The sequence below is a fragment of the Salvelinus namaycush genome, chromosome 41 (assembly GCF_016432855.1).
Source record: "Salvelinus namaycush isolate Seneca chromosome 41, SaNama_1.0, whole genome shotgun sequence".
In the NCBI taxonomy this organism is placed as follows: domain Eukaryota; kingdom Metazoa; phylum Chordata; class Actinopteri; order Salmoniformes; family Salmonidae; genus Salvelinus; species Salvelinus namaycush.
The window spans coordinates 6,732,173-6,868,340 of NC_052347.1; the positions used below are offsets into that span (position 1 = coordinate 6,732,173).

Here is a 136,168-nt window from a genome sequence, read left to right on the forward strand (position 1 = left end):
CTGCCTGTCAGTTTGGAAAGGAGGAAAAAGAAAAAAGAAAGAAGGGGAGAAAAACGTCAGGAGACGGCAAACGAGGCTCATTTCAATAAGGAGATCGATGGGGATGCAGGAAAAGGTGCTGTGTGTGTCGATGATAAGCGTTCATGGGAAAGGATAGGGAGGGGTGCATGGGGAGGTGGGGAGGAGGTGGGCGCAGGCTGCAGAGAAACGGATGAGGAACAATTTAGGGAGGATAGAGAGAGAGAAGGATGATGGAGGTCACATTGCCCTAACTATTTAACAAAATACTAGTAGTTGGTTTGACTGGCCACTGGGTAAAGACATTTCTTTGATAAGAACACTATGTCCATGGTGATTGTTTTGATCTCTAGAGCATTTGAGACAATTGAATGAAGTAAAGGTGAAGGAGTTGTAACAAGCACAACTCTTAGGTGACAAATAAAACCATTGGGACTAGATCGCAAACATTACAATACTGGTCAAGGTATTCACTCCTGTTTATAGGATGTCTGATATTGGACAGGCCATTTTGTTACCGCGTTTCACAGATTCAAACCTTGTTTCGACAGCTATTAATAGCCAGTATATAGTTGGACTCATCTATGCAGGCTGTGGTCAGTATTTTTAGGCTGTTGGCCTTTCTGGCAGTCGCTTCCCTCTCCCCAGCCACATATGGGTGATGTGATAGTTGGGGACGGGCTTTCAGCAATGGTCCATGTCATGGGGGCTTATGGTGGATGCACTCTGGACCGCATCATTCATTTTAACAGACTATCTACATTTCTAATGCTGGTTTCCTGTTCTTCTTTGTTGAACTTGATCACAATGCTTGGCTTAAGATACTATTCCTAGCACCCTACGTAGTTTTCAGTTCTCTTTCATTTCCCTAAATTTTGTTCCAGTGTTGGTGAACAAGGAATGGCACTCTTCTGATGAAAGACAGCCATTGTTCCCTGCAGACGTTTCTGTATCGCCCATCCCATTCCTCTGTCTCCTCTCCAAAGTTTTTGTATAATTTCAGCCAGTAGTTTTGAATGCAGTGCTCACGAGACAAAATGGGTCCCCGGAAGTTGTGAACAATTGTATACTATGTCATCCATTTCTCATGATATGTTATGTGCTGCAAAAAATAAACATATTTATATATATATATAGTTGCAATTCATATGATATGTTACAAATTCCAATTCGTCCAATATGTTAAGAATTTGTAAGTGCTTAAGATCCCGGACTGCATCTTTAAAGTAACTATAGTCCAACGGTCTTGTTAGAGGTCAGGGGTCATCACCTGCCATTGACGTCCCAGTGACCTGGCGTTATGGATGGGATATTGATAACTCTTCAATCCCTGTCGTGCTGGTATTAGCCACAATAGCCTTTGATGCTGGGCAGATCTGGTCCTGGCTTACTGTAGACAACACTGAAATGCCAAGGGGGTTAAGACCAAAAGATTCCTGTCACCTGTTTCAACACGCGTTTCGTATGGTGTTATGGGGATTTGAGGAAGCTGAGACAACGTGGTGCAAGAGGAATAGTAAGGACTTTTTCCTCGCTCCCTGTTAGAAAATCCACAAACAGAAAAAAACAACAGACAGGCTATCTCTTGATAGCTGTCACTGCGTATTTCTCAGCGGCTCGCTGCCTGACATGCTAACACTGACAATAAGACAGATTAGTCGCCATAAAGGCGTTTTTTTGGGACCGACGGTGGCAGCAGGGGGAGATTTGTTCAATGTTGCTCGCTGCTCGCTGGTGTGCGTAAAAGATAGGCCCCCGCAAAGGCTGACAGAGCTATCATGGCATGTCATCTATGGTATCAGCTCTCAGCTGAAAAAACAACTGGACACCTGTCCATCGTCCTCCTCCCTCTGTAAAGAACAGATTGTGTTTTTATCATCATTCCTCATTATTGTCCCCCCGTCTCTCCCGCTTCTCTTTCTCATCATGTTAAGAAAGCTGTCTTTTGAGGGATGTTGAAGACAAGTGTGGTTTAACAAGAGTATACGGTGTGTAAGGTGATGTTATTTTGTCCTTGTTACCCCCGCAGTCACTCTGGTCGTGACGTATAAGGGTGTGTGTATACCCGTCTCATATTCTGTCTCACTCTCCTGTAGGCCATTTGGGTGGACAGTGACCGCTACCTCTGGGGGGATTCCAGGTTGGAGAAAAATAGGATAAGGAAAAATGTATGATCAGTGGCCCATCATGTCCATGTGATGTCTGTCAAGGAACTGCAGGTCGACTACACACACAGTGTTTCTTGGAAGTCGCAAACAAATCTACTTTGAAACAAATGCAGACACCTCACACACTTGGTTAGGGGCTTAAAAAAAAGAAGACACCTGTACCATGTCAGATATAGAGTTGAAATGTATTCCGTTTTGAGTTTGCATCTCAATACTACACTTTATATGCATCACAGAAGACTGAAATAATACAAAACCATTTGACATAAGACCACTGGCTGTCCTGGGTTTACATTTTTTTAAATTTATGTTTGTTAATTGCGAAATTATTAAAAAGATGAATAACATTCCACCCATGAGGCCACTTGGTCATTTGACTGCAGGAAAGGGCTACAGAGAGAGTTATGTCCTTGGGTCTGTTTGGTGTGGGCCAGTTTGCTGGAGTTAAAACATGCATTGTATGTTTGTTGACAGTGCATACATACTGTAGAAATGACAACATTTGTTTTGACTTGGGGTTTGAGTGATTTGAGACCCTTGGGGGTGGCAGGGGTTATATAGTACCTGCCACACCCCACACCCCTCTGCCTCCCCCTCCCTTCTCCCTCCTCCTCCCAGGGTGCACTTGAGCAGGTCGTACAGGCACATCCATCTTCTTTTAATCCCCAATTACTCTGTCTCTCTGTTTCTGGCTCTCTGTATAAATGGATGGGGTGAGAGAGGGAGGGGGGAGGGAGGGAGGGAGGAAGGAAGAGGAGGAGGTTTTGGCTGATGGATCTTATTAGAGGTGTTGCATTGATAATCGGTAGACAGAGGAAGAGAGGCATGTGGCGAGAGAGGGTGAGTGAGAGAGATGTCTCTATTCACCCACAAGGTGCCCTTGAGAGAAAATAGAAAGAGAGAGAGGGAGGGAGCAAGCAAGAGAGAGACACACAGAGAGAGCAGAAGCTAGTCAGAGAGGAAGAATGTTGAGCCTTCACAAATGCAGCAGTGATGTCACTTTGGTTTATCTCCCCTGGTGCTTCTGACTGACCAGAGAGTTCCGTCCCTCCTTCCATCTGGGAGAAGAGTGATTCTCCATGTTTACCAAGGATAAATGATTTCTCTTCTCCTGCTCCCTCCAACCCCTCGCTGTAGGAGGAGAACTCTGTTCATAATTCATACCTCATACCCTTATCTTCCACTTGGCCTATTTGGTTACAATGACCGCACAAGGCATTTGTATTCTCCAATACTTTCTACAGCATCAGCTTTTCACTAATGCCTCTACAGAGGGGGAAGTAAGAGGGACTGTGTCTGCTGTGCTGACTGCTGTATATTAAAAAGAAAGATGTATACTGTATCGTGTTTGTTTGTGTGTACACTACATCATAGACAATGACACCACACAAAGTAATTCAACATATACTGAACAAAAATTTTAACACATCATGCAACATTTTTGATTTTACTAAGTTACAGTTCATATAAGGAAATCAGTCAATTTAAATATATTCATTAGACCCAAATGTAACGTCTGGAGAGTGATGGGTGTGGAGTCAGACGCAGAGAGCAGAAGGTTGACGGGAAAAACGCTTTAATGTCCTTTCGTAAAGTAACCAGTTACAAACATGGGTGAAGCACAAAACACAGGTGCAACAAACCCAAAACCATAGTTACTAAAAAACCCGGACAGCGAAAACCCAACAGAACACAAACACCACATACGTAAAAATAACAACAAGCCCGCACAAACACCGGCGGGCTAAACGAACTTAAATAACACCCATCCCAAAACCCCAACAAGGAACAGGTGAAAACAATGAGACAAAAACAAACGAAAAGGAAAAAGGGATCGGTGGCAGCTAGTAGACCGGTGACGACGACCGCCGAGCGCCACCCGAACAGGAAGGGGAGCCACCTTCGGTGGTATTCGTGACACCAAATCTATGAATTTCACATGACTGGGCAGGGACAGCCAATCAGAATGAGTTTTCCCCCACAAAAGGGCTTTGTTAAAGACAGAAATACTCCTCAGTTTCATAAGCTGTCCGGGTGGCTGGTCTCAGACGATCCTAGAGGTGAAGAAGTTGAATGTGGAAGTCCTGGGCTGGCGTGATTACACGTGGTCTGCGGTTGTGAGGCCGGTATGACGCACTGACAAATTCTCTAAAACAACTTTTTGAGGCGGCCTATGGTAGAGAAATGAACATTCAAAATTCAAAAGGCACTCACACATCTGAGCTATCTTTTTTGCAGCTGCATGGTAACAGTTGAATAAAATGAGAAAAAAATAGGAAACCCGCACACTGCTCTTTAATAAGTTTTACGTATCGGCCACATGGCCTTCGTCAAAGCTTATTAAAGAACAGTGATACTATCGAGCGGTGTGTGGGTTTCTTCTTTTTTCTCAGCGAAATTAACATTCAATTCTCTGGCAACAGCTCTGGTGGACATTTCTGCAGTCAGCTCCCTCAAAATTTGAGACATCTGTGGCATTGTGTTGTGTGACAAACTGCACATTTGAGAGTGGCCTTTTATTGTCCCCAGCACAAGGTGCACCTGTGTAATGATCATGCTGTTTAATCAGCTTCTTGATATGCCACACCTGTCAGGTGGATGAATTATATTGGCAAAGGAGAAATATCCACTAACAGGGATGTAAACACATCTGTGCACAAAATATGAAAGACATAAGCTTTTTGTGCAAATGGAGAAAAAATAATGATATTTTATTTCAGCTCATGAAACATGGGACCACTTTAAATGTTGCGTTCATATTTTTTTGTTATCCCAGTCTCTGTGTGTTCTGTGAGCTCACACAGTGAAGATTACCCTCCAAAGCATTTCCCTCCCCACCATCAGTACAGAGCCTCTTTATGTCCTGGGTACCTCTGCAAACCCTGCCACCCCTCTGCCACCCCTCTGTCACCCGGGCCTAATCAGAGGTATGGAGCTGGAGACTGGTGGTGGGCCCGCTGATCCACCCTGTATGGAGCTGTCACTGCACAGGGTTATGGCTCATTAGGTGCAATGAGCAGAGGGCCACATTGACAGGGCACTGGCTGAATATAGTCTGCAGGGAGAGGAGAGGGGAGAGGTTGTCTCTCTGTGGGCCACCTTAATTGGATCATCTATGCATCCCTGGACCTGTGGAGGGGTTAGGGGTGGGGTGAGGTGAGTGTTTGTGTTTGTGGGTGAGTGGGTGGGTTATATTAAAGGAATCTGCCTGTGGAGGTGGTGGGATATATAGAACAGATGCTCAACCCGTGTGGAAGGCAGCCAGCCAGGTGTTTGTGGGTGAGGGTCAGGTGGTGGGCTGCTGAGGTGTCAGTGAATGAGACTGTGACTTCCTCCTAAGAACAAAGGCATTATGGGATAGCCTGTGATAGAGTGAGAGGGTGCATGGTTATCGGTTTAGGTGCCACTTGAACTCCCTGCCTCCTCTTTGTGTGTGTGTGTGTGTGTGTGTGTGTGTGTGTGTGTGTGTGTGTGTGTGTGTGTGTGTGTGTGTGTGTGTGTGTGTGTGTGTGTGTGTGTGTGTGTGTGTGTGTGTGTGTGTGTGTGTGTGTGTGTGCGCGCGTGTCTGTGTGTGCGTGCGTGTGCGTGTGCATGTGGGTGTGTGCGTGCGCGCGCGTGCTCACGAGTGTAAGCGTACCATCCCTGTCAAGGCTAACTACAGTTTGCAGGGAAGTTGAGCTGGGGTGATACAGGATTAAGGGAATCTGAGTGGTGTGTGGGGGTGGGGGGGGGCAGTCATGCTTGTACAGGAGGTATTATGTACAGCCTGGTGCACGACATGGCACGGCAGAGGAGACATTCACATGGATGCTATGAGATGAGCTGGGCTTTATTGGATCAGGGCAGCCGTACCGTGGAAGAACAGGCATCGAGGAATGCTAGCTGCAGAACAGCTTGTGCTTTACCCGCAATCAGCTGGCATGCATATCGGACGCAATCACTGAGAAACACATGAAAAGAGCCAGGGAAAATCTATGTGTTTAGGCCATCAGTATGTGTTTGTGTTATTGGTGTGTTTGTGTGTCTGCTACCCCTATTCATGTTTGTATTTAATTTAATTCAAGGCAAAAATTATATTTTTTATTTATTTATTCTATTTCACCTTTATTTAACCAGGTAGGCCAGTTGAGAACAAGTTCTCATTAACAACTACGACCTGGCCAAGATAATGCAAAGCAGTGTGACAAAAACAACAACACAGTTACACACAAACAAACGTACAGTCAATAACACAATAGAATAAAATCTATGTACAGTGTGTGCAAATGTAGAAGATTAGGGAGGTAAGGCAATAAATAGGCCATAGAGGCAAAATAATTACAATTTAGCATTAACACTGGAGAGATAGATGTGCAGATGATGATGTGCATGTAGAGATACTGGGGTGCAAAGGAGCAAGAAGATGAATAACAATATGGGGATGAGGTAGTTGGGTGTGCTATTTACAGACTGGCACAATCATAATGCAAAGTAAACAGAAAGTAAGCCATCCATATATTTCTGGTTGAAGCAATAGAAAGCAGCTTGGGAGGGTGTGTTGACTTTAACACGGTTGACACCTCTGATAGAGAGCAGCTTGGGAGGTGTGTTGCTTTAACACAGTTGACACCTCTGATAGAGAGCAGCTTGGGAGGTGTGTAGCTTTAACACGGTTGACACCTCTGATAGAGAGCAGCTTGGGAGAGGTGTTGCTTTAACACGGTTGACACATCTGCTGGAGAGCAGCTTGGGAGGTGTGTTGCTTTAACACGGTTGACACCTCTGATAGAGAGCAGCTTGGGAGGTGTGTTGGTTTTAACACGGCTGACATCTCTGATAGAGAGCAGCTTGGGAGGTGTGTTGGCTTTAACACGGTTGACACCTCTGATAGAGAGCAGCTTGGGAGGTGTGTTGCTTTAACACAGTTGACACCTCTGATAGAGAGCAGCTTGGGAGGTGTGTTGCTTTAACACGGTTGACACCTCTGATAGAGAGCAGCTTGGGAGGTGTGTTGGTTTTAACACGGCTGACATCTCTGATAGAGAGCAGCTTGGGAGGTGTGTTGGCTTTAACACGGTTGACACCTCTGATAGAGAGCAGCTTGGGAGGTGTGTTGCTTTAACACAGTTGACACCTCTGATAGAGAGCAGCTTGGGAGGTGTGTAGCTTTAACACGGTTGACACCTCTGATAGAGAGCAGCTTGGGAGAGGTGTTGCTTTAACACGGTTGACACATCTGCTGGAGAGCAGCTTGGGAGGTGTGTTGCTTTAACACGGTTGACACCTCTGATAGAGAGCAGCTTGGGAGGTGTGTTGGTTTTAACACGGCTGACATCTCTGATAGAGAGCAGCTTGGGAGGTGTGTTGGCTTTAACACGGTTGACACCTCTGATAGAGAGCAGCTTGGGAGGTGTGCTGGCTTTAACACGGTTGACACCTCTGATAGAGAGCAGCTTGGGAGGTGTGCTGGCTTTATCACGGCTGACACCTCTGATAGAGAGCAGCTTGGGAGGTGTGTTGCTTTAACACGGTTGACACCTCTGATAAAGAGCAGCTTGGGAGGTGTGTTGCTTTAACACGGTTGACATCTCTGATAGAGAGCAGCTTGGGAGTGGTGTTGCTTTAACACGGTTGACACCTCTGATAGAGAGCAGCTTGGGAGGTGTGTTGCTTTAACACGGTTGACACCTCTGATAGAGAGCAGCTTGGGAGATGTGTTGCTTTAACACGGTTGACACCTCTGATAGAGAGCAGCTTGGGAGGTGTGTTGCTTTAACACGGTTGACACCTCTGATAGAGAGCAGCTTGGGAGGTGTGTTGGCTTTAACACGGTTGACACCTCTGATAGAGAGCAGCTTGGGAGGTGTGTTGCTTTAACTCGGTTGACACCTCTGATAGAGAGCAGCTTGGGAGGTGTGTTGGCTTTAACACGGTTGACACCTCTGATAGAGAGCAGCTTGGGAGGTGTGTTGCTTTAACCAGGTTGACACCTCTGATAGAGAGCAGCTTGGGAGGTGTGTTGCTTTAACACGGTTGACACCTCTGATAGATAGCAACTTGGGAGGTGTGTTGGCTTTAACATGGCTGAATAGCAGCTATTTTTTATTCAACTCTAGTCAGAACCATACAAATCTGCCATTGCATTTTAATCCAATGAATTGTCTGAATACTCATTAAAAAATGTATCATACTTGATTGAATGTGTTTGAATGAAAAATTAAAAATGATTTTATTTTAAAGATAATTTGAACAAAAGCTGTGGATGTAAATATGGCTCTGCTTTGACCAATTGAGGACACCTTAGACACCTTAACAACCTTGTAAAGCCAGCTAATAAGGGATATTTACATTGTCCTTGACTTACACAATTTGCTATAAAACAGAAAGCGAAAAGCAACCATCAAAACAAGATAACCTTACCGTTAAGATGCCAAATTAGTGTTATTTAGTCTCAAGGTCAAAATCCCTGAAAACTTTCTTCCATGTACCTTATTGAAATTAAACTCCCCTAAAGGGAAACCATTAAGTGAGTGTATGGTACGTGCACACAGGTCAACCCAGGAGAGTATTTAATCCACCCCTACTTTCACAGCACTTAGAATTTGCACTCTCTGTAGCCAGTCAGCCAGTTAGCTTTGCTTTCTCTCTCTACAACCATGCAAGACCATGGCCTACATGCAGGTTCCTGGTTACAATCCAAAACTGTTTAACTCATTTAACTGTATAACAACTGTATTACAATAGTAGCAATATAACAACTCAAAATAATGTACTTCATTCTTGGCTGAAAATTTTCCACACCTGTTGTTCTGATCCTGTGAAGTGCCAGCTTTAGTTAAGTTGCTGCTGTTGTTTAAAGTGGTTTTGTGACGACTGACAGAGTGAACGTTTCCCAACGGTGTTGTCTTCCCCCTCGTCAGATATCAAAGCTTTAGGGCCATCTCCCTAAATACTGCATGATTCCATGACGGGAGCAGATCCATTCGATTAGAGTAACTAGAACACAAAGAGCTGCCATTAGGCAAATTCTTTTTCTACCCTCCTCCCTGAGAGTCTCCGGTCTTTGATACAATGCTTCTAATTAGCGGAATGATAAAGCAACAAAGCCACAGACACTTTAATATCTATTTAAGTCAATTAACGGGGCTTGTGACATTTGTGTGAAGTTGATAGGTGCTCAGGGGTGGATTCAAATGCCGGCAGATGGAAATAAAAAAAATCCCCGCGATTGATCCTGCTCATCGATTACGATCTGGCTCTTTTGATGCCTAGTTGCAAGTCACCCATTAATTGAAGCGTGTGAGTGTGTGAGTCAGTGAGTGCGCCTGCCTCTAGCGAGGCTGGGAGTGTGTGTGTGGGGGGGGGTTGGTTTTAAGGGGAGAAAGGCGCCTCCTGATCCAGCAGAGCGTGATCCGTCTAGAAGGCTGTGAGCCGTGCGCGTCTCTACACTGACACAAACGCTGCAACACCCTGCTCTGCAAATGTCACTCCCATCCAATTATATGGTGGGTTGATGACGTTGCCCACAAGGTGATACCGCTAATAAAGCTATCTGCCTGTGTTTATTGGGGTTGTTTTCATTTTCCGTTATCGTTTCACGAGAGGGTTCTTCTCAGTCAAGAGAGAGCTACATCACAAAACAAACAGTGACAGATGGAACCTGCTGCGAGCTATTGCCATATTTCAGGGTGCTTCTTTACCAGCTAGCTTCATGCTGTTTGTCTGCGTCGTCGAGGTCATATCTGTGTTTCATTTTCAAGCAGTCTTGACCACCTACACATGCTATATATACACAGCATTGTCAGTCTGCTGTCAGCACTGTTTATTTCACTGTGATTACGTGTTGCTCCTGGGATGTGTCACGGCTCAAACTACAGGAATTATATTGTCAAACATCTGCTCGATTTAATTTGCCTCTGTAATGTAATCTAACTCTGTAACTGAAAACTAACCTGATAGGAATTTGTGTTCATAGCACCTGCAATTTAGTATGCACAACCAGCCAACGCAATTCCTTCATTGGCTCTATTGTATTAAGGCATGGGTTGTAAACATTATGCACATTTTATATCAAATGCCATTTCTCTGGCACTCGGGGTAGATTTGCTTGTCTCTGCTGTAAGAAGTCATTTTGTTGCCTTGGAGATTGAGCTCTAGAATAACTTGAATATAGCACAGCAGTAACTCAACAACTCCTGCTGTATAGCTCCATTTGACTGAGGCATTGATACAGGGAAAACATTGCTCATAATATGGACACATGCCATTACTATCATATGATCCCCATCTTATCCAGTTTGACTTTTCTATTCCCGTTTCCCTTTTTGAATGCCAGCCACTCCACACACTTTAAAGGATGACGTACAGTAGTCTACTGCGTATACCATTCTGTTTATTTGACCAGACACTTGCTAGCCACCACTAACCTCCTCCAGCTTTTCTCTTCCCTTTCCTGTCATACCCTTGCCTGTTTTTCTATTGGCTCGGGCTCGCTGTCAAACAAAGAGGGGGTTTGGAAGAGGAAGAGCGGGTGCCACTGAAATCTCCGCCCCAAAAGTTCTTGGCATTAATCAAGCCAACTCACTAAAGCTGTTGCTGGAGTTGACAGCGTCGATCTGTGCAACAGAAAAAGGGGAAGCCATATGAGAGCTTTGATTCGACAGGAATTGACAGGATTTGTTTCTTAATTGGTGATCTTATAAATGATTATTGAGGTGTTGCTCACAACACGAGGCAGATCCTACACCCTGCTCCCTCTTTTAGTAGTTTCATATTCTCATACCCCGGCTTTTCAGACAGGGAGAATAGGAATGATAGACATGTCGCCAACTCCCTAAGAAGCTGTTGAGCAAAAGCATCACACATTGTGTGAATAATATTTTCTGTTCACTCTCCAATATGTCAGTCCAGAGACAAATATGGTCTCAAAATCCTCCTTTGTAAATCATTAGTCAGCCATACTTAGTCTTTTAACCTTCCCAAAACTGCAATTTGAGGATGCCACTAAAGCATCACAGGAGTAGTGTGGGACCAATGTTTGTGTGCTTTAAAAGGGATTTCTTGTTCATGTGGATAGCTCTGTGTTCCCAACTTTCCTCCAAAAACAGTCCCCCTGCGAAGGACACTGACCATTACATTACTGGAGGCATGTTCTGAGAGGTGGACCTCTCTCTGGGTCACTGCCTGAAGGCAGCAAAACATGGACACTTCAACATTTATTCATGGTACACTACAAACACAAGAAACACACAGAAATCCTTAGAAGTCCTTCCTGAATTAGTATACTCCATTGCAATGCAGGTATACTCAGGTATAGCTGTGTTAAATGTCCTGCCTGCACAACCTAGCAACATGGCACTAGTTTTATTTGATTGCCCAGATGCAGTCTCATGAGATGTTCATAAATAGATAGTTCCAACGGGCATGTGGTTCCTGTGCTGTTCTGGTGCTAGGCAATGGAGCTCAAACACCCCAAGACAACGTTAGCTGGCTTCCCCATCTGCTCTCTGCTTATTTCAGTCTTAAGCACATCGTGACATTCTACACTCCAGTTCTGTTACCCAGCCTTGTGAAAAGTGAAGATTGCTGACATTTGGGTGGTAGACAGCTACCTCAGACAACAACCCTTATGCTCCTCATCTCACCTTGACAAACCAAACAATTGTAACTGTATAATTCGAATGAGAGAATATGAGAAGAAATTAAAGTCTATTGCAGGCTAACATGGTGTGTAGTTAAAGTCATCAAAAATCTATCCCACATTGTAGCCTAATTAAAGAGCTCCCAATGCTCTCCATATCTGAAATAGTAAATTCTCCTCATCCATGAGTGTTCCAGCGCTCCTAACAGAACCTGATGAAGGCTTATGTTGTCATTGTGCAGCTTTATCCTGACTGAGGGCTAGTGGAGACAGGGACTGATGGGAGTTGTGATTGGATAGCGGACAACACAAATGAGCCGCAGGCTGCTGTGGAAACGTTCAATGTGTTTGTTTGTTGTCGTCGGAGTTTGGTAGGAATAGATTAAAGCGTGTGAGAGTGGAAATCATAATGAGCGCCGCTGCATTTTTCTGTTTCAACGATAATTGGTTTAGATAAAAAAAGAAAATCCTTGACAAACTGAGGTAATTATGAGGAACAAAAAGTTATTTACGTTTCAAACCCTTAATTGCTGTGACCTTTTTATCCAAAGCTATTATCCCCAATCTTGCTGTTATTTGGGTATTACGTTGACTCGTTTTGTTGAGTTCATCTGAGTGTATACTGATCCCTAGGAAGTTGGGGCGGCAGGTAGCCTGTGGTTAGAGCGTTGGACTAGTAATGAAAAGGTTGCAAGATCGAATCCCTGAGCTGACAAGGTAAAAATCGGTCGTTCTGCCCCTGAACGAGGCAGTTAACCCACTGTTCCTAGGCCGTCACTGTAAATAAGAATATGTTCTTAACTGACTTGCCTGGTTAAATAAAGGTTTTTAAATAAGTTAGAGGGAAGTTTCATAAGAGAGTATTAATGAGATGTGGCATTATTTCTGACAGTCTTGGATGGAGATCCTGCAGGCTGATCTAGGCGTAGAGCACAAATAAATCAAATAATCTGGGTTTATAGCATAAAATGCATCTCTGCGATGTTCATGATCTCAGAGAATGGAAGCACAGTTTTGGGTGGGTGGGTGGGTGGGTGGGTGGGGGGAGTTATGGTTTGGGTAATGTGAGCAGACTGTCAGCCATAATGGAACTCTCACATTCACTATTCCCATCAGGAGGACAAGCTCCCTTTACATGTCTTTAGCACGCGACCATCCTCACTACTCAGGGAGGAGTAGTGAGGATGGGGGAGGAATAAAGTGAAAGTTGGTAGAAATGGATGGAAATAGAGACGGAGGGATAGAGAGAGGAGCCTTGGGTAATGTGAGCCTTCAAGTGAGACAGTAATCTGGTTAATCTGTCAGGCTGCTCTCTGATGGGGAGGGGGGGGGGGGTCTCCACACTATCTTTCCCAATTAAACACTGAGGGAAAAGATACATCCAACGGCTAATTGTTTAAATGTAGCTGAACGGCTGTAGAGGAGCGAGCTGAACACAGATTGCATTGTGGGGAGACTGACATGGAGGTCCCCCAGGAGACCCCCAGGAGACGGGCTCTCCATCTCACACTCCCTCAGATACTGTTTCCCCTCACACGGATGCAAAGAAAGGCATTAAAGAGACCAATGAGGCCAATGAGGACGTAGTAGTTTTATGGTGTCAAGTTTGTCATAGTTTTGACTGAAAATGACGCATGCAGGCAGAAAAAGAGTATTGGAAAGCGGAGGAAAAAGGTCCATTATGAATCTTTTCCTTTCAGTGTAATGAAATACAACTCTCTCTCTGTCTTTCTTCTGTCATGTTGGCAGGTGCCTTCATATGTCAACCCCTCTCTCTTAGGCTGTATAAGAGTCCCCTGGACAGGGACAAGCTGATGGAGCCTACCTACCCTTGCACTGTGACAGGCTCCTATACCCAATCAGGCATCACTAAGGCCAATTAACTTCAGATTGGCTGTAATTTCTTTCCCTTATGGGCTCTTTTACTTCTTATTTTCACCCCTTCTCCTATCATCCCCCTATCTCTCCATCCCAGCCAGAGCCAAGAGTGTCCATTTGGTTGTGTTTGCAGATGGCTCATGGCCGGTTGAACCAACAGGCAGCTTGATTAAAATGAAAGACCACGCTCTGTCCTGGCCCCCTCCCACCGTGTCTGTTCGCTCTCTCCTTGGCTGAGGAGGCAGGGTGATACATGTCTACTCTGAGGAAGAGGGGTGATAAGAAGTTCACCAACACATCAGGTTTTCTTGTATTAATTGGCAATTTTAAAGAAAAAAAAGTTACACAATTTGTTGTTGACCCCTGATAGACAGACAAACAGACAAAATAGCTAATTACGTTATGTTATGTGAAATAATTTATGAGGTGTAAATGAGTGTTCTCTCTCATGTTAAAACACCCTCCTGGGACACTAGGCTCCGCTGGGCCTGAAAACCCACTGTTCACTGTGAACCCAGTGAGACAATGGCACTGCATGGCACCCTGTGTGACATCCTAATCAGCACCTTTTCTATGGGGCAATTTAGGTGAACCGGCAGATGACAAGTCCCCCGCTGACACAATGTGTTGTCATCAGGCATGGACCAAGTGAGACGAGAGAGAAATGTAATATTATGAGGGTTGAGTGATACAAACTGATAGAGGTGATATTGAGGGAGAGAGCGAGGGAGGAAAAGAGGATGACGTGTTGAGGTTGTAGTCTGATAGAGGTGATATTGAGGGAGAGAGCGAGGGAGGAGAAGAGGATGACGTGTTGAGGTTGTAGGCTGATAGAGGTGATATTGAGGGAGAGAGCGAGGGAGGAAAAGAGGATGACGTGTTGAGGTTGTAGTCTGATGGAGGTGATATTGAGGGAGAGAGCGAGGGAGGAGAAGAGGATGACGTGTTGAGGTTGTAGTCTGATGGAGGTGATATTGAGGGAGAGAGCGAGGGAGGAAAAGAGGATGACGTGTTGAGGTTGTAGTCTGATAGAGGTGATATTGAGGGAGAGAGCGAGGGAGGAAAAGAGGATGACGTGTTGAGGTTGTAGTCTGATGGAGGTGATATTGAGGGAGAGAGCGAGGGAGGAAAAGAGGATGACGTGTTGAGGTTGTAGTCTGATGGAGGTGATATTGAGGGAGAGAGCGAGGGAGGAAAAGAGGATGACGTGTTGAGGTTGTAGTCTGATAGAGGTGATATTGAGGGAGAGAGCGAGGGAGGAAAAGAGGATGACGTGTTGAGGTTGTAGGCTGATAGAGGTGATATTGAGGGAGAGAGCGAGGGAGGAAAAGAGGATGACGTGTTGAGGTTGTAGTCTGATGGAGGTGATATTGAGGGAGAGAGCGAGGGAGGAAAAGAGGATGACGTGTTGAGGTTGTAGTCTGATGGAGGTGATATTGAGGGAGAGAGCGAGGGAGGAAAAGAGGATGACGTGTTGAGGTTGTAGTCTGATGGAGGTGATATTGAGGAAGAGAGCGAGGGAGGAGAAGAGGATGACGTGTTGAGGTTGTAGTCTGATGGAGGTGATATTGAGGGAGAGAGCGAGGGAGGAAAAGAGGATGACGTGTTGAGGTTGTAGTCTGATGGAGGTGATATTGAGGGAGAGAGCGAGGGAGGAAAAGAGGATGACATGTTGAGGTTGTAGTCTGATAGAGGAAAGGAGGATGACATGTTGAGGTTGTAGTCTGTAAACAGTTAATGATGAAGACAGAGTCATTACCTGCTCATGTGTGTGTGGAATTGTGACTGTTTCCGGTTGGCAAGCTGTTACAACACCTGCCACTTTGACTGTGTGTGAGGGAGCACATATGCATGCATGGCAGTATTTTAAGGTGTTTAAGGATTCCTTGTTTGCACCTGTTCAAGAGCTGTGTTGCTTACTTTTTCTTTTTTTAACCTTTATTTATAGAGGCAAGTCAGTTAAGAACAAATTCTTATTTTCAATGACAGCCTAGGAACAGTGGGTTAACTGCCTTTTTCAGGAGGAGAACGACATATTTTTATCTTGTCAGCTCAGGGATTCAATCCACCAACCTTTCAGTTACTGGCCCAGCGCTCTAACCACTAGGCTACCTGCCACCCCAATCTTAGCCAAACCTGAGTCATTGTCACCTTCACCTAAGTGACATTTCCTTATATGGAGGTGAATTGTCCAAATATGATAGTCCCAAAAATTATGAAAGAGCTACATGTATTGTCTACTTTTTTTTTTTTTTTTTTTTTTACATTCTTCTAATTTTGTTTACTAAAATGAATTGAAGTGTTTGTGTAGTTTGCCATTTTTCATTGGCCTTTTATGCTTGTGCACTTTGTATATGAATTGTATTTTAAATAGGCAGGTTTTCAATTAAATCCTCCATTATCATTGTGCTTTCCTAGGCGTTGTCAAATGCAGATGGACTCCCTCCTTTCTATGCATTTTTTAATCAAAGACAGCCTTTAGGAAAACAATGCCTCCCTCGTTCAACAAGGTGACGTTTCATCTATTTGTCAGCTCCACTCAAATCCCTCCCACTCACAGCATCGCTGCAAGGTCCATTTACCATTTAAAAATACTTTCTGCTTTCCTTCTCGGTTGGGTCCATCCCTTGGTCTGACTGAGGAGTGGCATGGCTTTGTTGCTGAAACTCAGTGTGACCGATCAAAACACATACACACGCAGTGTCCTTGTTCCCCTTAGAAGAAGAGATTGAGTGAAAAGGAAACCTTACAAATATTTTTGACATTAGCAGTAAATAGAAGTTTTAAACTTGGTGAGAAGGTATTTTGTATAAATCTAAAAGATTCCTGGACTCATTTCGTTTGTAAAACTCAGTGGTGGAAAAAGTGCCCAATTGTCATACTTTAGTAAAAGTAAAGATACCTTAATAGAAAATGACTCAAGTAAAAGTGAAAGTCACCCAGTAAAATACTACTTGTGTAAAAGTCAAAAAGTATTTGGTTTTAAACATACATATCAAAGGTAAATGTAATTGCTAAAATATGCTTATTGTAAGTATCAAAAGTTAAAGTTAAAATTCCTTATGTTAAGCAAACCAGACGGCACCATTTTCTTGTTTTTTAAATTTACGGATAGCCAGGGGCACACTCAGACATATTTACAAAAGAAGCATTTGTGTTTAGCAAGTCCACCAGATCAGATAAGGTAGGGGATGACCAGGGATGTTCTCTTGATAAGTATGTGAACTAGACCATTTTCCTGTCCTGCTAAACATTCAAAATCTAATGAGTACTTTTGGGTGTCAGGGAAAATGTATGGAGTAAAACATACATTATTTTCTTTAGGAATGTAGTGAAGTAAAAATAAAAGTAGTCAAAAATATCAATAGTAAATTAAAGTACAGATACCCCCCAGTACTTAAGTAGTACTTTAAAGTATTTTTACTCAAGTACTTTACACCACTGGTAAAACTCATCTACACTGAGTATACAAAACATTAAGAACTCTTTCCATGACAGACTGACCAGGTGAATCCAGGTGAAAGCTATGATCCCTTATTGATGTCACCTGTTAAATCCACTTCAATCAGTGTAGATCAAGGGGAGGAGACAGGTTAATTAAAGAAGGATTTTAAAACCTTGAGAAAATTGAGACATGGATTGTGTATGTATGTCATTCAGAGGGTGAAGGGACATCCAGCCAACTTGACACAACTGTGGAGACAGCATGGGCCAGCATCCCTGCAGAATGCGTCCGACACCTTGTAGACAATGCCCCGACGAACTCAGGCTGTTCTGAGGGCAAAAGGGGGTGCAACTCAATATTAGGAAGGTGTTCCTAATGTTTTGCACACTCCGTGTATATTTGAAAGGTTTGAATAGATAAACAGGCATCACTAGATTTAGAGAAGAAGATTTGCCCCAGATGCTATGGCTTCCTGAAAACTACAAAACCCACCGTTTAACAGTCTGTATGTGGAACTACAGCATCATTCCTTTACTTATTAATTTGCCCTCATTCCCTCATTTCTTATCTCCAGTAAGCAGGAAGTAGTAGGCTAAACTGTGTTGTATTGCCTCTCACTAACTCAAACTACTTCCCTCAACATGCTCTCTCTTCTAACTTTTGTCTCTGTCTCTGTCTGTGTGTCATGTGTACGTGTTGAACTGAGAGTAAAGCCTTCACGGAGCGGATGGGAACAGGCCCCGGTATTGTGGCGTCGGGCTGTGTGAGGAGGACTGAGGAACAGGCAGACCCAAACTGTTCTCATGGGACTTGTAGTGTTGTTCAGAAAATGGCCTTCAACTGCCAACGTTAGTTTGAATGTTGATTATTCAGCGTCTGCCTTTGGACAAGGTGAATGGTGAATACTACAGCTGTCAGTGTTTTCTATGCACTTGTTTAGTACTGTAACAAAATCAACCCTCACTTTGGATGTAGCTGCCGTGTCACACACTTAGTCAAAGAGAGATAAGGATGATCTGTTTTTTATTTGCTCTCATTCATTTGTAATGCGCTAGTGATTTAATATCTTGCCTGGAGGAGTGCCTCAGTGGGGCACACCGCGTATTGTCTTAGAGTCGACTAGTATGCCCAGACCTTATGGAAGTTTAATACGTTCAGATGGTCCTTGTGTAGACAGTGTTCGTAGGTAGGCTGGAGGGCTGGACTGTGTTTTTGTGCGATGCTTCAAGCCTATAGGGAATATCCCATATGCTCCTCTTCTGTCATGCCCTTCTTTGTAGTCTAAGCTCTTATTATACATAACTCATATTTACTTCTCTTGTAAAACATTCACAACAATGCAAAATGGCATGGCCCTCTTTCGTCAGAACAATTGGTGTAGTCCTCTCTATTTTACTGTCGGAGTGAATTAGTCAGACTCCCCCAATGGTACCATTGTAAAACGAACAGCTATGTGGGGAAAACCAACTGACAAAGAAGCCGTGGGAAACCAAGTGACAAGGCGGTGGGGGTATAACCAGAAAACAACATTGATGAGCTGCCAGTGGTCAGCTGATGACTAATGTAGTGATTGGTCCATAGATTACTGCTTATCAAACCCTTTAATGGCCTGTACATCATTGTGAACTGAAGCTGTTTTTGAGTCTGTGAGCTGTTTTTGAGTCTGTGATTGGTGTGGTGTTGTGTGGGGAAAAGAGGCAGTGTCACCTTGTCAGTCTTGGGCATGCTGCCAAGCAGAATGCAGGGGGCTGGGGGGGAGGCGAGGGGGCCAGTAATTATCCACCCGCAAATGCTGGGACATCTGCAGCAACACTAGACAAACAATCATCAGTGTGTGTGTGTGTGTGTGTGTGTGTGTGTGTGTGTGTGTGTGTGTGTGTGTGTGTGTGTGTGTGTGTGTGTGTGTGTGTGTGTGTGTGTGTGTGTGTGTGTGTGTGTGTGTGTGTGTGTGTGTGTGTTTGGTTAAGCACATGGTGACTCACTGGTCATGTAGAGGAGAAGAGAGCATTCTCACAATGGTCTACAAAATCAAATCAGATTTGTGAATCACTACTGACCAGCACATCTTTTATTTTTCTGTATGTTTTCTATGAGTTAGTTGTATACAGCTGTGCGTCATGGTCTTGGGCCAGACTAGTAGGATGATGGCCATAGGGTTTTATTTAGCCTGCCCCCTGCCTGTCATAGAAAGGCCATGATGTCCTTGATGGATCATCGTTGTTCACACAAAGTGCATGGAGAGTTTGGTGTTTTACAACAATAGCTCATGCAATCCCCTCCCACCCTCCCCTCAATATCATTCCCTGAACTCTTCTTGACCCACTGCATTCCCCTCAGAACGGGGCTTTACCCCTCCCCAACCCCAGTCGACTGTTATCCCAGACCCCAGAGCACGGGCCGGGGTTTAATGTTGTTCTGTGATGGCACATCTGATCAGGGACTTGAGGAAGAACATGAAAGTCATTGAGAATCAAGGTCTGTGCTCATGAACATATCCACATACCTTTTATGGCTGAGAGGAGGTGGATGTGTTGGTGGATGTGCATGTGTTTGTGTGGGGTGGGGTGGTTGGAAGCACCCTCATGCCGTTTGGTGTTAAGAACACACATGTACACTGTCATGTGAATCTCTCATGGTTGTGATGGTTGATGGTTGACACTGCTGTAGGCTACAGTCAAACTGAATTCAAACTGGACTGGTTTGCAGATGGAGTGTACTGGTTTAGCAGAGCACTATATATACAGCAGTTATTTATGAACACTACTAATTATGATACATGTAACTGAATACATATCTAAAATTACATAGTCCTATAACTGTATGTGCAGTACTTTGTCTTGGGTCTTGAGCAGTCTTTCTGATTCTGAAAGTTCCACTCTGCAGTATAGCTGCCCATAGAATGCAGCATGTGGACTGTTGCTTGAGGGGAAACCAGGATAGAGTGAGGAGAAGGATGGAGTGAGAGAAGGGCCTCTCTCCTCTGTCAGGGTCACTGAACTCTAGTACTAATGAGGACCTGGAGGTGCCTGGCTCTTCTCCGGAGAGGCAGAGGGAAGCTTCCCAGAAACACACTCAGGAACTAGGGACTCTGTGCCTCCCTGTCTCCTCCCTGGTCCAGCCCTCCAGAGGACAGTCAATAGTGGAGATGCCAGGGCCTGTGAAATCTGCCCTGGTCCAGTTATGCAGCTATCCAGGCCGCAAAGCTTTTTCACCCCTTCTCACTGGATTCCCCTCAGATTCCCCTCCAAATTAGATTATTACAAACCAGCAGACATCTAGTTTGAAGATGAATTAGGTCATTCGGAAAGAGGGAGTGGGTGGGCTGGGGAGCACTAAATGGTTTCATCATGTGGGATTTTTTAATATGTAGAAGATTGAGTCTTCGCTCTTTGCTCTGCACGGCTGGCTGTAGGGCTGGGCGGTATGGCAAATAAATTATCACGATATCTATATATTTTTTCATTCAATAACGATAATTATCACGATATTAATCAAATAATGTTTAAAAGGTGCGTATCTGCTTCAGAGTCAAGAATGCCTAATACCTGAACAAACCCCTAGGCAGGTAGCCTAGTGGTTAGAGTGTTGGGCCACTAACCGAAAGGTTGCTTGATCAAATCCCTCAGCTGACAAGGTAAAAATCTGTCATTCTGCCCCTGTCACGTCCTAGCCATAGAGAGGCTTTTATTCTCTATTTTGGTTAGGCCAGGGTGTGACCAGGGTGGGCATTCTAGTTTCTTTATTTCTATGTTTTCTGTTTCTATGTTTTGGCCGGGTATGGTTCTCAATCAGGGACAGCTGTCTATCGTTGTCTCTGATTGGGAATCATACTTAGGCAGCCTGTTTTTGCTTTGGTGTTTGTGGGTAGTTGTCTTTGTTAGTGGCCTGTATAGCCCTAGTAAGCTTCACGTTTATTTTCGGTGTTTCTTGTTTTGTTGGCGACATTTAAAATAAAGAGAAATGTACGCTCATCACGCTGCACCTTAGTCCGGTCATTTCCACCCTGACGACGATCGTGACAGAACTACCCATCAAAAACGGACCAAGCAGCGTGGTAAGGAGGACTGGACATGGGAGGACATCCTGAATGGGAAAGGATCCTGGACGTGGGAGGAGATCCTGGCGGGAAAGGATCGCCTGCCGTGGGAGCAGGTGGAAGCAGCGAGGAAGGCGGAGGCAGCGAGTAAAAGGGCCCAGGATTACACAGGGTCAAGGCTGGCGCGAAAGACCGGGAGGCCACTCCCAATTTTTGGGGGGAGGGGGCACACGAGGAGATTGGCTGAGTCAGGTTGGAGACCTGAGCCAACTCCTCGTGCTTACCGTAGGGAGCGTGGTACTGGTCAGGCACCTTGTTATGCGGAGGAGAGCACGGTGTCTCCAGTGCGCTTTCACAGCCCGGTGCGCTACATTCCAGCTCCCCGCATCGTCCGGGCTAGAGTGGGCATCCAGCCAGGACGGATGGTGCCGGCTCAGCGCATCTGGCCGCCAGTGCGTCTCTACGGCCCAGGATATCCTGCGCCGGCTCTGCGCACTGTGTCTCCGGTGCGTCTGCACAGCCCAGTGCGTCCTGTGCCAGCGCCCCGCCTTTGCCGGGCGAAGGTAACCATCCAGCCAGGACGGGTTGTGCTACGCTCGAGACCTCCAGTGCGCCTCCACGGCCCAGTGTATCCTGTGCCTGCTCCAAGAACCAGGCCTCCAGTATGTCTCCCCAGCCTGGTGAGTCCTGTGCCTGCTCCCAGAACCAGGCCTCCTGTATGTCTCCCCAGCCTGGTAAGCCCTGTGTTAGCTCCACACACCAGGCTGTCCATACGTCTTCTCACTCCAGTGATGATCCATGGCACGAAGCCTCCAGTGATGATCCATGGCACGAAGCCTCCAGTGATGATCCATGGCACGAAGCCTCCAGTGATGATCCATGACACGAAGCCTCCAGTGATGATCCATGGCACGAAGCCTCCAGTGATGATCCATGGCAAGAAGCCTCCAGTGATTATCCATGGCACGAAGCCTCCAGGGGTGATCCATGGCACGGAGCCTCCAGTGGTGATCCATGGCACGAAGCCTCCAGTGATGATCCATGGCACGAAGCCTCCAGTGATGATACATGGCACGAAGCCTCCAGTGGTGATTCATGGCACGAAGCCTCCAGTGATGATCCATGGCACGAAGCCTCCAGTGATGATCCATGGCACGAAGCCTCCAGTGGTGATCCATGGCACGAAGCCTCCAGTGATGATCCATGGCACGAAGCCTCCAGGGTTGATCCATGGCACGAAGCCTCCAGTGATGATCCATGGTACGAAGCCTCCAGTGATGATTCATGGCACGAAGCCTCCAGTGATGATTCATGGCACGAAGCCTCCAGTGATGATTCATGGCACGAAGCCTCCAGTGATGGTCCATGGCCCGGAGCCTGCAATGAGGATTCATGGCACGAAGCCTCCAGTATTGATCCGCGGTCTGGAGCCTCCAGCGACGGCCTCCAGTCCGGAGCCTCCAGCGACGGTCCCCAGTCCGGGGCCTGCAACGAGGGCCCCAGTCCGGGGCCTGCAGCGAGGGTACCCAGTCCGGGGCCTGCAGCGAGGGTCCCCAGTCCGGGGCCTGCAGCGAGGGTCCCCAGTCCGGGGCTTGCAGCGAGTGTCCCCAGTCCGGGGCCTGCAGCGAGGGTCCCCAGTCCGGGGGCTGCAGCGAGGGTCCCCAGTCCAGAGGCGCCACCAAAGTGGGGGGAGCCAGAAGTGGAGCGGGATCTGCGTCCCGCACCGGAGCCGCCACCGAAGTAGATCCCCACCCGAACCCTCCCCTATAGAGTCAGGTTTTGCGGCCGGAGTCCGCACCTTTGGGGTGGGGGGTACTGTCACGCCCTGGCCATAGAGAGACTTTTATTCTCTATTTTGGTTAGGCCAGGGTGTGACTAGGGTGGGCATTCTAGTTTCTTTATTTCTATGTTTTCTGTTTCTATGTTTTGGCCGGGTATGGTTCTCAATCAGGGACAGCTGTCTATCGTTGTCTCTGATTGGGAATCATACTTAGGCAGCCTGTTTTTCCACCTTAGTTGTGGGTAGTTGTCTGTGTTAGTGGCCTGTATAGCCCTATTCAGCTTCGCGTTCGTTTTTGTTGTTTCTTGTTTTTGTTGGCGACATTTAAAATAAAGAGAAATGTACGCTTACCACGCTGCACCTTGGTCCGGTCATTTCCACGAAGACAGCGATCGTGACAGCCACTGAACAAGGCAGTTAACCCACTGTTCACCAATAGGCCATCATTGTAAATAAGAAGTTGTTCTTAACTGACTTGCCTAGTTAAATAAAGGTTACATTAATATAATACAATGATGTGAGCTACCTATAAAATTATACTATAAGGAAAATTGTTCCATGTTTGCGGCCAGGGAACACGTACCTGAAGCCTCTTGAAACCTTCCTTTTCGACTGTGCTAATTGGTAGCATGTCCTTAGCAATGCAATGCATAATATAATTTGTGATGTCTTTGTCTTTTCGATGTTTGCTTGTAGGGCATAAACGCTGTCAGTGTTGACTGCTTCGGGCAAACATCCCTAGATTGGCTGGTGCTTGAGGGGCGTTTATCATTACCGTGGCGCAAACTCAAACTTCCTGCATGTTCCAAAGAGTTGGAAGCTGCTCATTCTCCATGGTTATCACTGCCACTGTTTTTGCCTACATCACTCATTTTTCGTGGTTAATAGTGGCTACTCCATCACTCGAGGTGCTAAGTGGTTTTTAGTGGGCGTCTACCTCTCCACGTGCATATTGTCACTTCGCCTCACGTTCCTGCTGCGTCACAGAGGTGAAATGGACTGCTGTACCTAATTATTTTATATCGACATTATCGAAAATGAATCTAAACGTTTTTATATCGTTATTGAGGGAAGTAATTACCTCGATAATTATTGATATTGATTTATCGCCCAGCCCTGGCTGGATGACTGTGGTCATATCTCAACCACTCCATTGCTCCTCTCTCATTGATCCCCTCATATGACAACAGTAATGATATCTGGAGCACCATGCATGCCCAGTCTGTTGGCTTTTCGAAAGAATAGGCATGTTCTGTGTACTGAGGTACGGTGGGATTCCTCTGGGATGGAGGGAGGGTGAAAGAGGGAGGGAGAAACTCATGCACACGCACAGAGACATGAAGGGATGACAAGGTTAAGAGAAGGTGATAAATAGGAAGGGGCTGTAGTGTGATGGCTGATTTGAATTTGCACCGAGGAAATGTGACCCCCAGCTAATGTTCTGGGAGTTAATTGAGCAGTAGAGAGAAAGGGGGGGGGGGGTTATGGTGAGGCAGATTTAAGAAATGCTTGATGTTGTACTGTACTCTATGTCAGAGTCAAGCACACAGCTTGATGCTCGACTACATGTCATCTTCAGAACGACATGGGGAGCTTGACACCTGTGTCATTCTCTGGAGCTGGAGAAGACGAGGAAACAAGACATGCCTGTGGAGGAGAGGAAAGAGCAATAGAGATATGGAGAGAGAGCTTGGTAATGGAATGAATTCAATGAGATTACCTTTATGTTCTCGAACCACAGTGGTCCAGAGTCCTTCACATGATAGCATGACACTTGGTGTATACTACTTTAGACTTTATACTTTGTGTATACTACTTTAGACTACTTTATACTACTTGAGTGAGGTACACTGAGATACACAAAGAAAAGATAGAAGGATTAGTTTCAGTTCAGCAGTGGGGAGAAGAGAGAGAGAGAGAGAGAGAGAGAGAGAGGGGGGGGGCAGGACTCCTCCACCACTGCTATCCATTCATGTCACCCCTGGAGAGAGATGTGGAGAGAGACTCATAACGTCACTTCATATCTTCCTCCGTTAAATCATCAGTCTCTTTGACCCTCATAATTAGCACACAAAGCAAAAGCAGGGGAAAGGCTCATTTCAATTGGTCCCTGTGAGCTTTTGGTTTCAGCCGGTAATAAGATAGTGCCTCATAGACAGTATTTTTCCTGTAACTGAAGAATAGCTTTGTCTAGCGTCAGGTAAAACAATCCATATGACCAAAAGTATGTGGACACCTGCTCGTCGAACATCTCATTCCAAAATCATAAATATGGAGTTGGTCCCCCTTTGCTTCTATAACAGCCTCCACTCCTCTGGGAAAGCTTTCCACGAGATGTTGGGACATTGCTGCGGGGACTTGCTTCCATTCAGCCACAAAAGCATTAGTGAGGTCGGGCACTGATTTTGGGCGATTAGGCCAAATTCCAATTCATCCCAAAGGTGTTCGATGGGGTTGAGGTCAGGGCTCTGTACAGGCCAGTCAAGTTCTTCCACACCTATCTCGACAAACCATTACTATATGGACCTCTACATGGACCGCACAGAGGAATTGTCATGCTGAAACAGGAAAGGGCCTTCCCCAAACTGTTGCCACAAAGTTGGAATCACCGAATCATCTAGAATGTCATTGTATGTGTACTGTAGCGTTGAGATTTCCCTTCACTGGAAAAACAGCTCCAGACTATTATTCTTCCTCCAACAAACTTTACAGTTGGCACTATGCATTGGGGCAGGTAGCATTCTCCTGGCATCCGCTAAAGCCAGATTTGTCCGTCGGATTGCCAGATGGTGAAGTGTGATTCATCACTCCAGAGAACGCGTTTCCACTGCTCCAGAGTCCAATTGGCATTGCGCATGGTGATCTTAGGCTTGTGTGCTCGGCCATGGAAACCCATTTCACGAAGCTCCCGACAAACAGTTCTTGACGTTGCTTCCAGAGGCAGTTTGGAACTCGGTAGTGAGTGTTGCAACCGAGGACAGACAATTTTTACACGCTTTGCACTTCAGCGGTCCCGTTCTGTGAGCTTGTGTGTCCTACCACTTCGTGGCTAAGCCGTTGTTGCTCCTAGGTGTTTCCACTTCACAAATAACATCACTTACAGTTGATTGGGGCAGCTCTAGTATGGCAGAAATTTGATGAACTGACTTGTAGGAAAGGTGGCATCTTATGACAGTACCAGGTTGAAAGTCACTTAGCCCTTCAGTGAGGCCATTCTACTGCCAATGTTTGTCTATGGAGATTGTGCTCGATTTTATACACCTGTCAGCAATAGCTGAATCCATTAATTTGAAGGGATGTCCATATACTTTTGTATATATAGTGTATATCTAATTGAGGCTACACATGGGGCACAGACATATGTTAGGATTAGGGGAACTAAAAGTTGTTTAGAGAGCACAGGTCACGAGGGAGTTCTACTGCGTATCATTTTCTACATGTGGAAATAGACACTGTCAAAGCACACACACACACACACACACACACACACACACACACACACACACACACACACACACACACACACACACACACACACACACACACACACACACACACACACACACACACACACACACACACACACACACACACACACATCGACAGTAAAACAGGAAACAATGCTGGGGGAGAAACAAAACAGGTTGGCAGGCAATTAAAGCAAATTATATGGCAATCAGTTCTTGTTTTTCTAATGGGCTAAATCTGTCCTGATTCTGGGCTACTACAGTGGAAATGAGCCTTGTGCTTTAGTGAGACCTCCCCGTCCACAACCCCTCTCCTCCTCCTCCACTCTCCCCTCTCCTCCTCCTCCGTTCCATCCATTCTCCCCCTTCACTCTCCCCTCTCATCCCCCCTCTCCACTCCTCCCTCTCTACTCCCCCCTTGCCTACCCCTCTCCTCCCCCTCTCCTCCTCCACTCCCCCCTCTCCTCCTCCTCCATTCCCCCATCTCCTCCCTCTTCACTCCCCCCCCTCTCCTCCCTCTCTACTTCCCCTTCTGCTTCCCCTCCACTCCCCATCTCTGATTCAGAGGGGATGGATTAAATACAGAAGACACATTTCAGTTGAATACATTCAGTTGTTCAACTGACTAGGTATCCCCTTTCCCTTCATTTTCTTTCCCTTTCTCTTACTCCCCCTCCACTCCCTCCTCTCCCCCATTGGGACCTCAGCTATAACAGAACATTTTAGCTCAGCCTCCCTTTCATCCCCCACCAGCAAAACTCAGGACCTTGTCCAGCCTTGTATAATAATTGAATAACTAGCAGCAAATCATCACTTGGCTGAGTCAAGCTCATTGGATGAACAGGGATGCTGGGATGATGCTGTGCTGTGCTGGGATGAAGGGCAATGGGGAAGACACAGGGAGAGGATGGACTGGCTCACTGTGCGTGAAAGCGTAATATGGAATTGGCATTAAAGTCTATTCACAGCAACATGTGAGAGATTATTTTCAACTGGTGAGTTGTGAATCAGAAGTACAGCCTTGACCAAGTGACATTGAAAAATAGGAAGACATATATTAACTGATTTCTTTGAGTTCAGTGAATGAGAGGACATAGTATAGGTTGAGTGTCTGATATGACTACTTCATATTACTACTCTGCATGACTCCTGTCTGTGGTCCGGTGATAGAACAGGAAGTCTACCACAGTTAGGGAGAAAGCTTGTTTACTTATTCATCAACATTTTCATTCTAGTGCCTGCAGGAATTTTACGGTAATGACAGATGGCCCAGGCGAGAGGAAAAATACAACAACCTGACAAACAAAGGAAACCGCCATCAGGCTTTGTATGTCTTTGTCTCAACCAAAGTGAAGCCACAGGTGTGTAACAAGAACAGATGCATTCTGGACACTTCCTGACTCCCACGGCCAAGCAACACTGTAAAGACAGATAGACCTGCTTAAGTGAGCCCTTATCTTTATGTCTTGTGAAGGCGAGTCGCGTGCCGGGTGGTGAACTAAGAGCATTTGGGAAAGGAAGGATAGAAAATAGAATAAATAAATATATAAATGGAGGAGAGGAGAGGACCTCAAAGAGGAAATGTAACTCTAATGCAGCAATAGTAGGAGAGGGAGGAGAAGATGGAAAAGCCATTAAGTCTTTCTGAGGGCCTGGGGTCCACTCAAGTTTTACACACCTACCAGCGGCTGCTGCACAGTCACCTCCCTCCCTCCACGGAGCGTGTTCCCTGTCCGTTCCATCTGAGCTCCCCTCCCTGCACAGTGCTGAGCAGACTTAAGGAAACCGGTAATTTAAATGTGCATAATTTGGAGGCCCACTCTCAGTCTCACAGTTCCCCTGTGGCGCATGAGAGAAATAGCCGGCAGAGAGAGAGACAGAGATAGACTGGACTGCCACACAGTGTGGTAAAAAGGCAGACAGAAAGCAGAGATTGATTCAGACTAGACTGGACATGAGAACAAGACACCAACAGCCATCCCACTGGTCACACCACACACCATCATATCAATGTGGAAATTTGAGTAATATTTGGTAGAGACGTTGATCAATGAGATTTCAACCTTTACTCACCTACTCAATAAGACAGCCAGAAGTGTGTTGAATTCCCAATGTGTTATCATTATGCTTTCAACCGTCTAAAAGCACAACCAAATCACGATGGAAAAACAATATCAGACGTTGGGTTTAGTTGTCATCGAAATGTGTTATCACCGCACTTTCAACCATTTAAAAACGCAACCAAGTTCATATGTGAATACAATGTCACATATTTTGCATTTATACAACATCTTCATGTGTTATCACTGTGCTTCATCTAATAGCACAACCAAATGACCTGGATCGTAGTTGAGATAACGGTAATAGTACATGGTGCCAGTGATCAATGCTGTTCCAGATTCTGCTCAGATTATTATAGCAATTGTTAAGATCTCCACAGAACTTCAACCTCTGCATGTTTTTCTTTGAACATGCACGCTTTCTGTGATTACATAAGAAGTCATTTATACACTGAACAAAAATAAAATATAAACGCAATATGTAAAATGTTGGTTCCATGTTTCATTAGCTGAAATAACAGATCCCAGAAATGTTCCATACGCGCAAAAGCGTATTTCTCTCAAATTTCGTGCACAAATGTGTTTACATCCTGTTAGTGAGCATTTCTCCTTTGCCAAGATAATCCATCCATTTGACAGGTGTGGCATATCAAGAAGCTGATTAGCAGCATGATCATTACACAGGTACATCTTCGGGACAATGAAAGGCCGCTCTAAAATGTGCATTTAGTTTTGTCACACAACACAATGCCACAGATGTCTCAAGTTTTGAGGGAGCATGCAATTGGCATGCTGACTGCAGCAATGTCCACCAAAGCTTTGCTAGAGAATTTAATGTTCATTTCTCTACCATTAGCCACCTCCAACTTCGTTTTAGAGAATTTGGCAGTACATTCAACCAGTCTCACAGCCGCAGACCATGTGTAACCACGCCAGCCCAGGACCTCCACATCTGGCTTCTTCACCTGCGTCTGAGACCAGCCAACCGGACAACTGATGAAACTGTGGATTTGCACAACCGAAGAATTTCTGCACAAACTGTCAGAAACCGTCTCAGGGAAGCTCCTCTGCATGCTTGTCGTCTTCACCAGGGTCTTGACCTGACACGCACGCACGCACGCACGCACGCACGCACGCACGCACGCACATAATGATCCCTATTACAGACAGAAGTGTCAGCACATAGAAAGGACCCTTCTGCAACTTTCAGCGAAAAACACTGCAAACAAGTACCCATAATTGCTTGTATTTGGGCTTTGTCTATCAACTGATAGGCAAACAGCAGAGAGCTTTTAGCTTTGTACTCGGCTGCCTGAGATGCACTGTAGACAGAGCAGGAAGTCAACAGAGAACATTCCCAAGATCCAAATGAAGCTTTCATGACTCATCCATTTCATTCAAGTAATCAAACAATCAACAAAATTGTTCTAGTCAGATTCACCTCACTTGCGTCAATAGGTCCAGGAAACATTCCTTTTACAATCAGTAAACAACCTGACCATGACGTCATGAGAGACGTCAGCCTGGCGTCGCTGCGACCACTTTTGCCCGCTGGGTTGGGCTGTCCTTGCAGTATGTGTCTGACTCATGGCAGGCAGACAGGGACAGCAGTAGTGTTTTGGGTCAGTTGCTGCAGCACAATGATTAGGGTAAGGGACCCAGGGTAGGTAGTGCACAATAGATAGCTGTGAGAACTGAGGCATGGCTGCCCATTGTGTGGAATTAGGATTCATTACCTTAGTGTGATCCCAGCCCTGTAGAGTGGCCCCCGTCCTGCCCTCAGGCCTGAGAAAGAAACATGGCCGCTCACTCACTCTGTAATGATGATCGATACTCTGTGGATGATCTCAGAGCACTGTGTGGAGGATCTTGCCCAGCAGCCTAGGGCCACCGTTCACCTCTCTCTCTCTCTCCTTCCATATACAGAATATCTCTCTTCTCTCTCTCTCTCTCTCTCTCTCTCTCTCTCTCTCTCTCTCTCTCTCTCTCTCTCTCTCTCTCTCTCTCTCTCTCCCTCTGTATGTTCTTTCTCTCTCTCTCACTGTCTCTTCCTACCTGCCAGGTAGCCTGACGCATTGAGCCAGTAACCGAAAGGTTTGCCTGATCGAATCCCCGAGCTGACAAGGTAAAAATCTGCCGTTCTGTCCCTGAGCAAGGCAGTTAACCCACTGTTCCCAGGGTGCCGATGTCGATTAAGACAGCCCCGCGCACCTCTCTGATTCAGAGGGGTTGGGTTAAATGCGGAAGACACATTTCAGTTGAATGCATTCAGTTGTACAACTGACTAGGTTTCCTTCTTTCCCTTCTCTCTTCCTGTTCCCTGTCTCTTCAGCAGTGCCACGTGGTTCCCAAATAAATACAACCGTGTTTGAGATGACCTATCCCTCGAGTAGCCCAGGGCCAGCCTTTTTCTCTTGGGTCATAAAAATGTACAGTACCAGTCAAAAGTTTAGACACACCTACTCATTCCAGGGTTTTTCTTTATTTGTACTATTTTCTACATAGTAGAATAATAGTGAAGACATCAAAGTAATAACACATATGGCTTGATTTACTCAGTATCCTCTGAACAGTTGATGTTGAGATGTGTCTGTTACTTGAACTCTGTGACGCATTTATTTGGGCTGCAATTTCTGAGGCTGGTAACTCAAATGAACTTATCCTCTGCAGCAGAGGTAACTCTGGGTCTTCCTTTCCGTGGCGGTCCTCATGAGAGCAAATTTCATCATAGCGCTTGATGGTTTTTGCGACTGCACTGTTCTTGAAATTTGACTGACCTTCATGTCTTAAAGTAATGATGGACTGTTGTTTCTCTTTGCTTATTTGAGCTTTTCTTGCCATATGGACTTGGTCTTTTACTAATAGGGCTGTCTTCTCTATACCACCCCTACCTTGTCACAACACAACTGATTGGCTCAAACACATTAAGAAGGAAATAAATTCCACAACTTAACTTTTAACAAGGCACACCTGTTAATTGAAATGCATTCCAGGTGACTACCTCATGAGGCTGGTTGAGAGAATGCAAAGCTGTCATCAAAGCAAAGGGTGGCTACTTAGAAGAATCTCAAATACAACATATGTTTTGATTTGTTTAAAACTTTTTTGGTTACTGCATTATTCCGTATGTCTTATTTCATAGTTTTGATGTCTTCACTGTTATTCTACAATGTAGAAAATATAAAAAATAAGAAAATCCCTTGAATTAGTAGGTGTGTCCAAACTTTTGACTGCAACTGTATGTGTGTGCGTACATGGGTGTGTGCGTGGGTGTGTCACATTTTGCTGTGTCACTAATGTGCGGGTTGTGCAGCCGGTGTACAGTATTACACAGTATTTACAACAGTGGGAGTGTTTCACTTGCATATTGAGAACTTTGAAAAACTGCCAAAGATCAGGATGGTTAATAATGAACTTATAACCAAATATGTCGGCAGTTGATTTGTTCATCCTTAATAGTTAGTTAGAGGAAGTCCATTTTTAACATAGCCCCATGCTAACACACAAACTACAGTCTTAATTAGCCACAGCAGATCATCTGGCCTTTAACAGTGGCACTGAGACTCTGCCAAACTTTGCCGACTGTCATGGCAACCGGTGACACTGACATTTTCAGGTGGCTGCGTCCATCCCCCCACACCCTCCCTGTCCCCTCCATCTCCCCACACCCTCCCTGTTCCCTCACGCTTGTGCATGTGTGTCTGTTTGCACACTCCACTGAGCACAGTTTTCTCACCTGAGTTGCTGATTGTTTTCATGCTGTCTTTACGAGCAAATGAGCGTGATCCAAATAATGGGTGTTATGATATAATGTACCTATAACATCCTCAGAGTTCACACTCATGCATGCATGTGTTGTGCATGTACAGTGAACGTATTCATTTGTCTGTGTAAGTGTTGATCCGAGTGTCTGAGTGCTAGTGAGTTTATGTGCTTCGCCCTTTAATCGAAAATTAAATAGAACGGCAAAAGTGTGGCCATGCAGCCTAATTTGGCAGATGGCTTCGGTATCCTCAGCAGAACCATTCCTTAAGTGTTGGCGTGGGTGTGTATCCCACTTTGGAGACAAAGACTCCTTAAGCGTCCTCTCAATGAATCCAGCTTAGGCTGTGAACGCTGCAGAGGGAGAGAGGGGATGGAGGGATGTGAGAGCAGAGCTAGAGCCAGACAGGGGGGGCTCCCTAATCACCCATTTCTCAAGGCTCCTCTCCTCTCCTCACCTCTCCTCTCCTCTATTCTTATCCCCTCCTTCACCTTGTACGGGCTCATTGCCTTCTCTGCTTAGGGGAGCTCCTTCTCAGCCCCACTGAATCACTACAGTAACGAGTTGAGCCTCTGAGATGTGAAGGTGTCAGCTGATTATTTGTTGTTCATTCTACCACACGTCTTTTGTGTGTCAGTGAATAGGCCGTACTACACACCGACGACGGGGGCATTCATTTGATTGTTTAGTTATCATTGACAGCTAAGTGCAATTTTTATTCATACTGACAAAGAAAACAGCAACATGTTTCCACATCATGGAATTGATAAGTTACTTTAAATAAAAGAGGCAAAAATTGGCCTAGAGCTGTGCGTGCTATACAGTAGTGAGGATAGATCCCAGTTTAGCCTTTACCACTCCAGAAGGTTCCTGAGTGTGTTTACAGAGCTCTGTGCTCTGAACGTATGGCAGAGACTAGCTCTGATGCCAGGCCCACAAACCCTCTCTGTGTTGGTGTGTGCCCGTGTGTGTGTGTGTGTGCGTGTGTGTGTGTGTGTGTGTGTGTGTGTGTGTGTGTGTGTGTGTGTGTGTGTGTGTGTGTGTGTGTGTGTGTGTGTGTGTGTGTGTGTGTGTGTGTGTGTGTGTGTGTAGGCCTCCTGGGGGTCCTCTCTCTCCTCGTCCTCCATGCTCCTGAAAAACATGCCTCATAATTCATACTGTATCATCCACGGGCCCTGGGCAATTGTTACCTGGAGCTTAGGGACGACGTGTGAAAACTATGCAGAGAGGTACAGGTTGGAGTAGTGTGTGTGTGTGTGTGTGTGTGTGAGAGAGGGGGGGGGGGGGGGTGCTTCCGCTTCCCATGGAAAATTACAATTCAGACAATGTGCTTCCCAGGATGCAATGGCATCTAACTAATTACAAGGGCTGATGAACTTCAAGTGACCTAAAATGGGATTCAAATGTCTGCCCATAGAGTAGAATTTGTAGCATTTTAATTGAACAGTATAATGAGTGTGTTAAAATATTTGAAGTGAAAACATAAATACAATCTGTGTTTGTAGATTTTTTATTTGTACCTGCAGACAATTGTTACAGAAACGACTTCATTGGATGCCATACAGCCAACAATCAAGTTAACATTTTATGTAAACAATTAGCAACTAAACTTCCATATATGCTTTCATATAGGAATGTCGGCTCTGTGGGGCGGCAGGTAGCCTAGCGGTTAGAGCGTTGGACTAGTAACTGAAAGTTTGCAAGATCGAATCCCTGAGCTGACAAGGTAAAAATCTGTCGTTCTGCCCCTGAACAAGGCAGTTTACCCACTGTTCCTAGGCTGTCATTGAAAATAAGAATTTGTTTCTTAACTGATTTACCTAATAAAATAAAATGAATAAAAATGTAACTATTTAATGTCAATCGTAAAGGGGCATACCTCCCCACACCAATTAGCAAAACCATATAATGGCTGAAACTAATTGTTTACATCAGATTTTAATGTTGGCTATATGACATACAGTACAAGTCAAAAGTTTGGACACACCTACTCATTCAAGGGTTTTTCTTTATTTTGACTATTTTCTACATTGTAGAATAATAGTGAATACATAAAAACTATGAAATAACACACCATGGAATCATGTACTAACCAAAAAAGTGTAAAACAAATCAAAAAATATTTTATATTTGAGATTCTTCTAATTAGCCACCCTTTGCCTTGATGACAACTTTGCACTCTCTTGGCATCCTCTCAACCAGTTTCACCTGGAATGCTTTTCCAACAGTCTTAAGGTCCATCAATATGGAACTTTTCAGGAACATTGAAAGTTTCTTCAAGTGCAGTTGCAAAAACCATAAAGCGCTATGATGAAACTTGCTCTCATGAGGACAGCCACAGGAAACGAAGACCCAGAGTTGCTGCAGAGGATAAGTTCTTTAGAATAACTGCAGCTCAAATTGCAGCGCAAATAAATGCTTCACAGAGTTCAAGTAACAGACACATCTCAACATCAACTGTTCAGAGGAGACTGTGTGAATCAGGCCTTCATGGTCGAATTGCTGCAAAAGAAACACTACTAATCGACACCAATAAGAAGAAGAGACTTGCTTGGGCCAAGAAACACGAACAATGGACATTAGACCAGTGGAAATCTGTCCTTTGGTCTGATGAGTCCAAATTTTAGGTTTTTGGTTCCAACCACTATGTCTTTGTGAGACGCAGAGTAGGTCAATGGATGATCTCCACGTGTGTGGTTCCCATCGTGAAGCATGGAGGATCAGGTGTGATGGTGTGGGGGTGCTTTGCTGGTGACACTGTCTGTGATTTATTTCGAATTCAAGGCACACTTAACCAGCATGGCTACCACAGCATTCTGCAGCGATATGCCATCCCATCTGGTTTGCACTTAGGGGGACTATCATTTGTTTTCACCAGGACAATGACCCAACACACGTCCAGGCTGTGTAAGGGCTATTTGACCAAGAAGGAGAGTGCTGCATCAGATGACCTGGCCTCAATCACCCGACCTCAACCCAATTGAGATGGTTTGGGATGAGTTGGACCGCAGAGTGAAGGAAAAGCAGCCAACAAGTGCTCAGCATATGTGAGAACTCCTCTTGAAGCTAGGGGGCAGAATTTTTATGTTTGGAAAAATAACGTTCCCAATGTAAGCTGCCTATTTCTCAGGTCCAGATGCTAGAATATGCATATAATTGAGAGAGTAGGATAGAAAACACTCTAAAGTTTCCAAACCTGTCAAAATATTGTCTGTGAGTATAACAGAACTGATTTTGCAGGCGAAAACCTGAGGAAATCCAACCCGGAAGTGCCTCTTATTTTGAAAAATCCCTGTTCTATTGCCTGCCTTTCGTCCATTTAAAGGGATATCAACCAGATTCATTTTCCTATGGCTTCCTCAGGGTGTGAACAGTCTTTAGACATAGTTTCAAGCTTTTATTCTGAAAAATGAGCAAGATTTATCAAATTGCGTCAGTGGATAGACGGATGTCCTTCCATTAGTTCATGCGTGCGACACTGGTAGCTAGACATTTTCTTTCTCTCTTGTATTGAATAGTTTACAGTCCGGTTGAAATTTTAGCGATTATTTATGTTAAAAACAACCTGAGGATTGATTATAAAAAACGTTTGACGTGTTTCTACGAACTTTACGGATACTATTTGGAATTTTCGTCAACCCTTGATGACCTGCCTAAGGCTGTGGAATACTGAACATAACGCGCCAAACAAATGGAGGTTTTTTGATATAAAAATAATCTTTATCGAACAAAAGGAACATTTATTGTGTAACTGGGAGTCTCGTGAGTGCAAACATCCGAAGATCATCAAAGGTAAGCGATTCATTTTATTGCTTTTCTGTCTAGGTGTTTGTAATGTTTTGTCTAGTGATCGATAAACTCACACAAACGCTTGGATTGCTTTCGCTGTAAACGCATATTTTCAAAATCTGACAGACAGGTGGATTAACAACAAACTAAGCTGTGTTTTGCTATATTGCACTTGTGATTTCATGAATATAAATATTTTTAGCATTTAACAATTTGTTTGGCGCTCTGCAATTCAGCGGTTGTTGATGAAAATGATCCCGCTAAAGGGATCTGTGCGCCAAGAGGTTATTAATGTCTTAAAGTAATGATGGACTGTTGTTTCTCTTTGCTTATTTGAGCTGTTCTTGCCATAATATGTGACCCGATTCAGGAAACTAGGTGAAGGATGCATGTCGCGACTTCACAGGAGAGCCGTTTGAACGTAAAAAATATGTTTTTTATCTAAATGTGTTTTTTTGGCAGAAATTCCTTCTCAAACATGTGAACTTGTTGGTCTTGTTGGTTAAACCACAGAAAAAAATAGCAACCTTCTCACTAGCCATGATTGGCTGAGATAAGGAGTGGGCTGGACATGCCGAGAGAGGAGTTTGGATTGGTCTGCCAAATTGAAGGCTTCTGTTTATTTGAGCTCGTCAGTCTGTGTTGGTAATCCTATTGAACATGGCTTTTTTTTCAAATGTATTGTGTAGTGGAGCTGCATAAGTGTTGCTCTCCACTTTCTGGAGGATCAAGTTTTGAAATGAGTGGAATTAGAGTATGAAAGCTAAAGAGATGGAGAAAACACCTGTCTCCGGATTACATCTTCAAACTAAGGGCAACTATGGTATGGCATCCTGACAGGGAGATGCGTTCATCATGCAGGATTATGTATACAGGTAAGATAGTCTAGCGTTAGCTAGCTACATTTTCAGATAATACACGTTTCTAATTTTGACAGAAAGTGGTTTCATTTGAAGCTAAAGTGTACGGTTAGCTAGCTATTTGTTTCCCAGAGCCGTTTGCTTTTCTAGATAGAGCCTAATGTTAGCTAGGTAGCTTATTAGTTTCCCAGAGCTGTTTGCTTTTCTAGTTAGAGTCTAATGTTAGGCATTGTTGGCACTTTGTTCATTGTTGTTTAACTTGCTAACGTTAGCTGGCTGGCTCGTTAGATAACGTTACGTGACGTGTGTACAACACCCGATGAATATGGTCAGTGTCAGTAAACGTCTGCAAAAAAGCGTAATGAAATTGTTGCCAGCAGAGCTGGTTAGGCTGTTTTCTTGTTATCCAGAGGTAAACAAATCATCAGCCAGAGCGTCAAGTGTACACTCCGAGAGCGAAACGAGATGGATGGGGCTAAACGCTTAAGAGGGTGTGAACGATGCTGAATGAGTGCAGACAAAGAACAGCTCTTCGCAAGATACCAAAACATTCAAAGGTCGATTTTCTCAAAAGTGAGTTTACAGGTTGATCAACTTTCAAATCAGAATTACTTTCCCGTTGTTCCTCAAATGCAGTGTATGATATAGCATTTTGTAGCTCTGAGTTCTACTTTTATCCAATGAAAAAAACACAATTTCAAATTTTGCTACATAAGACTGAATGCAGGTGGTGAGTCACATATGGACTTGGTCTTTTACCAAATAGAGCTATCTTCTTTATACCACCCCTACCATGTCACAACACAACTGATTGGCTCAAATGCATTAACTTCTTGAGGCTAGGGGGCAGTATTCGGAGGTTCGGATGACTGACGTGCCCAAAGTTAACTGCCTGTTACTCAGGCCCAGAAGCTAGGATATGCATATAATTGGGTAGAAAACACTCTGAAGTTTCTAAAACTGTTAACTTTTACCGCCTCAGAAACCCGGATCCGGGAGCACCCCCCACCCCCCCCCCCCCCACTGACTATCATAGCTAGCATAGCGTCACAAGTAAATTGTAGCTTCTAAATATCATTAAATCACAAGTCCAAGACACCAGATGAAAGATACACTTCTTGTGAATCTAGCCACCATTTCTGATTTTTAAAATGTTTTACAGGGAAGACACAATATGTAAATCTATTAGCTAACCACGTTAGCAAAAGACACCATTTTTTTTACTCCACTATTTTTCCACTCCATCACCAGCTATCACCAATTCGACCAAATAAAGAAATAAATAGCCACTAACCAAGAAAAAACCTCATCAGATGACAGTCTGATAACATATTTATTGTATAGCATAGGTTTTGTTAGAAAAATGTGCATATTTCAGGTATAAATCATAGTTTGCAATTGCAGCCACCATCACAAATCTCCCCAAAGCGACTAGAATTACTACAGAGAGCAACGTGTATTACCAATTTACTCATCATAAAACATTTCTTAAAAATACACAGCTCACAGCAATGGAAAGACACAGATCTTGTGAATTCAGACAATATTTCAGATTTTCAAAGTGTCTTACAGCGAAAACACAATAAATCGTTATATTAGCATACCACATTTGCAAACGTTACCCGAGCATTGATTCAAGGCAAAATGAGCTATAGCGTTATCATCACCAAAATACATTAATTTTTTCACTAACCTTCTCAGAATTCTTCCGATGACACTCCTGTAACATCATATTACACAATCCATATAGAGTTTGATCGAAAATGTGCATATTTAGCGGCACAAATCGTGCTTACACAATGGAAATAGTGTCCAACTACTCAAGCAATCTGCCCGGCGCCATCTTGAAAATACAACTATTTTTATCGAAAACTATTCATAAACTTGACTAAAAAAATACAGGTTGGACATGAAATGAAAGATGCATTAGTTATTAATGCAACCGCTGAGTTAGATTTTTAAAATTAACGTTACTAGACATACAGTGTGCGTTACAGCCAGACTAGTGCCGCAATAATGGCGTCACTAGTCGCCATTATTGAGTTTACATTTTTCCACATAAAAACGGAATAACATCATAAATAGCTCTTACTTTTCGACGAGCTTCCATCAGAATCTTGGCCAAGTGGTCCTTTGTCCAAAAGAATCGTTGCTTGGTTGTAAAATGTTGCATTCAACTTCTGATATAGCAGCTAACAATAGCTAACAATAGCTATTTTGCCCCAACGTGTCCAAATCCTCAAGACGCAATACTGAGGAAATTCCGAAAAATAGCAATATACTCGCATAATCTGATATAACTCGGTTTAAAATAGCTTCGTTATGATGTTTCTAACACCTATATTGAATTAAATTACAGACGGATACATCTAAGGTTGATAACTGAGCGTTTGAAAATGGCATCCTGAGGTCCTTCTCTGCGTAATGGTCAGCGTCGAAAAGAAGGCGCACCTCACTCCTTGGCCTTTTATAAACTCTGAGAGCTACGTAGAAAGCCCATTCCACTTCTCATTGGTTACTGACATCCAGGGGAAGGCGGGTGCAGTTCATGTCGTTCCATAGGATACACACAGACCTTTAAAACTGATCTGAGACCAGAGCTTCGCTCTCAGACCTTCGCAGTACCTGTCATGGATTTCGCTGTAGAAAGAGTTCTGGGTCACCCACAGACATAATTCCAACGGTTTATGAAACTAGAGAGTGTTTTCTATCCAATAGAATTAATAATATGCATATTGTACGAGCAAGAATTGAGTACGAGGCAGTTTAATTTGGCAACACCCAGAAGAAAAAAAATGCTAACTGCTCCCCCTATTGACAAAAGGTTAAATAATGTCTGTGAGTATAACAGAACTGATATGACAGGCGAAAACCCGAGGAGAATCCATCCGGAATTTTTTTGTTGTAGAGGTCACCACCCTTTGAAAATGCTTGTCTATGGGACATTCAAAGGAAATCCTCCCAGATTGCAGTTCCTATGGCTTCCACTAGATGTCAACAGTCTTTAGAAATTATTTAGGCTTGTTTTTTGTAAAATTTGCTTGAATTTGTAGTTTTTCAAGGTGGCTCTCATTTGGACTATAGTCTTGTGGCGCGCGTGGATGAGGGCGCACACTTCGTTATTTATCTCCGTTATTGAACATACTATTCTCCGTCTGAAATGTTATCGTTTCTTTACATATTAGGGTACCTGAGGTTTGATTAGAAACATTGTTTGACTTTTTTGGATGAAGTTTATTGGTAACTTAGGGATTGCTTTGTCTGCATGTTGAACGACTGGAATGGGTGGATTACTGAATCAAACGCGCCAACTAAACTGACTTTTCTGGGATATAGAGAAGGACTTTTTCGAACAAAACAACCATTTGTTCTGTAGCTGGGACCCTTGGGATTGCAAACAGAGGAAGATCTTCAAAGGTAAGTGATTATTTTATCTCTATTTCTGACTTTTGTGACGCCTCTGCTGGTTTGGAAAATGTTTTTAATGATTTTGTATGCGGGGCGCTGTCCTCAGATAATCGCATGGTATCCTTTCGCCGTAAAGCCTTTTTGAAATCTGACAAAGCGGCTGGATTAACAAGAAGTTAAGTTTTTAAATGGTGTATGACACTTGTATTTACATGAATGTTTAATATTACGATTTTTGTATTTTGAATTTCTCGCTCTGCAATTTCACCGGATGTTGTTGAGATGGGGTGCTAGCCTCCCACCTAGCCTTAATTAAGAAGGAATTAACTTTTAACAAGGCACACCTGTTAACTGAAATGCATTTCAGGTGACTACCTCATGAAGCTGGTTGAGAGAATGCCAAGAGTGTGCAAAGCTGTCATCAAGGCAAAGGTTGGAACTTCCGGGTTGGAGCGAGTGGTCGCATTTTGCATTGCTCCACAGGTAGTATTACATTTAATTTCATTTCATTACAGTACAACGGTTTGATTTGTTTGATCTTAGCACTTTTTTCTTAGCTAGCTACATAGCCGTCTTTGTATAAAAGATAATTGTGTAGTTTAGATTATTATCGAATTATCGAATCTTCTAACGTTGTCAACACTGCTAGCTAGCCAGCTAGCCAACTTCTACCGAATCATTACAACGGAACGATTTGATTAGTGTAGTGTTAGCTAGCTACATAGTTGTCTTTGCATCTAAGATAATTGTGTAGTTTAGAGTAATCATCTAGCCAGTTATCGAGGTTACCTAGCCAGTTCCACTTTCAAACAAAGTCAGCTAGCCAGCTATTTTCGCCGTCAACACTGCTAGCTAGCCAGCTAGCCAACTTCTACCGAAACAGTACAACGGAACGATTTGATTAGTGTAGTGTTAGCTAGCTACATAGTTGTCTTCGCTGTCTTTGTATCTAAGATAATTGTGTAGTTTAGAGTAATTATCTAGCCAGTTATCGAGGTTACCTAGCCAGCTCAACTTTCAAAGTCAGCTAGCCAGCTATTTTCGCCGTCCTAACGTTGTCAACACTGCTAGCTAGCCAGCTAGCCAACTTCTACCGAAACAGTACAACGGAACGATTTGATTAGTGTAGTGTTAGCTAGCTACATAGTTGTCTTTGCTGTCCTTGTATCTAAGATAATTGTGTAGTTTAGAGTAATTATCTAGCCAGTTATCGAGGTTACCTAGCCAGTTATCGAGGCTACCTAGCCAGCAACACTTTCAAACATAGTCAACAACGCAGCCACTGCTAGCTAGCCTACTTCACCAGTCAGCAGTACTGCATCATTTTAATCATTTTAGTCAATAAGATTTTTGCTACGTAAGCTTAACTTTCTGAACATTCGAGACGTGTAGTCCACTTGTCATTCCAATCTCCTTTGCATTAGCGTAGCCTCTTCTGTAGCCTGTCAACTATGTGTCTGTCTATCCCTGTTCTCTCCTCTCTGCACAGACCATACAAACGCTTCACACCGCGTGGCCGCTGCCACCCTAACCTGGTGGTCCCAGCGCGCACGACCCACGTGGAGTTCCAGGTCTCCGGCAGCCTCTGGAACTGCCGATCTGCGGCCAACAAGGCAGAGTTCATCTCAGCCTATGCTTCCCTCCAGTCCCTCGACTTCTTGGCACTGACGGAAACATGGATTACCACAGATAACACTGCTACTCCTACTGCTCTCTCCTCGTCTGCCCACGTGTTCTCGCACACCCCGAGAGCTTCTGGTCAGCGGGGTGGTGGCACTGGGATCCTCATCTCTCCCAAGTGGACATTCTCTCTTTCTCCCCTGACCCATCTGTCTATCGCCTCCTTTGAATTCCATGCTGTCACAGTTACCAGCCCTTTCAAGCTTAACATCCTTATCATTTATCGCCCTCCAGGTTCCCTTGGAGAGTTCATCAATGAGCTTGACGCCTTGATAAGTTCCTTCCCTGAGGATGGCTCACCTCTCACAGTTCTGGGTGACTTTAACCTCCCCACGTCTACCTTTGACTCATTCCTCTCTGCCTCCCTCTTTCCACTCCTCTCCTCTTTTGACCTCACCCTCTCACCTTCCCCCCCTACTCACAAGGCAGGCAATACGCTTGACCTCATCTTTACTAGATGCTGTTCTTCCACTAATCTCATTGCAACTCCCCTCCAAGTCTCCGACCACTACCTTGTATCCTTTTCCCTCTCGCTCTCATCCAACACTTCCCACTCTGCCCCTACTCGGATGGTATCGCGCCGTCCAAACCTTCGCTCTCTCTCCCCCGCTACTCTCTCCTCTTCCATCCTATCATCTCTTCCCTCTGCTCAAACCTTCTCCAACCTATCTCCTGATTCTGCCTCCTCAACCCTCCTCTCCTCCCTTTCTGCATCCTTTGACTCTCTATGTTCCCTATCCTCCAGGCCGGCTCGGTCCTCCCCTCCTGCCCCGTGGCTCGACGACTCATTGCGAGCTCACAGAACAGGGCTCCGGGCAGCCGAGTGGAAATGGAGGAGAACTCGCCTCCCTGCGGACCTGGCATCCTTTCACTCCCTCCTCTCTACATTTTCCTCTTCTGTCTCTGCTGCTAAAGCCACTTTCTACCACTCTAAATTCCAAGCATCTGCCTCTAACCCTAGGAAGCTCTTTGCCACCTTCTCCTCCCTCCTGAATCCTCCTCCCCCTCCCCCCCCTCCTCCCTCTCTGCGGATGACTTCGTCAACCATTTTGAAAAGAAGGTCGACGACATCCGATCCTCGTTTGCTAAGTCAAACGACACCGCTGGTTCTGCTCACACTGCCCTACCCTGTGCTTTGACCTCTTTCTCCCCTCTCTCCCCAGATGAAATCTCGCTTCTTGTGACGGCCGGCCGCCCAACAACCTGCCCGCTTGACCCTATCCCCTCCTCTCTTCTCCAGACCATTTCCGGAGACCTTCTCCCTTACCTCACCTCGCTTATCAACTCATCCTTGACCACTGGCTACGTCCCTTCCGTCTTCAAGAGAGCGAGAGTTGCACCCCTTCTGAAAAAACCTACACTCGATCCCTCCGATGTCAACAACTACAGACCAGTATCCCTTCTTTCTTTTCTCTCCAAAACTCTTGAACGTGCCGTCCTTGGCCAGCTCTCCTGCTATCTCTCTCAGAATGACCTTCTTGATCCAAATCAGTCAGGTTTCAAGACTAGTCATTCAACTGAGACTGCTCTTCTCTGTGTCACGGAGGCGCTCCGCACTGCTAAAGCTAACTCTCTCTCCTCTGCTCTCATCCTTCTAGACCTATCGGCTGCCTTTGATACTGTGAACCATCAGATCCTCCTCTCCACCCTCTCCGAGTTGGGCATCTCCGGCGCGGCCCACGCTTGGATTGCGTCCTACCTGACAGGTCGCTCCTACCAGGTGGCGTGGCGAGAATCTGTCTCCTCACCACGTGCTCTCACCACTGGTGTCCCCCAGGGCTCTGTTCTAGGCCCTCTCCTATTCTCGCTATACACCAAGTCACTTGGCTCTGTCATAACCTCACATGGTCTCTCCTATCATTGCTATGCAGACGACACACAATTAATCTTCTCCTTTCCCCCTTCTGATAACCAGGTGGCGAATCGCATCTCTGCATGTCTGGCAGACATATCAGTGTGGATGACGGATCACCACCTCAAGCTGAACCTCGGCAAGACGGAGCTGCTCTTCCTCCCGGGGAAGGACTGCCCGTTCCATGATCTCGCCATCACGGTTGACAACTCCATTGTGTCCTCCTCCCAGAGCGCTAAGAACCTTGGCGTGATCCTGGACAACACCCTGTCGTTCTCAACTAACATCAAGGCGGTGGCCCGTTCCTGTAGGTTCATGCTCTACAACATCTGCAGAGTACGACCCTGCCTCACACAGGAAGCGGCGCAGGTCCTAATCCAGGCACTTGTCATCTTCCGTCTGGATTACTGCAACTCGCTGTTGGCTGGGCTCCCTGCCTGTGCCATTAAACCCCTACAACTCATCCAGAACGCCGCAGCCTGTCTGGTGTTCAACCTTCCCAAGTTCTCTCACGTCACCCCGCTCCTCCGCTCTCTCCACTGGCTTCCAGTTGAAGCTCGCATCCGCTACAAGACCATGGTGCTTGCTTACGGAGCTGTGAGGGGAACGGCACCTCCGTACCTTCAGGCTCTGATCAGGCCCTACACCCAAACAAGGGCACTGCGTCCATCCACCTCTGGCCTGCTCGCCCCCCTACCTCTGAGGAAGTACAGTTCCCGCTCAGCCCAGTCAAAACTGTTCGCTGCTCTGGCACCCCAATGGTGGAACAAACTCCCTCACGACGCCAGGACAGCGGAGTCAATCACCACCTTCCGGAGACACCTGAAACCCCACCTCTTTAAGGAATACCTAGGATAGGATAAAGTAATCCTTCTAACCCCCCCCCCCCCCCCTAAAAGATTTAGATGCACTATTGTAAAGTGGCTGTTCCACTGGATATCATGAGGTGAATGCACCAATTTGTAAGTCGCTCTGGATAAGAGCGTCTGCTAAATGACTTAAATGTAAATGTAAATGTTGGCTACTTTGAAGAATCTCAAATATAAAATATACTGTATTTTGATTCGTTTAACACTTTTTTGGTTACTACATGATTCCATATGTGTTATTTCATAGTTTTGATGTCTTCACTATTATTCTACAATGTAGAAAATAGTACAATAAAGAAAATCCCTTGAATTAGTAGGTGTGATCAAACCTTTGACTGGTACTGTACATATAAATCAATGTCTTATGTCATCAAACTACAACAAATCCTCAGTATCAGGCAAACATTCTATGTTTTTGCTAAAGGATCTGGGGAGGTACGATCCTTTGTGATTCATAATATAACTTTATACAGATGACATTCATATTCTGTATATACGTTTTTATTATAGCTAACAATTCAGTTATTAAGGATTGGCCAGTATTACATTATGTTTGAATGAGAAAACACTTAATTAAGGCCTAACATATGGCTAATAAGACATAATAATTTTGAGGCTAATATGTGTACCTTAAAATAAAGTGTTATCCTTCATAAACAGTATTTTTTGTTCAAACGCCTCTAGCCAAGTGTGATTTTGTGTGAATGTGTCTGTGTTCTATGAATAGTGTGTTCAACAGTGACATGTCTGTATGTATTCATCACAGATGTCTTTTCCTCCCCCGGTCCACCCTGGTCTGTTCATGACCACTCATGGCTCCATCCCTGCCTGTCCGCCTCTCAGCGCAGGTGGGCATGACTACTACTCACCACACACCCTACCATCAGATCAGGCAGGAGGTAAAAAATAGGTATGTTTGAGGTAGTTATTTAAATTGTTTATTATTTTGCTACTCAGTCATATTAGGTAAACTATCTGTTTGCGTTTGTCAAAAGGTAGGTGAACTCCATGCCTACATGTATGAGTGTACTGTATGTCTTCATGTGTATACAGTATATTGAGTATATTGTGAGTGTAGGAGGTGTGGGGAGCATGTCTCCTGTGGCTTCTTCCCCCCTGGCTCTGCTCATCTTTCTCTGTCGGATCCATTTCACTTGCACTCTAACTAACACAAATTCACGCGTTGCAATTAAGTGCATGTGCTGCCACCCACCCACGTCTGTGCTCAATCATGTCGTGTTCAGAGGAAAACGAGAGATCATCATGGGAGTTAAGGGACACTGGCCCTCAATGTTCCACTGTTTGAAATGGACTCTTCACAAATACCAATTTGTAATGTTGTGACAGACGCTACACCATTTTCAGGAAGTATTCACACCCTGTGACTTTTTCCACATTTTGTTGTGTTACAAAGATTAAAATTGATTTAATTGTCATTTTTTGTCAACGATCTACACAAAATACTCTATGTCAAAGTGGACATTTTTTTTGAACATTTGTGATCAAATGTATGAAAAAAACCCAACTAATATCTTGATTAGATAAGTATTCAACCCCCTGAGTCAATACATGTTAGAGACACCTTTGGCAGTTATTACAGAAGTTAGTCTTTCTGGGTAAGTTTCTAAGAGCTTTCCACACCTGGATTGTGCAGCACTTGCCTATTATTATTTTCAAAATTCTTTAAGCTCTGTCAAATTCATTGTTGACCATTGCTTGACAACCATTTTCAGGTTTTGCCAAAGATTTTTAAGTAGATTTAAGTCAAAACTGTAAATCACCACTCAAACATTCACTGTCTTGGTAAGCAACTCCAGTGTAGATTTGGCATTATGTTTTAGGTTATTGTCCTGCTGAAAGGTTAATTAATTTCCCTATGTTGGTGGAAAGCAGACTAAACCAGGATTTCCTCTAGGATTTTCCCTGTGCTTAACTCTATTCCGTTTATTTTTTATCCTGAAAAACTCTCCAGTCCATAACGATTACAAGCATACCCATAACACGATGCAGCCACCACTATGATTAAACATAAAAGTATTCAGGACAATAAGTTAAATTCTTTGCCACATTTTTTGCAGTATTACTTTTGTGCATTGTGTGGTAGATTAATTTCTGTATTACCAAAGAGAGAAAGAGAGAAAAACTTCACACACCAGTCAGAGTTATACTTAAACTACACCTTTAATAATAATTAAGCTTTGCAATAGCATTTGACTTTCAACAATTCACTATCTCTAATGAATTGTTGAGAGTGTCAACTTAATGGCAACTGAGATCTTTTATAGCAAAGATCCACCCCCTAGTCGACATGACAAACCACAGATAATAGGAACTGTTCACAAAGAAAGACTTTTACTTGAGAGAGGAGTATCCCATAGCCAGATAGCATTTGCTATAAATTATCGTTCGGTTTGGTCTCCTGGTACTTCAAGGTACAAAAACACCAACTCATCCAATGGCATATATCAATTGTCAACTCTAGATACTCCCATCCCAAATAAATCCCACTCCTGGACAAGCTCACTGAGGGGAGTGAGCCTCTAGGTCATACTATCTCAAGATAAGTGCAACATCAGAGGGGACATACAATGGTTCCAGACACTGCCATACACCTCCCCCCAATGGGAAAGGGAGGGAGTGACTGGCGTACAGACATTGTGGAGACAAGTAATTGGTTCCCCATTAATCACGCCATCCCTTCACATGGTTTAAGAATAGGTAAAGACATTCACATATGAAGACAATGTTCCATTCTGTCCTCTTCCCTTTCTGATATTCTGCATAGCACCAGGGACATGTGAAAGACAAGCCTGACCTCTCCCCTCTCTGGGCCCCAAGTGACTGAGCCCTAGCTGAGAAGGGAAAAAGTGCAACTGCCAACACTATAGTCCAAAGGGATACATTCTAATGACAAGTATCTCACATAAGCATATTACGTGATTAAAACATCTTATCTATGTTACCCAACTAATTCTAATTCATCCGCCACAATTGTTGCAAACAGGATGCATGTTTTGCAGTGGCAACCAGTCATCAAGGGCAGGTGAGGCAGGGCCCCACATTAAAAAAAGGTATATACAGTGGGGAGAACAAGTATTTGATACACTGCCGATTTTGCAGGTTTTCCTACTTACAAAGCATGAAGAGGTCTGTAATTTTTATCATAGGTACACTTCAACTGTGAGAGACGGAATCTAAAACAAAAATCCAGAAAATCACATTGTATGATTTTTAAGTCATTAATTTGCATTTTATTGCATGACATAAGTATTTTTTTTATGGAATATCTACATGGGTGTACAGAGGTCCATTATCAGCAGCCATCACTCCTGTGTTCCAATGGCACGTTGTGTTAGCTAATCCAAGTTGATCATTTTAAAAGACTAATTGATCATTAGAAAACCCAGCAATTATGTTAGCACAGCTGAAAACTGTTGTTCTGATTAAATAAGCAATAGAACTGGCGTTCTTTAGACTAGTTGAGTCTCTGGAGCATCAGCATTTGTGGGTTCGATTACAGGCTCAAAATGGCTAGAAACAAATAATTTTCTTCTTGAACTCATCAGTCTATTCTTGTTCTGAGAAATGAAGGCTATTCCATGCTTAAGATCTTAAGATCACGTACAATGCTGTGTACTACTCCCTTCACAGAACAGCGCAAACTGGTTTTAACCAGAATAGAAAGAGTAGTGGGAGGCCCCGGTGCACAACTGAGCAAGAGGACAAGTACATTAGAGTGTCTATTTCGAGAAACAGACGTCTCACAAGTCCTCAACTGGCAGCTTCATTAAATAGTACCTGCAAAACACCAGTCTCAACGTCAACAGTGAAGAGGCGACTCCTGGATGCTGCCCACAAGCATTGCAACTGGGAAGTCAGCCTGGGGAAATACGTTTTCAACTTGGAATTGTAAAACCTTTTCTTTGATGACAAAATTTGCCAACCAAGGACCGCCGCGCACAACAAGGTGAGTCCAAAAATGCTGCTTCATAAATGATATAATATGCCAGGGAGATATGGTCAGCCTTATCAACTATGTTTTTTAAAAAGGCAGTAAACAACGCTGAATGAATTGTTTCACTGCCAGAGAAGGCTCCGCTGAAATCCAGGTGTAGCGGTGGTAAGGATTCACTCCAATTTGCTGGAAAGAAAGCTCTGCTGTTGGGACAGCTTTATGTAGGCCCTAACAGTTTGTGAGCACCGCTTGTTGCCGTTATAGTGCAATTAACTATTGTACTGTTTAGTCTTGTGTTGTGTATTGGCTTTCCTGGCATGCATCTAAAACACAATTGGGGGGGAGTTTGCCCCACCAAGATTTGCATGCTAAAATCGCCACTGATGTTTTGTTATATTTGTATTCTCTAAAGGCTTCCTTCTTTTCACTCTGTCGATTAGATTAGTATTGTAGATCAACTACAATTTTATTTTATTCTTATTTTACCTTTATTTAACTAGGCAATTCAGTTATGAACAAAATCTTATTTTCAATGACGACCTAGAAACAGTGGGTTAACTACCTTGTTCGGGGGCAGAACGACATATTTTACCTTGTCAGCTCAGCTCAATGTTACTGATCCATCCTTCATTTTCTCCTATCACAGCCATTAAACTCTGTAACTGTTTTAAAGTCACCTTTGGCCTCATTGTGAAATCCCTGAGTGGTTTCCTTCCTCTCCGGCAACTGAGTTAGGAAGGACGCCTGAGTTAAGAAGGACGCCTGTATTTTACTAGTGACTGGGTGTATTGATACACAATCCAAAGTGTAATTAACAACTTTACCATGCTCAAAGGGATATACAATGTCAGCTTTTTAAAATATTTACCCATCTACTAATAGGTGCCCTTCTTTGCGAGGCATTGGAAAACCTCTCTGGTCTTTGTGGTTCAGTCTGTGTTTGAATATCACTGCTCGACTAATTTTAATCCTGAATTTATTTCAGGTTGCCATAACAAAGGGGTTGAATTCTTATTGACTCAAGACATTTCAGCTTTTCATTTTTTATTAATTTGTAAAAGTTTCGAAAAACATTATGGGGTAATGTGTGTAGGCCAGTGAACAAGTCAAGGGGTGTGAATACTTTCTGAAGGCACTGTACCAAAGTCTATTCTATTATTTTCAGCTTCAAAGCTAAACAGATCTGAGAGAATGCTCTGTGCGCGTTGACATGTCTACCCAAACATTAGAGTAATCACGATATTAGGACAGATAGCTTGATCTCTGTTTAAAGTGTGTCCTCGTTTTTCTGATGGGCTTGTGCATAACACTAGGGGAAACTAAGCTTTGAAAGGTCACAGACACATTCCGCTTTGCTGAAAGGGACAAAAAGGCATGTCGGATGTTTGTTTGTGTCTTTTTATGTCGGTTCTCAGTAAGTTCTCTGGAGACATGGTGGTAGCTACATCATGTGAGAATACTGTAGTTTGTTCAGTCAGAGGGAGAGAACAACTCTGCGATGCTGTACACCATGACCTTCTGTGATCTGCACTGCGTATCTCAGGCTGCAGCCATAAAGGAGCATTATGAAATGTGACAATGCATTTACCAAGAGGAAGGTGTCTGTAGGAAAAGAAAGGGATAGTTAGTGAAGAATAGGTCTGCAATATGAAGGTTAGAGTGGTATGGAGTTTGTTCAAGTAAAGTTGTGAAGTGATCGTGAATATGGTTCTGAGATTTTAAACAAGCTGAGACGGAGGCATGGAACAACAAGGCAGGGTGGAAACCGTGACCCTGGAGTCCGCAACCTTCTAGCGCTCCGTTCTCTCTCTCTCTCTCTCTCTCTCTCTCTCTCTCTCTCTCTCTCTCTCTCTCTCTCTCTCTCTCTCTCTCTCTCTCTCTCACTCTTTCTCACTCTTGTGTATTCTCTCTTTCTCTCTCTCCTACTCTCTCTCTCTCTCTCTCTCTCTCTCTCTCTCTCTCTCTCTCTCTCTCTCTCTCCTACTCTCCTACTCTCTCTCTCTCTCTCACGTGTAAAGGGGACTGACTGGATAGTACACCTGTGTTGGCGGCCTCAGCCCATCCAGGGAAAACTGGAAAAGGCTTCTTCCTCGGCTGTGCCCTAAAGTGACAAAGGGAATCATGTACAGAGGCAGGAGCAGACAGAGTCAGGGTGACTAGGCGGCTGGGGACGGGGGGAGTCTGAAGGAGGGGCTGTGGGAGACAGAGCCGTGCTGTAGGTTGGGGGACTTTGGCTGTAGGTTGGGGGACTTTGGGAGTCTGGAGGGTGGGTTGGGGGCTTGTGGGTGCTTCCCATAACAGCTGGGTGTTTCTCTGACCCTTGTGTTTGTCAGAACAAATGAAAGACTGGTACAGCTGAGAAAAAGGGAGAGAAGAGAAAAAAGAGCCATGTAAGCAGGTTATATACAGAGAGGGAGCTGCAGATTAGAATAGGATTTTGATAGGAATTTCTGTTGACTTTTCTCCCATAGCTGTGGTTATGTTTTAGCACCACTGTTATTCTTAATTAGAAGCATGTATTGTAGAGGCGGTAATGGCCTTCCCAAGAACCAGAGCAGACCAACATTTCTGTCTGCCAGTGTCATATCCCATTCCTTCCTGGTCTAAGGATGGTCCACCCCTCCCACCTAAAAGCAATCCACTTCCCTCTCTCTGTTCACCCAATCTATATTAGTCCCCCCCATCCCTATCCTTCTGTCTAGTCCTCTCTTTATCTCTCTCCCTCCCATTCTCTCCCCCCTTTTCATGTCTTCCTCATCCCCCTCTGCCTTTCCTCTCCGTCATTCATTCTTCCTCTCTCCTCTACATTTGTCTCTGTCACAGCACCTTCTGCTCCTATTCCATCTCCCTCTCAGTCAATTCAATTCAATTCAAGGGGCTTTATTGGCATGGGAAACATATGTTAACATTGCCAAAGCAGGTGAGGTAGATAATATACAAAAGTTAAATAAACAATAAAAATGAACAGTAAACATTTAACATACAGAAGTTTCGAAAGAATAAAGACATTACAAATGTCATATTATGTATATATACAGTGTTGTAACGATGTACAAATGGTTAATGTACAAAGGGGAACATAAATAGGCATAAATATGGGTTGTATTTACAATGGTGTTTGTTCTTCACTGGTTGACCTTTTCTTGTGGCAACAGGTCACACATCTTGCTGCGGTGATGGCATATTGTGGTATTTCACCCAGTAGATAAGGGAGTTTATCAAAATCGGGTTTGTTTTCGAATTCTTTGTGGATCTGTGTAATCTGAGGGAAATATGTGTCTCTAATATGGTCATACATTGGGCAGGAGGTTAGGAAGTGCAGCTCAGTTTCCACCTCATTTTGTGGGCAGTGTGCACATAGCCTGTCTTCTCTTGAGATCCATGTCTGCCTACGGCGGCCTTTCTCGATAGCAAGGCTATGCTCACTGAGGCTGTACATAGTCAAAGTTTTCCTTAAGTTTGGGTCAGTCACAGTGGTCAGGTATTCTGCCACTGTGTACTCTCTGTTTAGGGCCAAATAGCATTCTAGTTTGCTCTCTTTTTTTGTTAATTCTTTCCAATGTGTCAAGTAATTATCTTTTTGTTTTCTCATGATTTGGTTGGGTCTAATTGTGTTGCTGTCCTGGGGCTCTGTGGGGTGTGTTTGTGTTTGTGAACAGAGCCCCAGGACCAGCTTGCTTTTAAGGGACTCTTCTCCAGGTTCATCTCTCTGTAGGTGATGGCTTTGTTATGGAAGGTTTGGGAATCGCTTCCTTTTAGGTGGTTGTATAATTTAACGGCTCTTTTCTGGATTTTGATAATTAGCGGGTATCGGCCTAATTCTGCTCTGCATGCATTATTTGGTGTTCTACTTTGTACGCGGAGGATATTTTTGCAGAATTCTGCACGCAGAATCTCAATTTGGTGTTTGTCTCATTTTGTGAATTCTTGGTTGGTGAGCGGACCCCAGACCTCACAACCATAAAGGGCAATGTGTTCTATAACTGATTCAAGTATTTTTAGCCAGATCCTAATTGGTATGTTGAATTTGATGTTCCTTTTGATGGCGTGGAATGCCCTTCTTGCCTTGTCTCTCAGATCATTCACAGCTTTCTCTCCATCCTCTTCTCCCCCCCCCCTCTCTCTCTCTCTCTCTCTCTCTCTCTCTCTCTCTGTCTCTCTCTCTCTCTCTCTCTCTCTCTCTCTCTCCCCCCCTCTAGCCTTCTTCGGTGGATAAATAGTTCCGCTGTTGATGAGTATCTGTGAGCATAGGCTGAGATCTCAGACTGTGGTGTTCCTTCAGGAGTCATTCACTTTTTAAATGAGCATTATATTTAGTAGATTTATTCCACTGCTGCGCTGGCGGACTTTGCTGGAGTCAGATGGACTTTATCTTGCAGCCCACCTTTTCAGATCCATAGCTTCTCCACAGGAGAGGAGAGGAGTGGAGGATATTGGGAGGGGTGCACCCTTCCTACCCTCCTCCTTGCCTCCCTGATACCTATCATCCCAAATCATCTCTGGTTAGACTGATATGAAGGAGATAGAGAGGAGAAGGCATTTATAACAGGATCTGTTTCATGTTTGCTTAAACAGACAATTGGTTCTCTGGTGCTCGGTTGGTAGAGCATGGCGCTTGCAATGCCAAGATTGTGGGTTCGATTCCCAGGGGCCACCTATATGAAAAATGTATGCATGGATTATTATATACATTTTTGTAAAAGTTTAAACGATACTGAACAAAAATATGAACGCAACATGTAAAGTGTTGGTCCCATGTTTCATGAGCTGAAATAAAATATCCCAGAAATTCACACAAAAAGCTTATTTCTCTCAAATGTTGTGCACAAATTTGTTTACATCCCTGTTAGTGAGCATTTCTCCTTTGCCAAGATAATCCATCCATCTGACACGTGTGGCATATCAAGAAGCTGATTAAACAGCATTATCATTACACAGGTGCACCTTGTGCAGGTGACAATAAAACTCTAAAATGTGCAGTTTTGTCATAGAACACAATGCACAATGTCTCAAGTTTTGAGGGAGTGTGCAAATGGAATGCTGACTGCAGAAATGTCCACCAGAGCTGTTGCCAGATAATTTAATGTTCATTTCTCTACCATAAGCCGCCTCCACCGTTGTTTTAGAGAATTTGGCAGTACATCCAACTGGCCTCACAACCATGCTGTCTGCACTCTAAATAGTTCAACACAATAAGAGTATTTGGGGTAAAATAATTATCTTGAGACAAGTGACTCTGAAAATCCCATTTATTATTTAAATGTATTCAACAATTCAAAAAGATAAAATTAGATAGACAAACATAGCATAGATTTCATTTACAAGCTGTTTGTTCTTCTCATCATCTCTACAGAGGCTCCCCTCCCTACGTAATGCAATCTCATTGTCTGCTGAGTAAAATATCTGTCATTGGCTGTAGCACAGAATAACAGAAAAACAACAATGTAGCAATGGCACGGCGCATGCTCTGATGCAAACACTCAAATACACCAACACACACATTCAGGCACATACACACACACGCACGCACGCACGCACACACTCACACACAAACACACACACACACACACACACAATGCTAAGAAGCCAAGTCACTCACTCACCCAATCAATTTCATTCTAAAGCAAGCTGTCAGTCCGCCATGTTGAGTAAATATTACCATAATGCTTGAATGTATCAGTGAATATGCAGCTAATGACATCCAGTGAAGCCTCAGACACTGAAACAGAAAATCTGCCTCGCCATAAAAACTTCCCACCACCCCTCTCTCTCTCCATCTCTCTCTCTCCATCTCTCTCTCTCCATCTCTCTTTCTCCATCTCTCTCTCTCCATCTCTCTCTCTCCATCTCTCTTTCTCTACCTCCTTGCTCTGCTTGATATGTTTTACTTCACCACAGCAGAGTGCTCGAGGACGAAGCTGAAGTAATGGACACTGTTGTTTTATAAAATAAGTTACCTCAGAATCTGAATATGTGGCTTCATTGAACGACTCTGGTGGTGAAGGATATATACATAACTAGAACATCTAATAGTCATTTGAGTCTATTTTCAACCCACTTTGGCCCTGTATAGACAAATAGGATAGGGGTATAGAGACGGGACAAGGGGCAAGGATAGAGACTCTAGATAAGTTGGATGGGACGACGGAAAATGTAATGTTGTATCTGTATAACATGCCTTGCATGAATAACATTCAGCCACAAACCAGGTCTGTGTTCCCACAGCTGACATCACACATAAACAAACACCATGTGATAGCCAGGTGTCAAATGCAAGAAATCATTATTAGAATCATCTTTAGAAACCATAATGACACCTTTTCATTACCGTTTCTCAACTAAAGGCTTCGGAATCACAATCAACATCTCACAAAACCGTTCTCTCAAAATCAAGGTTTTTTTTTCACACAAGGGACAAACATATTTTTTATATCCTCTTTTGTGTAAATATACGATGCAGTAGTATCTTTTACAAAAGTAAAATACTGATATTCTAAGGAAAAGCACACAACGACAAGATAGGACAATTTCAGTCAACAGAGTCCATACTGTTATGGAGAGAAGATGAGGCCGGATCCACTTGGTGTTAGTTGGTTTATTTTCCAGTTTGAGGAGGAGAAATATTCAGAAAGCGAGGAGCAACTGACAGGTTAGAATTCTGATGAGGAGGGCACCTCTCTCTACCAAGCTTCACCCCCCACTACTCCCTCCCCTATCATCGTGTTCTTCTTCCCTCCCTCCCTCACAGCACGGCAGACAGGCAGGCAGGCCGAGCTGAGCTGGAGAACCTTGATTTGGGGCTGATGTGTTTTATATGCAGAGGTTGGTGTGACGATGGAGAGAACCAGGAAACTAGAAAGCATTCTGGCTTTTAACCCCTTCCTTCCCTCATTAGAACTCTTTCTCTCAATCTCTTACTTTCTTGTCTTTCTCTCTCTGGACGTGCCACCTGCGTGGGTTCAGTCGGCGTAGAGGATGAACCCAGAGAAGGTGCTGTATTTGTTGTTGTTGCCGCCGTGAGCCTTGCCGCCGTCCAGCTTGATATAGACCTCGTCGCCTGCGTCTAGGTGGAGGATGACGCTATTGGAGGCGTAGTCATAGTTCTGGTCAGCGTCCTGGGCAATGGCACTGGCTCGCACCTGGAACAGAGAGGAGAGGAAAGAGAGGATGTATGGGTTAGAGAAACGTACTGCACTCATTTGATCATCTGAAATGGAAGTCATTTCTGTTGTCATGCTTTGATTTTGCCTTGTTCCCAAAAAGAACAAGCGACGGGTCAGTAGCCTTCTGGCGCATCGTAACCACAACATGATTTTAATTAGGCTGTCATTGGTTCGTCATTGAACGTTCCGCCATGAATTGATGGCGGTGGGCTGGGGTGTTGGGTCAGGTGGTTGTTGTCTCTGCTCAAAGGGCTGCTCAGTGTTCTCCACCTGAGTAGACATTCTAAGAAACCCAACAACGGGTCTCACTCTCCTGGTGACCTGGCTCCATTATACACAAAAATAAGTACCATCTGGAACCTTAAAAGCTTTTACTGCAGTGGGCGAAATCAGGGTCACAAGGAGTGTTTCCTGGTAGTCTTAAACAATTCTACTTTGAAACAAAAGTACCCACCTCACACACATGGTTAGGGGCTTTAAAAAAAGAAGACACCTGTACCATGTCAGATATAGAGTTGAAATGTATTACATTTTAAGTTTGTATCCCAATATTACACATTATATACGTCACAGAAGACTGAAATATAACAAAACCTTTTGATATAGAAATAACGGATTTTCTGCAGTTTTTTTTCTATGCAATGTTTATTAATTATGAAAAATAGTAATAACATTCTACCCATGAGGCCACTAGGTAATTTGACTGCAGGAAAGGACTACAGAATAATTCGGCTGTCCCCATAGGAGAACCCTTTGTTGGTTCCAGGTAGAACCCATTTGGTTCCCCCTTTTTTTACCTCAAGCCAAAAAGGCTTACCCTTTTTTCTAAGTGTGTAGATGGAACTACTGAGGAGTTACAGTGAAATACATCAAGGACACCCACCTCACATCAACTTATAAAAAGTGAAAAATAAATCCCTATTCTTTAGTGAATGAGAAAATACTGTGAAAGTAAGATATGTTGTAAGTGTGATTGAATTAATAAATGACTGTAAAACTACCACAGCAATTGCATTTATGTTGGCCGTAGCCTATGTGGTGAGTATGGTATTGCCAGACTGCTTGGCAGTCTGAGCGTTTGGAGCTGGATCTCCCTGACCTCTGGTCCTGGCTAATTAAGCTCCATCTGAAACGTTATCCTCTTTCCTGGGAGAACAGCGTGGGCTGTAGTGAGAAACGGGTGCCCTGACAGTAATAACTGTGTGTGTGTGTGTGTGTGTGTGTGTGTCTGTGTCTGTGTCTGTGTCTGTGTGTGCATGAGACATAAATAAATACATTTAAAAGCTAACCATTGACCATTCATGTAGAGTTTTACAAAAAGAAACTGTAGTGCAGCAGTATTGTACTGCACTGAGACATCACCAGTACACAAGCACACAAAGATAAGGGCCTAAATAAATAGCATCAGCACCATACATTTTGGAAGACCAAAGCATCTGAGATATACATTTAGTTGCCCTAAACCCTGATATTGTCTGTAGCTAAGAATCTTTTCAATGAAGAACACAGCTGTCATAAACTCAATCAAACTACTCTTTTCCCATGCATTTCTTCTCTAAAAAGCTGGATCTGAATCTAAAGTATGGGCAGGGTCCCAGATCTGGTGTGCCGCCCGGCAGCCTGGCTGAGCAGGTGGCAGAGATAAGATGGGACAATTAATTGGCCCGTTTAACCAGGGGCCACACACAATGGATTTATTGACATATCTGAGGGCCAAGGGGCTGGCACAGACATCCTGCAACAACACACGGATGGGGTTTAAACTTGTAGACCTGTCAGTGATTGTCTGTGTGCCAGGGTTAGGGGAGAGCGGGAGATCAGAGGGATGGGTGGAGGAGTAGAGAGAGACAGGGAGGGAGACTTGCTGTCTAATGAATCTATGTATTTCACTTCCCTCCCTCTACTACTGCTGTAATTATGAGGGTCCCGTGTGGCTCAGTTGGTAGAGCATGGTGCTTCCAACACCAGGGTTGTGGGTTTGAATCCCACGGGGACCAGTACGGGGAAAAAGTATAAACATGTATCTACTGAATGTTGTTCTGGATAAGAGTGTCAGACAAAGTGGCTTTGTTTGTTTTATCTTTTCCAAGTCGTGAGAGCAGATAGTTATCCATGTGCATTATGTCCTGTAATGCCGAATAGCTGTGATGGGTTGTGAGTGACTCCAAGCAACAGGCAGGGACATTGAAGCCGTCTATTCAATGAAATCAAATAACAGATTTTGAGTCCGTCCCTAGTCAGTGCTGAACAAAGGGTTTTGAGAGATACATGTATTGATTTGACACACTGTGTTTAAAAACCTGTCTAAGCTAAGCTATGATGTGAGTGACAATGCATGATCAATAAATCACCAAATTTACTGGAAACGTCCCATCATCGCGGGCATAACGACATCTGTCAGAGAAAGTATAATGAGTCCTCTAAAGGCTTTAAGAAATCAACCAATATGAAAAAACATGGTCATATTTTTTTCTCCTTTAAAGCTGGGAAAACTTTTGCCCAGTCTTCCAAAGGAGGTCTATGAAAGTCTTTTGAAACGATGAACGACTAGAACTGAGTGAGAGAGAAGCGGAAAGCTTCTCAAATGGCATGTGAAGAAGAGTGAGAATACCTCAACTACCTCAATTACATCAACTACCTCGTTACCATGTCCATTGACTCGGTACTGGTACTCCTTGTATATAGCCTCGTTATTGTTACTTTATTGTGTTACTATTTCCTTTTTAACTCTACATAACTGTGAATGGGCTTGTAAGTAAGCATTTCACGGTAAAGTCTACAACTGTTATATTTGGCGCATGTGACCAATAAAATGTGATTGGATTTTTAGAAGAATACCAACTGCAAGATCATGTTCAACATTGATAGGGCACACATCCACTGCTAACACCTCATGTGCCTGTCATCCCTTCTCTGTCTTGTGACAGACGGAAAAGCTTAACTTCTTCACCATGGAGACAATACGATAATACAATATTTCACATGGAGCAGCATTTTATCTACTGACATCAGTGCCTCATCGCTTTCATCACATTCAGGCATCTTGGAAGCCTTGCCAGTCCTTTGGAATACTTCTTTGACAGCTGGGTATGAAGCACCCTGCTGACCCTCAGATAGTCACGATAATGAGAATCGGATAAATCTCAGTGATTTTCATGAAGCCTTCTCCTTCGTTTATCTCCCTCTTGTCTGTTCCACTCCTCTCACAACAGAGGAAGAAAGTCATTGTGGCTGTTGAGACACATCATGCCAGACGCCTTAGAATATTCTCAGCCAGAATAAGAGGAACGTTCAGTAACAGTTGTCTGTGGCTTAGACATTCCAGCTTGCATGGAGATCTTTGCCATATCGGAGAGTACTTTCAAGGTGAAGTACTCTGGGTAATGCTATGAAGGACTATGCCAAACAGTTATGCTGAAGCCAGCCTTAAAGGTGCAGGTTTATTTATGGCACATTGTACTATATGCATCTTTGAGTCTTTTTTTCATTGTTTACCTTCCTGATTAAATCTCGCAAGGCTCATATCGATGTGCAAACAAAGCTCTCTCTCCTGATCCGTAGCAGCAGTCGTCCAGTGCATATTAATATGAGATGATTCGCCCTGAGCACACAAAGTCAACACGCTCTTATTAGAAGGTTGCTGCTTGGTGCCGGATGGGGGCGGCGGATAGGGACTTGGCTGGATCTGTCTATGGGGATTTTGATGAAACTTCTTCAAATATTTCTCTTATTGCATTCAGATTGAACTCTGGGACCTCTGATGTCAGAGGTGTGTGATATGACTCGCTTCAACTCCTTGTGTTAGGAAGTCAACTTGCCAAGGACTATCCTTACGCTATTAGAAATCCGATGTGTTTGTTCTCAGCAACCATTGATCACAAAGAATCTGACCACGCCTGTAGTCATATTAAATTATTGAGATTGAAGCTGTCATTCATTGCTCAATTCATTGTTGATTCTCTATTTCTTTCACTCGGTCGCTCTTGTACACAATGACAGAGAAGCCACATAATCTACCCTCACACTGTACTCAGAACAACTCACAAGCTGGAAGCGCGAGCCATAGGTTAGACTTTGGAATGCGAGAGAGAAAGCGAGAGAAAGAGGGAGTGAGCAAAATAAGCAGCGAGATGGAAAGGGAAAACAAAACGGCAACTGGCAGAGCATGGCCTCAAAATAGAATACGACGTGGAACTTTTGACACAACAAATCAAAGCATAAGCGCCCAGGCCAGCCTAGCCTACTGCAGCGAATGCAAATGGCTCCAGAGTCGTCTGACGTTGTCTCGTCTCCCCCTGCCGTAGCTGCTGAAGCATGTTAGCATCCGTCACATTGTCGCTGTGATGTCTCTGATTGAATAATGCTCTGCGTGGTACTGGAACACTAGAGAGTTGGGAGCTGAGGGCTGAGGCTGGGCTGCTTCAGCTTAATAGATAATGCCCCCCCCCCCCCAAGACTCCACAGTGAATACCACTCCACTTGGCTCCGCTCGCATTCTGAAAACATTTGAATATGAATGTGGAGTTTATCAATAATGACAGCACTCGTACCTATAATAGGCCTCTGAGATGAAGGGACGACAGCTTTTTGCATATTCACTGTCCTCTGCTAAACCTGATTAGTCCTACGGAGTTGGGAATCATGTTGAGTTGCGATGGCATTTTGCATTATCCTATAGCTAACAGCTGAAATGCCTGGTGTTGTGTTGTTGTCTTGATTGCCAATACAAAAGATTCAAACAACCCATTGAAATGTTGTACTGGAATAGGACCTTGTTGGCCTAGCTGTTTGCTGGTGTCAGTAACAGTCCCTTTCTTGGACACTCTTGGACACTGATCTGTTCTCTCCAGTTGGAGTGGCAAGGACATGTCTGGATGGAGGACAGCTTCTGACGTTTCTCTGGCAGGGACTTGTTGACTCAGCGTTAAGCTTCCATTCTTTAAACTTCGCTCGCCTCTTTCTAAATCCAAGTGTACCGCCACCTAATTGGGTTTGAACACCCAACCGTGAGCCGCATGCCTGATGGCAGCTTAGCCACCTTGTCACAACCCTGTCACATCTCCTAACCCACACCACCAACGCACACTCACGCACACACAGATACACATGCGCGCTCGCGCAAACACACACACACACACATTTGCACGCGCTCAAAGACACACACACACATACACACATCTCCCTAGTCAAAAGACCGTTGCCCAACAGATTTTTGGTGTCAGGTGTTGTTCTGAGCAAGGTTGTCATGGTGTCAAAAACGTCCATTCCTCTTTTGTGTTATTGGTGTATTTGTGGTAGAAACCTGATTAAATACATGATAAGTTGTTGAGAGAAGGAAATGGTACGGGAGAGCCACCATCTGTCGAGGAGAAGGAAAGAAAGGCTTTGTGCATTAATCACTGCATCTGTTCTGTTTGTACCTTCAGGGCCTTTTCTCCTTGTAACGTGAATTCCTTTCGTCGCATGCACCTCTCCACAGCTTATACAATTGTTTATATAATGCCAAGTGTCCCTCCCACTGGGTGTCAAGTCAAATCAAAGCCTGTCATCACGGAAATGCATTATGTATTATAGTTCTGTGTCCTATCGGTTAGAAACAACGACCACTCGGGAGGATAATGACACGAGAAAACGCAGAGGCGATGGATGGGGCAACAGTGATAACGACGGGGCTGTGAAATCCTCTGGCTTGTTGTGATGCCGATGTATTGGCACAGACGTATCACTGGGAAAGGGGAGGAGGAGGAGAGGAGAAACAGAGAGAGGTAGAGGGGGAAGCGTCAACTCTGACCTATGTGTGTCCTAGCCACTCTTGTCTGTTGGTGACTCACTCTTGTCAGTCAGATGCTGTGAGAAATGCTCACCTTTCAGCACTGCTCGGTCTCAATCCCCACTCACTCCCTGCATCTTGGTAACACAGTGTTTTTAGGGTAGAAGCTGGTGACACGTTGAACCCTTGCACAACATAAGGCACGTTTATTTTAGTCGCTATGAATTTTTTAAAAACAGTTATTGTTTGAAATGCACCACAAAGTATTGTGGGATATTGAGAGGATGGTTTTGCAGCGTGAGAAACCTCCCTAACGAGGCAAAGCTTAGGCAGAAAGTGTTAATAGTCTTGAAGGAGAGGCAGGTTCAGACGTTTTGCTGCCGCATGCATTTTTCATGAAGTGCCCTATTCATCATTTCTGTCTGGATGGATTGTTGATATCTCACTGTTGATATCTCCCATATTCATGTTCAGAGGGGAGAGACACCTTGTTAAGCACATACAGTAACTTAGCCATCTGAGTGCGAGTCACTTCGGAGCCATTGACATGAGGGTTCCCTGTGCTGTGAGAGAGGGGGTTGGGGGTTATCAGAATGGATTGAATTGGGTGATGGCGAGATGTCAGGGCTTTACAGAGAAAATATTTACATAAGGACAGGCCCATGGGCGCTTTCCCGTCCCCCGTATGTGCTCTCATTATAATGAAGGAGCCGTGTGAGTCAACACCAAATGTCATGCAGGAGTCAGTCATCTCCAGATGAAAACCCAGAGGCTATTTTAGACCATACGCTCCTGTGTTTCAATGTATGGGGATGTTACAGCACTTATTCATAAACTATTCAATCGGAGATGACAGTGGAGATGAAGTCCTAGCGAGGTCTGGCTGCTGCTCTGCTATTTAGAGGGACACGGCCGCAGAGAGGCTGAAGACGAGATGGCGTTGGAGAGAAGTAGTAGTATGGGGATTGTGTTTGCTTTCCGTTGGGAAACTTTAACGATAAGTGATAGATTTTCTTCCGTTGGTTGGCGATGACAGCGGGGTGTCATCTTGACATTTCCAATGTGTGTGGTATTTCTTAACAACATGGGCAAATCTTCATTTAATAGTCCTACCGCACCTAATTAGACTGCTTCTAATGTTCCACTCGGCAGAATGTCAAATCCGATGTCCAATTACACAGCAAATCAAGGCCAGAGGGCCGCCTCTGCTACCCCTCCAGCTGATTATAGAGTGGGGGTCATAGACTACATCCCGGGTCTGTCAGAGTGGGAATGGGTTACACACACGCAGGCACATGCATGAATGCACGCACACAGACAGAGACACACGCACGCACATGGTGGGATCGATACCAAGGGCCTAGGGCAGCTCGCCTTTCCCTACCCCAGACACCTCCGTCTACTCTAGACAGAGGCTCTCTGATCCTGAAGACATACAGAGACAAACAGCAGCCCCTCAGTCTCAGTGCTAAAAAACCTAAACCTAGCCCAAAGATATTCTCTGGCTTTATTTTAGCGCCAGAGTGTTAAGATGACTGTTTAGCTGATGAGACAGATATACCGATATGGTAACACTTTATTTTAAGGTAGACATATTAGCAACTCATTTAGTTTATAAGTGTGTATATAAGTAACTTATAAGGCCTTAATTAGGTCTTATTAGCCATTTATTAGGCCTTATTTAAGTATTTTCTTATTCAAACATTATAAGTCATGTATTACTGGACAATCCTTAATAACATCCTTATTAGCAATAATAATGGAATATTAACATTTAATAAAGAGCAAGTAACGCAGACTGTTAATGAGCTGTCTTAATGTTGAACTGATAAGGGGATTGTACCTCAATATGTGTTCCCTATTTTAACTATCCATAAATGACCTCATTGGACAGAAAGGGGCACAACTCTGTTCATATATGCCATACATCCAACATTCTAGTCAAAATTCTTATGTAAACAACTACATTTCTATACAGTATTTCCATATATACATGAATTTTGGCTGGATAAGGATGTATTATGAATTACAAAGGGTCACACCTCCCCACACCTTTGAGCAAAATCATATAATGTTTGCCTGAAACTGAGGAGTTGTGTAGTTTGATGGCATAATACATTGATTGATATATGTCAAATAACCAACATTCAAGTCTGATTTTAGCAATTGATGTAAACAATTAGTTTCAGGGAAACATTATTATGGTGTTGCTCATGGGTGTGGGGGGGTACGCCCCCTTTTGCGATCCACATTATATCATGCCATACAGTCAACATCCATATATGGAAGTATATATTGAAGTTTAGTTGCTCATTTGTTATTTATTTTTCATCAAATGACTTAAAAGTTGGCTGTATGGCATATATGAGGGGAGGTGTGCCCCTTTCTGTCCAATGAGGTCACACTTATAATAGGGAACACATATTGAGGTACAATCCCCTTACCTGTCCCACATTGAGACAGCTTATTAAGAGTCTGTTTCTTGTGTAACTTGTTCTTTATTAAATATGAATATGCCTTTATTATTGCTAATGATGATGTTATTAAGGATTGGCCAGTAATACATGCCTTTGAATAATAAGTGGCTAATATGACATAATAAAGGCCATATAAGATCATTATATACATACTTATAAACTACAAATAAGTGGCTAATATGTGTACCTTAAAATAAAGTGTTACCACAGATATATATTGATTCAATGTCTAGACTATTCTGAAATAATAGATGCTACAAAGTAAATGAATGCAATGCATATATGTGTATTTTAACACCCAACATAGCCTGAACTTTCTTTCAGTCCCCTTCTTTTTTTGTGAATTGAATTATATGATAATTACGGGAAAAAGCACTTTTTTTCACACCAAATTTTCAAACAGGTTTCATTAATCAAGACAGACACTAATATAACATGCCAGATTCGGATCCAGATGGTTCATGTTTGTTCAATTTGCTGTGTATAGATTGCCATGCTAAACACACTGCATGGGTCACACCTGGATACACAGCAATAGGCTAAACAGTCTTGTGTTGATGTGCACCAGAGCATAAGAAACCCCCAGAGACATGAAGAAGGAACCACTGAGATGCATGTTGATAGGTTGGGAAATGACACGCAGATAACAGCTTCCTTCACGCAGTATTGTATTTCCAACAGCCCTCTAGGGGGAAATACAAAGACATTTTCTAAATGTTGCTTTGGATAATACTTTACACACATAATAGTGTTGGATCTGTGACATCCACTTGTATTGATTATATCTTCACTAATGCTGCAGAGCTTTGATGCAACGCTGTATCAGTTCCCATTGGCTACAGTGACCATAACATTGTGACAATAACAAAGCCAAAGTGCCCAAGGTTGGGCCTAAAGTAATTTAGACATTACATTTTTTATAATACATTTTTGTTCATTTTATTTAGTATTTTTCACACCAAATACAAACATACAAATACGAACAACAACTTACAGACGCACACAAAAAACGACTACATCTCATCTGCCCAGACCCACACGCTCACACCCCCTTCCCTAGTGCCTGAATGAATGTTTGCCTTAAATTGTACCAATTTGTTCTCCTCGCCCATTCTATTTCAATATTTCAATAATAAATCATTTGATTTTTCCATCATGTTAATTGACGGATTGATTTCCATGTTTTTTGTATCCGTTTTTTCAAGATGAGTGATGAGAAGAGAATCGTCCAGCCCATTTGGGTGTCTCAATACTTATGACAGACAACTTTTTAACTCGCTCATAACTTTTGGACTTTATAGCATTCCCAGAGAGCATGGATTATTGAGTCATTGTTGTCACGTTCCTGACCGGTTTTCTGTTATTTTGTATGTGTTTGACGGTCAGGGCGTGAGTTTGGGTGGGTAGTCTATGTTGTGTGTTTCTATGTTTGTTAAGGGTGACCTGATATGGCTCTCAATTAGAGGCAGGTGGTTTTCATTTTCCTCTGATTGAGAGCCATATTAAGGTAGGTGTTTTCACACTGTTTGTTTGTGGGTGGTTGTCTCCTGTGTCTGTGTCTATGTAAGTTGCGCCACACACGGGACTGTTTTCGGTTTGTTTGTTCGTTTGTTCGGTTTATGTAGTCTGTTCCTGTTTCATGCGTTCTTCGTGTCATGTAAGTTCTTATGTTCAGGTGCGTCTACGTCGTTTGTTGTTTTGTAGTTTGTTAAAGTGTTTTCGTGTTTTTTTGTCTTGAATTTAATAAATCATGTCATCTCAAGAAGCTGCATTTTGGTTCAATCCTTGCTCCTCCTCTTCGGATGAAGAGGAGGAGGAAAGCCGTTACAATTGTTAGTGTTACACTTAAGACATGACTCTGCCGTTGTGCTGTAAAAAAATAAGTATCTTCCATAATACATTCTATACGTTTGTTTATATTGGATTAAACATTTAATTTCCGTTAACTGTAATTTAGTTAGTTATGCTCCAACATTCCCTCCATCTTGAGCCAAATTCAGTTCATTTTAAGTCTTGGTTCCAATAGTTTATATTTTCTTCTAAGAGATTGTCAGCTGGATAGGCTCTCTGCAATGTTTTGTATATCTTACCTATCATATGAACATCCTTTTATGACTCTAATAAGATTCCCTCAAGGTTGCTCTGATGTCCGAAAGGTTTCATTTGAAAATCTACATTGTTCAGTCCAATATTGCTTTTTAATTCTATCATGGAAATACATGTATTTCCTGTTACCAAGTAATTTACGGTATCGATGCCTTTAGTTTTTAATGTGGAAGAATTTATCTGTGAATTCTGAAAAGCTATCCAAGGATTGTTCAATAGGGTTGTGTTTTTAGGGAGTGATATTGGTTCATTTCCTTCCATATTGTTATAGTGTTCTTAACTATGAAGTTATTCATGTTTTTAGCTTTAACCTTTGAAAACAGACACATGAAATATCCTGGGGATGAGCATGCGTATCTTCAATATGCACCCATTGTTCCTCTTTAGTCCATTTAACTGTACTGTATGTCGCAAGTAAAAGCCTTGGGTAGCGAGTTAATACAATTCCCTGTCTGGAAGGTTAAACCCCTCAGACTAAGATGTAAAACTTTCCTTTTTATTCCATGATTTTTTTTTCTCCCATATAAAGTCTATAATGACTATGTATACTTTTTAAAAGAATGTCTTCAGTGGGGTAATTGGTATTACCGAAAATAAATACAAGAACTTTGGAATCCATGTAATTTATAAGAGATCATATCAAATGTTTTCGCAGGACTCTGTTTTTGAAGATGTGTATGAGGAAATGAATCCAGATCCAGCAATGGAAGTATTTGTAAAAGTATTCATGCCAATTGCTGACAAACATGCACCTGTTAAGATGATTGGTTCACATACTGTCTACAAAAAGAAGAAGAAATTATATTACCAAACCAAGATAAATGACATAAAACACAATGGAAAAATTCTCTGGAGTACCTTAAATGATATCATGGGCAAGAACTATTGTTATGCATCAATAACCACCAGGTATAGACAACCTTGATGGGACACTATTGAGAATGGTAGCAGACTGTATTGCAACCCCCATTTTCTTTATCTTGAACCAAAGCCTAAAGGAGTGTGTCTCCACAGGTGTGGAAGGAAGCTAAAGTAATTCCACTGCCTAAAAATAGTAAAGCACACTTTGCTGGCTCTAACAGCCACCCAATCAGTTTGCTGCCTGTTCTTGGTAAACTGATGGGGAATATTGTGTTTGACCAAATACAATGAAATTCAACTTGTACTGTACTGACTCAGATGACAGATGATTGGTTAAAATAAATGGATAATACAATTATAGTTGGCGCTTTATTGTTAGATTTCAGTGCAGTCTTTGATGTAATTGATCATAAATTGCTATTGAAGAAACTCCCTTGCTATGGCTTTATATCACTTGCCATCACATGGTTGGAGAGTTATTTATCCAATTGAACCCAGAGAGTGTTCTTCAATGGAAGCTTCTCTAACATCAGATATATACAGTGTGGTGTCCCTCAGGACAGTTGCCTTGGGCCATTACTCTTCTCTATTTTTTCAAATGATTTGCCGCTGGTCTTATACAAAGCTAGAATGACTATGTCTGCGGATGATTCCATACTCAACATATCAGCACCCAAAGCCAGTAAGCTCACTGAAATTCTAAATAAGGAGTAACAGTATCAGAATGGGTGATTAGTAATAAACTGGTCTTAAATACATATAAAACTAAAAGTATTGTATTTGCGTCAAAAAATTCTCTAAGACTTAAACCTCAAGAGAGTTGTGTATAAAGGTAGTGACCATTGAGCAAGTTGAGGAAGCTAAACTCCTAGATATAACATTAGATAGTCAATTATCATGGTCAAGTCATATTGACAAAGTTGTTGAAGATGGGGAGGGGTATGTCTGTTATTAACAACAATCAACTGTACTAGTTGTTCAGGCTCTGGTCATATCTTATCTTGATTACTGTCCGGTAATATGATCAAATGCAGCAAAGAAAGACCTAGCAAAGCTGCAGCTGGCACAAAACAGAGCAGCGCGTCTTGCCTTTAAAAGATACTTTTCATTTTTTGCAACCAAATCAAACATTTTGATGTAAAATGCTATAGAAGGGTCCAGACACCTTTCGTGTGATTTCACATGTTTTTAAGAAACTTACCCCAAACACCAAATTACTTCCTCGTCCTTGTTGTGTAGTATGGGGGCCCCCCAAAAGCATGAACAAAGACTCCAAAACCCCCCAAATACGTCATTTTACAAACAGCAACACTCAGTATAGTGATACAGGTTGTTAGATGTGGTACACATGAAATTGTGTCATTCCATACTTTATCTGTAACATTATAAAACATGTGAAATCACAACTAATCTGTTCCCTTCTATAACATGTCATTTTACATAAAAAAATATAGATTTGGTTGTAAAAAATAAAACTTCTCCATTAATTACACACACAGAACTAACATCAACAACATGCATTCCAGTGTTTCCTGGTTGAGGGTTGAAGAGAGATGAACTGCTTCTCTTCTAGTTTATTGTGATGAAAATTCCTGATTGTCTGCATAATCAAATAACATTCAGCTCAGACACCCATACATACCCCACAAGGCATGTCACCAGGGGTCTCTTCACAGTCCCCAAGTTCAAAATGAATTCACTGCAAAGCACATTACTATACAGAGCCATGATCACATAGAACTTCCTTCCAACTCCAATTACTCAAGCAAATAACAAAATTACCTTAAAAAAACGACATCTCATTGAATGGTGGGGACTGTGAGTGGACACACAAATGAAAACAAACACGCACACACAAACACACTCTGTTGTATTGTTTGTGTATCTTTGTGTTAAAAATGTGTGTGACTGTCCTATTCTATCTGTCACGCCCTGACTTTAGTTATATTTGTTTTCTTTATTATTTGGTTAGGTCAGGGTGTGACAAGGGTGGTTTGGTTAGTTTTGTATTGTCTAGGGGTTTTTGTTTATCTATGGGGATTTGGATTGTCTAGGGGAATGTAGGTTAATGGTGGCCTGAATTGGTTCCCAATCAGAGGCAGCTGTTTATCATTGTCTCTGATTGGGGATCCTATTTAGGTTGCCATTTTCCATTTTGGTTTTGTGGGTAGTTGTCCATGTTTAGTTGCCTGTGAGAACTATGTTGGCTTCACGTTTCGTTTGGAGTTTTATTGTTTTGTTGGCGACATCGTTAATAAAGAAGTATGCACGCTCACAACGCTGCGCCTTGGTCCATTTCTTCAACAGACGGTCATGACAGAACTATCCACCAAAAGAGGACCAAGCAGCGTGGTTACCTGGAGAGTTGGACATGGGAGGAAATCCTGGAAGGCAAGGGACCCTGGGGACAGACGAGAGAACATCGCCGTCCTGAGGAGGTGGCACAGCGGAGCAGGCACGAGAGGCAGCCCCCCCCAAAAAAAAATTGGGGGGGGAGGGGGCACACGAGGAGATTGGCTCAGATTGTAGACCTGAGCCAACTCCCCGTGCTTACCGGGTGGAGCGTCGTACTGGTCAGGCACCGTGTTATGCGGTGGAGCGCACGGTGTCTCCAGTGCGCGTTCACAGCCCGGTACGCTACATCGCAGCTCCTCGCATCGGCCGGGCTAGAGTGGGCATCGAGCCAGGACGGAGTGTGCCAGCCCTGCTCTCCAGACCTCCAGGACATCCTGCGCCGGTTCTTCGCACTGTGGCTCCAGTGCGTCTGCACAGCCCAGTGCGTCCTGTGCCTGCGCCCCGCATGTGCCGGGCCAAAGTCACCATCCAGCCAGGACGGGTTGTGCAGGCTCTTAGCTCGAGACCTCCAGTGCGCCTCCACGGCCCAGTCTATCCGGTGCCTCGGCCAAGGACAAGGCCTTCTGTAGGTCTACCCAGCCGGGTGAGTCCTGTGCCTCGGCCAAGAACTAACCCTCCTGTATGTCTCCCCAGCCTGGTGAGTCCTGTGCCTGCTCCCAGAGCCAGGCCTCCTGTGTGTCTCTCCACTCCAGTGATGATCCATGGCACGAAGCCTCCAGTGATGATCCATGGCACGAAGCCTCCAGTGATGATCCATGGCACGAAGCCTCCAGTGATGATCCATGGCACGAAGCCTCCAGTGATGATCCATGGCACGAAGCCTCCAGTGATGATCCATGGCAAGAAGCCTCCAGTGATGATCCATGGCACGAAGCCTCCAGTGATGATCCATGACAAGAAGCCTCCAGTGATGATCAATGACAAGAAGCCTCCAGTGATGATCCATGGCAAGAAGCCTCCAGTGATGATCCATGGCAAGAAGCCTTCAGGGGTGAGACATGGCACGGAGCCTCCAGAGACGGTCTTCAGTCCGGAGCCTCCAGAGACGGTCTCCAGCCCGGAGCCTCCAGAGACGGTCTCCAGTCCGGAGCCTCCAGAGACGGTCTCCAGTCCGGAGCCTCCAGAGACGGTCTCCAGTCCGGAGCCTCCAGAGACGGTCTCCAGCCCGGAGCCGCCAGAGTCCCCCTCCTGTCCGGAGCCGCCAGAGTCCCCCTCCTGTCCGGAGCCGCCAGAGTCCCCCTCCTGTCCGGAGCCGCCAGAGTCCCCCTCCTGTCCGGAGCCGCCAGAGTCCCCCTCCTGTCCGGAGCCGCCAGAGTCCCCCTCCTGTCCGGAGCCGCCAGAGTCCCCCTCCTGTCCGGAGCCGCCAGAGTCCCCCTCCTGTCCGGAGCCGCCAGAGTCCCCCTCCTGTCCGGAGCCGCCAGAGTCCCCCTCCAGTCAGAGGCCTCCGGCGACGCCGCCCAGTCCGGGGTCGGCGGCGAGGGTCCCCGCTCTAGAGGCGCCACCTAAGTGGGTCAAGCCAGAGGTGGAGCGGGGTCTAAGTCCCTCACCAGAGCCGCCACCGCGGAGAAATGCCCGCCCAGGCCCTCCCATATAGGTTTAGGTGTGTGGCCGGGAGTCCGCACCTTGGGGGGGGGTTGGGGGGGGGGGGGGGTACTGTCACGCCCTGACTTTAGTTATATTTGTTTTCTTTATTATTTGGTTAGGTCAGGGTGTGACAAGGGTGGTTTGGTTAGTTTTGTATTGTCTAGGGGTTTTTGTTTATCTATGGGGATTTTGTATTGTCTAGGGGAATGTAGGTTAATGGTGGCCTGAATTGGTTCCCAATCAGAGGCAGCTGTTTATCATTGTCTCTGATTGGGGATCCTATTTAGGTTGCCATTTTCCATTTTGGTTTTGTGGGTAGTTGTCCATGTTTAGTTGCCTGTGAGCACTACGTTGGCGTCACGTTTCGTTTGGAGTTTTATTGTTTTGTTGGCGACATCGTTAATAAAGAAGTATGCACGCTCACAACGCTGCGCCTTGGTCCATTTCTTCAACAGACGGTCGTGACACTATCAGTGTATCAGTGTTTTGTTACTTGTCATGTTCTGTGTTTTTTGTGGACCCCCCGGAAGAATAGCTGTTGTCTCTGCAAAAGCTAAAATGGGCATCCAAATAAACAAATAAATAAACCAGTCTGTGAAGATGATCGCAGTACTTCACTTCACAGCACCGTGTGTCTACTTGGATACATCAATTCAAAGGAGCCAGTGACGGACTGTGCCAAGATTTCCCCTAGTTTCTATACTACAGTCCAGAATCTTTCAAGTGTGTTTTTGCTTTCTAAGCAAAACAGTATTCCTGAAGTTAACCTCCAAGAACAAAACTTTGTCTCCAATAATAATCAAGACAGATATTGATATTAAATTGTCAATAAAGGGATGGGCATAAACTGTGCACTTCTGGAGGTCACCTTGGATGGCTAGAACAGAGCAGAGGAGATGTAGAGGGCAGTACACAGTGGGGGGGGGCAGGTGTGTGTTTTTGCGTGTGCGCGTGCGTGTGCGTGGTGGGAAGCAGGGAGCAGTAATTGTTGGGGAAGAGCCATATGCGCTGCTCGGAGGACGCTGGAGCTTATTAAAGAAGGAGACAGAGTGATTATTCACACAGGGCCCTCCTGAGAGAGTGACGCTCACGTCATTGCTTTTAATTAACTCTGAAACGGTTCTGCGGATTAATAAAAATATTAAGAAGGGACCTGAGGAGGAGCACAAACACATCCTGGATCTGGTTCAAGGTTTTAAACTACGATTAAAAAGGCTCTTTGGCATGACAGAACTCTCTTTTCCCCGCCTCCCTATTTTGTCGTTTTTTTTCTCCATTTGTAGTAGCGTGGCAATGGATTTGTCTTTATTGTCATTGCCTCGTCTCCCAGGGTGTCTCCAACTCAGGGAATCGAGACTCTGACACATCCGTCTGAGAAGATTGGGATTGGTTGGAGATAGTTGTCAAGCGAGTAAAAGAACGTCAGAAATAAGAAGCCAAGGAAAGAGGAGAGGGAACTTGGAGAGCAGATGAAGTGCACCGGGCTGAAAATAGAATCGTATTTGCCTGCTTACCAAGAGCAGCTAACTCTTTGGTGTAGCTTGAAATGTGTCAAGGTGCTGGGGACAATGTTGACACTCTCCTAATGCAACCCACAGAACCAAAACCCACTAACCAAAAGAGGGAGAGGGAAGAAGGAGAGGGAGATAAAAAAAACAGCAAGGCTCCGGGGTGGAGATGATACAGGGTGCAGAACAACTGCAGTGCTAGAGCCTGAGAACCTGCAGTTTCATGATGCACCAAGGCCAAAGGATGATAAAATACTGGCATTGTCTGCTATTCCCAGTCCTCCCCAGCCTCCTAGTCCCTACACAGCTTCTCTCGGCCTTAAATGAGCAGAGGAATGCTCCGGCCCAGACAGCCCTGCTCTAGGACCATCAGCCTTCCTGTGGCCACTTCATCAATGACACAGCACAAGTTACCCCACATTTATAACCATTCACAGTCATTTACACAGACAGACACACTGGGGTCTCAACTCCACACCAGACCCACAGACAAACCCACAGACAGACCCGGAGAAAAACCTTTCTAGCAAAATTCTCTGGCTATAGTGAGTGTACGCTACACCCCCCTCTAAGCTATGCTCAGAGAGAGAGAGAGAAATGTTTAATTAGCCAGGCAGTTACCACTTTATAAACATTACCCCAGTCTCTGGAGATGTCCGTTGCCTGTGTCTAACTTAAGTGCCTCCCCTCCCTCCTCTTAGGAACACAATGAAGCGGGAACAGAAGGTGCTTTATAGGAACATATGTTCGCCTATTATGTATCAACACTTTTACACCCCCATAAACATTATGGTGGAGTGAGACATCATATATAGAGGAGAGGCCCTTCATGTAGCCGCCACCTCCCCTCTCCTTGGGTTTGCTGGGGGAGAAGTTTGTCAGCTTGGATAGGTCAAAGGAGTTGAACTCAGGGAACCATAGTGAGAGCTGTGTCAGTAGCAAGCAAACGGACACTTTTTTGGTCTCTTTGATTTCTTGCCCTCCATGCTTATCATGTCGACACTCTTTAACACGGCAGAAATGGATTTCACTTAATTCATCACTTTTTAGTCCAGTCCAGTCCAGTGATCTTATCACGTTTTCACTCAAATTCATATATCACCAGCACACCAAAACACAATTTTGGATGAAAATAGAAAGCAGCCTAGTCTATAAAAGCTATTGCACAAAATGTACAGTACATCAGATAGATTGTTACTGACATTTACCCCAACCTTTATGTTGAACCCCTCACATGCATTATCTTCCTACAGTGTTACATTAGTATTCCATGGCATGGCTGAAGCCTCCAGGTGCCTCAGGGGTGATATGTCAAAAGCAGCCGTGGACAATAGGCCTTCCCCACGAGGACACACTCTCATTATCTGTCCAACAGACACAAGATCAAAAACACCACACTGAACCGCCAACAGATATGCCTCTGAAATGGTATTTATCTTTCTGAAATATTGCCCATCTCTAGAAGGGCCCGTTGCTCTGGTAACAGTGCCTTCATGTCACAATGTTAGTGGATGATGGAGAGCTCTGACCTCGCTGGTCATACATACATACATACATACATACATACATACATACATACATACATACATACATACATACATACATACATACATACATACATACAATTACCTCCGTTGGCCGCCTCTCCTTCCAGTTCTCTGCTGCCAATGACTGGAACGAACTACAAAAATCTCTGAAACTGGAAACACTTATCTCCCTCACTAGCTTTAAGCACCAGCTGTCAGAGCAGCTCACAGATTACTGCACCTGTACATAGCCCATCTATAATTTAGCCCAAACAACTACCTCTTCCCCTACTGTATTTATTTATTTATTTTGCTCCTTTGCACCCCATTATTTCTATTTCTACTTTGCACATTCTTACACTGCAAATCTACCATTCCAGTGTTTTACTTGCTATATTGTATTTACTTCGCCACCATGGTCTTTTTTTGCCTTTACCTCCCTTATCTCACCTCATTTGCTCACATTGTATATAGACTTATTTTTCTACTGTATTATTGACTGTATGTTTGTTTTACTCCATGTGTTACTCTGTGTTGTTGTATGTGTCGAACTGCTTTGCTTTATCTTGGCCAGGTCGCAATTGTAAATGAGAACTTGTTCTCAACTTGCCTACCTTGTTAAATAAAGGTGAAATAAAATAAAAAACTTACTGAGTGTACAAAACATTATGGACACCTTGCTAATATAGAATAATTTGCCCTCAGAACAGCCTCAATTTATTGGGTCATGGACTCTACAAGGTGTCGAAAGCGTTCCAGAGGGATGCTGGCCCATGTTGACTCCAATGCTTCCCACAGTTGTGTCAAGTTGGCTGGATGTCCTTTGGGTAGAGGACCATTGTTGATACACACTGGAAACAGTTGAGCGTGAAAAACCCAGCAGCGTTGCAGTTCTTGACACAAACTGGTGTGCCTGGCACCTACTACCATGCCCTGTTCAAAGGCACTTTAATAACGCCACTTTAATAATGTTTACATATCTTGCATTACTCATCTCATATGTATATACTGTATTTTATACCATCTATTGCATCTTGCCTATGCCGCTCTGTCATCGCTCATCCATATATTTCTATGTATATATTCGTATTCCATTCCTTTACTTAGAATTGTGTGTATTAGGTTGTTGTTGTGGAATTGTTAGATTACATGTTAGATATTGCTGCACTGTCGGGAACTAGAAGCACAAGCATTTCGCTACACTGGCAATAACATCTGCTAAACATGTGTATGTGACCAATAACATTTGATTTGTTGCAATACTGTATCTTGCCAATTCACCCTCTGAAATTCACACATACACAAGTCATGTCTCAATTGTCTCAAGGCCTTAAGATCCTTCTTTAACCTGTCTCCTCCACTTCCTCTACACTGGTCGAAGTGGATTTAACATGTACCTTCAATAAGGGATCATATCTTTCATCTGGATTCACCTGGTCAGTCTTTGTTGTGGAAAGAGCAGGTGTTCTTAATGATTTCTACACTCATTGTATCTGTATCCTTTCTTTCCATTTCAGTCATGTTTTCTCTGTAATTGTAAAAGTCGGCCAATTCAAGTGGTTGGACAATAGAATTAACCAATTAAAACAACCCCTCTGTGACCATGGGATGGATATTTCTCTATGGCAATATATGAAGAACATTGCACCAAAAAAGAAAAAGACTTGATAAACATATCTGTTTCCTATCCTATATTTGACAACAACAAGTTTTACATTACATGAATAACGCTGCCAGACATACCCTAAGGCCTACATAGATTTCAATTGAGATTGTGTTTATAGTTGCTAGAAATCTATATGCCTTTATGAAAGAAAGTGTTCCCTCGCTCTTTTTGTTAAAGAATGAGGGCGTTCTCTCTCTGACCTATACTGACAACAGATGACTCTTTGGAGAACCCCATCTAAATGTAAAATATAGCTGCAATCAAGTCCACATAAGTCTTGAGTCGGAGGCAGGAGTTGCCTGCGCATGAATCGGATTGCAACCGACTGTAAATTGTGAAATAATCGATTATATTATGTGTACAGGTGTTAGGCAAAACACCCGTTAAAGCATAACATATAGCAGGGAAGCATGTGCTCAACAGAAATGGCATGATGTTGTGTTGAGCTCAACCCCCCAGAAACCCTAACCTCTGCGTTAGCAATAGGCCTACAAGGTAACCTTACAGATTAAGTCTACTTTAAACATTTTGACACTGGCCGACTTGGACAAATTGTATTCAGTCATGATGACAAATACATTTACAGTACCCTATGTGAACTACATATTAACGTTTAATTCCATTATAAAACATCATGTAAACCACTTAAGTGCTGTAATATCAGGGTAATAAGTAAAACAGATATACTTTGCGTTTATAATCAAATGTTCTGCAGAAACACTGGGAGCAAAAGTTTAGACCTACAAAAATAAATAAACGTAGCCTAATTAACATTAAACAAAGTAAGAGCTTCTGGTCAGCGGGGTGGTGGCACTGGGATCCTCATCTCTCCCAAGTGGACATTCTCTCTTTCTCCCCTGACCCATCTGTCTATCGCCTCCTTTGAATTCCATGCTGTCACAGTTACCAGCCCTTTCAAGCTTAACATCCTTATCATTTATCGCCCTCCAGGTTCCCTTGGAGAGTTCATCAATGAGCTTGACGCCTTGATAAGTTCCTTCCCTGAGGATGGCTCACCTCTCACAGTTCTGGGTGACTTTAACCTCCCCACGTCTACCTTTGACTCATTCCTCTCTGCCTCCCTCTTTCCACTCCTCTCCTCTTTTGACCTCACCCTCTCACCTTCCCCCCCTACTCACAAGGCAGGCAATACGCTTGACCTCATCTTTACTAGATGCTGTTCTTCCACTAATCTCATTGCAACTCCCCTCCAAGTCTCCGACCACTACCTTGTATCCTTTTCCCTCTCGCTCTCATCCAACACTTCCCACTCTGCCCCTACTCGGATGGTATCGCGCCGTCCAAACCTTCGCTCTCTCTCCCCCGCTACTCTCTCCTCTTCCATCCTATCATCTCTTCCCTCTGCTCAAACCTTCTCCAACCTATCTCCTGATTCTGCCTCCTCAACCCTCCTCTCCTCCCTTTCTGCATCCTTTGACTCTCTATGTCCCCTATCCTCCAGGCCGGCTCGGTCCTCCCCTCCTGCCCCGTGGCTCGACGACTCATTGCGAGCTCACAGAACAGGGCTCCGGGCAGCCGAGCGGAAATGGAGGAGAACTCGCCTCCCTGCGGACCTGGCATCCTTTCACTCCCTCCTCTCTACATTTTCCTCTTCTGTCTCTGCTGCTAAAGCCACTTTCTACCACTCTAAATTCCAAGCATCTGCCTCTAACCCTAGGAAGCTCTTTGCCACCTTCTCCTCCCTCCTGAATCCTCCCCCCCCCCCCCCCCCTCCTCCCTCTCTGCGGATGACTTCGTCAACCATTTTGAAAAGAAGGTTGACGACATCCGATCCTCGTTTGCTAAGTCAAACGACACCGCTGGTTCTGCTCACACTGCCCTACCCTGTGCTTTGACCTCTTTCTCCCCTCTCTCCCCAGATGAAATCTCGCGTCTTGTGACGGCCGGCCGCCCAACAACCTGCCCGCTTGACCCTATCCCCTCCTCTCTTCTCCAGACCATTTCCGGAGACCTTCTCCCTTACCTCACCTCGCTCATCAACTCATCCCTGACCACTGGCTACGTCCCTTCCGTCTTCAAGAGAGCGAGAGTTGCACCCCTTCTGAAAAAACCTACACTCGATCCCTCCGATGTCAACAACTACAGACCAGTATCCCTTCTTTCTTTTCTCTCCAAAACTCTTGAACGTGCCGTCCTTGGCCAGCTCTCCTGCTATCTCTCTCAGAATGACCTTCTTGATCCAAATCAGTCAGGTTTCAAGACTAGTCATTCAACTGAGACTGCTCTTCTCTGTGTCACGGAGGCGCTCCGCACTGCTAAAGCTAACTCTCTCTCCTCTGCTCTCATCCTTCTAGACCTATCGGCTGCCTTTGATACTGTGAACCATCAGATCCTCCTCTCCACCCTCTCCGAGTTGGGCATCTCCGGCGCGGCCCACGCTTGGATTGCGTCCTACCTGACAGGTCGCTCCTACCAGGTGGCGTGGCGAGAATCTGTCTCCTCACCACGTGCTCTCACCACTGGTGTCCCCCAGGGCTCTGTTCTAGGCCCTCTCCTATTCTCGCTATACACCAAGTCACTTGGCTCTGTCATAACCTCACATGGTCTCTCCTATCATTGCTATGCAGACGACACACAATTAATCTTCTCCTTTCCCCCTTCTGATAACCAGGTGGCGAATCGCATCTCTGCATGTCTGGCAGACATATCAGTGTGGATGACGGATCACCACCTCAAGCTGAACCTCGGCAAGACGGAGCTGCTCTTCCTCCCGGGGAAGGACTGCCCGTTCCATGATCTCGCCATCACGGTTGACAACTCCATTGTGTCCTCCTCCCAGAGCGCTAAGAACCTTGGCGTGATCCTGGACAACACCCTGTCGTTCTCAACTAACATCAAGGCGGTGGCCCGTTCCTGTAGGTTCATGCTCTACAACATCCGCAGAGTACGACCCTGCCTCACACAGGAAGCGGCGCAGGTCCTAATCCAGGCACTTGTCATCTCCCGTCTGGATTACTGCAACTCGCTGTTGGCTGGGCTCCCTGCCTGTGCCATTAAACCCCTGCAACTCATCCAGAACGCCGCAGCCCGTCTGGTGTTCAACCTTCCCAAGTTCTCTCACGTCACCCCGCTCCTTCGCTCTCTCCACTGGCTTCCAGTTGAAGCTCGCATCCGCTACAAGACCATGGTGCTTGCTTACGGAGCTGTGAGGGGAACGGCACCTCCGTACCTTCAGGCTCTGATCAGGCCCTACACCCAAACAAGGGCACTGCGTTCATCCACCTCTGGCCTGCTCGCCTCCCTACCTCTGAGGAAGTACAGTTCCCGCTCAGCCCAGTCAAAACTGTTCGCTGCTCTGGCACCCCAATGGTGGAACAAACTCCCTCACGACGCCAGGACAGCGGAGTCAATCACCACCTTCCGGAGACACCTGAAACCCCACCTCTTTAAGGAATACCTAGGATAGGATAAAGTAATCCTTCTACCCCCCCACCCCCCCCCCCCCCCCTTAAAAGATTTAGATGCACTATTGTAAAGTGGCTGTTCCACTGGATATCATAAGGTGAATGCACCAATTTGTAAGTCGCTCTGGATAAGAGCGTCTGCTAAATGACTTAAATGTAAATGTTAAATGTAACTCAAAAGTCTAATTAACAAAGCAATATGTTGGAGACCATGCTGTTAGGGCATTGAAAAACATTGCATGGGGCTTAATGAAAGATAATTGTGAGGATTTTAATTATACACTATAGGCCTGTAATATGTCATGTAAAAGGTGATGTGACCTTTACCCTATAGGCAAGTGGTCATGAACAGATAATAAGAGGATATTCAATCACTAAATGTTTGATGCGCGCTGAAGCTGTAGTATAATTTATAATTGCCTCGATGCATATTGCAAATGACTTGATGGTAAAAATATATATATTTATCTTATACTGCGCTTTAGACGTTGCCGCCTTTGCTGGACGCGAAAGTTCTCGAGTCGCACACACTCGAGGTACCTGAGAGCACCCCCAGGGCGCATTCAATCCATCTCCAGACCCGTCAAGTGATGCGTAAAAAAACAAAACAGAGAATACATCATGCAAATTATATTTATTTCAAGCGAATGTCACGCAAATATTCCCTTGTTTTATCAACCATATACACCCGACATAATAAGCAACACTTACATTTTCCAGTCTGTGCACACTGTGACGGATAAGTAGGCTAATTGTCATCCTCTTGTTTTACGCACGAGACGTTTGGATAATTGCGGTCTTGTTGAGTCTCTCCAGGAGCACAACGTTAGATTGCATGTAATTAAATATGTGAACTCGACAGTTAAATGTAGCACAATGTAATTTGTGTCTGAACGCATCACTTGCTGACTTGCTGCAGTTCACAGATGTATCGAGCACAGAGAAGCAGGCCGTTCTTGGTTCACAATGAACATTTTCGCAATAATAATGATAGCCACTGTCTGGGATTTTTTTTAATTCTTAAAATATCTGTCGGCTGACTAAAAGCTGCATCTGCTATAGTGCGCTTTCACACCACGCCTGTGACTCCACTTATTTAATGTACTTTCCCTGTTTAATCAATTTAGTCTACACAAGCAGAAATGTGAAAGTAATACGATCCGAAATGACTGGTTAATATCTTATTTCTGAAAAGATAAATTAGTTGTTACAATTGCGTAAAGATCTGAGTCAATTATTAAATAGCGCTAGTGCTAACTGAAAAATAGAGATGCTTCCATAAATCAGGCGCATACACCTTTTTCACCTTCTTTTACATTCCAAGTTAAATAAACAATTACACCACTATTATATGGCAAACTTATCAATTTTGAAACAAGTAGAAAGTGACATGGACTTCGGGGGTAACTGTCTGTCCTTTGATTTGAGGGATGCGGGCAATGTCAGTGTGTATCTATGCAATGAGGGGATGCGCGCCAGATTACACATCATTCTCTCTGGGCGCGTTTGGTGCCACAGCTGTGTGACCGTCATCTGCTCGCTCAGGGGGTTTTGGGAGCGCACGACAGATGCTTCCGCTACCCACCAGCCTTCCGTTTCCTCGGAAATAGAGACTCTATATTATAACGCGGTTTCAGGGCAATTTGATTGTGAGGCTCCGATTAAATGTCCACCAACAAAGTTACCACAGGGACATCAGGTGACACCCAGCGATAGAAAGAGAGAGGGGGAGGGAGAGAGAGCACAACAGAGTATCAAGGGATAAGGTGAGATATCTCTAATTTAGAAGGAACCTGAGTCTGTAGCAGAGAAACCACTGAAGTGCTAATTAAAAAGAGGAGTAAGCAGTGAGTGGTAGAATGTATATGACCCCCCTCTATGCTGAGTGACTGAGCAGTATAAGACTTTGAGAAGTGAAACTTGGAGAAGTGAATTGACTCACCTGTTCGTTTTTGCAGAGGTCTGCCCACATACTGGTCCCATCCCCTCCTCTCATCAGCACATGGTAGATGAAGAAGTAGGTACCAGGGATGCTGCAGATGAACTTGCCTGAGATGCCGTCGTAGTTGTTTCCCAAGTTGGTGACCACGTCGTCAAACTTGAGGATCTCATAGCCTTCATGGGGGTTCTTAAGCCCTGCGTAAAAGGCCACCCGGGGCACTGTGCTGTAGGTGGCAGTGCTGATAGCTCCGTTCCCCCCCAACCCCAAAATCCCAGTCCTCCCTCCAGACCCTCGGTCTCCAGGGGGTCCCACTGGCCCCGGTGGCCCTGGCTGTCCAGGTGGTCCCGGGAGTCCAGGTTTACCTGGCCTGCCTTGCTTGCCCTGGGGGCCCTGCACCAGCGTGGAGGGCATGTTGCTGTTGTCGCTGAGGGCCTCGGCCTCCGCCTGGATGCCACTGGAGCTGGTGCTGCTGGCCGTTGTGCCCTTGTTCAGGTAGGGGTCGCACACCATGCGGCAGGTACCCAGCATTTCAAAGTGGCTGGTGTCGGTGCCCACGGAGCTGACCAGGACGGGGATGAGGACCACCAGCACCAGGACCAGCATGACCCCGACGGCAGCCGCCACCAGGGTCTTCCTCCCGATGCTGAGTCGGGGAAGGGGCTGTGCTGCCAGCGTGGCTCTCCCTGGGGCGGAAATGGTGACTGCTGGGTGTGGGGAGCCTGCCACCGAGGAAAGGGACACGGGGATCCCAAGTAGAGTAGGAGGAGGAGCGGCGAGTGTGTGAGGGTAAGAGAGAGACCCACATGCACTCACTGATACGCCTCGCTGCTTTCACTCACACAGAGGTAGTTCCGGTACACTCTCGCTCACCAGCGTGCACACTGACGCACATAGGGAGCACACACGAGCCGACATACAGAATTTAGTCCCAAACTCTTGGCGTGAAAAAGGAGAAAGAAAGAGGATGCAAAGGAAGGAACACTCAGGAGGAGGAGTGTTGGAGAGAAGCAAGAGGAATGGTAAGAGGACGAAACAGAGAGAGTGAGTGTGAGAAAGAGAGACGGAGAGAGTAGTCATAGAGTCCGCGTGCGTGCGTGTGGTGTGTTTGTGGTGACGGATTCTCAGGCTTGGCTTTTTATATGGCAGTAGCAGTGGAGCCCCCCCCCTCCACTCATCCTCCCCTCTCCTCCTCCCCTCCTCTGGTTGGCGTGGTTACGGTTAGGGGGAGGAGGGAGCCCCACACTGTCCCCTCTCCCTCTCTGTATCACTCAGAAGGGCTCTCATCACATCACATTACTTTCTACCACACTACACTCCCTCTGAGCCAGTGAGGTGCCAACACACTCCCTCCCTCTCTCCTTCTCCCTCTCTCCCTCTCCCTCTCCCTTCCTGCTCTCTTACCCTGACTCCTCACTCCTTCCTTCCACTTTCGATTCTCTCTCTCTCCCTCTGTCTCTCTCTCACTCTCACTTTTCTCTCTCTCTCTCTTTCTCCCTCTCACTTTCCTCTCTCTCTCACTCCTCACTTCTTCCACTTTTGATACTGTTTCTCTCCCCTTCTCTCTCATCAGCCTCCAGCCTCTAAAAATATAGATGGAGCACAGGGAAAGGGAGCTGCATTTTCCTGGAGGTGCCAGGAATGCATATATGCTTTCTACACTTTCTATCTGGCATATCCACACACACACACACACACACACACACACACACACACACACACACACACACACACACACACACACACACACACACACACACACACACACCGAAACGAAACATAATCATTACCCAGTTTTTTACACATAAGAGTAGATTGATGCAACAAAAGAAATCGCCATGGGAATCCGTCAGTTTAAGCATTGGATGCGTCTCAAACCACCACATCCGCCATTGTTGCACCTCCGCATCTGCGATGAAAGGTGACAGAGCTAGAGTGGTGTTTGTCAGACCATGAAACATCCTGAAAGTCGGTCTTCTCAATAAAACATGTGTAGCGTTCGAACGGTTTGACCTACAAAACTATTATGACCAATCTATGGGAAGGAGAGACTCTCGCGAACAAGTGTCACGGGACTCGTCTGAAGGTAACCAGTACTGGATAAAAAAACTCATGGAAGTATGAAGGTAGTTTTGTGCCTACCCCAGAAAAGTGGGTAAGCACAAATATAGGCACAAATATCTCCTAGATTTAGGACAGACGCTTCAAAACCTTGTTTCTTAGGATTTACATTTTGACTGTACTTTTTGCCATTTATGAATGTGTTATTCAATGCATTTCTATGGGCTTTAGTAGTGAAGACCAAAATCAATACTTTATCAAATCTTTAAAAATATACATTTTGATACATAAAGGGGTCCTAAAATTCTAAATCAAATAGCTAAATGATCCATAGTATGACCATCTTTAAACAATTCAATGTCAACTAAGCACCCCTCCCCCAGCGTCTTAGACTCTAAAGAATTCAAATGTGTGTGGTGTTTATTAAGAAGGCTAATGCTAAATACCAACACATGAGCCAACAGCACATAGTGTACATACTAGTAACACAAATCATAAATCTACTGTTGGATGGGTTGGGGGGTGGCGCCATCACTTTCTTGTCTTTCCTGGCAGACAGCCTCCTCCTGGGGGAGATTTCATTCAGGGCAAATGACAGGGTTAAAGGACAATGGGGAGGTGCCATCCATGGTTAATGTGCCATTGACATTGACTCCATTTTACTGTTGTTGTATTCCACTTTTTGCCCTCTCTCAGTGTCAATAACCGCACTTCTGCACCTCAATGTGCTGACACCGTTTCTTATTGGTATCTTTTTTAGCTATTGATTTCAAGGTTTTATTCAATTAAGTGTCCCGTTTGATGGGGGAAAGATCTCTGCACAGCGGTGACGATGTCATATATTTGACATTTTCATCTTTCAGAGTGATGAATGATAAATATGGAGGGAAATGACAACATTAGAAAATAGTCAGCATACACACTTCTCCTCCTCCGGACTATGTCTTTGTAGAGGAGGTCAATTAAACGAGGTCTGGATTTATTTAGCGTAACACATAAGGCTGAGTGAGTCTGTGTCTTATGCAAACCTACTAGGCTTTTAACAGGGATGTGCATGAGAATTAGCCATAGCAAACAATTGGGGCTAATATCCTTGAGTGCTGTTATTCAGCTTTTATTGATGTTGTTGTTGTTGTGCCGTTGTTGTTGTGTAGGGATGAGGGCCAGGCCAGCATTGTGAAACATGATGTAAACCTCCCCCAGATGGAGGGCTTTGGCGACGTTTGCACTAGGTTTGGACAGGGCTCTCATGGAAGATTGAGATGGATCAATGCACACCAGGACGCCTGAACATTTGTCACCACTAGGCTTGACTGGTCACCAATTAGAGCATTCCACTTCTGTCTCTTTATCATCATTAAACAGCAATTGCAATGTTATGGCATAACCAGTTGGCTCTCAAATTCGTCTTACAGGGTGAGTCCATCCACAGACTCAACACACAACCCAGATAACTCACAAAAGACCAGGTGTGTATCTGACTCGGTCGGGCGTATATTTGACCACTATGTGTTAAGCTTTATAATTGTCATGGAGTTTGTCCATATGAAGAAGCAAACAATACCTAAATTGCTTTCTGGGTTTGCTTAGTCGGATTGTTTGTTTTAGGCACCTGCCGGCAGTACCTGCCAGTGAGTCTGTCGTCAGTGCCCCAAATCTCTACATCCTTTAACCACTGAGAGATCAGTTCACAGCACAGAGGACAAACACAGAGGTAGGGATGCGAGAGAGATGAGAGAGAGAGGAAGACGGTCCGGAGAGAGGGAGACAGAAAGAATTTAAAGAACAGGAGAGAAGTAGTTGGAAGCTGTGGGAGTTGAGGCATCTCAGTGGAGTAGGTTGGCTTTGATTGGTTGGTTGGGAAGTAAGTAGGGCGGAGGGAGTAGGGCTGTTGTGGTGAGAAAAAAAACGGAATAAAAATGATGATTGAGCTGTTATACAATACATAGTCTACCGCATATTACGCATGGCAGAAAAACCTTTTTATTTAATGATTTAAGATGTCTTTGGTACATAATTGGTCTAGCCTACTGTATACTCACTTGATGAGAGATCGACTATGCAGCCTGAGGCAAGGAACAGCTTTTTTGCTACTTTTTGCTATTATAGCCTATAGTCGCATCATGCAGCCCACTTATGTTTTGATTTCTAAGACATTCTAAGGTTTGTATCATTCACAACTAAAGTTACCAAATAATTCTAAATCTAGCATATAGGACCTGGTTCAAATAATCACTTTTACTCTCACACTGTATGTGCAGTCGTGCCGAAAGGGAAAAATATCCTTTCTATTTTATTCAGCTAAGTTCAATTATATTCTTCTTACTATAAAATCATATAATATAAAATAATGGCACGGGACTTATAATATCTTGTCAGCTAAATAAACAAGCCTACATCCTATGGCATGGAGCATAACCAGATAACATAGTGTAGGTCAACTCATATACTGTTCTTCTGAAAAACATTTTTTTCATATCATGTTTCTTTAGACCTGGCTACAATAAATAATGGATTATTGTGATGGTGTATATTCAATTGATTAATTCCTTTTTTTAAATGTAAATGTTCCAAAGGCGTGCAACAGTGGCTTGTATTCGTGGAGGCCTGGAGATGCTAGATGTGTTTATGTTAATTACCGTTCAATTACCGTGAGACTGGCAGTCTTTTGCATGACAATAACCGGCTGACAAAATGTTATGGCCAATGAAAATCGGTGTCCCCGTTTTATGGGGATTTATTTGTCATCGAACGGAAGGAAATGTCTTGTATTGAAGTGACAGAACATTGAGGGTTACGCAGTAATACAACTCTCTAGGACTTGGGAACAAACACTTAAAAGATTACACCTTCTCCTCCCCCTTGTAATACAATGAGGATAATTCACTTCACTCCGTGTCCAAGTCTTTATTACCCTTAAACATAGATGTCAATCTCAATGTGACTTCCCAGGTTAAAAAGGATAAATACAATACAATTGAAAAAAACTGACAATCCTCAAAGAGGCATTGTTTCAGAAATCAGACCTGCTTGGTTTAGAAAAGATAATTAGGAAAAACATTGCGGGAGGCTCACAGCTCAGTTGAGCCTTCCCCCGATCCTATGGAGCTGTTCAGTGGAAGGAGGTGCTGAAATCCCCCCACTGATCTGCAACTAGCACCATGTGAGGGAGAGGTTAAACCGAATATTTAACTGATGGTGGTTATAAACAAGGTTATTTAGTGAGTGAGAGGCTGATTAGTGGTTTCTTATGTTGATCAGGTGTCAATCGTCAAAATAGCGGACAAAAACAAATATCAAGGTTGAAATAGACAACGGACGTTTTCAGGGAGAGTTTGAAACATGCTTTCCGGTTTGTTTCTGTGAAAGGGGGGTTTGGAGGGGGGAGGAGAGGGTGCAGAAAGCTTTTAAAATGGAAAGAGTGAAATGCTGGTCGTGGGCTTGTACCCTGTGGCCTGCATTTCCTCAGAGATGTTTTAAATCGTGGCTGGCTGGGGTCAGGAGAGGAGGCCGTCTCCACTGAGGCATCAGACACAACCAACCAAACACAGCTCAATGCACTACAGCTTTGTAGTTTTTTTCTCCTCAAGAAAAACAAAGATCTCAAAATGTGTTTGAGAGTGAGAGAGAGCTTCAGAGGTCCACAAGGAGGACAGACTGAACATACTGGAGTAAGAAAATAAATACATAAAAAAGGACTAAGAAAGAGAAGATGTTAAGGGTCGGATTCTTTTAAGAGAAAACTGGACCAGGTCAAACAATAAAATAAAAATACAAATTGTATTTATTTATTTAACCTTTATTTAACCAGGTAGGCTAGTTGAGAACAAGTTCTCATTTACAACTGCGACCTGGCCAAGATGAAGCAAAGCAGTTCGACACATACAATAACACAGAGTTACACATGGAATAAACAAACATACAGTCAATAATACAGTAGATAAAAAAATATATATACAGTGTGTGCAAATGAGGTAAGATAAGGGAGGTAAAGGCAATAAAATAGGCCTTAGTGGTGAGGTAATTACGATATAGCAAATAAACACTGAAGTGATAGATGTGCAGAAGATGAATGTGCAAGTAGAGATACTGGGGTGCAAAGGAGCAAAATAAATAAATAAATACAGTATGGGGATGAGGTAGTTGGATGGGCTATTTACAGATGGGCTATGTACAGGTGCAATGATCTGTGAGCTGCTCTGACAGCTGGTGCTTGAAGTTAGTGAGGGAGATAAGAGTCTCCAGCTTCAGAGATTTTTGCAGTTCGTTCCAGTCATTGGCAGCAGAGAACTGGAAGGAAAGGCAGCCAAAGGAGGAATTGGCTTTGGGGGTGACCAGTGAAATATACCTGCTGGAGCGCGTGCTGCGGGTGGGTGCTGCTATGGTGACCAACTGAGATAAGGCGGGGCTTTACCTAGCAAAGACTTGACCTGGAGCTAGTGGGTTTGGCAATGAGTATGAAGGGCAGGCGGGCAGGTGCGGGCAGCGATCGGTTGAAAAGCATGCATTTAGTTTTACTTGCATTTAAGAGCCGTTGGAGGCCACGGAAGGAGAGTTGTATGGCATTGAAGCTCATCTGGAGGTTAGTTAGCACAGTATCCAAAGAAAGGCCAGAAGTATACAGAATGGTATTGTCTGCGTAGAGGTGGATCAGAGACTCACCAGCAGCAAGAGTGACATCATTGATGTATACAGAGAAGAGAGTCGGCCCGAGAATTGAACCCTGTGGCACTCCCATAGAGACTGTCAGAGGTCCGGACAACAGGCCCTCCGATTTGACACACTGAACTCTATCAGAGAAGTAGTTGGTGAACCAGGCGAGGCAGTCATTTGAGAAACCAAGGCTGTTGGGTCTGCCGATGAGAATGTGATGATTGACAGAGTCGAAAGCCTTGGTCAGGTCGATGAATAAGGCTGCACAGTATTGTCTCTTATCGATGGCGGTTATGATATCGTTTAGGACCTTGAGCGTGGCTGAGGTGCACCCATGACCAGCTCGGAAGCCAGATTGCATAGCGGAGAAGGTACGGTGGGATTCGAAATGGTCGGTGATCTGTTTGTTGACTTGGCTTTCGAATACCTTAGAAAGGCAGGGTAGGATAGATATAGGTCTGTAGCAGTTTGGGTTTAGACTGTCTCCCCCGTTGAAGAGGGGGATGACCGCGGCAGCTTTCCAATCTTTGGAACAGTACATAGACACAGTCACTGTCCTCCTGTCTATCCAGTTGGGTTTGGCTCTCTGACTCCCCTGTGCTGTGCTGTGTGGGTCCTGGCTGGGCTTTATCAATGGGCTCCTTTCATACATAGCTGAAACAAGTCACCGCTGTCTGTGCATGGTCACTTGGCTCCCACTGAGAGGACTCACAACACAGAGGAGAGAGAGAGACAAAGTCAAAGTGCAGTGAGCTGGCGGGGTAGGAGGGGAGAGGTGGGAGGGAGGAAGGAAGGAGGAAGAGATGGGGTGCATTTAAGGGAACTGGGTGGATGGGGTATGATAGGGTAGGAATGTCGGAAAACAGTTGGCACAGAGATGACATGGAAAGTTGTAAATGTGCATGTGTGTGTGTTAATGTGTGTAAGCCTGCTCTGCCTGACTGCTTTACTTGCTGATGTGGCACTTTAACACACTGCACATCCAGGTGAATGAAGAAACAGAGCGAGGTGCATGACTTCAGTGAAAACAACAAACACTAACACTGTACCCTCAGGGTGTGTGTTCCACTAGAGCAGCCATGACTTCATCAACTGCATTGTTTACTAATGTGACAGCATTGACGATGGCCAGAGCTTTCCCATGATGTTGCACGATGATTTAAGTCAATAAGTCATCATTTTAGTCAAACAATTATATATTTGGGATTGACGTGACAAATCCGAACTCCTCACTTCGTGCAAATCCGTGTGAATGCGGTATATTTTACTATGATATGATGTATAAATTATTTCCAGCCTAGGTATCGTTTCAGAGCTGGGTTGAATTTTTTATGTTACCGCCCACCAGCATGGCGTTGTTTATTAAAAACAGCTGCAAAGTTATTCCTCTTTGTGAGTGAGAGGAGCCAAACAGTCTTGTATCCACTCGGCCGTGTGTTTTTCCACCTTCACTTTTTTTTACCAAAAGATTATCATAATCCATTGGCTAGTTGGTGAATTTTCACTTATTTTTTAGCTAGTCTGTAGTAAAAAAATATATATATATAGATATATATAACCATTTTGTAAATGGTATAATTGGTTGATATGATAGCATTTTGCAACCCCCTCTCCCCGTCACCCTAAGACGAATGTTTTTGACCACAAAAATGTTGCATCACTACACGCGCCACTGCTTCGATTAGTGTAACGTTAACTAGAAACCACAAGTGTCTATCCAGATACTGAAAAGGCACCCTTTTCAGAAAATTCAAGTAACTTATGGAGTTACGTTTCATTTGCGACGTGCCTGATCATGAGCACGGTCATTGTTGTCTATCGTTTCACTTCCCCTGTGAGAACCATGAGCACGGGCTGACGTGGCTTTGCTGAACCGCAGCCGAAGCCTGACAGCAGCCTACCCACCAAAGGTTGCACCTTGTCCATTATAATGTCGAAAAATGCATACCATCGATCTTTCAATAGTTATCCTTATTACCGGTGCTTCATCTTATTCTTTCTAACTATTTCTGTGGCGGAAGATGCTTAAACTTTGGAGAAAACAATAGATGGTGAAGTCAAAGATTGGCCAGTGGTTTCCATCTGTGACAAAGTTTTCCCTAAATCAATGCTTGATGACAAATCTAGTTCCAGACTCAGCCATAGAGCCAGCTGGCTAATCTTTTTAATATGGTGTTGTAAAACAAAAAGCAATAACAGATACCATTAGCTAGCTAGATAAGATTAGCCAGATGTCAGTGCCCTATTTGTTGATGTTGATCAACTCAACGTGGAAATTCTAACACCCATTTTCTGACTATGTATAGGCAGCCTTCGTCATTCTTCCGAGGTGGAACTTAAAGTGCATTTCCTCTCAGGAAAGTACGTCAAAATAGTGGTGGCAACTTCCTCTGGGGGGGTCCTTTAAGTTGGACATGTTGAATGTCTGTGAATAGAATTATTATGCGCAATGAGGTCTTTAGAGAAACATGTTCTTAGGAACAGACGAGCAATGACAGATGTTTAGTCAAGGTAAACAACCAAAGATCAGTACTTCTGTGGAGGGTTCTTTTCTGTCAATGGTTATTTCTCAGGAGGGCGAAATAGAAACTACAGTGCACAATAATAACTCAAAGGTTGTGCAAAACCAGTCAAAATACTGTACCGCTGTCTAGACACATGCCTGGTGCTTTAGTTCAGTAAAGTGTACAGTTTCTTTAAATACACACTGCAGTCACTAAAGCTAACTGTCAAATGAGAGATTATTTACCTGCTATGCACAGGCTCAACAAACCCTCATTGCAGCCTGCGCTGTTAGGCAGTAATAAGAAAAACAATCATTTGTCATTCTTCATTCCCTAAATCCCGTTCCCCATGGCCATGGCTCAGTGTGTGTTTGTTTATTGTCTAGTCCATTTTCCCTGACAGAGACATACAGAGACCCAGGGTAGACAGGGTATGGCCTTATGATGTAACTATTTTTCATGCAGTGTGCTGACACTCACGGGGCTGTGACATGCCGTTGAGTGAAGAAGAGTGTGAGATCATGAAGAGGCCTTGCTGTCTGTCCCAGGGGTTCTGCTCTGTGAATCACATGGCACGTAGGGCTACACAGTTTTGATCATGATAGAGTTATCATTGATAGTACCCTTAATCAATAACATTATTCCAGCTATCTCTGTATTCGTCTTATACATCCTTTCTCGGCGAGGGCTTCTCTCTGTCTAAAAATAGGGAGATTCACTGGTAGTCCTCCCACTCCGCCAGACACTTCTGAATATCAATATTACTGACTACATTTAAATACATATTCAAAGAGGTGCTGCTAGTGCTTCATGCAGACTATAGAGGTGGTCAGTCCGTAGAATATAAACTTGGAAAGGGTTCTGGACAGCCACTTCAGAACTGTCCCTCATACCCCATCTAACCCACAGTGAAAACAACAGACGGACAATGTGCACTACTGCAGCGTCCAAGAACATAGATGTTTTCCCGGCGCAGCATAGTCCTCTATAGTGACGTATATTTGATTAAAGAGCTATTGCTCCAGGTAAATGGCAATATGTATTGAAAGAAAACGACGCTAGGGAGTAATAACACTCAAAAGTGGAAACATCTCACAACTGTAAATGATTCAGCTGCAATTTAATGCATTTTTGGCTTTTTAGGCTTTTTTTTTTTTTTTTCGCTCCTCAGTCATGCCTAGGGCTTGCCTGGCTACCCAAAATCTTTGCTCCGGCCAAACGCTACACCACGCCCACGGACGCTGGTTTCTTCTCTGCAATGAGTCTGGATTTGAGTACCTCCACAACAATTTCGAGAATGTATATTCATTCTAGACCGTCTGATTGGTGCCAGAAACCGATTGGTTGGGCCAGAGCCAAAATACACATGGTATAGCGGTGAATTTGTCGTTGGCTTTGATACTCTTATTGGTTAGAGAATATCCAATCACTGATTGTTTTGTAGAACACCCCTCATGTTGATGTCTCCACAAACGACTTCAATGATGGCAGTCTCAGACTGAAGTATGTAGTGAACGATAGAGTAGCGGAAGACTTCCGTTTGAGTCGTCAGGCAAACCAAGGTCATGGCAGTCAGAAGTCCTTAGTGAGTCAGACCCTTTGGCCTGAGTTTAACGGATAGACGGATTCAGTGTTACAAACTCTCTCTCTACCCTACCTCCCCTACACACACACATACACACACACACAGACAAGCATACACACGCGCACACGCGCGCACACACACACACACACACACACACACACACACACACACACACACACACAGACACACACACACGCACACTGTCTCCAAACCATAGGTTCTCTCCCTGGCTGGACTGCTTGGTGTGTCACTCACATTGTTGTCATTGGCCACGCCGAGAGGTTGCTGCCATGGAGGTTGCCTCTGTTGACAGTCTCCAAGCAGTGAAAGGTTGCATAGAATGAGACAGTGCAATAATATAGAGGATAAGTTAGTGATTGGAAATGATTAGGGTGAGACAGGGCTATACTTTATTTGTATAGCGCTTTTCAAGTAACAAAGTGCTTCACGTCATAAAATAATAAAATAAAACTACTAACAAAAAAACTAAAACAGGAGGAAGGAGAATGAAAAAAGATAGCTAATTAAAATAATACATTGAAATCATACATTAAAAGCATTTGTAGCACTTTAGAATAAAGCATTTGTAATGGATTTGTAAATAGTTTATTAATCGTTTATTAATCATTACTCCCACATTTTTAAATGTTAGCAACCTAGTTATTCACGGATTTATCAACAACTTTTAAAGTATTTAATAATGATTCATAAGATCATTCATAAGATGTTTAATATAGTTCCTTATAAACCATTTACTAATAGTTATGTTTTTTTGTGTGGCCTGATCTAAAGGGTGGGCTATTTATACTTCATAAATACTTTATAAATGTTTTGAGTGACCAGTGTAATTTCTCACAAAAAGATGGACATGCCATTAGTAAACATTCCAACAGTACCTGATGCTTTTAAGGTCTCAAAATGGCCCCTAGATTATACTGTATCAATGGTTACAGGGCCGGCACGCTCATTAGGCAGGATTATGTGGACGCCTATGGCGACAGATTGATGAGGGCGGCATTTTAAGAGCTAAACTGACCAAGACACACCTCCAACAACATAAAACCTCACATAAATCTGCCCCAAAACAATTTCTCTCAACGAGTGGCATATGGGCATTTTAGGTGAGGGCTGATTGTGCCATGTGATAAGCAGTGCCCACTTTGTCAAAGGCGGGGCGCAAAATATTTTGTTTGTCCATTCCCAGCGTGCCTCCCTGTTGGAGAGACGCTTAGCTGTGGCACTCCACCAACATTCCGACAAAAACATTATCTAACATAAATCATGTAGCAGATATAGCCAGGGTAACACATTCACAATAATTCAGACAAAACGTCAAGAAAACTGCAGGCTATTACACCACTTTTTATCATTACCGCATGTCATAGACATGACTCCTCTCCCCTGTAACTATTCCCCAGGCCGTTTACTATAAATGAGAATGTGTTCTCAGTCAACTTACCTGGTAAAATAAGGGTTAAATAAAATAAATAACAAATAGCCATTAATAGCCAAATGTGTCATTACACGTTTTGGTGTTTTGTGTAACAGAAGTGATTTCTTTGAAGTGCTTATTTGACAATCAGATGAAAACATCTTGATTTAGGTAGCTGATATTCAAATCTTAAATAGCCAAATTGATTAGTCACAGGAATCAGGACCAATAAAGCCAATGCAACGGCCTGTTATACAAACCGTGATCCTACCACATGGATGGGCATTCATGAAATTCATTTGCAGCCCGACATAGTAGGCTACACCACAGTAAGCACAAACCAACGTCGACGTTGGTTTTTAGTCTATTCCCGACTAAATCTGAACCAATCATAGACGTCTATGTTTGGTTCAGATTTGGTCCGGCCGGGACCAGCCTTGAATGGTTAAACAATAAGGACACAATACAGAGGATGTTTAAGAAAATATATTGAAAATTGTATTCCAAAACAGTCACACTGTTGTAATAGTGTGCTGTGTAACTTTAGACACACTATGCTGAGTAAAATAAAAACATGTATTCTGAAAATGTTTCTTGGCAGTGACGTTTCTACCAAAACCTCCCGCTCATTTCACTTCACGCGCGAAGCAGTCGAAGGTAATGCACTGCCTTCGCCCAATCCTGGTATGTTCATCTGTGATGAATACACAAACTCTTCGGGTTACGCGCAGAATCTGTCCACGAGAGATTAAGAGCAGTCTATAGAACTTCTTACGAGGCAACGAGACAAATAAGATTATTTCGCTGAACTAAGAGTTACTACGTTTAAAGACCAAGTAAAGTTGCTACCAAACAAAGCTACGTGTGAAAATAGTCTGAGGTTATTAAAAGACTGAGGCACTGGAAGCATGTCCATCTTTTTGTGAGAAATAACACTGGTATTTATAAAGTATAAACAGCCCACACTTTAGATGAGGCCATGCAAAAGACAGCTAAGTAAATGGTTTATAAGGACCTATATTCAACATCTGATGAATGGAATAATGATTCATAAATTATTTACTAATCCATTATAAATGCTTTATTACATAGAGTTATTATAAGGTTCTACCAAAGCATATTTGTAAAAGTGCTTCCAGCAGGGATTTAAAAAGAGGCACTGAATCTGCAAGCCTGGCCCCCTGTGGCAGAGGGATAGTGGCAGGGAAAATGGAATTGGATTGTGAGTTGGGGTAAAGTATGGGAATTAGGCTTTGAGGAGAATGGCAGCTGACCAAGAGATTTGATAAGAGCCATGGAAGGCATTGTGGACCTGGTAAAGTGAAGCATCTTGTGAAGGTGATGGCTTGATTTGTCTGCCTGTGACATTATACAACACTTCCCTTCCCACAACAAATTGCAGTGAAAGAAAAAAAAAAAAAAAAAAAAAAAAAAAAGAAACCATTCTGAACATGGGAGAGCGAAAGGAAATACACACAAGGTGTTGATCAATAGTCCACTCTTTGAGCAGACAATATCTCCAGTTTAGCCTTGTTTATACCTGGCACTATCATGCATCATGTGTCTTTATCTTGTCCACATTCTTATTGTGACCACATCTTCAGAAATGTTTCTACACATGGTATTAAAGTGTGTCTGTTATCCGTCCACTGTGACTGCATTGTGAACAGATTTCCTGGTATCACCCTGTATGCAAATGATTTGCAAGATATTCTTTCAAAAAAATATTTATGTATCTGAAATAAAATAAAAAGCGACCAAAACAGACTGCGAAATTGCTAAATTACAGTGAATTTCCATATTATGTAGAACGGAAATATATACATTAGGCCCTTAATTTTTTATTCCAAAGTACATTCCACATACAGTGACTTCAGAAAGTATTCATACCCCTTGACTTTTTCCACATTTTGTTGTGTTACATCCTGAATTTAAAATTTATTAAATTGAGATTCTGTGTCATTGGCCTACATACATAATATCAAAGTGGAATTATGTTTTTAGAATTTTTTTCAAATGAATAAAAAATGGAAAGCTGAAATGTCTTGAGTCAATAAGTGTTCAAACAAAGCAAAAACAGGTTTTTAGAAATGTTTTCAAATGTATAAAAAACTAAAACTGAAATATTACATTTACATAAGTATTCGAGCTCTTTGCTCAGTACGTTGTTTATGCACCTTTGGCAGCAATTACAGCCTCAAGTCTTCTTGGGTATGACACTACAAGCTTGGCACACCTGTATTTGTGGAGTTTCTCCCATTCTTTTCTGCAGATCCTCTCAAGCTCTGTCATGTTGGTGACTTCTGTAACCGTAACAGCCTTGGTTTCATGCATGTTAACATTAGAAGCCTCCTCCCTAAGTTTGTTTTATTCACTGCTTTAGCACACTCTGCCAACCCGGATGTCCTAGCCGTGTCTGAATCCTGGCTTAGGAAGACCACCAAAAACTCTGAAATCTCCATCCCTAACTACAACATTTTCAGGCAAGATAGAATGGCCAAAGGGTCGGTGTTGCAATCTACTGCAGAGATAGCCTGCAGAGTTCTGTCCTACTATCCAGGTCTGTACCCAAACAATTTGAACTTCTACTTTTAAAAATCCACCTCTCTAAAAACAAGTCTCTCACCGTTGCCGCCTGCTATAGACCACCCTCTGCACCCAGCTGTGCTCTGGACACCATATGTGAACTGATTGCCCCCTATCTATCTTCAGAGCTCGTGCTGCTAGGTGACCTAAACTGGGACATGCTTAACACCCCAGCCATCCTACAATCTAAGCTTGATGCCCTCAATCTCACACAAATTATCATTGAACCTACCAGGTACCACCCCAAAGCCGTAAACACGGGCACCCTCATAGATATCATCCTAACCAACTTGCCCTCTAAATACACCTCTGCTGTTTTCAACCAAGATCTCAGCGATCACTGCCTCATTGCCTGCATCCGTAATGGGTCAGCGGTCAAACGACCTCCACTCATCACTGTCAAACGCACCCTGAAACACTTCAGCGAGCAGGCCTTTCTAATCGACCTGGCCTGGGTATCCTGGAAGGATATTGACCTCATCCCGTCAGTAGAGGATGCCTGGTTATTTTTTTAAATGCCTTCCTCACTATCTTAAATAAGCATGCCCCATTCAAGAAATGTAGAACCAGGAAAATATATAGCCCTTGGTTCTCTCCAGACCTGACTGCCCTTAACCAACACAAAAACATCCTGTGGCGTTCTGCATTAGCATCGAACAGCCCCCGTGATATGCAACTTTTCAGGGAAGTTAGAAACCAGCATACACAGGCAGTTAGAAAAGCCAAGGCTAGCTTTTTCAAGCAGAAATTTGCTTCCTGCAACACAAACTCAAAAAAGTTCTGGGACACTGTAAAGTCCATGGAGAATAAGAGCACCTCCTCCCAGCTGCCCACTGCACTGAGGATAGGAAACTCTGTCACCACCGATAAATCCACTATAATTGAGAATTTCAATAAGCATTTTTCTACGGCTGGTCATGCTTTCCACCTGGCTACCCCTACCCCGGTCAACAGCACTGCACCCCCCACAGCAACTCGCCCAAGCCTTCCCCATTTCTCCTTCTCCCAAATCCAGTCAGCTGATGTTCTGAAAGAGCTGCAAAATCCGGACCCCTACAAATCAGCCGGGCTAGACAATCTGGACCCTTTCTTTCAAAAATTATCTGCCGAAATTGTTGCAACCCCTATTACTAGCCTGTTCAACCTCTCTTTTGTGTTGTCTGAGATTCCCAAAGATTGGAAAGCAGCTGCGGTCATCCCCCTCTTCAAAGGGGGGGACACTCTTGACCCAAACTGCTACAGACCTATATCTATCCTACCCTGCCTTTCGAAGGTCTTCGAAAGCCAAGTCAACAAACAGATCACCGACCATTTCGAATACCACCGCACCTTCTCCGCTATGCAATCTGGTTTCAGAGCTGGTCATGGGTGCACCTCAGCCACGCTCAAGGTCCTAAATTATATTTTAACCGCCATCGGTAAGAAACAATACTGTGCAGCTGTAGTCATTGACCTGGCCAAGGCTTTCGACTCTGTCAATCACCACATCCTCATCGGCAGACTCAACAGCCTTGGTTTCTCAAATGATTGCCTCACCTGGTTCACCAACTACTTCTCAGACAGAGTTCAGTGTGTCAAATCGGAGGGCCTGTTGTCCGGGCCTCTGGCAGTCTCTATGGGGGTGCCACAGGGTTCAATTCTTGGGCCGACTCTCTTCTCTGTATATATCAATGATGTCGCTCTTGCTGCTGGTGAGTCTCTGATCCACCTCTACGCAGACGACACCATTCTGTATACTTCTGGCCCTTCTTTGGACACTGTGTTAATAACCCTCCAGACGAGCTTCAGTGCCATACAACTCTCCTTCCGTGGCCTCCAACTGCTCTTAATTACAAGTAAAACTAAATGCATGCACTTCAACCGATCGCTGCCTGCACCTGCCCGCTCATCCAGCATCACTACTCTGGACGGTTCTGACTTAGAATATGTGGACAACTACAAATACCTAGGTGTCTGGTTAGACTGTAAACTCTCCTTCCAGACTCACATCAAACATCTCCAATCCAAAGTTAAATCTAGAATTGGCTTCCTATTTCGCAACAACGCATCCTTCACTCATGCTGCCAAACATACCCTCGTAAAACTGACCATCCTACCGATCCTCGACTTCGGCGATGTCATTTACAAAATAGCCTCCAATACCCTACTCAATACATTGGATGCAGTCTATCACAGTGCCATCCGTTTTGTCACCAAAGCCTCATATACTACCCACCACTGCGATCTGTACGCTCTCGTTGGCTGGCCCTCGCTTCATACTCGTCGCCAAACCCACTGGCTCCAGGTCATCTACAAGACCCTGCTAGGTAAAGTCCCCCCTTATCTCAGCTCGCTGGTCACCATAGCAGCACCCACCTGTAGCACGCGCTCCAGCAGGTATATCTCTCTGGTCACCCCCAAAGCCAATTCCTCCTTTGGCCGCCTCTCCTTCCAGTTCTCTGTTGCCAATGACTGAAACGAACTACAACAATCTCTGAAAATGGAAACACTTATCTCCCTCACTAGCTTTAAGCGCCAGCTGTCAGAGCAGCTCACAGATTACTGCACCTGTACATAGCCCATCTATAATTTAGCCCAAACAACTACCTCTTCCTCTAATGTATTTATTTATTTATTTTGCTCCTTTGCACCACATTCTTTCTATTTCTACTTTGCACATTCTTCCACTGTAAATCTACCATTCCAGTGTTTTACTTGCTATATTCTATTTACTTCGCCACCATGGTCTTTTTTTGCCTTTACCTCCCTTATCTCACCTCATTTGCTCACATTGTATATATTCTTATTTTTCTGTTTGTTTGTTTTACTCCATGTGTTACTGTGTTGTTGTATGTGTCGAACTTCTTTGCTTTATCTTGGCCAGGTCGCAATTGTAAATGAGAACTTGTTCTCAACTTGCCAACCTGGTTAAATAAAGGCGAAATAAATAAATAAATAAAAGGTTGGATCAGGAGCGTCGCTGCACAGCTATTTTCAGGTCTCTCCAGAGATGTTTGATCAGGTTCAAGTCCAGGCTTTGGCTGGGCCACTCAAGGACATTCAGAGACTTGTCCCGAAGCCATTCCTGTGTTGTCTTGGCTGTGTGCTTAGGGTCGTTGTCCTGTTGGAAGGTAAATCTTCGCCCCAGTCTGAGGTCCTGAGCGCTCTGGAGCAGGTTTTCATCAAGGATCTCTCTGTACTTTGCTCCGTTCATCTTTCTCTTGATCCTGACTAGTCTCCCAGTCCCTGCCGCTAAAAAACATCCCCACAGCATAATGCTGCCACCACCATGCTTCACCGTAGGGATAGTGCAACGTTTCCTCCAGACGTGACACTTGGCATTCAGGCCAAAGAGTTAAATCTTGGTTTCATCAGACCAGAGAATCTTGTTTCTCATGGTCTGAGAGTCTTTAGATGCCTTTTGGCAAACTCCAAGTGGGCTGTTTTACTGAGGAGGGACTTCCGTCTGGCCACTCTACCATAAAGGCCTGATTGGTGGAGTGCTGCAGAATTGGTTGTCCTTCTGTAAGGTTCTCTCATCTCCACAGAGGAACTTTGGAGCTCTGTCAAAGTGACCATTGGATTCTTGGTCATCTCCCTCCCTGCTCCGTTTGTTAGAGCAGCCGTCTCTAGGAAGAGTCTTGGTTGTTCCAAACTTCTTCCATTTAAGATTGACAGACCTCTACGGACAATTCCTTCGACCTCATGGCTTGGTTTATGCTCTGACATGTACTGTCAACTGTGGGACCTTATAAAGACAGGTGTGTGCCTTTCCAAATCTTGTTCAATCAATTTATCATCAAGTTGTAGAAACATCTCAAGGATGATCGATGGAAATAGGATGAACCTGAGCTCAATTTCGAGTCTCTTAGGGTCTGAATACTTATGTAAATAAGGTAATGTTTTTTAGTTTTAATACTTTTTAATAATAATATTTTCAAAAATGTCTAAAAACCTGTTTCGCTTTGTCATTATGAGGTATTGTGCATAGATTGATCATTTAAAAAAATAAATGTTTAAATAAGGCTGTAATGTAACAAAATGTGGAAAAGGGGAAGGGGTCTGAATACTTTACGAATGCACTGTATATATATTTGATTACATTTGGAATTTGGCCTTTCCAACTATAGCCCAGAGAAGCGCATTGAATAACACATTCATAAATGACAAAAAAATATTTTTTAAATGAATTTCAAGATACAAGGTTTAGAAGTGCTTGTCCTTCATAGTTCAATTTTCTTTTACCGCTACCGGTTTTCTTCAGACGAGTCCGTGTTCGTGAGAGTCTCCCCTTTCCATAGAGTGGTCATAATAGTTTGCAGGTCAAACCGTTTGGAAGCTACAGATGTTTTCGTGAGAAGACCAATTTTCGGGATGTCTCATGGTCTGACAAACATCGCTCTAGCTCTGTCACCTTTCACCGCAGATGTGGAAGTGTGACATATGCGGATGCGGTGGATTGAGACGCATCCAATGCAAAAACTTAAATGGAAGGATTTTGATGGAGATTTTATTATTATGCTACTTAGATTCAAGCACCGGTGCGTCAATCGATTTTTCGAGGAATATACACCAATACAGCACTATGTGTACATTTAGAGGGTAGATGGTTTCTGTATTACAGTTCTACCAAGTAATTATACCACTGACAGACTTTTATGAGCTGTTGTGACTGCAACTAAGCATATATGTAAGGTCATTTTTATTTTGTACATGGTCATACCTTGTTATAACCAGTTATAACCATAGGCGAGTATACAAGGTGCTTCATTTCTGCATGTGTCTATCTGGTCAAAATCACTTCAACAGTTCCCCTCCACCCTGTGAGGATATGTATAACTTAATATTATATCTCCAGAGGAACCTGGATTCAAATAAATGTATTTATTGATTTGCCGTAGAATAACTACTTTTCGGACAATACACACCAATACATCGCTCTGTGTAGATTCAGACTGTATCTGAGTTCTGTATTTCAGTTGTATTAAGTATTTATACCATTGGCAGACTTTTCATATACCATTGCATATTTTTAAATGCCCAAAAATAAGGTAACTTGGTTTTGTACACAGTCAGACAAACTTGGTATAGAAAAGTACAATCTTAGGTGAGTACATGAGGAGTCAAAATCACTGATGCAGGTCCTCCTCCACCCTTCTCCTGCGAAAATAAAGGTCCTATCTACAGTTTTACATTACTATAGACTAACTATAGGTGTTATTTAGCCTCCAGTATTTATACTGCAGTAGTTTATGTGTCGGGGGGCTAGGGTCAGTCTGTTATATCTGGAGTATTTCTCCTGTCTTATCCGGTGTCCTGTGTGAATTAAAGTATGCTCACTCTGATTCTCTCTTTTTCTCTCTTTCTTTCTTTCTCTCTCTCGGAGGACCTGAGCCCTAGGACCATGCCTCAGGACTACCTGACTTGATGACTCCTTGCTGTCCCCAGTCCACCTGGCCGTGCTGCTGCTCCAACTCTTCTGCCTGCGGCTATGGAACCCTGACCTGTTCACCGGACGTGCTACCTGTCCCAGACCTACTATTTTCAACTCTCTAGAGACAGCAGGAGCGGTAGAGATACTCTGAATGATCGGCTATGAAAAGCCAACTGACATTTACTCCTGAGGTGCTGACCTGTTGCACCCTCGACAACTACTGTGATTATTATTATTTGACCCTGCAGGTCATCTATGAACATTTGAACATCTTGGCCATGTTCTATTATAATCTCCACCCGGCACAGCCAGAAGAGGACTGGCCACCCATCATAGCCTGTATCCTCTCTAGGTTTCTTCCTAGGTTTTGGCCTTTCTAGGGAGTTTTTCCTAGCCACCGTGCTTCTACACCTGCATTGCTTTCTGTTTGGGGTTTTAGGCTGGGTTTCTGTACAGCACTTTGTGACATCAGCTGATGAAGGGCTTTATAAATAAATTTGATTTGATTTGATTTTTGGCTGGGGTCAAAATTACCCCAAAGAACTTCAATTTTTTTTAAGTCTATGTTGATACAGAAACACTATAAACTATAAAAAATAAAGAGAGTTGCACACTCCATATTTAATCTCCCAGTAATTTATTGGGTAAATGTACCCAATAAATTACTGGGAGTTTATATATAGAGTGTGCGACTCTCTTTATTTTCATAGTTTATAGTTTATTCGCCGTTAGTCAGCACCTCCACACAAAATATTTTTTATGGGTGTGTGCCAGCTCATGTTTATTATGGTACAGAAACACTAAGCAGTGTTGATTGAAAAAGTAATGAACAATTTGAAGAATTGAATGAACCACCCTTGGACCCCAGTCTGTATAATGAGGGCTAAGTCAGTAGTGCTACCTGCCAATGATTTTAGAGGACGGGATAGTGACGATTTTAACAGTTTCACTGTCCAGATCTGTCTACGCTTGTAAGATATCCAGATACATTGTGTGCCTGACTACCTCTGGGGGTGACCAGGACGATCCGATCACGGTGCATGTTTTAATCGTCTACACCTTTCTGAAAATGTGAGCACAATCAGAATGTGGACAAGCGTCAGACGAAGGATCCATGTTAGAACCAGATATAAATGGGGCTTTTGTGTCTGTGTTGTGTAGTATCCATTGACTGAAATGTCTTTTAAAGTTTTTGGTAAAAAAAAGTATTATTTTGTTGAGTTTTTGAGTGCTCTCAACAACCTATTTGTACTGACAGAATATATAAATAAATGGGAGACTTTTGAGTTGTCTGTTTTCCTCTCTTTTATGTGACCCAAGGGAGAAATCCCAGAGTGGTTCCCATCATCCAAGGCATTGGAGACAGGGGCCTGTCAAAGCCTCAGCAGGAGCGCAGCTAGGGTGCACTGTGACCTGGCTTCGCTCACAGCATCGCTAGAGTGTTTTGGAGGAACCATGGAGGAATTGTACCTCCCATGGGAATGGAGTCTGGTGTGAAGTGGTGTGTTTCTCTAGAGACAGGATGGATGGTAGAAGAGGAGGGGAAAAGGCTACCTCCATCCTTTCAGCTCACCGAACCTTTGTCATTTATCACCTTTTTAACATGTACTCTAGCTTGGTGTTCCCTTGTGAATATGAATTGAATTGAGAAAACACCATAAAGACATGAATATACAGTAAGCTTATATTTTACCTCATGGCCTCGGGGTTATCACTGTATTTTAGAAGTAGGTTCATTTTGTCAGGGCTGTCTCAACTAAAATAGTTAAAGTCCAGCAAACCATAGATTTCTTACCATAGATTTTAGACCTGTAGATTTCTTTACTTGAATGTTGAGAATGACTTATTAGGCTTACAGGCGTATTGCTGTGTATTTCACTGAGGCAAGTCCAAGCTCTGTTTACTTCTAGACTTCAAATCTCCAACTGTAACGGTCCTGACCTGTTTTATGTTGTTTTTGTATGTGTTTTTGGTCAGGGCGTGTGTTTTGGGTGGGCAGTCTATGTTTTGTATTTCTAGGTTGGTTTTTGTGTTCGGCCTGGTATGATTCTCAATTAGAGACAGGTGTGTATCGTTTGTCTCTAATTGAGAGTCATACTAAGGCAGCCAGGGTTTCACTGGGGTTTTGTGGGTGTTTGTTCCTGTGTCCTCACAGGACGGTTGAAGGTTAGTCACATTTGTTGTTTTGTAGTTTTGTAGTGTCTTGTTTGCTGTTGTCATTAAAAGATGGCTTATTTCCCTCAATCCGCATCTTGGTCCTATCCATGCTCCTTCTCGTCTAAGGGGGAGAACAACATTGACTGCCTTTACAGAAACACCCACCACAACAGGACCAAGCGGATTGAGGAGAGAGAAAAGGAACTAAGGCACTGGACACAGGAGGAATGGTCTTGGGAGATCATGGACGGAAAAGGACCCTGGGGAAGGGTTGGAGAGAATCGCCGCTCTCGGGAGGAGAGGAAGGCAGCCACAGCCCAGGAGCGCTGGTATGAGGAGGCAGCACATAGGAGAGGCCGGAAGCCCGAGAGGCTCACCCAAAAATTTCTTGGGGGGGGGCTAAAGGGGAGTGTGGCGAAGCCGGGTTGGATACCTGAGCCAACTCCCCGGGCTTGCCGTGGAGTAAGAGGGCGTCGTACTGGTCAGACACCGTGTTATGCGGTAAAGCGCACGGTGTCCCCAGTACGCGTGCTTAGCCCAGTGCGGGCTATTCCACCTTGCCGCACTGGGAGGGCTAGGTTGGGCATCGAGCCGAGTGCCATGAAGCCGGCCCAACGTATCTGGTCTCCAGTACGTCTCCTCGGGCCGGCGTACATGGCACCAGCCTTACAGGTGGTGTCCCCGGTTCGCCTGCATAGCCCAGTGCGGGCTATTCCACCTCGCCGCACTGGCAGGGCTACGGGGACCATTCAACCTGGTAAGGTTGGGGAGGCTCGGTGCTCAAGAGCACGTGTCCTCCTTCACGGTCCGGTATATCCGGCGCCACCTTCCCACCCCAACTCAGTACCACCAGTGCCTACACCACGCACCAGGCTTCCAGTGCATCTCCAGAGCCCTGTTCCTCTTCCACGCACTCTCCCTATGGTGCGTGTCTCCAGCCCGGTACCTCCAGTTCCGGTACCACGCACCAGGCCTAGAGTGCGCCACGAGAGTCCAGTGTGCCCAGTTCCTGTTCCCCGCACTCGCCCTGAGGTGCGTGCCCTCAGCCCGGTACCTCCAGTTCCGGTACCACGCACCAGGCCTATAGTGCGTCTCAGCCGGCCAGAGTCTGCCGTCTGCCTAGCGCCAGAGCCGTCCTGCCATGACCAGCCAGAGCCGTCCTGCCATGACCAGCCAGAGCCGTCCTGCCATGACCAGCCAGAGCCGTCCTGCCATGACCAGCCAGAGCCGTCCTGCCATGACCAGCCAGAGCCGTCCTGCCATGACCAGCCAGAGCCGTCCTGCCATGACCAGCCAGAGCCGTCCTGCCATGACCTGCCAGAGCCGTCCTGCCATGACCTGCCAGAGCCGTCCTGCCATGACCTGCCAGAGCCGTCCTGCCATGACCTGCCAGAGCCGTCCTGCTATGACCTGCCAGAGCCGTCCAGCCAGGACCTGCCGGAGTCCCTACGCCCGGACCGGTCGGAGTCCCTCAGCCCGGACCTGCCGGAGTCCCTACGCCCGGACCTGCCTGAGTCTCTCAGCCAGGACCTGCCGGAGTCCCTCAGCCAGGACCTGCCGGAGTCCCTCAGCCAGGACCTGCCGGAGTCCCTCAGCCAGGACCTGCCGGAGTCCCTCAGCCAGGACCTGCCGGAGTCCCTCAGCCAGGACCTGCCGGAGTCCCTCAGCCAGGACCTGCCGGAGTCCCTCAGCCAGGACCTGCCGCCCCTTATCCCGGTGCTGCCCCTTATCCCGGTGCTGCCCCTTATCCCGGTGCTGCCCCTTCATTTAGGTGGTGTTAGTGGGAGGGTGGTCATTGGGAGGGGGATAAAGAAGCGGGGATTGATTATGGTGGGGTGGGGACCTCGCCCTCAGCCTGAGCCACCACCGTGGTCAACTGCCCACCCAGACCCTCCCCTGGACTTTGTGCTGGTGCGCCCGGCGTTCGCACCTTGAGGGGGGGGTTCTGTAACGGTCCTGACCTGTTTTATGTTGTTTTTGTATGTGTTTTTGGTCAGGGCGTGTGTTTTGGGTGGGCAGTCTATGTTTTGTATTTCTAGGTTGGTTTTTGTGTTCGGCCTGGTATGATTCTCAATTAGAGACAGGTGTGTATCGTTTGTCTCTAATTGAGAGTCATACTAAGGCAGCCAGGGTTTCACTGGGGTTTTGTGGGTGTTTGTTCCTGTGTCCTCACAGGACGGTTGAAGGTTAGTCACATTTGTTGTTTTGTAGTTTTGTAGTGTCTTGTTTGCTGTTGTCATTAAAAGATGGCTTATTTCCCTCAATCCGCATCTTGGTCCTATCCATGCTCCTTCTCGTCTAAGGGGGAGAACAACATTGACTGCCTTTACACCAACAAGCCGAGCTGAGCACTCAAGTGCCCTCCTCTGTCCTTAAGTACCTTAACAGCATGAGTCTAAAATGAGTCCGAAATATTAAACAGCATGAAGTGCTTCGTGGCAATGTAAATATTGATATCATTGAAGTATTATATAATGCGTGGCTCCTTATTACTGTTCAGCAGTAAGCTCATAAGTACACAAAAGGACGAGGAGACTCATAGGGGAAATAGATGCGTGATGCCTACATACAGTTTGGCCTGAGGAGCTGAGCGGGGAAGTAGGGGGAAGACTTTGAGATAACTGAAAAAGCAGTACTCCAGCTAGAAAGCTCTCAACTAATATCAGAGCAAAACACACACAGCAACAAACACGCACAAAGGCACACACTACAGTAACACACAGACACAATAAAAACACTTAAACTAGCACACTCAAAGAATTATACCCACTCACTAACACTTAGGTCTTGGATTGCCTATACACCCCCCCCCCCTTTGATCAATACATAGTATATTCATGTCATTATAGTGTTTTTGAAGAACAGTTCCTCGTTAGGCTGTGAGGCAGACCCGCCATGTCACCACAGTGTTGCACCTTGGGACTCTTGCCCAGCCAATCACCAAAGACTACCCAGCCGGAGGAGGGAGAACCCACAAGCTTTGTCTCCTGAAGTATTTATGGTAATGAAGTGGTCTGGATTAATCATGAGCAATGTGGAAAGAATTCTGATGAACTTGGAGTGCATGGCTGTGAGTCACGCTCATCATCAGCGATCTGAGTTCCTCTCCAGGCATGGACGTCTCCTCTCTCAATTATACATCATCTAGCTGCCAGGGAGGAGTGTATGTTACAGAACATCATTAATATGGATCTGAGAGGAGGGAAAGGACACAGCTTGATATAATGAGAGGTGCTCTGATTACTATTACAGTCACTGTGTCCTATAACACTGGTACAGCAAGCAGAGGCACGTTTATTATTTATACTTATAGTACTATGTAATATGTTGATGTTTATGCTTGATCATACAGTAGTAGTGGCAAGTGTATGGCTCTGATACTCAGAAAACCTTTAACTGGGATACTCAGTAAACTTTAAGTGCTGATTCTCAGAAAACCTTTAACTACTTAACCCTTGTTAGTGTCTGTCCTGAACCGCTATCTCATTCCTTTAATCTTAAGCAAACTTAAACAACTTTGAACTTAAAGGGGAGGTGTGCTGTGATAGATCAATAATCTGCAATGTAATGGTGGCCTCAGTACTTCGTCTAAGGCCTTTTACTGCACACTTGGCTTATTATTGTGCTGTCTGATTTGCTATTTGTTTTTGGCTTCTTTTTGTCTCTAAAAGAGAGTCAGTCCCATCTCGCTGTACGTTTATCCTGCTTAATCATCTGAAAGACTCATGAGAGATGAACAACTGACTGGCACACCTGGAGCCAGACAGCTATCCTAATTTCTCCCATGAGAGAGAGAGAGATGTGGTAGAGAGAGGGAAGGGAGAAAGAGAGAGAGAGGGAGAGAAAGAGAGACTAAAAGAGAGGGAGTCAGATTGAGTGAGCGATAGAGCACAAATGGGAGCAACTGAAAAGCATTGTGTCGCTCCCTCCACCTACCTCCCCCTACCTCCCTCACCACGTCTCCCCCCTGTGTCCCTCCCTCCCTCCCCTGCCTCCCCTGTATAGCAGTTAATTTAAATTCTGCAAGGAGACAACCAATAAATCACCTGCATTCTGACTAATGGTTCCTGCACTGAGGGGAAAACTCTCTCACTTTCTCTCTCGCCTCTGTACCTGGAGACACTTCACACTGCAACGAAATATAGGGTAGTGCTATTAGCTAAACGTACACTACTTGTGCACACACACACATTCACACACACACACACACACACACACACACAAACACACGTTATTGCATAAACATTCACACTCTCACAAAAACACACATACCGTAATATCCACTGACAGGCTGCAGTTGTAAGAGTCAGCAGAAACACAACTCCCCTGCCAGGTTTGCACTTCCTCCAGAGGCAAACATCCCCCAAAGTGATGGTCCATAATTAGCTTCTTCAACTCCACCTCAGCTTTCACCGTTGACGTCCGGGACACAGAACTTAACCTTGAACCGTCATGCAAAAGCACAGCAATGGTGTTATTCCAAAAAATATACTGCAGCTGTGAGCTTGACAAACCATGATCATTAAAAAACCTGAACCTTCTCACCCCAAATCCAGGTCCACTGTTGTTATCACCACGAGCACTGATACCTTTTACTAACTATAGGCATTGACCGCAAAATCAGCAGTTTGGGGGGAACAGTGGAAAACAAATGCACTCAATAAAATGGGACTAAAATGACTGACTAAAACTAAACTAAAATGGTCCGGAGTTTTAGTCGACTGATAATAACTAAAACTAACAAGGAAAAAATTACCAAAATGTGACTAAAACTATATTGAAAATAGCTGCCAAAATGAACGCTGTATTGTACAGAACCACATAGTTTTACTTACGCATTTTGATAAAATATATATTTTTTAAACGTTCTAATTGCTCCCCTGTGAAGTCGTGACCCTGAATCGGGTCACATATAATATAATATTATAACATTACCGTAAGAAAAAAACACCACCTAATTTCTTAATAGATTTTAGGACGCTTGTGCAAATGCTCAAATGTTTCTCTCATGCGGCCACAACTCAACAGCACACGCCACTAAGCAAAATATGTATTTGATTGAAACAAAACACAGTTATGCTACAGTTTGTTAACACCATCTGCTCTAGAATTCGCTCACAGTCAGTTCTAGCTTGTATGGCTCCCTTGGTTCGCTCACAGTCAGTTCTAGCTTGTATGGCTCCCTTGGTCGAACGCCCCCTTGGTTGGCATGCAGATGCTGCATGGACATAATTCACGATTGACAGTGAGAAATGTGAAGGGAGGGTGGCCACAAAAATGTGTGCGTTAGGTAGCGGCAAAGAAACATGTGTGGAACATGACACGGATATTTCCAGCGGGATCAAGGAGGTGGGACCAGGCGAGACTGGGGCGGGACAGGGGCGGAACTGGGCGGTTACCTACGGATCCGCAGCCTCGGCCTATTGTAAAGGAGGGTGGGCTAGGGACAGACAAACTGTATGCCCTTACTGGCACCAGAAGGCTTGTTCTCTCTGGTCTCTGCTGTTCTCTGTTTTGTGCCAGTGAGGCCCAGCGCTGAGGGATGAGAGATGACACCTCTGGCCCCCCTCTATTTCTTCCCGGCCCTCTCGTGACCTGTCACTATCAGTTTGTCATTATTCTACTGAGTCCACTATGCTAGAAAACATGCATATTCTCATTACCACTCTCTTTCTCTCACTGACTCTCTGTCTCTCACACACACGCGCACACAAACACATTTAGCACACACACACAAACACACACAAACACAGGAAAGGCTCACACTTGCACACATACATTTGAGTTCCTGTGAGCTAGCTAGTTTGATGCCATGGACAAGGGACCATTATGAAGGGATGGTGTATACACTCTATAATCTGTTCTACTCTCTAGGTCTTTAAACTGTTCACTCTTTGATGAAAAGGGGCTATCACTTGTGCAGTGACCTGGGGTAACCCGCTGCAGCAAGCCTGGACTCCCATTCCCCCCAACACATATGTCTGACTGCCAGCTGTGATTGGGGCCTCTGATCCCCCTGCGGGTCCTACATGTGTTTTTACACAGGACTGGACTACGTTCTCCGTCCCTCTCTCCCCCGCCATCCTCCTCTATTCTCCTCCCTTCTCTTCTTCCCCATCCTCCTCCCTTCTCCTCCCCTCCTTCCTCGCTTCCCTTCTCCTCGCTCCTCTCTGTTCTCCCTTTTCCTCCCCAATCCCTCCCCCACTCTCTTCCACCTTTCTCTCTCCCCTCTCCTCCCCCATCCCTCCCCCTCCTCCTGTGACTGGGAGGGGACTCCTGGGTTTGCTTAGGCAGCCGTTCTGTCCTGCTGACTTCTGATAGAAGATGATAGAGGTTGTACGCTGTGGGATGTGACACAGATGGACAGAGCAGTGTGCAGGGAGTACACTTCACTGGACCACACCATCCCCAGTCCCCAGTCCCCCTTTCCACGCCCTCGGCTTGGTCTACAGCTGCAGCGAGAGAGAAGCTCCCCTGCAGTCCTCTCCTCCGGCCTCCTCCAACCCCGTTCCTCCAGACCTGCCAAAAACAGCCAGAGTACTGTAATGTATGTGGGACACTGACCTGTCTGCAGCTGCTGCCACGTCTTAGACCCAGTAAACATCTCTTCAGCTGTCTCTCTCTATCTATCCCTCTTAGTATTGAGCCCACAACCAACATTTTTGCTGATATTCCTCCTGACAAAGTCAATTGGAAATGCAAAGGGATACATGCTATATGGACAGGCATCATCACCAGCTGAAATACTGTCAACAACCTAAAGGGGTCTTAGTTCAATGACAGATCCAAGGATTTTGGGAGGGGTTGTCATGGCACGAGCAATGACTCAAGGGTGTGAGGCGAGGTGAGGTGCACACTGGGATACTATACATGGTTGGATATTATGGCAAGAGAGAATACCCTTAATCAGCCATCTACACCAAAGCTCCTGAGGGCCCTCTTAAGATCAGGTAAATCCCACGTACAGCTATATTGCCTTGCCTCGCTTACTCTAATCATCTCTCTGTCTCTCCCATTATCATTAAACAGATATTTAGCAGCTAACCGCTCAGATCCTGACGGACGTGAGTCGTCCCCCCCCCCCACACACATACAGTATAGTAGCACTTTCCCACTCGCCTCTGCTCTATAACTACATCTCATTAGCTGTATAAATGGAGGGGTCTCACTGTGAATCCATTACAGGGGGATTCTGTCGGGCTCTTTGTATAATCTCTCCTCCACCACTGTGGGATTAATCATCCCAGAGAGAGCAGAAGTCAATCAATTTATCCAGAGAGAAAGAGAGAGAGGTGACAAAACACCATACGAGAGGGAAACGCTGCGAAATTCTTATTGGCAAATTGAAATGCATGAGAGGAAAGAGGGAGAGAGCAAGAGGGAGATGCAGAGAATGAGAATGCCAATTAAAAAAAAGTTTTTAAAATATCACGTTCTTCCACATAAATACACAATTCATGAATTTTTGTACTTCATATTTAGTATTTATTAGGATCCCCATTAGCTGTTGCCAAGGCAGCAGCTTCTCTTCCTGGGGTCTAAGCAGGTTTATATTACTACATTATTACACTGTTATTCATCCCCCCCTCCTCTCCCCTGTAACTATTCCCCAGGTCGTTGTTGTAAATGAGAGTGTGTTCCCAGTCAACTTACCTGGTTAAATAAAAATGAATAAAAATGTCAATGTACAATATAAAATCCACAATACCACAACAGCATTACAACGTGTTCATGTGCCTCTTTTAGCGCGTGAACCCCTAGCGGGACACCTACGACAACATCCGGTGAAATTGCAGAGCGCAAAATTCAAAATACAAAAATACAAAAAAGCTTAACTTCTTGTTAATTCAACCGCGTTGTCAGATTTCAAAAAGGCTTTACGGCGAAAGCATACCATGCGATTATCTGAGGATAGCGCCCCACACCAAAATACTTTTTCAACCAGCACAGGCGTCACAAAATCACAAATAGCGATTAAATAAATCACTTACCTTTGAAGATCTTCCTCTGTTTGCAATCCCAAGGGTCCCAGCTACACAATGAATGGGCGTTTTGTTCAATAAAGTCCTTCTTTATATCCAAAAAAGTCTGTTTAGTTGGCGCCAATGATCTCAGTAATCCACTCGTTCAACATGCAGACAAACGAATCCAAAAGTTACCAGTAAAGTTCATCCAAACAAGTCAAACAATGTTTATAATTAATCCTCAGGTACCCTAATATGTACATAAACGATCATATTTAAGACAGAGAATAGTATGTTGAATAGGGAAGATAAATAACAAAGAGCGCGCACCTCATTCACGCGCCAACAAGACCACTTTTCTAATGAGAGACACCTTGGAGTTCTTCCAACTACTTGTTCATTTTTCACAAAACAAGCCTGAAACCCTTTCTAAAGACTGTTGACATCTAGTGGAAGCCAGAGGAACTGCAATCTGGGTCCTGTCTATTTGTATTTCCCATAGGCACGCACTGAAATGGCCTGTGACCTCAAAAAAATAAATTCCGGATGGATTTTCCTCTGCCATAGGTTTTTGCCTGCCATATCAGTTCTGTTATACTCACAGACATTATTTTAACAGTTGTAGAAACTTCAGAGGGTTTTCTATCCAATTCTACCAAGTATATGCATATCCTAGCTTCTGGGCCAGAGTAACAGGCAGATTACTTTGGGCACATCAGTCGTCCGAAATTCCGAACAAAAACTAGTCTCCAAAACAGGTTAGAGTGTTTGTGTGTCTCTTCACACTCCGTGTTGTGTCATGAGGTATTGTTTTCTCTGTTTTTATATCTGATTTTACTGCTCAGTTACTTGATGTGGAAGAGAGTTCCGTTTAGTCATGGCTCCATGTAGTACTGCACATTTCCCAGAGTCTGTCTGGACTTGGGGACTGTGAAGAGACCCCTGGTGGCATGTCTTGTGGGGTATGTATAGGTGTTTGAGCTGTGTGTTAGCTGCTTGAACAGACAGTTTGGTGCTTTCAACACGCCAATACCTCTCACAAAGACAAGTACTGATGCAGTCAATCTCTCCTCAACTTTGAGCCAGTAGAGATTGACAAACACCGTATTGATATTGGCCCTCTATGTACATTTAATGCCAGTCATGCTACTTTGCTTTGAGCCAACTGGAATTGGCTTTTTTTGTGGCACTTGACCATATAACTGGGCAGTAGTCCAGGTGTGATAAAACTAAGGCCTGTAGGACTTGTTTTGTTGATTGTGATGTCAAGAAATAAGAACAGCTCTTTATCACAGACAGACCTCTTTCCATCTTCGCTACCGTTGAGTCAATATGTTTTGACTATGTCAGTTTGCAATCTAGGGTTACACCATGTAGTTTAGTCTCCTCAACTTGCTAAATTGACATATTATTCATTACAAGATTTAGATGAGGTTTGGGGTTTAGCAAATGCAATGCTTTTAGTTGTTGTTATATAATAGGACTATCTTATTACTTGCCACCCATTCTAAAACTGACCGCAGCTCTTTGTTAGCTGCTGCAGTGATTTAATTTGCTATGCTAGCTGACGTGTATGATGTTGAGTCATCAGCGTACATAAACACACAGGCTTTACACAATATTACTGGTAGGTCATGAGTAAAAATAGCAAAAAAGTTGAGAGGGGGGAGGGTGGGGGAGATATGGGAAGGGAGAATGAAGGAAATTAGGGAAAAACTGCAAAGAAAATTACATTCTGGTGCTAAATGGTTCCAATTATCTGTGCCATCTATTTGGGAAAAAACTGGGGTTTGGATGTACTGAGGAGAAAACTGGTGCTGTGGAGATCATTAGAGGTTAGTTGTGTGTGATGAGACTGCACATATTAACAAGCCACTTCATGCACAGTTCATTACAGCAAATGAGCCAATGATTGAAGAATATTTGTTTTTTAAATTGAGTCTGAACTAAATTGAGTCTGAAAACGCTCTACTAAAATGTGTTTATGTATGTACATTTAACAGTTATAGGTGTTTCAGAATCTAAAGTTGAAAAAAAAAAAAGTTTAACATTGTGCTTTCGGTGTTGTGCTGTGTGTATGAGTTTGGGCCTGGTGTTGTGCTGTGTGTATGAGTTTGGGCCTGGTGTTGTGCTGTGTGTATGAGTTTGGGCCTGGTGTTGTGCTGTGTGTATGAGTTTGGGCCTGGTGTTGTGCTGTGTGTATGAGTTTGGGCCTGGTGTTGTGCTGTGTGTATGAGTTTGGACCTGGTGTTGTGCTGTGTGTATGAGTTTGGGCTTGGTGTTGTGCTGTGTGTATGAGTTTGGACCTGGTGTTGTGCTGTGTGTATGAGTTTGGACCTGGTGTTGTGCTGTGTGTATGAGTTTGGGCCTGGTGTTGTGCTGTGTGTATGAGTTTGGGCCTGGTGTTGTGCTGTGTGTATGAGTTTGGGCCTGGTGTTGTGCTGTGTGTATGAGTTTGGGCCTGTTCTGTAAGTGTGTATTTGTGGGAAATTAGGCCAGGGTTCCTGGGGTAGCCATGCAACATTTCAGGCTGATGATACCTCTGTGTGTGTAATGACAAGAAATTAGGGTCGACTGGCGATGTTAACCCACTTATAAAATCTGCCTCCCTTTAAAGGGTGTTAGAAAACCACAATTACCCCCCTGACATTTTTTTCTGCATGATTTATGAAGTGAACATTGCTTCCCCCTCCTCTAGCCCCAGCCCCCGTTTCCCTAGGTAGAGCAATAAAGGGAAGTTAAGGGACGGTATTGATCAATAAAAAATTGTCTTTGATTTGCCTGGGAGAGAGGAGGGCTACTGATGAGTTTCTCTCCATCTTCCCCACCTAACCACCACCCAGGGCCGTGTCTAGCCTTTTGGGGGCCCTAAGCGGGCAAAACATTTTAGTTACCCTCTTGACAGTGGAGAGAAAATGTACATTTTAAAGTGAATTTCCTGCAATACACATTTTGCCTTGACTTATGCCATGTTAATGATATCAAAGTGAGAGTGACTAACAAATCAGTGGTGGTCCCCTGGAGGTCAAGGCCCCTGGGCACGTTCCCGTGCATTGCGTAACCGGTCAGTATTAGGCCATGATAGCTGGCTAGACTAATTTACCAATCTAAAAATTGTTAGCTGACATGGCTAATTGAGTGACTGACATAACAAGAGAAATTGCTGATGCGCAACCAAACGTTGAACTTTAACCTTGTGTATTCTACTATTCAAACTCTAATTGTATTTTTAATTTCACCTTTATTTAACCAGGTAGGCCAGTTGAGAACAAGTTCTCATTTACAACTGCGACCTGGCCAAGATGAAGCAAAGCAGTGTGACAAAAACAACAACACAGAGTTACACATGGGATAAACAAACGTACAGTCAATAACACAATAGAAAAATCTATATACAGTGTGTGCAGATGTAGTAAGATTAGGGAGGTAAGGCAATAAATAGGCCATAGTGGCGAAATAATTACAATTAAAAATGTAAACAGTAAGTTGAGACGCTGACTGAGTACCTAAATAATACGAATACAACTTTTTTGGGGTTGAGGGCCCGCTAGCGGCATGGGGCCCTAAGTGACAGCTTATGTCGCTTATGCCTGGAGCCGGCCCTGCCACCACCCCCCACCCCTTCTCCCCACTCCACCTCCTCCCTCTGGCTGTCTGGCCACCCGCCACGTGTGAAAAAGCTTTCAACTCAGATCATCGTCTCCACTTCCACCTTTAATTGGCCATATGTGTCACCACCACCCTGCTGTTATTGGTGGAGAGGAAAAGGGGTGGGAGGGCAGAAGGATGTGACAGGGTGTGTGTGCAGATTTATTTGTTTATTACAAACGCTTGTCTGCATCCCAAATGGCACCTTGTTCATAGCCGCAGGAAGTAGGGGTGCTGAGGGTGCTGCAGCACCCCCTGAAAAAAAACATCTCACAAAAGTAGTGCACTATGACACTATTTGCTTACATAGTGCACTAATTTTGACCATAGCCCTTATGGAACCTATTCAAAAGTAGTGTCCTACTGTAGGTAAAAGTATGCCATTGTGTGCAGACCTTGACCGTTAGAGGGGAGGTGTGTTACGGGGATGAATAAATGAATAAAGGAGATGGGGATTGAGATGCTCTAACATTAAGTGGTCTCAGCAGACATGATCTAGAGCATCAGTATGAATGGCACATACTGGTACTACAGTACAATACCCACAGAAGCAGCAACACATTCCTCATGACATTCAGCAAGCATTCATTAACATGCATTAACCTTTACTCCTGATCACAGGAAGTGAAGCAGCAGTTACCTCTAAACTTTAAGGCAGGGGTTTATTTTCCTCTGCAGTGAGGATACTGAGAAAGGGTATTTGAAAAACAAACACACGAGTTGAAACAACAGCTCACATTCTGAACAACTAGCATGACGCGGTGAAGTGCATATTGATGACATCATCCGAGCTGGGTCCATTTTTACCCAATGTCAGTTATACTGCACCGTCTCCAGACATGTCTGTGATGACGGAGAAAGGGATAGAGGGAGGGAAAGTCAGTTTTTTTTGGATAAGGGTCCCCCCTCCTTCCCTTCTCTAAATGGCAAATGTCACAGCCAGGAGATAGAGATGAGAAGAGCGAGAGAGAGAGAGAGCGAGAGAGAGAGAGAGAGCGAGAGAGAGGGATGATTGGCTGATGGGAGTGTGGTGGAGCAGGAGCTTACAGAAGCCAATATCTCTCTGCAGTGGGGGTGATCAACCAAAGCCAAGCAGTGTGGCTGGCAGAGATCGCAGAGTTGGCAGTGCCAGGGTGCTAGAGGGGTAGCCTGCAGGGTCTAGGGACACATGGTGGAGAGCACATGCAAATACACATACAGTATAGTGACCTCAGCCCATACACCCCCTCCCTCACCCACTAGTTATGCAGCTGACACACACCAAACCTGGGTGGTAGGGCTAACAAATCTCTTGGAAATGATTACATTTAGAGAACATTTTCAACAGTGCTCTTACTGCAGAACGTTTTAGTATGTCAAGATTAGTTTAGAAGGTAACTGTTACACTGTCAATTTAGGATTCATTAATTATAGATTGTCAAGTAGGCTCTGCGTGTCCGGGTTAGATCCCTTATACCATGGCAACAACAGAAATGACTACATGCCAATTTATCTTGCAGGGATCTGAATGTCCAATAGCTAGTAGAGACAAGACACAGAACGAAAATCAACAGTAGCCTAAAGATAATGCTACAAATATCTGGAATTCTAGTAAGCTAGATATTAAACCTTTGCCAAACAAAGGCAACTCACTCTATCAGCTTTTAGCACCAATGTGATAAATGTCTGGGGCTGTGACGTACTCCATTTTGTAAACAGAAGACAGGAAGAATGAAAATAGATAGAAATCAACACTGAAATGAGTCAATGCAGGTCGAACTGTACCACCTCTTAGCTAAACCTCTTGACACTAGGGCCAGGGTTTAATCAGATCAGCGGTAATCCACAGTAACTGACAAACGCATATCTTGTCCTTGCTTTTGTTTCGGCGGTTTCGGATGTTCTAACTGCATTGGAGCTGTCAAATCCACAAGTGGCTCCCGGTCGCTATACCTATTGCAGACATCACCAAGTCACATTAGTAGAAATCCATTGCGGCCGTGTTACACATTCTAACACTGGAATGTGGAATGTACTCTACACCTTGATTAGGCTGATATAAATCCTTATTATTTAGTTAAAGGATTTTGAATTTGAGTGTCATTATTTTTATGTAGCCTTTCCCTTTCTGAACTTCTAATGCAGTTAGGATATAGGGACGGGTGTGGTTTCATGGCCAAAATAGCCGCCGCTCACCGATTTGACAGCTCTAGCGCAGTTACACCTCCAACACCCAATGAAAAGCAATGTGTTTGTCAGCTAACCAGGGTTAACGCTGATCTGATTAAATCCTGGCCCAGATCCACGGGTATGCACATTTCAGCCAACTGCTATCCTTTATTTGTCTCTGTGTACATCCAGGTACTGTAGAACCAACCCATCAATACCTTCTAGAACCAGGCAGAGGCTAACAGAGTCTGTCTGTGTGGTGGCACTGTTCTCCTGTGCAGGGGCTTATTGAGACACAAAGGACCTTTGGAAAGACAGGGTACCATATGATGTCCATCTACCATTGTTCGTCTGTTCGTCTATCTATCCATTCCTAAAATAACCGTGTTGAAATAACATTTACTGCTGGTTTGGTATGGATTTGCTGACACACAGAGTAAATGGTCAACTTTTCATGTTGTGAATGCAACCCTTTCTAATTTAAAAAAGGTCTGTCTGTCTGTCTCCCTCGCTCTTCTCACCACTGTCTCCTTCTCTCTGACTCGCCCTGTGTCTGGGCTGTCTGGGCTGCTGATAGATGAGTATCTGCCCTGGGATTATGTACTGCGAGCTGCTAATAATGTTGAAGAGCCTCCTGGGCTCTCAATCCCTGAGCAACGGCGCAATAAAGCTGGGAGCTGGGAAATACATGGCTATTTAATGGAATCGCCTGTCCAGGAGCTGAGGGGAGCTTCAGTGCCGAGCTATATTTACAGTTAGCCCCCATTCCTCTTCCGTGTCCGCCTCGCCTCGCCTGCCAGCCCCCTCAGAGGACAACAGGCATCTGCCGCTCCGCTCGGCAATACCTCGACGCTTCCTCCCACCCACGCCACACGCCACCGCCACGAGCACACACTCTGCTCACACAGCCAATAAAGTAAAAGCCAAAGAGTATAGAGTCAACCAGTCACGTGTCGGAAGTGGCAAAAGGCCAGGCAAAAGTCAAATGGGTGACACGTGATCAAGGTGAGATGAGCTAATGCTCCCACGAAAGCTGTCAGATAGACAGTGCCACGTTGTTAACAACAAGTGAGTTGTTCACTTTTGGTTGCCGGTGCCGTAGTTGTTACGTCTGTCTTTTTTCAGACCTTGTCATTAATTTGCACCATCTGTCTCACACCGAAGTCAAAAACAACTGTGACACGATGCACCGCGTCTTCCGTCTTCTCTTTCTATTTATACAGCGATAACGAGAAATCAGCACAGGGATGGCATGGCTCTGGCTGCCACACGGGCACACACCTCCATCTTCCAGGGCCATATGGCTCATCAACAGCAGGGGGTCCGTTGACTCCTCTGACTCTGGGGCACGAAGGGGCTCAGACCTTTACTTCATCCAGTCACAGATTTGACATCAAGTTCCACAGCACCACATATACTCTATACTGAACCCCCTAACATCAATTCAACTCACTGTGTGTCTCCATGATAACCTCTGTCTCACATCTCCTTGTAAGTGTTATAGCACAACAACTGACAGGTGGGGTGATTGTGTGAGAACAGTGATGATTAGTTTTGTTGAGAAAGTCGTTGGTCTCACAGGCAATATGAGCCGTGTTTCTGGCCTCCGGACACGCTAGGGGTCTTGGTCGTCCTTCCTCCATGCGGGACGCTGTGTCCACACGCGTTGACCCCGGCACTGGGCTTGTGTGTGCGCAGTGTGTCAGGACCGAGAGCGAGCGACTCCGCATGACTCATTACACGCTCTTGGACTGTTTGAACGGACACAGATTGACAGCCATGCAATGTTTAAGGCAGCATCCCGGCACGGAATCTTTCTAATCTGGTGTCGGACCCGCTCCAGAACAGCAGGCATTGGCACAGCCAACTGTCTTATATCCCCACAGTAAGATATACACACATACTCTCACATACAGTACACACACACACACACACAAACAATCGCAAACACAAACAGACATATAGGACATAGAAAGCTATGCATGCAGACACACTCCCACACTCACACACGCAGTAGTTCCTGATGGTCGGAACACATCGCCTGGCCACAGCATAGTGACTCTTGATTCTGGATTCAGTTGAGCACTTCCCTTGCCTCAGTCAGCATTCTGATCTCTGTCTCAATTGATTCCTTGGAGGAGGTGGGGAAGCTCAGCTCTCTTTGTTCTGGGTGGAACTTAGTTGCCCTCCGTTGTGCACAGGGTTGACAGAGGTTAGTAATTGAAAGCGACATCATTACGCAAAGCTTTGTCATGCTTCCCGCATCCATTCCCAGGACCCTCTCACTCTCTGGGCTCCATCTCGGAGGCTATTGTCTAGGTCAAGCGCTGGAACACAAAACACTAACGCTGCACCGAATCACCTCGGCCGTCTTCCTCGAACCCGACCAATCCAACATTTCAATACAGCAGTCAACTAGTTTTATTTTCCTTCTTTCTTCCTTCCCCTTGGTCTTCGTCACAATCAGCAAACATTTAATCAGCCTATTCAGTTCACAACTCAGGCCATTGTAGATAGGCATGGCTTGAGTCATGCAAGTACTATACAGTCCCCACTGTGTGTGTTCTAAGCGTACTTCCTACACACACTCTGGCTTTTGTCAGGGAAGGCTGTGTAGAGGTTTGAATTTCTGGGTGTTTAAAAAAAAAAGGAATTCCACTTTTGCAACCTTGAGGGACAAGAATAATATTACTGAAAGAAGTTGAACTACAGTATTGGTTAAAACTTTATTTGGATAGTCCATCTGTAGATGCTCTATAGACTATCTACAGACTATCAGTACAATTTCAACTAACTATCTACTAACCCTAGTTCTAACCCTAACCCTTATCCTAACCCTAATCTTAACCCTTACCCTAACTCTTATTCTGAACCTAATCCTAACCGTAACCTTAGCAGGTAGTTGTTGTCAACAGATAGTTTGTTGATAGTATGATCATCTGTAGAGTATGGTGTGAGTATGGTGTGAGAATGGTGTGACCAGTACAATGGCATAGACAGTCATCTATTCATGATTTTATATCGACAGTAGGTTGACCAAACCTACCAAGGCTGAAGCTAAATAAAATATTTTGGGGGGCAGAGTAGATAAGTGGATATTGAACATTTTAGATTTGAGATCTCATCAAGAGGTGAGCACCACTGACTTGGAATGTCCAATTTCTACTGTAATGTGTACTGTAATGTTAAGAAAAAAGAGAAACCCTGTGTACAGCAGTACGTCAAGATAAAGTGCTGGTTTTGGCAGGTACAACTAGTTTTCCAAAACATGTTTTTTACACTTGTTTTGTGTACAGTAATATACTGTCCTAATGGTTAACTACCGTTAACTAGGTTGGGCTAACTCAACTGACCGCACGTTCCCCTTGCTCTCCCGCCGGGTATGTGTGGTAGTGACCCGATCCAGGGTCCAAACCCCAGCTGGATCCCAGCTCTGGCAGGAAGCCCAGCCCCACGCTGACTCTGGCCCTCTGTTTCTGGGCCAAGACCAACACCAGCAGACACGAAACAGTGACCCCCGTGGAGCACCAAGCTGACGGAGCAGCCAGCTGACCATGCAGGGTTCACTGACCACACTAAGCACAATGACCACGAGGCATTGACCAAGAAGTAATGTCCAGCAGAGATATTCTTATGACCCAGCCAAAGTCAGTTACTCTCATTCTGATGGACCCCTTCAGTCATTTCATAACATCGCAGTCTCCCTAAAGAACAATACAGTTGAAGTCGGAAGTTTACATACACTTAGGTTGGAGTCATTAAAACTCGTTTTTCAACCACTCCACAAATTTCATGTTAACAAACTAGAGTTTTGGCAAGTCGGTTAGGACATCTACTTTGTGCATGACACAAGTAAATTTTCCAACAATTGTTTACAGACTTACAGTGAATTATAAGTGAAATAAACAATTGTTGTATCACAATTCCAGTAGGTCAGAAGTGTACATAAACTAAGTTGACTGTGCCTTTAAACAGCTTGGAAAATTCCAGACAATTATGTCATGGCTTGAGAATCTTCTGATAGGCTAATTGACATCATTTGAGTCAATTGGAGGTGTACCTATGGATGTATTTCAAGGCCTACCTTCAAACTCAGTGCATCTTTGCTTGACATAATGGGAAAAGCAAAAGAAATCAGGCAAGAAAAAAAATTGTACACTTCCACAAGTCTGGTTCATCCTTGGGAGCAATTTCCAAACGCCTGACGGTACCACGTTCATCTGTACAAACAATAGTACACATGTATAAATACCATAGGACCACGCAGCCGTCATACCGCTCAGGAAGGAGACGCGTTCTGTCTCCTAGAGATGAACGTACTTTGGCGTGAAAAGTGCAAATCAATCACAGAACAACAGCAAAGGACCTTATGAAGATGCTGGAGGAAACGGGTACAAAAGTATCTATATCCACAGTAAAACTAGTCCTATATTGACATAACCTGAAAGGCCACTCAGCAAGGAAGAAGCCACTGCTCCAAAACCGCCATAAAAAAGCCAGACTACGGTTTGCAACTGCACATGGGGACAAATATCGTACTTTTTGGAGAAATGTCCTCTGGTCTGATGAAACAAAAATAGAACTGTTTGGCCATAATGACCATTGTTATGTTTAGAGGAGAAAGGGGGAGGCTTGCAAGCCGAAGAACACAATCCCAACCGTGAAGCACGGGGGTGGCAGCATCATGTTGTGGGGGTGCTTTGCTGCAGGAGGGACTGGTGCACTTCACAAAATAGATGGCATCATGATGAGGGAAAATTATGTGGATATATTGAAGCGACATCTCAAGACATAAGTCAGGAAGTTAAAGCTTGGTCGCAAATGGGTCTTCCAAATGGACAATGACCACAAGCATACTTCCAAAGTTGTGGCAAAATGGCTTAAGGACAGCAAAGTCAAGGTATTGGAGTGGCCATCACAAAGCCCTGACCTCAATCCTATAGAAAATGTGTGGGCAGAACTAAAAAAGCGTGTGCGAGCAAGGAGGCCTTCAAACCTGACTCAGTTACACCAGCTCTGTCGGAAGGAATGGGCCAAAATTCCCCCAACTTATTGTGGGAAGCTTGTGGAAGACTACCCGAAACGTTTGACCCAAGTTAAACAATTTAAAGGCAATGCTACCAAATACTAATTGAGTGTATGTAAACTTCTGACCCACTGGGAATGTGATGAAAGAAATAAAATCTGAAATAAATCATTCTCTCTACTATTATTCTGACATTTCACATTCTTAAAATAAAGTTCCTAACTGACCTCAGACAGGGAATTGTTATTGGGATTAAATGTCAGGAATTGTGAAAAACTGAGTTTAAATGTAAGGTGTATGTAAACTTCCGACTTCAACTGTACATTAAGGTCACATTAAGTCTCTATTTACTGTGTGTCTATAAGGCAAAGTACCATTCATACTCGTGTTCAGACGTGTTTATAATCCTGTAGAGTTTCTCGGGATAGGTGTTTGTTCTCCTCTTGGTCCTTTGTTACTTTCCAGAGGCATCTCTATTGATCTCAGCCCCACAAGGGAAGGAGCATTGTGTTTTTACCCGGTGAGTCAGACACTTTCCCTGGGCAAGGAGGCTTTGACCGGCTCATAATAGAGGACCTCTGACAAGTGAAGTATATATGTACTAGAAGTGTGTGTGTGTGTGTGTGTGTGTGTGTGTGTGTGTGTGTGTGTGTGTGTGTGTGTGTGTGTGTGTGTGTGTGTGTGTGTGTGTGTGTGTGTGTGTGTGTGTGTGTGTGTGTGTGTGTGTGTGTGTGTGTGTGTGTGTGTGTGTGTGTGTGTGTGCTCTGTATATATGTGACACCACAGAGACCTGAGGAGTGACAGACTGCAGGGAGTACGTCACTCCTCAGGTGATGCCCATGCGGCCAAGAAACAGATCATGGCATTGTATGAATTATACACACTCTGGAAGCCGTCTCCACTCAGGGTCGTGTGAGAGAGGAGAGGAGAGGAGAGCAGCAGCCAAGGGGGACTGAGAAGCAGCTCTGACTGCATTGATCCTGCCAGAGCAGCAGCGTCGGGCTCCAGAGCGAGGCGGAGAAGAAGCACTTTTCCATTTAGCGCCTGACAATATCCAAGTTTTCTATTCATTTCCTGTCTTTCAGGCCAAAGGAAATGAATCAAAGGGCTATCAAGGATAGGCTCAGGAGTGCTCCTGCAATATGAGGTGTTGAGGAAGAGAAAGTACCTTTGATATTTAAGGTTTATTAATTCTTTATGGACTCTAGGGCTATGATATGGGACCACGTTGCTACACTGTGGATACGAAAGCTAACAGAGCTGGAGGTGTAATTCCTTCTGCCCATCTCTTTCTTTCACTCTCTTCTCTCACTCTCTCTCTCTCACTCTCTCCTCTCGTTCTCTCTCTCTCTCTCTCTCTCTCTCCCTTTGTGTCACTCCCATTTAATCACAAACGTCAGGCTATTGATTCTTGGTTCAGGCTTCTTCAGAAAATATCACTTGACTGACATGGCTCCAATGACCAAAACATAATTATCTCTGTGGATGTGCAAACACACACACACACACACACACACACACACACACACACACACACACACACATGCTTAGTTATACCAAAACAATGTGGACATGTGCAACATATACAGGTATACAGTGTACATGCAAGTGCTGTCATGACATTGTATGTGTATGTTTACATAGGATGTATTTCGGTACGGTGCAATATGTACGCTTGTGAGGGATCTGTGTACAGATGGATTTATTAACCACAAAAACACATGTTTTTGTTTTAATTCTGGTGCCACTCTGCACACACAAGCTTGTAAACTGGTCCAACATTTTGCCAATTCTCTGAAGTTCTAAGACATTCAATGTCCCTTCATCGAAGCCGCTCCTCCTGTGGGCCTGATTCAGAAAATGCATGTCATAACAACAAGATGCCTACACCCTCTCTCGCTCGCTCCCCACCATCAAAATGTCAGTTGCACCTCGCGCCCTACACTGTCCATTTCATTTAAATGGCTTGCTCACTCCATAGCAAGCTGCTGTATCTGCCCTGTTTGGTGATGTCGAGCTAATTGTAAAAATAAATACAAATCTGAGGTTTAAAAAGGAACAGAAAGGAACAATATAAACCGTTACTTTTTGGCGTTGGAACTTTATTTTGCTGGTTGGAACAAAAAAAAGAATGGTTCTGTTCAGAACGAAAAGATTGGAAAATATTTTTGGTTCCAACCCCTGCTTGTTAGGGTATATAGAGGAAAGGAGACAACATTGTTCAGAGGGAGAAGGGGGTTACAAGACCGAGAGAGACCAAAAAAATAAAAACTCACACAATTGTGATTAATTAGCTGCCCATCACCAAGAGCTGGAGATAGTGGGGATGGATGGATTGCCTATTAGGCCTGAATAGAGGAGATGGGGTTGCAGCCAGGTAGCTCGTCTGGAGTTGACACCTGAAGACAATTCACAGAGAGTGCATCCTTCCCCAGTCAGCCACGGCAGAGCAGAGGAGAGGCCCCACTCCTATCTGTATCCTCCATCCGTCTTATCTTCGCAACTCTCACCTGGCAGCCCATTAATTGAAGGAGAGTGAATGGACTGGGCCATGCAGCTCTGACTCCCTATCTCCCATTCAGACTCACTGGAAGACTTAAAGGGGCATTCTGCGATTTCTACATCCATTTTTTGACTTATAAATTAATGGTTAAACATTATACCCACTGATTCTTGAAAAAAATCTTTAAAATGCCTTATGAGCTTAGTTCAACTGTCGTACCCCATCAGAACCCAAAATATGAGCTTGTTTTACCCCAATGTTTGTGAACAATGTAAATGTAAACACATACTGTATAGCCTCAAAACATGGTTCAAACTATAATGGTGATACCAATGATGGTCAGTCCTTGCATCCAGAGCTCTGTCTTTGAATTTGACAGTGGTTGCATTTCTTTAGCCCCATCCCTCAGCTGGTTTAACTTCTTTGGGCTGCAAGCCCGAAGCCGGGCACAATATGACAACAGCCACTTCAAGTGCAGGGCGCGAAATTCAAAATATATTTTTTAGAAATATTTAACTTTCACACATTAACAAGTCCAATACAGCATATGAAAGATAAACATCTTGTGAATCCAGCCAACATGTCCAATTTTTAAAATGTTTTACAGCGAAAACACCACATATATTTATGTTAGCTCACCACCAAATACAAAAAAGGACAGACATTTTTCACAGCACAGGTAGCATGCACAAAGCCAACCTAACTAACCAAGAACCAACCAAACTAACCAAGAAACAACTTCATCGGATGACAGTCTTATAACATGTTATACAATAAATCTATGTTTTGTTCGAAAAATGTGCATATTTGAGGTATAAATCAGTTTTACATTGCAGCTACCATCACAGCTACCGTCACAAATAGGACCGAAGCAGCCAGAGTAATTACAGACACCAACGTCAAATACCTAAATACTCATCATAAAACATTTCTGAAAAATACATGGTGTACAGCAAATGAAAGACAGGCATCTTGTGATTCCAGCCAATATTTCCGATTTCTTAAGCGTTTTACAGCGAAAACACAATATATCATTATATTAGCTTACCACAATAGCCAGAAACACAAGCCATTCCCCAGCAGCAAAAGTTAGCGATCGTAACAAACCAGCAAAAGATATATAATTTTTGACTAACCTTGATAAGCTTCATCAGATGACAGTCCTATAACATCAGGTTATACATACACTTATGTTTTGTTCGAAAATGTGCATATTTAGAGCTGAAATCAGTGGTTATACATTGTGCTAACGTAGCATCTTTTTCCCACAACGTCCGGATATTTTTCTGACACCCACATATTCTGACCAAATAACTATTCATGAACATTACTAAAAAATACATGTTGTATAGGAAATGATAGATACACTAGTTCTTAATGCAATCGCCGTGTTAGAATTCTAAAAATAACTTCATTACGACATCCAGCTTAGTTATAGCGAGAGAGTGCCCAAACTCTGGGCGCAAACTACTAGTACAACATGTTCGACAGATATATGAAATAGCATCATAAAATGGGTCCTACTTTTGACGATCTTCCATCAGAATGTTGTACAAGGGGTCCTTTGTCCAGAACAATCGTTGTTTGGATTTAGAATGTCCTCTTCTCCAGTCAATTAGCACGGAAAGCTAGCACAGTGGCGCGAAGCTCTCCTTCCTGAACATACGCAGACAAAGCAACACGCCTAACGTCCCGAAAAAATTTCAATAATCTAATAAAACTATATTGAAAAAACATACTTTACGATGATATTGTCACATGTATCAAATAAAATCAAAGCCGGAGATATTAGTCGTCTATAACGACAGCTTATCAGAAGGCAATACCAGGTCCCTTCACGCGCTCTCCAGAAAACAGGAAACTGGTGACACGTCATACAAAGAGCTTTTATTCGACCCCCGATCAAGTTATACACTCCATTTCTTCTCTCACTGCCTGTCGACATCTAGTGGAAGACGTATGAAGTGCATGTATTCTAATAAATATCAAGGACATTTATAGGCAGGCCCTAGAACAGAGCATCGATTTCAGATTTTCCACTTCCTGTCAGGAAGTTTGCTGCAAAATGAGTTCTGTTTTACTCACAGATATAATTCAAATGGTTTTAGAAACTAGAGAGTGTTTTCTATCCAATAGTAATAATAATATGCATATTGTACGAGCAAGAATTGAGTACGAGGCCGTTTGAAATGGGCACATTTTATCCAGGCTACTCAATACTGCCCCTGCAGCCCAAACAGGTTAAGAGCATGGGCTTTCTCTATGCTGGTCATGGTGTTGGCAGTGATGATGATTGAATATTTGAGAAGTGCATTCTCATCTTTTATTGCTTTGGCATTGGGTCATTACTGCCTAAGGTGCAATTCACATTACTGGACTATTAATGACAAAGTCATGTTTTGTTTTGACTAGTTTGACTATTTTGTATGGAGACAATAACACAGTCAAAACCGAAGGTCTCCATCAATGTCAAGCTGTCAGAATCTAGGTGCCAAATAACACATAATCTCTCTCTCTCCGTCTCTCTCTCTCTCTCTCCGTCTCTCCCCGTCTCTCTCTCTCTCTCGGTCTCTCTCTCTCTCTCTCTATCTCGCTCTCTCTCTCTCTCTCTCTCCTGGGCTGTTGCTGTGAGACCTTAATCAGGGACCCACTGTTGTTGCTCTTCTCAACCTCTCACAAACAAAGATATTTTAAGGTCTGCCAACTGCAGAGGTGCCAACACAGAAACAGGCTGTAAGTTTCTCTGTCTCCAGATCAATCTGATTATTCCCCAGGTTCCTCTCACTGGCAAGACAGCCCCATCCACCCCCACATACACACTTACTGACTTTCCCCCAACGTGACCAAAACAATTACATAGCTAAAGTCGTTCAGTTAAAGCAGAGGGCCTTTGGGGAAGTTCGGCAGAGATTAAAGCTAATCGGGGGAAATAAGTAAATCAAATGTAGTGTTTATTTTCCAGCCACAGGCATTGACTCGGTTTTTCTTATTCAGTAAAGACAAATCTAAAGTACCCTCACTTGGCCCATTCAAAGGCAATATAGGTATCATGTTCCCATTTCAATCAATTCTATATTGATAAATGTTATTGTTTCTCTCCAGAATGTCAAGAGATTCCTTTGATGCTACTTAATATGGCTGCATCAATCAATCATCTCATTTAGACACAACACTAACTGTATCATTATGGTTTGGGTGATATAACACTGGCTGCTTTGGATATTTTTAGCTCAGTGGTGATGACCGCTTCAACAGAATGAAACTCTCTTCCCCCTCTTGGCCTTTCAGTACAGTCACAGCTATTTTCTCAAAGCCAGACTGAATGTGACTTTGGCTGGGTCATCAAACTGCTTTTGTGTGTAGATAGATCCAGCCAGATCTACCATTATCCTCAGCTGACCCATCACTAACCACAAAGCCTTAATGGTCTCTGTGTTTCCCACCATCCATATCTCATCCTCACAATCTCCCTCCATCTCTCCTTCTCTCTGGAAGAACAAGCATCCATGATCCACATATCCAGACATCTTTCTGTATGTTGCATGGAAGTTATGACTGATCTCCTTAACAAACTGTATTTTTTTTACACACTTTCTCTTCTTCTCTTGAGGTTCAGTTATCAGAAAGAGGCTAATTGGCCTTTAACTTCCCAACGCCTTCCCTTTCTCAGAGAACTCCCTTGAATGTCAACAATGTCATCTGTCTCTTAATTGCTGGCTGCTTATTCACTGCTTATCTCTCTCTCTCTCTCTCTCTCTCTCTCTCTCTCTCTCTCTCTCTCTCTCTCTCTCTCTCTCTCTCTCTCTCTCTCTCTCTCTCTCTCTCTCTCTCTCACTCACTCTTTCTCTCTCCCTCTCCAGAGCAATTCTCTCACTGTTTCTGTGTGCTGTTAGGTCACAGTACTAATGAAAAAGAATGCTTGTCGAGTTAAGAGACTATGTTAAGATCAATAGTCTGGTATCCTCTGGGCTAAAGAGCGGGCTGATTATTGCTGATTGGGAGCCTTAGTGGATCAATGCTCCTGATTGGTCCTGTCGTTGTCTGATGGATGCTTTGTCCCCCCGCTATTGGGCAATCAAGCCAATAAAGAAGGGAAACCGATGTTGACCAACATTGAGTGTTCATGTAATCTAACATTCATATACATGCTAGAGATTCAGGTTCCTCTGTGTCCACATCACTAAGGATCTATCATGGTCCAAACACACTAACGCAGTCGTGAAGAGGGCACGACAACGCCTCTTCCCCCTCAGGAGGCTGAAAAGATTTGGGTCCTCAGATCCTCAAAAAGTCCTCAGCTGCACCACTGAGAGCATCTTGACTGGCTGCATCACCACCTGGTATGGCAACTGCTTGGCACCCGACTGCAAGGCGATACAGAGGGTAGTACGTACAGCCTCATACTGTACATCACTGGGGCCGAGCTCCCTGCCATCCAGGACCTCTATACCTGGCAGTGTCAGAGGAAGGCCCTACAAATTGTCAAAGACTTCAGCCACTCAAGTCATAGACTGTTCTCTCTGCTACCGCAAGGAAAGCGGTACCGATGCACCAAGTCTGGAATCAGCAGGACCCTGAACAGCTTCTACCCCCAAGCCATAAGACTGCTAAATAGTTAGTTAAATAGTTAACCAAATACTGCACTGACCTTTTTGCACTAACTGGACTGATCACATACGCTGCTGCTGTTTACTGTCTGTCACTTTATTCCTATATCTACCTCAATCATCTCGTTCTCCTGCACATCGACTCGGCACTGGTACTTTGTGTATACAGCCAAGTTATCGTTACTCATTGTGCATTTATTATTACATGTTTCACTTTTCTATTATTTCTCTATTTTCTTTCTCTCTGCATTGGCAAGGGCCTATAAGGAAGCGTTTCACTGTTAGTCTGCTCCTGTTGTTTACGAAGCATGTGACGAATAAATAAAATGACATTTGATTTTAGCAGGGTATGCCAGTGTGACGGCTGTGGCCACATCACAATGTCACTCAGACAGACAAAAGACAAACCCCAGACTTTATTGAGTCACTAGCTACATATTGAGAAGCTCCACCAGGGATAGAGCCAGTATCTAACCTACAAATGCTTGAAAGAGGAAATAAACAATGGAATTAAATTGCTCCGTGGATAAACACACATGAAAGAAGCACTCAAGGGCCTCTCTGCGTCTCTGAGCAGGTTGAGTGTCATTGCGCTCTCTAAACGCAGCATGTTTGGAGCACGCTTGACATTCTGTGAACTGGCAAGCTGAGCTAGGGCGCTACAGAGAGACAGAGGAGCTCAGTGCACCTGCCTGCCTCCGTGTCTCTGTTTGGCCAATGTCTGGCTCTGATGTTTACACCCACTAATTTGGTTCTACCTCATCCTCCTCCAATGGAGAGAGAGAGAGAGAGAGAGAGAGAGAGAGAGAGAGAGAGAGAGAGAGAGAGAGAGAGAGAGAGAGAGAGAGAGCTGTATTATGGTCAAAACACAGTAGAGCAGAATTATTTTTCATTTATCGCTGTCTCCCTTTGTTGTATAAAACCCACCTTAATGAATCAGGTACTCAAGGGTCCTCTCCAAGTAGCTCGGTCGCCATGGATGGCAATCATGGCAGGCAGCTCTGTAAACGTTTTAGCACCCACACTACAATGTTCACAGGCTGCCTCAAAATGAGCTTGTTCCTGTTGGAGTGGGATCATGCTCATCAAGTTTTCTTGAGTGGAGAGATTTTTTTTATTTTTAGAAACATGCACCTGGCCTTGTTTTTGTTTTTTGGCGGCGAGCAGGCTTCATTGAAGCTGAGCAGCTGTGTCAATAGTGATGATGGATTTCTCAAGTTTAAGGGGTCGTTGGCGAGAAGGAGAAGGCAGGAACTTTGACCTTCAGCCTCTGTGGATGCCAGGTCATCAGCAATCAATAAACAATAGATGGTGTTAGTGGTTGTGGTAGAGAATGATTCAATGTCCCTGTCTTCAGATATACTCTGGTACATTTCTCTTACCGTCTCAATCGTGTCTACAATTTCACGCAACTGATACGTTTGCAATTACTATAAGTGATAAACAAGAATAGACATACAGTGGCAACTACAGAGAGCAGTGTCTTGAAACAAATTTTAATTTCACTCGATAAATGATAATTAGGCAAGTGAATTAGTTATTATACTGTATTAGAAAAGTGGGATTATTTTCCCCTTACTGACGGGTAACCAAGAACTGAAGAAGGCAAAAATCACATTGACGGAATGATCACCACTCGCCAGTCCCAATTACATGAAAACCACATTTATATCAAATGATAGCAGTTTGCATAGCCCATGAAGGTTACTGTGCTCTATTAAATTAGATTTGACAGATTTATTACTGAATGGGCCTAGAATTTCAACATGCCTTAAAGGTTTTCCATTTGAATGTGCATAGGCCCATACTGCATGTATCTTCTGTGCTCATATTCCAAAGTATGACATATAAATATCATTGAAACGTTTGTTAGAATAATTGTGCCATTAACCTCTCCTTCTGGTGATTCAAAAGCAGGTCTTGAGAGTTGAGGACCCTTTCTACTTCAGTGTGAAGCAAAGTTTTGGTTGCAGTGCGGCTTGGTTGGGTTGTGCTTCGGAGGACGCATGGCTTTCGACCTTCGTCTCTCCCGAGCCCGTACGGGAGTTGTAGCGATGAGACAAGATAGTAATTACTAGCGATTGGATACCACGAAAATTGGGGAGAAAAGGGGGTAAAATAAAAAATAAAAAAAAGAATAATAAAAAAAGAATATGCATATCCTTGCTTCAAGTCCTGAGCTACAGGCAGTTCGATTTGGGTATGTCATTTTAGGCAAAAATTTAAAAAAAGGGGCGGATCCTTAAGATTAAGGGGACCTAAGGAGAGGGTTGAGACTGAGTGTGAGCAAACATTAATTATTAGATGATTAAAGTGTTTGTTAGTGTTTGGGTGACACAATTGGACTTGGGTTGGGTAGACTCTTTTCAGGGCCCACAGCCTTCATGCTGCCCTGCTCCATCTCATCCACTGGCATCCGTCCATCAGTACAGCTATCACACGCGCTCTATGACTGACACTATAAAGACAGAAGGAACCGTAACTAGGGGTAATTCAAGGAGGAGTGTCACGAATCCCGCTTCCTGAGTCTGGGTTTGCCTGTGTGTCTGTCCTGGAGTGTGTTTCAGGTGTCCTGGAACGCACCCTGTCTGGTTGCCGGGCGAATTAGCTCATTGGGAGATTGATTTCACCCGCACCTGTTTCCCGTCAGTAATCTGCACACCTGTCCTGATCATCATCTCTACCCTTCAAAAGCTCTGACCTGACTTCCATTCCCTGCCGGATCGTTAGCCATGAACAGTATGTTGTGCCTGAGTACCAGACTCCAGTTGGATAGAATTTGTTTTGTTGTTTTCATTTACGTATTGCTTGCCTTGAACTTACCTCCGTTTGTTTTGTCTTCAGTTACTCACCTGGATCATTCACTCCATTCTCGCCTGGTTGACAGAGGATTCTGCTACTACATTGGATTCACCTATTTCCTCTCATCTACTCACCACCGCTGCCCGCTACGCCATCTGGATATATCTACCTTTTCACATTTCACTGTAAATAAATACTCACCTTCTTCCTACGCTCCTTGTCCTGGTCTGCTTCTGGGTTCGATCTTGAAAGATCGTGACAGAACGATCCGGCCAGTAATGAACCCAGCGGACCTGGACTCCGTTTGCCATGCCATTACCCTGCAGGAGAAGAAATTGGGACAACACAATACGGCGCTACAGGAGATAGCGAGTTCGATCCAGAATTTATCTGCTAGCTTGACACAAGTCCAGGATCAGCTCAGTTTGCAGGTGATTCATTCACCACCGGTTTCACCCATCTCACCTGCCGTGTCTGAAGCGGTTCCATTTCGTGAACCCAAGGTACCGACGCCTGATAAATATGAAGGGGATTTGGGAAAATGCCGTTCGTTTCTTATGCAGTGTGGGTTAGTGTTTGATCTACAGCCCCATTCTTACGCCACTGACAAGGCTAGGATAGCCTTGGTTATTGAACTGTTGCGTGGAAGAGCTCTGGAATGGGCTTCAGCCGTTTGGGAACGACAGGGAACCTGCACGGCTTCATATCAGGAGTTCACGGGAGAGATGAGGAAGCTTTTTGATCATCCAGTCCGAGGTAAGGACGCAGCTAAACGTTTGTTCTCTCTTCGCCAAGGAGATCGCAGTGTGGCAGATTTTATGATTGAGTTCAGGACATTGGCTGTGGAGAGTGGTTGGAATGAGGAGTCACTACAAGTGGTTTTTTACAAGGGGTTGTCAGATGAACTTAAGGATGAGCTGATTTCTTATCCAGAGCCTAGTGACTTAGACAGCTTGGTCGCTTTATCTATTCGGGTTGATAATAGAGTCCGAGAGAGAAGGAGGGAGAAGCAGTGGGGTCTATCCAATCAATCTGTAACTCGGTTACCATTCGGTTCAGGAGGTGAACCAGGACGTATTGATCGTTATTCTCCACACGGGATTAGTGGAGGAGTCTTGCCACCAGATTCTGAACCAATGCAAGTGGGGCGACACGGGCTAACTAAGGAGGAGCGCCAACGTAGACGTGAGACCAATAGCTCTTTCTACTGTGGTAGATCGGGACATTACAACTCCGCTTGTCCACAGCGCCCGTTAAACTGCCCGGCTCGCTAAATTTGGGAGGAATTTTAGCGAGCCAGTTTCAATCTCTCAAGGATCTTGTCAGACCCCGTTTTCCTGCGACCCTTATGAATAAGGATCAGAGTTTTGACCTGAACGCTTTTATCGATTCAGGTGCCGATGGCAACTTTATGGATGCCGACTTGGTGGAACAGCTGGGGCTTTCCAAGGAGCAATTGCCGGAAGCCATTGAAGCAACCACTCTGAACGGCAGTAGTCTGGCACGGATCACTATGAGGACTGAACCGGTTAAGATGTTGGTGTCGGGAAATCATTCAGAGTTTATCTCTTTCTTCATTTTGTCCTCGCCCCATGTTCCTCTGGTTCTTGGTTACCCCTGGCTGAAGGAACACAATCCCTCGTTTGATTGGGTGACAGGGAAGGTAACTAGTTGGAACATTGAGTGTCATGCTAACTGCCTTAGGACTGCCTGTTCTCCTGCTGTTTCCAGTCAGGTCAGTGACTCTGCTCCTCCTGATTTGTCCCTGGTTCCAGAAACATATCACGAGTTGGGTGAGGTATTCAGTAAACAGAAGGCTCTGTCTCTTCCTCCCCACCGACCTTATGATTGTGCGATTAATCTGTTTCCTGGATCTGCCTTTCCCAAGGGACGGTTATACAGTATCTCTCGACCGGAACGTGAGGCCTTGGAGACCTACATCAAGGAGTCTCTAGCTACAGGTCTCATTCGGCCATCGTCATCACCTTTGGGAGCAGGATTTTTTTTTGTGAGCAAGAAGGATGGTTCTCTTCGACCGTGTATTGATTATCGGGGTTTGAATGAGATTACGGTTAAGAACAAGTATCCCCTGCCCTTGATGAGCTCGGCTTTCGATTCCTTACAGGGTGCTACGGTTTTTACGAAGCTTGATTTACGTAATGCTTATCATTTGGTTCGGATCAAGGAGGGGGACGAGTGGTTGACTGGGTTCAATACTCCGATGGGACATTTTGAGTACCAGGTGATGCCGTTTGGACTGACCAACGCTCCGGCGGTGTTCCAAAGTATGGTGAATGACGTTTTGAGAGATATGATTGGTATTTTTGTGTTCGTTTACCTGGATGATATCCTCATCTTCTCAAAGGAGCTTTCTAGCCACGTTCTGCATGTCAAGCAGGTCCTGCAGCGGTTATTGGAGAACCGTCTGTTCGTGAAGGCGGAGAAGTGTGATTTTCACGCCCATACAACGTCCTTCCTCGGGTACATCATATCCAGGGGAGAGATCAAGATGGACCAAGAGAAGGTTCGGGCGGTTCGGGATTGGGTCCAGCCCGGTACAAGATTGCAGCTCCAGAGATTCCTGGGGTTTGCGAATTTTTATCGGAGGTTTATCCGTGACTACAGCCGGGTGGCTGCACCTTTAACTGCCCTGACGTCTTGCACCAGAAAGTTCTGTTGGACTCCTGAGGCAGACCGAGCATTTCTGGACTTGAAGAGCCGATTCACCAACGCCCCGATTCTCTCTCAACCTGACACTTCCCGTCAGTTCGTTGTGGAAGTGGATGCTTCTGATGTGGGTGTGGGCGCCATCCTGTCCCAGCGTAGCTCCACTGACGGTAAACTCCATCCCTGCGCTTTCTACTCTGGTCGTCTTTCTCCAGCTGAAAGAAACTACGATGTGGGTAACCGGGAGCTTCTCGCTGTGAAGCTTGCCTTGGAGGAGTGGCGGCACTGGTTGGAGGGAGCGGAGCAACCGTTTGTGGTCTGGACTGACCACAAGAATCTGGCTTACGTACAATCGGCTAAACGTCTCAACGCCCGTCAGGCTAGGTGGGCCTTGTTTTTTGGACGTTTCAATTTTTCCCTGACGTTCCGACCTGGGTCTAAGAACGGGAAGGCGGACGCCCTGTCCCGGATGTTCTCTAAGACGGAGGAGAGTGGGGTCAAGACTGAGACGATTCTTCCCCAGAATGTTGTCGTGGGAGCCGTTACATGGAGGATAGAGGAGGATGTGATGGCGGCCCTTCGGACGCAGCCCGGCCCCGGTAACGGTCCACCCGGTCGGTTGTTCGTACCCGAGTCGGTCCGTTCTGCTGTCCTTCAGTGGTCCCACGCCAGCAAGATAGCTTGTCACCCTGGCGTTGCTCGGACTATGGCACTACTGCGCAGACGTTTTTGGTGGCCTGCCATGGGAGAAGATACCCGGAGGTTTGTTGCCGCATGTCCTGTTTGTGCCCAGAACAAGAGTACCAATCGGCCCAGCTCTGGGCTTCTTCACCCCCTACCTATTCCTCGGCGACCTTGGTCGCATCTGGCCCTGGATTTTGTCACGGGATTGCCCCCTTCTGTTGGGAACACGGTCATTCTGACCATTGTGGACAGATTCAGCAAGTTTGCTCATTTTGTTCCTCTCTCCAAGCTTCCATCGGCTACGGAGACGTCCGAGATCCTGGTCAGGGAGGTTTTCAGGGTTCACGGATTGCCCAGTGACATTGTGTCTGACCGTGGTCCTCAGTTTACCTCTGCTGTCTGGAAATCCTTCTGTTTGGCCATTGGAGCTACAGTCAGTCTCACTTCTGGATTTCACCCACAATCTAATGGTCAAGCGGAGAGAGCCAACCAGAAGATGGAGTCCACGCTGCGTTGTCTTGTCTCCTCTGATCCCACCTCTTGGTCATCTCAATTACCCTGGGTTGAGTATGCCCATAATACCCTTCCTTCATCTGCCACTGGGATGTCCCCCTTCCAATGCCTTTACGGATACCAACCTCCTTTGTTTCCTTCTCAGGAGAGGGATCTCTCGGTTCCCTCTGTCCAGACCCATATTCGTC

At 44.4% G+C, this 136,168-nt stretch overlaps 1 protein-coding gene and 1 non-coding gene across 3 annotated transcripts; one reads left to right on the forward strand and one right to left on the reverse strand.

Annotated features, from left to right (window-relative positions):
* Nucleotides 1-55,576: 55,576 nt before the first annotated feature.
* Nucleotides 55,577-107,797, reverse strand: LOC120034502 (C1q-related factor-like). 2 transcript variants are annotated; one of them, XM_038981090.1, is made up of 2 exons: nucleotides 81,031-81,651; nucleotides 55,577-55,786 (listed from the first exon to the last, which is right to left on the reverse strand). In XM_038981090.1, the coding sequence occupies exons 1-2, from the start codon at nucleotides 81,631-81,633 to the stop codon at nucleotides 55,607-55,609; spliced, it is 783 nt and encodes a 260-aa protein (XP_038837018.1). In that variant the 5' UTR covers nucleotides 81,634-81,651; the 3' UTR covers nucleotides 55,577-55,606. The 2 variants fall into 2 exon arrangements, 1 of the variants encoding a protein (XP_038837018.1); XR_005474041.1 differs by lacking the exon at nucleotides 81,031-81,651 and adding an exon at nucleotides 107,691-107,797 and having other exon boundaries at nucleotides 55,679-55,786.
* trnag-ucc lies at nucleotides 57,733-57,807 on the forward strand. Its single transcript has one exon. It is a non-coding gene; the product is annotated as a tRNA-Gly (tRNA).
* Nucleotides 107,798-136,168: the final 28,371 nt, after the last annotated feature.

Coding starts and splice junctions, on each gene's coding strand:
- LOC120034502 (XM_038981090.1), bottom strand. CDS start 81,633: ATGCTGGTCCTGGTGCTGGTGGTCCTCATCCCCGTCCTGGTCAGCTCC. Junction 55,787..81,030: donor ACCTCTGCAAAAACGAACAG/GTGAGTCAATTC, acceptor TCTCTGTTCCAG/GTGCGAGCCAGTGCCATTGC.